This window comes from Aulonocara stuartgranti (assembly GCF_965226115.1).
Source record: "Aulonocara stuartgranti genome assembly, chromosome: 18".
Classification (NCBI taxonomy): domain Eukaryota; kingdom Metazoa; phylum Chordata; class Actinopteri; order Cichliformes; family Cichlidae; genus Aulonocara; species Aulonocara stuartgranti.
The window spans coordinates 36,751,175-36,895,353 of NC_138954.1; the positions used below are offsets into that span (position 1 = coordinate 36,751,175).

General features: G+C 42.8%; 4 protein-coding genes across 6 annotated transcripts; 2 read left to right on the forward strand and 2 right to left on the reverse strand.

The window, feature by feature from the left end:
* Positions 1 to 4,803: 4,803 nt before the first annotated feature.
* Positions 4,804 to 67,016, reverse strand: LOC309693616 (ADAMTS-like protein 2). 3 transcript variants are annotated; one of them, XR_014272681.1, is made up of 21 exons: positions 66,826 to 67,016; positions 57,078 to 57,161; positions 51,514 to 51,617; positions 44,700 to 44,775; positions 44,490 to 44,592; positions 44,188 to 44,333; positions 43,274 to 43,397; positions 41,945 to 42,025; positions 31,077 to 31,252; positions 30,608 to 30,980; positions 30,378 to 30,446; positions 28,499 to 28,754; positions 28,180 to 28,274; positions 26,899 to 27,025; positions 20,539 to 20,752; positions 19,137 to 19,292; positions 18,224 to 18,394; positions 17,966 to 18,142; positions 17,703 to 17,856; positions 6,661 to 17,616; positions 4,804 to 6,619 (listed from the first exon to the last, which is right to left on the reverse strand). XR_014272681.1 is itself a non-coding variant. In XM_082513015.1 (20 exons), the coding sequence occupies exons 1-20, from the start codon at positions 66,916 to 66,918 to the stop codon at positions 17,486 to 17,488; spliced, it is 2,910 nt and encodes a 969-aa protein (XP_082369141.1). In that variant the 5' UTR covers positions 66,919 to 67,016; the 3' UTR covers positions 4,804 to 17,485. The 3 variants fall into 3 exon arrangements, 2 of the variants coding, with proteins under 2 accessions (XP_082369141.1, XP_082369142.1); XM_082513015.1 differs by having other exon boundaries at positions 4,804 to 17,616; XM_082513016.1 differs by lacking the exons at positions 57,078 to 57,161; positions 66,826 to 67,016 and adding an exon at positions 56,288 to 56,845 and having other exon boundaries at positions 4,804 to 17,616.
* Positions 58,946 to 62,735, forward strand: LOC309693358 (uncharacterized protein). The gene is made up of 5 exons (XM_082512466.1): positions 58,946 to 59,186; positions 59,918 to 59,993; positions 60,093 to 60,248; positions 60,686 to 60,775; positions 61,219 to 62,735. Exons 3-5 carry the CDS (start codon positions 60,144 to 60,146, stop codon positions 61,432 to 61,434), a joined length of 411 nt encoding a protein of 136 aa, XP_082368592.1. The 5' UTR covers positions 58,946 to 59,186; positions 59,918 to 59,993; positions 60,093 to 60,143; the 3' UTR covers positions 61,435 to 62,735.
* Positions 67,017 to 75,061: 8,045 nt separating the features above from the next.
* Positions 75,062 to 88,359, forward strand: rnf2 (ring finger protein 2). The gene is made up of 9 exons (XM_082513002.1): positions 75,062 to 75,140; positions 79,222 to 79,318; positions 79,434 to 79,594; positions 82,471 to 82,553; positions 83,497 to 83,629; positions 83,710 to 83,809; positions 85,637 to 85,809; positions 85,922 to 86,111; positions 86,686 to 88,359. The coding sequence occupies exons 2-9, from the start codon at positions 79,232 to 79,234 to the stop codon at positions 86,785 to 86,787; spliced, it is 1,029 nt and encodes a 342-aa protein (XP_082369128.1). The 5' UTR covers positions 75,062 to 75,140; positions 79,222 to 79,231; the 3' UTR covers positions 86,788 to 88,359.
* Positions 88,360 to 89,892: 1,533 nt separating this feature from the next.
* On the reverse strand, positions 89,893 to 98,139 carry LOC309693629 (actin-related protein 2/3 complex subunit 5-A-like). Its single transcript, XM_082513051.1, has 4 exons — positions 97,879 to 98,139; positions 95,943 to 96,015; positions 90,668 to 90,844; positions 89,893 to 90,478 (listed from the first exon to the last, which is right to left on the reverse strand). Exons 1-4 carry the CDS (start codon positions 98,016 to 98,018, stop codon positions 90,416 to 90,418), a joined length of 453 nt encoding a protein of 150 aa, XP_082369177.1. The 5' UTR covers positions 98,019 to 98,139; the 3' UTR covers positions 89,893 to 90,415.
* Between the last annotated feature and the right edge of the window lie 46,040 nt (positions 98,140 to 144,179).

The following is a 144,179-nucleotide window of genomic DNA, read 5'->3' on the forward strand; positions in this document are numbered from 1 at the left end:
CCGGCAGCCTACGTCTATTGCAGCATAACTAAGGGAGGATTCAGGGTCACCTGGTCCAGCCCTAACTATATGCTTTAGCAAAAAGGAAAGTTTGAAGCCTAATCTTGAAAGTAGAGATAGTGTCTGTCTCCTGAATCCAAACTGGAAGCTGGTTCCACAGAAGAGGGGCCTGAAAACTGAAGGCTCTGCCTTCCATTCTACTTATAAATACTCTAGGAACAACAAGTAGGCCTGCAGAGCGAGAGCGAAGTGCTCTAATAGGGTGATATGGTACTACAAGGTCATTAAGATAAGATGGGGCCTGATTATTTAAGACCTTGTATGTGAGGGGCAGGATTTTGAATTCTGGATTTAACAGGAAGCCAATGAAGGGACACTGCAGACATAGAGGACAGCTACAAGTACCTGGGGATCCCACAGGCAAATGGGAACCATGAAGAGGTCGCTAGGAAAGCTCCAACCACCAAGTATCTGCAGAGGGTCAGGCAGGTCCTGAGGAGTCAGCTGAACGGTAAGAACAAGATCCGGGCTACCAACACCTACGCCCTGCCCATGATCAGGTACCCTGCTGGGATAAGTTGAGCAAAGGAGGAGATAGAAGCCACTGATATCAAGACTCCTGACCATGCATGGAGGGTTTTTCCCCAAGTCCAGCACCCTGAGGCTGTACGCTAAGCAGAAGGAAGGAGGCCGGGAACTGGTGAGTGTCAGCAACACAGTCCAGGATGAGATAATGAACATCCACGAATACATCAGGAAGATGGCCCCAACTGACCGCGTGCTCAGTGAATACCTCAGGCAGCAGACCCCAGGTGCAGGCTGTGTAAAGATGCCCCAGAGACAATCCAGCACATAACAGCAGGGTGCAAGATGCTAGCAGGCAGGGCATACATGGAACGCCATAACCAAGTGGCCGGCATAGTGTACAGGAACATCTGTGCCGAGTATAACCTGGAAGTCCCGAGGTCACAATGGGAGATGCCCCCAAGGGTGGTGGAGAATGACCGAGCTAAGATCCTGTGGGACTTCCAGATACAGACGGACAAAATGGTGGTGGCTAACCAACCGGACATAGTGGTGGTAGACAAACAGAAGAAGACGGCCGTAGTGATCGATGTAGCGGTTCCGAATGACAGCAACATCAGGAAGAAGGAACACGAGAAGCTGGAGAAATACCAAGGGCTCAGCTGATCACACTCAGCTGTCCCGTCCTGAGGTTTTGATAAAGAGGGTACAGAGCGTGTTATGGTTCAAAATATTGGGGATGGAGACAAGAGAAAAACCAAAATAACAACACTGGTCCGGCCGGGTTAAGTCAAACGATTTTAATGGTCACACACGTGGGAGATGGAAACTGAATGCAGACAGCCTCTGATCTCAAAATGGTGGAGGATTACTCAAACTCTTATAGCCTCTGGTGCCCCCACCTTATCATAAAAGCCTAAACATTCACATGCTTTTCTCTCACACGGCGCCTAAGCTACAACCTTGGCTCCCCGTTTATCTGCTCCTGCTGAGATGGGGCAGAAAACTCCAGCATGCTCTGTTCTCTTCTAATCAGACAAATAAGGCGATGACTTTCTGCAAACAGTATTTCTTATAACATCATAAAACAATATCATTCATCCACAATAAATCAGCAGTCTAATGTAATTCAAATCAGTTTAACGAATGCAATAGTTATCAGCTTCTTCTAATTCAGGAGAATACTGCAAACTAAAACTACATAATAATTCACAATCTTTAACTAGGGGTATAACATGGCATAAAATAATATTATAATCTAACATGCAAGAAAAACTATTATTCCAACAATAGCAGGTACAGATGACACTCCCCAGTTCTTCCACAGCTTTATTTGGTGCTACCTTATACCCTTCAGACGTACTCAGACTAGAACCTCTGTCCGAGGAGCTTTTAGCCTTTATTTTATTGCTGCAGCTACCAGTGTCGTCCAGTTGGGTGATCCTCTGCTCTTCTTTCTTCAACCTCAGGGGTTAGACAACCCTTCAGTCGTGGCACAGATCAGGGGATTATTCTGCCTCGATTTCAAACAACGATCTGTGTATCCTCAGGTCCTGTGTGTCCTCCAGAAAAAGATCAGGAAGGCGTCCCCCTTTTGCCCAAGAGCCTTTCGAACCTCGTTGGTCTGGTGTTCCCGGATTTCCGCCAACCCCTTCATGGTTATTGCTGTGTTTATGGAATCCATCCTTTTGAGGTGACTACCCGGAGCCCAAACGCCATCACCCTTGGACCCAGTTGGTGTCTCGGCAGTCACCGTATCTGTCTCTGCTGCCAAGGATCCTCGTATCTCTGTGACCTCGTCTGGTGTCTGTTCCTTTCTCTGTAAGAGACAGAAAACCAAAACACCCCTCTTCCTAACCCTAATAATCTAATGTTGTTATCTACTGACCTTCTAGTGTTTCAAAATTGGTCTAAAACATTCAGAATGTCCCAGGGACTTATTCTAATCATATCTTATGTGTGTGTAAGCGTGTATGCATTTAGCCCTCTGCACTCAAAGTCAATACCTACAATATATCAGTCCGGACCATCACGCCGAACGAAGCTTATGACCTTCAAAAGACCAAGTGCCAACTCATTATAAGCACATATGCAAGGTGTGTCTAAAAATTATTAATTTGTCTAATTAATTCAGTTCATTTCAATGATTAATGCCTAAACATGGAAATAATGATTTATGCTTCTCACTGATCCTCTACAGAAAGTCCGGAAACTTCTCGGGCCACTATTAGCTTAAGCTTTACCATTCCTAAGTTATTAAAGACACAAATGAAGTTATAAAAATGTTCAAATAATCCTTGTTTGATGTTAAAGCTCAACTTTCCCCCCTTTTTTGACACTTTCCATGTGTCAAATCAACGGAGCTAGAACATTCAAAGAAAAGGTTAGGCAGCTACAAGGTTTCCCAGATTGTTAAGGTGATCTGTGTGTGATGTTCTGACTCAGGTATTTAATATTTTAATAAATGTCGTTTAATCAACTGCCACTATTTAGAACTTAGCTTAAAGACATAATTGAATAAAAGATCACAAAGAATAACATGATATCAATGTTATGTAAGCGCGTTCGGCCCTCTATGCTCGAAGCCTTTTCCCTCAATAGATCAGTCAGACATTCGCGCTGACTGTAGCTTTTAACCCTTATTAACTTGAGCACAACTCTACAATGAGCAACAAACTGCAATATGTATAAAAATTATCATGGTTACACCTGCAAAGAAAGATTATATCATTATCCTAACACCTGTAAATAGAAGATTAATCAGAGGTTATAACAATCACAGGAACACAGATGTTAGTATAAGGTCAAAAGCTTCAATAAATGATGATCAATGCAATGCTTGTTGCATGATTCTCATACAATAATAACAGTAAAACACCCCCTTTTATCCCGTTTAACTTGACACATAAACGTTCATAGATGGCTCTCTTAAATTTGACCTTCCCCTGGTTTTTCCTTCACTGACCACAGCAGGGGAAACTCTGCTATGAGTCAGCCATGAATGCAGCTCACCTAATTCATCACTGAGCCCCACCGTCACTGGCGTCTGACAGGGTGGCGCTGCACACTCTTCCTTTAATGTGTCTATTTTCAATCTGTTAATTAGAGTGCTTAAACATGAAGCAGACTACGTCCACCACAAGTCAATACAGCTGTAAATGTGGCCAATTTTCAATCTATTATCAGTGAATAACAACAGATAGCTTTTATTTTATGAATGCTTTCAGTCAACCACTCACCCAGAGGATCTCCAATCCCAGGAAATTCCTTCTCCTCATTTAATGAGTCTGTCCTCCTTCCATGCCCTGGTAACTGGTCTATCCAGAGCCATATGATCTCAAACTATACATACAACAAGCCAAACCACACCTTGGTCACACCAACCCTTTTCCGCCCTGAAGATGTTCAACGCCATCTTAGTCTGGACTGCCTAAGGTGACTTTAACGCTGACTGTTCCGACAATCCATTTTATAACGTTTCCTGGTCAGATTTTGCGAATCTCTGCACCAGGGTTTTAAACATTTTGCCATTTTCATTTGTTTTTATTTTTATTTAGCTTCGACTCCAGATTGTCAATTTTTTACCAGTTGTAATTAGTTTTTACCAATTCTTTGCTAGTTTAGTCTAGTTTTTATTTTCTGAAAATCCTTAGTTTCAGTTTAGTTTTGATTAGCGCCAGTTATAGTTTTAGTTTTGTTTTGCAAAAATTAAAAATTGTCACCAAATCCCAGTTCCATTATATCAATCATGCTCCTCTGCTTATCCTTGGGTATTAAGATTATTAACTCTTGCTGCACCAGGTGTTCCTAATTTTGGTTCAAGTTAATTGATAGACTTTTTGAAGGCGATTGTTTCACACATTTATTTAGATGTCCCAGTCCTGTTGTCTCGGGATGCATCACGCTGCCTTATCTGGGGTTAGCTGTTTTCTGGGGATGCGGGTTGAGTGGGGGAGCTCTTCAAGATAAGCTAGGTTAACCTTCTTGTGTGAGCTTTTCAAGTGCACTTCAAGGTTTGTGGGATTTTTAGTTTTATAAATGTCCCTCATAACCCCCTGATGACCCAGTAATTCATTTTTGCGCACTGTAGTACACATTTAGTTTTTGCTTGTAGCTCTCATACTCTACTTGCCACTCCTCTAAGTCCTGATGTTTCTTAGAGAGGAAAACAGTACCTTTAACATTATATCACATGTGTTAGGTTTGTAGCATAAACCTATTCGCTGGAACGTTAAGACAATATAATTACACTGCTAAGCAAGACACAAATAGGCAAAGTTCTTCATGTTACTCGTGCACGGGAGAGAACCGGACAACCGCTTGACTCCAGTTGGTCTCGTCCGTTCTCCCATACACTGTCCTTTTATTGAGGTTACATGAATATGCATAAGTTCATTAACATATGACGTCTACATACAAACAAAGAGTACCTTGCCTGTGTGTGTGTGTGTGTGTGTGTGTGTGTGTGTGTGTGTGTGTGTGTGTGTGTGTGTGTGTGTGTGGGGACTGCTGATCAAAGGGTCAAACATCCTTGGTCAGGAAGAGGGTAGCCTCCCCCTCACCCTAGATGGTTCATCCTAGATAACACGGTGAGGAAGTCCTGCAGTTCATCTAAACAAAGAGCACTTAGACTAGAACAGACGCAACTACGTTAATCCTACCATAAAATAATAAGACACGGTATGACCTCTCATGCTCCCAAAGTGCTGTCTAATACACACAAAGTTTGCAGACTATCAAGGATCAAAACCTCTACCAATCTACAACTAATTACAAAACTCTAAGCATATATAAGTAAATATTTCTAAGCATAAATGACAATCAACAATACAAATCTAACAACATGTGTGGGGGTGTGGCCTTGCCAATTGTTTTCCCCACCTTTTCAAAATGGCTGGCGTGCCCACCAGCACATTTTATGGAAGAAAGAAAGGTAAGCTTGATATTTACATTTAAAATGTTTTGTTAAACTCAGATTTTTATTTTATTCAAAAATAAACATCTAGTAAATAATTTAAGGGGTCTTTAAGAATTAGGCTTATTTAGTTTCACAGAGAACATGACTAATTTATTAATGTGTACTCTAGTGCACGTTGGGACTTTTTACTTGTATTTATTTCACTTTTTCCTAGTAGACAACTCTTTAACAAAGGCGGAGAGAATTCTCAACAGAATAATTGAGCGAGATTCAAACAGAGATTTTTCAGAAGATGAGAGTCATGTGAGCCAGATAGGAGAGGGTGAGAACCCAGGAGGAGCCACACAAAGATTATCGAGATGCAGTGGCAGATGTAATAGAGAAAAACACAGGGCCACCTGAAATCTGTCGTCCTATCTGGTCCAAAACCAACATGTAGTAGAATCTGGAATTTTTGATTTTGAGTTAAAAATAAAATATGGGTAAAATGCAGAAATGTTTTCCAGTAAAGTAAAAAATAAGAGTCGCATTTATAAATGAATCCATGACACCTAATTGTTTCTACAAGATCACATCGTTGCTAAAAGTTATCAGTGATCTCAATGTGCGAAAAGAATTCACCGTATCTGGAGTTCAAGCTCCTCTTGGCTGAGAAACCTGGGACAAACATGTGAACAAGACCTGAATAATACCAGTAGTGAAAAGTTCTCTCCAAAGATCAAGAAAAGGAGGCCCAATCAGATGAGAGTGCAGAAAAATATGGTTCACTCCACTTGCCTGAAATGGTTAACGGTCCAAGGCATTTCAGTTGTAGAATAGTTGGGTGCAACAGTAAAACATATGTGAGATGTGGGAAGTGCCAAATGTTCCTTTGTGTCTCCCAATAAAAATATCACAGTACTTCCTCAGATATCATAAATGAATTGACTTTTGTGAAATAGAAAGCCCAGTGCAATCACTGATCTACATTTTTTGATATTATTATATAAATAAGTTTTAATCTCCTGCTTACAAAACTTTCCGTTAACGCAAATGTTTTTCCACTTCTAGTTTTCATTATTTCATTTGTTGTCTTTAATAATACCGTAATAACCTTGCTCTACACACTGGAATAAACATAATCAACATGATCAACATTTCACTGCATATCAATTCACCATATTATCGATTCAAGTGCTCCATCCTTATGTGGTTTGTGACATTATGTTTATCTAAACCTCCACTCTGTCTCTAAATGTTTGAAGAATTTTTCAAGTTCAGGGTCAAATTTTGAGAATTTTGACCATAAGTGAAAGTTATGGCGTTATCACCCCCTTTGGGGCTTACCTTTCCCAGTTTTGATGATATTCCTCCCCATTCTCTATTCTTTGCAAGTACCCCTTTTTCGGTGACGAGAAACTGTTGCTGTGGTCAAGCGGGTGCTGTAAAAACAAAAGCTCAGGACAGAACAGTCACCAGTCATGTACTTCATTCAAAATTAGCATATATTGAACTTCATATTGACCCTTTGAGTGTAATGGTACATTTTAATTTGAATTTCTCAAAGCTAAACACAATATTTTACTTTACCTTACTCTTGTTCTTGTGCAGCACCACCCCTGTCGGTTCTATCTTACTTTTAAATTGCTGACTATTTCAAGAAAGCACCCAAAAGGCGGGGACCAGTGTTTATCATTACATATCTCTATTTTGCGTGTGACAAGTCTATCATTCCCCTGTTATTCATAGACCTCGGTAGAGGGTTTTGTTTTGTTTTGTTTTTTACCTCTATAAAAGTTAATTGACTCTCTACAGTAACCCACTATGGTTAATAATAACATGTTCAGTCATGAGTGGAATCAAACCTTTTCTTCACTTTAGCATTTAACATTCCCAACCATATAATATGATACATTAATCGAAATACAGCTACTAAAACACAATTTTCTTAATGTAAACATCAGTAACTCAAAATTAGCAACCAAAGGGTTAAGTCTGCAGTTCACACTCCTGTGCAGCTACAGCCTCCCCCCTTAGTCTCTGTCAACCTTCTGTTCTTGCAAAAACAAAACAAAGCAAGACAAAACATCCACCCTTCTTTTACAGGCTGGGCGAATTGTTTATGGACATTTACTAATCCTAAAGTCGGTACCGTTTTTGTCTCAGTATCAAGTCAGTTAAAACTTTTAGTCGTCAGTCCATCACAGTCCAGTCACATGCATACATCCACACACATTCATTCCAGATATTGCTGATAATGGGGTCTCACGCGCAACCTATCCGAGCCTCCATCACCAGCAAGATGACGTCATCATTTTAAAGGAAACAGTTCCTTGTTTGTTATTTTTTCTTTGGACTGGATTGACTCGCTGCAATCCTTTTAGGCTCAGGACTTCTCATTCGATCAGTGTCCCATGTAAGTGAATTTCTCCCCAGCCCATTATAATCATGGAGAAAAACACTTTGCCACTGTTTTCAGTAAGAATATTTTATAGCGCTTTAAAGTTCAATCTCTCAGACCTGGATTAAGGAGCCGATTTGTTAAATCAGGAGCTCACAAAATACCAAAAATATCACCACCGGTGGATCACACCTCTCAGACGTTCTTATCTCAGTGCACTGTAACGAAAGCAAAAACAAACGTAACCAATAAAACACTCATATAATAACAGATACTGGGGCCCATTGCAAACATGTTCAAACATAAAACCATCCTTCTCTCTCTTACAGAAGGAAAACAATCCAAACCTCACTGATAGAATCATCCTAGTGTCAAACAAAACCCAAAGATCAACCAAAACTCCACACACAATATTGTGTAGGCATACAGTTACTGAAACTCCTTTTCTGCACCAACGAAAACATGTTGGATTTACTTGACTCAATAGTGGACACTGGTTACACACAGACGCTTTGCTTTGGCAGAAACTTAAACAACTAAGTTAAATCAACACAACCTTTTCATATTCTCTCCGAAATAAAACTCACACCGTTCATTCATCATTTTCACTCTGTACCACTGCTCCTTGTTAGCAGTGTTGGGGAGTAACGGAATACATGTACCGCCGTTACGTATTTAAAATACAAAATATGAGTAACTGTATTCCGTTACAGTTACCGTTTAAAAAGGTGGTATTCAGAATACAGTTACTTTGTTGAAATAAATGGATTACACTGCGGTACTTTCCTGTTTCATTTTGTCGCGGGTCAGGACTGTTTGGGTTTTGTTTGACAGCTACGTTCTGTTGTTCCAGGCGGCAGCGTTACGGTTGCCATGGTTACAGGGCGACGCTCTCTCTCTGCGTGTTTCCTGGGTGAGAGAGCGCCTTTTCGTTGTTGTTGTTGTTGTGCTAAGCTAACAGGCAGAATGCTACAAGCATAGCTCTAAAGAATGTAGCATCATGGGCAGTGTAGTCCGTGTTGCAGGGAGAATGGACTGCCATACACGTTATGGGTCTGTGAGCGCGAGGAGGGAGAAAAAGGGGAGTGGAAAGGTACGAGTTGTCATTGAGAAAAAACGGGAGCTGGAAGCATGTAAATATAATAATAACCACTGCAGCCAAGAAGAGTGCCTGACGAGCCCAGTTGTAAGTAAGCTATTAAGACTCGACTGTACACCGTGTTCGTGTTTTCCTCCGAAACAATAAGTTCCGTTGGAGCAGTCTTTCAACGCCTCTCTCTGTCTCTCGCAAGAAAAGTTGACCCACACAACAAAGTAAAGCTATTTTTCGGCTACGAGCCGACAGGGACCCCGCCGTATTAGTCAGAGGTCCCTTTACTACAGTTCGGAGTCGCGGACCTTCAGTAATAGTAATAAATCACACAGCAATAGTACATTCACGTTGTTGTAAAAAGCATGATAATATATTAAGTAATCCAAAGTATTCAGAATACGTTACTGTCATTGAGTAACGTAACGGAATACATTACAGAATACATTTTGGGGCATGTATTCTGTATTCTGTAATGGAATACATTTTAAAAGTAACCTTCCCAACACTGCTTGTTAGGCTGTGTGAAGCACAGTAAACAATTCAGTGGAGGCCTTGAGCCATAAACAGACATCACGCACACACATTATTTTCATTACCAAACTGCAATAGACCTTGTCCCCTAAATCTACAAATGCCCTCTGGGTGACATGAAATGCATTTAACCAATAAATAATTGATGGGTTCTTGTTGTTATAACAGACTCCGTATTTGAATGTTAGTGTGCAGCATTTGTTAGTAAAGCATTCTTCATTGCATCAGCGTGTGTGTGTGTATCACTTCTCAGTGAATTGAATCAGCATTTCGATTTGTGCATGTGTGTGTGTCATTTCCCCCTCAATCAACGAATGCGTATGTGTGTTTGTGTGGGTGTTTGTGTTCATCACTTTCCTGTTGTGGTGTTCTGGGTAAACCACGGCCTAAAGCGTGCCCTTGGGTCCTGCCCTCCTCCATTTCAGTCTGTTTACATCCATCGGTTCTGCTGCTCAAAGTTCTGTCCCTACTGGTTCTGGCCCCAATTGGGGCAGTCCTTTTCTCCAGTGTCCTGCATCTTCTCCTTGTTCCGCTCCTCCTTAACTTGACCCTTTTTCTTCTGTAGCTCCGTCAGGGTTTTGATACGCAGCTCAACCGTCTGGATGTCCGTGCCAAGCTTCAGTCTACGCTGTTGCTCCAGCTCTTCCTCTGTCTCTCCCAGCTAGGTCAAGATTTTGTTCATGTCAAAGCTGCTGCCACTGCTGCTCGTTCTGCTTTTTTTCTCATCTCCTTGCTGAGGTCCTGAGCCTGCCGGAGCTTCCACTTCCTGAGCTGCTGGGATCTGCTAGTCGCCCATCAGTCACAGATATCCCATGTATGAGGAGTCCGTTTCTGTGCTTGCAGAAGTGCGGCTGCTGTCCGTTTGTTGCAGGTGGAAACAGCTGACATCCAGAGGGTGTATATGAGAGTCTGCAGCAGCAACCTCCCCAGTGGAAGACCTCAGTGTTTGTTCTGTTAGTTTAACAAAGGCCTCAGGGCTCTCTGGGATCACTACATCTGACAAGCCTGAGGCAGGGCGCCGAAGGAAGTCTCCCTCCTCACTCTGGTGCTCTCTGGGATCCCCACTTGCACTTTCAAGCCCACGGCTCAGGTCGTAGTCGTGGTCCCATTCCAGGGGAATGGAGTCCATGTTTGCTGGGGTGTCTCGGCTCGAGCGTTCAGTCCGGCTCTGGGCAGCCAAGGAAGCTGAGCGACTGGAGGACGGCAGAGGCGACAGGAAGCCATCCCCCTAACGTTCACTCCACAGCAGACTGGACAAATCACAATGCTCATCTGGCTCCAGCAAGCTCCGGCCTGATTTCAAGTCCTGTGTCTGGGACTCCAAGCCTGATGGGTTCGATTATCAGCCAGCTCCTCTTGAGCCATGCTCAGTCTCTGCTCTGATGCCTTGAGCTCTTACTGAGGGCAGAAACCTCAGAGTCTTTTCCATACACATCAGATTGAAGTCCATTGATGTTTCCCTTGCTTTGCTCCACGGCCTTCTGCAGCTCTGCTGTTCGAGTCTTCTTAGAGGTCAGCTCCTGGCCGAGCCCCGACACCTGTGCCTTCAGCTTATTTTCTCCTGGTGCTTTTGTCCATTCTGAGGTGCCTCCTGACCTCAGTTACTCCTCCTGTCTCTGGCACGCCCTTTTTACTGCCCGATGATCAGTGTTGGTCCGTCACTGTCCTGCACAGCTTTGATGCAGAGTGGTTAAGGTCAGCATTGTCTTTCTCGGCCTCACTTTTCCTCTGGGCTTAATGGGCGTCTCCTCACAGCTCTGTCAGCTGAAGCTGTCTGGAAATCTCCCCCGTGTAGTGAAACGGGCCTTGGATTTAACGCTCTCCGTCTCCGCTGCATAAGATCGTTTTCCTGCAGCGCTGTTGACATCTTCAAGTTGTTGTTGTGGGTCCAGCTGCTATAGCATTTGGTCAGGGTCACATCAAAGATGGTGGAGGAGAGAGCAAAGATGGTAGGGAGGGGGAGCAGGAGTCCAGGGTCAGCCTCGGCTTTCTGGGCCAACAAAGCAGCCTGTAATCAAACATAAAGAGAAAAAACAAAACAAAAACAAAACAAAACAGAACGAAAATAATGATGTTGTGTTGGCTGTGTCATTCAGAGAGGGGAGAAACACCGGGGCCAGGCCCTGTGTCAGCCTTCTCTCCCCCTTTTTTTGTTTTTTCTCACCATATAATCCTCTCATAACCCACCAAGCTGACAGGACAACACAGGTACATGTTAAAATTCTTAAGATTTTGTTTAAAAGTTCAAAAATGGAATTTTTTTTCATTCAGTAATCACTTGTATTAATCAATCAGAAGAAAACATGTCACAATTTGACTTTCCTAACCACTAAATTTGTCGTGCCTTCACTGGTTGGTCATACCAGTGTCTTCTTTTTTTTTTTTTTTTTTTTTTGAAGTTAAATTGTTGTCCTGCAACCCAGAGAGTTTATTTGTTAGTAGTGGATAACTTTATTGTTTAACGGCGGGTGTATGTTAAGTTTCACTGCTTTAAACTTGCTGGAAAATCTTCACGTGTTCATGGGTGTAAGCTGTTTCTTCATTGCGTGTATGTTAGAGCTGGGCGATAGAACGATAACGATATGTATCGCGATATAACTTTTACTCGATAGAGAAATTAAGCTATCGCGATAGACCTCGCCGCTCTTGTCCTCAAAAAAAAAAAAAAAAAGGTCAGCCAATCCAAATTAAGTAGCGCAGAGCCGAACCAATCACAGCCGCAGCGTCACGTCGGGTGACTTGTTACGTACAGCACAAGTGCCAAGCCGCACGTGTGTTTGTTTGGGAAGCAGCCAGCGGGTAATGGAGGAAATGAGTGTGCCGACTAGAAAAATCAACCGAGCGTGACCGAAGAGAAAACAGATGATGGTTCCAACGCCGGAGAGATTGTCGAACGGAAGAGCCATAGAAGCTCCGTAGTGTGAAGGTATTTCGGCTATTTCAAGTCTGACAAAAAACAGAGTAGCGTGCACTGTAAATTGTGCCGAAAGCAAGTCTGGAAATACAATAAACTGGTGCATGCGTCACACTGTGCGCCACGTTATTGTTTCGGTGAAATGAATTTCTACAATACTGTTAATTCTACTCTCTACAGTGTTTAAATGCTTACATATACACACAGTTACTGTCCCTCCACACATACGACTCGGTTCTGCTTCTATGCCCCAGCTTTGTTTACTTTTTCCCACCGAGGCTTCTAGACTTCTGATTGGCCAACATTTCTGCACGGTTAGGAATCTAGCGCCACCTGCTGCTTTGGCATGTTCATAGCAGCGTTTTCCTTCATTTCTGCCTTTATGTGTGGACGGGATTATTTTTTAAAACGAAAATGGAAAAATCTCCGTTTTCAAAAATACCCGTGTACGTGTGGACGTAGCCTCAGTCTCTGACTGGAAGCGCTAATTCGTCATTCGGCTTTTGTCAGACTAAAGTAACTGTTAAAACTGTTTGAAAAGCTCAGCTATACAACAAGGAGAGATTGAGAATTTCCTTTTAGTTCTCAGTTTATTTGATATTGACAAAAGTTAGTCAGTTTTGTCTGTTATTCTGTAAAACAAACTAAGATTTATTTTTAGAATTAATATTTTGTTTCTAAGTGGAATTGACAATTTAGTCTGTTTTGTTTGTTCTATTTTGAAACTTAAACGCTTTAGCGGCTGCCTTTTGTGTAGTTTGCAATATTTGCCTTTATTTATCTGAAAAAGTCTCATGTTCCTTAAGTACATCTACCCTGTTGAACTTATTATGGGAAATAAATATTTAAAAACAAGCTGCTGATTATTTCACATTTTACTTGTGAGCAACGGCACATTTAAATCTTACAAATATAGTTATTTGGCTTATATCGTGATAGATATCGTTATCGCCTGAAATGAAAAAAACATATCGTGATATGAAAAAATCTCATATCGCCCAGCTCTAGTGTATGTGTGTTTGTAGGTGGGTTAATTTAACCTTTTGTGTGCTCGTGGGGGGCAGTTGGTTCAGGCCCATAGCCACCTGTATCAACACACTAAGAGATTTATTTAATATCATTTTCATCACAATCTTACTCTGCCGGCTGAAGTGCCGGCAGAGTAAGATTGTGATTAAGATTGTGATTAAGTTTAAGATTGTGATTAAGACCGGTTGAAGATTAAGATTAAGATTAAGATTAAGAAGTTAAGATTAAGATTAAGACCGGCTGAAGTGCCGGTCTTAATCAAGCACAATTTGTCTCTTCTATATCTAAACCCAGCCAAACATCAAACATTCAGCATAGTCATTCAAAACCTTATTTGTAATATTATAATCAGCAAAATCAGCGTTTTAATTACAGGCATGTATCATTGTTTGCAAATCATAATTATAAAACTCAAAAACACACTAAACAGGAAGCAAAAATCCTCTGTGCGCCTCACAGCTCATTTGCATGTTCACACACAGTCTAAAAATAGCTCGCAGCGCTGCAGTGCGCTGTCGTCACACACAGGGTCAGACAAAACTCAGGCAAGACTCTATTATTTTATATTACAAAGACGTCTTATATTTACAACCACTGACAGGCCTGACAGATTCAGCACCTAACAAATTTCAAAAAATTTTACCATAACGGGTCTCACCGAAGAAAGATAACTTTTTTGTAATCAATTAACCAGTATCTGTTTCCTCCAGAACAGCCTATGGCCTGATTTCTAAAATCCCTAACTCAATTTAACTGTGTCCAAAAAAGCACATCACACCGTTTCCAACGGTGAGGAGACTCTAACTCCTAGCTTATTTCAGGATGCCCTGTACCCCACAGATAAGCCAAACTGAACTATCCCTGTTCGCCGACAGGTCAAAGCCGCGCGTCCACGGCCAGGAGGGAGCGTAACCTCCGGGCTATGCGCTTCTTAGAAACTTCCGGTGCCGTCCTATAATAATTTGTAACAATTTGAAACAACAGTCAACACCTTAAAACAAGAGTGTGACTAAGGCAAGTGCCTAGAGATGATCACACAGGACCACACTTATAACCAATTTGGACTTTAACCAACAACATGACCAATTCCCTACCAAACTACTTGAGCCTTTAACTCAATTCCTTGGGACTCTAACCCAGCATTTCTTTCATACTTTTTCAACTTCATTAAATACTCTTAACCGACTTTAACTGCATAACACACGCGGATCCTCATCAAAATCAAAACAGACCCTCTACCAGTAATTTCAGTGAGTAGACTTTAATTTAGTCATATCCAATTTGGCACACTTTGAAAAAATTCAACAGGTAGTGCCTTACCTTTAGATAAGCCGGCTTATGCCCACTCACGTCAGACCACTGGCTTGTGCCTGTCCGTTCGACAACCTCGGACCGTCCAAACCTTTAAATTCCACCCCAATACCACAGGACGAGCCCCCAAGATGTTATGGTTCAAAATATTGGGGATGGAGACAAGAGAAAAACCACAATAATAACACTGGTCCGGCCGGGTTGAGTCAAACGGTGATTTTAATGGTCACACACGTGGGAGATGGAAACTGAATGCAGACAGCATCAGATCTCAAAATGGTGGAGGATTACTCAAACTCTTATAGCCTCTGGTTCTCCCACCTTATCATAAAAGTTTAAACATTCACATGCTTTTCTCTCACACGGCGCCTAAGCTACGACCTTGGCTCCCCGTTTATCTGCTCCTGCTGAGATGGGGCAGAAAACTCCAGCATGCTCTGTTCTCTTCTAATCAGACAAATAAGGCGATGACTTTCTGCAAACAGTATTTCTTATAACATCATAAAACAATATCATTCATCCACAATAAATCAGCAGTCTAATGTAATGCAAATCAGTTTAACGAATGCAATAGTTATCAGCTTCTTCTAATTCAGGAGAATAATGCAAACTAAAACTACATAATAATTCACAATCTTTAGTTAGGGGTATAACAGGGCATAAAATAATATTATAATCTAACAAGCGCTACAACCACTCAAAGTCCCTTAGTCAAGGTTGACCTATAGGACGTCACTGCCATCAGGGTAGAAATGTTTTACTACAGGATAAAGGATCACTAGACCCAAACCATGGCAGTAAAATCCAGTCCACAAGATTCCTTATGGATTTCACATAATGTGTCATGTTTGTAGATTAGTAAAGAGAACCCTGAGCCTGGTTCTGCTGAAGGTTTCTTCCTGTTAAAAGGGAGTTTTTCCTTCCCACTGTCATGAAAGTGCTGCTCACAGGGGGTCATATGATTGTTGGGTTTTCCTCGCTATTAGGGTCTTTAACTTACATAAACCGCCTTGGGGCGACTGTTGTGGTTTTGCACTGTATAAATAAAACTTAATTGAATATTTGTATCTGATGTCTCATCTATGAAAATCCAATGTTATGACTGTTTGTCTTTTATTTTGTGAGGATATCTGTTAACTATCTACCTTTCCAACCACAATCATGGATAATGTTAATGCACAAAAAGGGCTCTGTGAGGGGCTCGGCTGCAGCAGTGGAGCAGAGGAGGCTGGGCCCTGAGATTTCACCTATAGAACGTTGATGTTAATTGTGAAGGTCATGAAGGGTGAAACTGATCTAACGATTAACTGTGACACACATCCACACAGAGGGTCAGATCACGTCTTCACGTCTGTTTCTTTTATTCACACACACATACAACCTAGCTTGAATTACCACCTTTAAGCTGCACACCACTAAAGTTTAAGCTCGTTCCTTCTATTTCACAACTACACCTTGGTATCCAACAGCATCGCTAAATGCAAGGGTCAGTCCGACTACAAAGAAGCAGTGGGTCAACACACAAACACTCACCTTTAATTCTTTCAGTGGGATACAGTACAAACAGTCAGAGCAGCAGCAGCTCTGAGGCAGTGTAACATCAGGTAAACAAACAGTGTACTACGCAGACGAGAGTTTGGCCCGGGCAGTTTTCACTGGCAGCAGCGTGTTCCTGCTGCTCTGTTTGCACGGCTGGCGTGTTGTCCTTCAGCTGCTGCAGGTTGAAAAGCCCACAGAAGTCACAATTGTTTCTTGACTCCTTACCAGTAAACTTGTACCAGCTTTCCCAGAGCCATCTTATTTACAGAGGACGACCCCGGCTGCAAGCTAAAGAATCATTTTGTGCAACGGCAACTCATTACTACCAGCTAGGAAACGATCTTTAGAGATGCTGCAGTGAAAACGCAGTTTTCAGTTAGATGTCGCTTGACAATAGTTCCAAAGGCACATTAATCCCATTAAAAGGCACGTTACAATGTTATATACAACGTGAAGCACTGTGAGGCGACTTTATGATTTGATGCTGTATAGATAAACTCAGTTAATACTTTGGATTCTTTCATTTAAATGGAAACACAATGAGCTGTTTTTTTTCTGTGCTGTGTCCAGGTTCACTTTGAATATCAGCTGTGTTTCCATTTGAAGGGCTGAAAATATTGTTCAAATGCAGTTCGATTTGAAGACGTAAGCGGCGGTATGGACACGACAGGTGACATTACGGTAGCCGTGCTGTGCGGGGAGGACGAGGAGCTGCGTTCCATGCTGGCAGCAGGAGGACAACCTGCCCAAACTCCCCGTTTGTGTACATTAAGGACAGGGCCGAGTTTCCCCGCCTGTCTCAGTCTGCTGCCACAGTGACGACCGTTGCTTTAGGCTCTGACGTGTTTACATACAGCTTCTTTAGCACCGTAGAAATGACACATTTGTTATCTGGAGCGATGAACACAGAAAGAACTGTTTCCTCCTCATCACCCAGCTCCGCCCCCTAAAGCTAGTCTATCTTCACATTGTCTGAGTTGGAGGTTGTGACTAAACTAGTACCACAGTCAGTGATATAGTTCAGAAAGGATGCTGGGAGAAGACCTCGTACTGGTATACTTCCCACAATGATAAGGAGAGAATCATACAGTGACCATAAGTTGACCTTTGACATCAATGATTGGATAAAAGTAATCAGGTTATGTTGATGTACTGCGGCGAGCAGCGAGCTTTGTGTAGCACCAATAAAAGCGTGACCTTTGGTAACAGTGGCTGATGCTGAGGTGAGAGGTTACAGCGAAGGCTTCAGGGTCTGGGTGCCTTACAGGACTGGCAGCAGGCTTTCCTGTAGTACCAGTGGGAACACAGCTTCACCTTGAGAACCAGGGCGCAGTTGGCTGTTGCTTTGTCCTGGCAGAAGTCTGCTCCTTGTGATGCTGCAGGATAAACACACACATAACAAAGCTCCTGTTAGAAAGTCATCGTCTCACGGCGGCATCGTCTGCTCTTGGAGTTTTTATACCTGGTGCTTCTGTCGGACAGCTCTGGATTTCACAGCTCTGCTTGGTTTCTGGCTTGAGGGCAGAGTCGCAGCTGTGACCCCTCGTTACCAGCTCCTCCCCTTGGTAACACTTGACCTCTCGAACCTGGACGCCACGCCCACAGGTCTTGCTGCACTGAGTGAACAAGAGGTCAAACTTGCCAATTGTAGTTTGTTGAGGAAAGTTTGAAAAATGTGAGACGGCTGTGATTGTGTGCTGGGTGGCTGATGACAGGCGTCGCTACCTGAGACCAGGATGTGGTGAACCACTTGGAGCAGGGTCTCTGGAAGCAGGATGAGCTCATCTGCGGTTTGTTGGTTTGGTTACAGCTGCTGTCTGGAAACTCTTTGAACACTCCTCCTTCCAGGCCAGCACACACCACCTGACGTTGTTGCACGCCGCGGCCACAGGTAGCGTTACACTGAAACACAGACGCAAAACTAAAGAGTGCACGATCCTTATATAGCGTTAAAATATGATGTCTTCACTGTGCCACAGTCACCTGTTGCCACTCCTGCTCAACCCAGTGTGGAGCACAGTCTCTGTCACCGCAGGGATAGATGGCCAACGGGCGTAACGGCTGGTCACACTGCCCGTCTGACATCACAAGTCCGCCTGACGAACGGCAGGTCACAGAACGCACCATCCTGCCCTCCCCGCACTCACCTGAGCACTGACACAATGCAGAGACATTTTCATGCAAAATACATTTACACGCTGCACAAAAGCTGCTCATAACCTCCACCTCTGAAAACTACAACACTGCAAAATCGAGTCAGATTAATCTGCTGTTTATCCCACTGTAATCCACTGGTTTTCAGCCCAGTAACTGACAGCCGCCGTTCCACTGGGACCATTTCAGGAGAGGCTGAAGCAAAGAGATGGATCGACTGAAGGCCCAAAGGCTTCAAATGCTCTGTGTAGTTCTTTGTTGCTCTATATAAAACCTATTTTAACCTGTTAAACTCTTTTATCTTCGGCATTTTTCGTAGAATAATAAAAAAAACATTGCAAACTCTGTGTTTTTGTGCTAATAACGAATAATCTTAATATGCAGTTTCAAAGTGGTTCTTTGCTAAGCTGTCTGCACACTGCACACACAGCCCAGAGTTGGGCATGAAGCAGTGTTTAGTGGCTTAACAACAAAAACATTCAGGTTCAAGTAAACGAGTGAAAAAGCAGCGAGTGTCCACAGACGCTCATAAAGCCTGGAAAACTTTAAAAACGACAAGAAAATCAAAAGATAAAGACCCGAGTGACTCGAGACTGGTTTGTTACCATGGTGACGTATCTGGTGATACCTCTCACAGACACACTGTCAGGTCATCAAAATGACCAAACTTTACAGTTTCAGGCTTGGAAACAGTGATTGACAGTGTCAGTGTGTGGTGGGTACAGTAAAGGGCTGAACTCACAGGTCCCCAATCAGAAACGCTCCATCGTCTGTCACAAGGTGGGCCTTCACATTCCTGGCTCTCTATTGGCCGAGAGGTCTCGTTACATAGTTTCCTCTCCATAGAGCAACGAACCTCTCGAGTGCGGATGCCCCGAGAGCCACAGCGTGCTGAGCACTGACACACGGAGGGAGAAACGATGAATGACAGCTGGTGTGATGAAGCATGACAATATTCACGTGTCCTCCTGACGGGAGACAAAATCTCAAAAAGGTGAATCATGGAAAGTTTCTTCTTGCTTGTGTTAAGGTTCAAAATTGAGGAAGGAGAGTACAAACCACCCTTGGTCCAGAGGATCTTGGTCAAACAATGATTTTAATGACTACACACGTGTGGGAAGAACACTCTGTACGCCGACAGCAAGTGATCTCCGACTTCCTCAAAGCATACACAGATTTTATACCGTCAGGGCTTGTTTACTGACGCCCCTTCATGCGTCACAGATACATTTTATACATAGATCAGATCAACACCACAATGACTTTTAACCCAGAAGATCATCTTCTATTTTCATGGCTGGTACTTTCCGTTCTTGTCTTAAAGTGAATTGTTCCTCTTTCTTGCCGAGACATGACTAATCTCTCCTCTAAATAAATCTAACTCATGTGTGTGTGTGTGTTGACCCCACATGCTCTTTGTGTCACCTCTTCACCTACTAACTGTCTGTGTCTCGTCCTCAAATGCTCTTTCTCAATTCACCTGTTGCACTTCTGACCTTTCACTAGACCAGAGGCTCACTGAGACTATGTGTATGTCTTCTACTAAATAAATGTTTTAACCAAGAACCTCTACTTAAACCTTAATATGAAATGACCTGATATATAAGTGTTTTGTAAGCATGTATTGCAATTCCTTCTATGTTCTAGTTTTCCCTCAGCATGTATCACCTGAACAGTCACGTCAGTGAAGCTTAAGACCTTTAAAGAACCTGAACATCAACTCAAATAAGCACAGATATGCATTGTGTACACAATAGTTATAACTGCATCTGAAATACAAAATTAACATCATCATAAACATCTTAAGGCCATCTTAAAGCTATCTGTTACATTGTTAAAGCCTCGTCTTAGCCTGCTGCTCAAAATAACTTCCTGCTTCTGCAAACTCTCTGCAAGCCTGTTTCCTGTCAGCCTGTGACTTTTAGCCTTTCTGAAAGACACACTGTTCAACCCCTGAATGCAATATAAACTCCAGATTATATTATTAATGCAATGGTAATAATGATGATTATTTAACAATAGCAGTAAAATAATTTCCCTGCTCCACACTTGGTAACACGTAAGAACATGTAAGAAGTTTGCAGTGAACCAACATTAAACGAGAACTGGTTGTTATGAAAGTTAGACGCTGCTGTAGCACAAACCTCCGACCACTCCGACACCTCCCACTGGGGTCCGCAGCTTTGGCCGTGGCACACCTTCCTATTGGCTGGTTTGTGGAGATCATGTGACAGACAGAGCGAATCGTAGACAGAGGAGTCGAACCCAGGAGACAGCATCTTCCAGCAACGCACGATACGATACTGCACGCCCTCGCCACACGTCCGAGAGCACGCGCTCCAACCACTCGTCTCCCATCTGAGAACAAAGTGGAGTAGTTATCACAGGTCCGTAAAACATCTCCACACATGTAATGAATCACTCTCCTGGATTTGTGCTGGACTTCTGTTTAATTCCCTGGTGGGGCATCCATCCACGGTGGTGACCCCGTGTGATGCATTATGCAGACGGCTTCAGGTGTAACCCAAACTATGGCAGTAAATCAAAGCTATCCCCAAATATTCACTCTTACAGTCCTGGAATCATTTCCAACGTTTGTCAAAAACATTCAACTACAGTGGAACCCCGACTTACGAAGACCCCATTTAACGAGAAATTCAAGTTACGAAGGCACTTAACGGCAATATTTCTGCCCGTGTTGAGGCAAAATGCCCGTGTAACGAAATCCGCTGGCTCTGATTGGCTGAGCCCAGAATGCCTACAATGCCCACGATGCCTTCCGAATCATGTGACAACCCCCTTGGTTTTCGTACTTGCGCTTCGCTGTTCCACTTGAACGACGTATTGTTGTTGCCGTTAGCAACTAGCCTATAGCCTACCGTTCACTCAAAAGGCGCGATGGCTGCTTCGACTTACGAAAGACCCTCGGGAACGAATTAATTTCGTAAGTCGGGGTTCCACTGTATATGCATACGATAACATTTTTAACTAAAATATTTATAATAATATTATAAATAGGCAGTAAAACATGAGGTCTGATAAATCAGCTCCAGATTATTGAGAATAAAAAGAAATCCACAGATATTTAGCAGCTAATGCAGTAACACAATTAGGCCAGATGTTTGTAGGAAATCTGGGTGATGCTGTAAATTTATAGATACAGTTATACAGTGGGGCAAAAAAGTATTTAGTCAGCCACCGATTGTGCAAGTTCCCCCACCTAAAATGATGACAGAGGTCAGTAATTTGCACCAGAGGTACACTTCAACTGTGAGAGACAGAATGTGAAAGAAAAATCCATGAATCCACATGGTAGGATTTGTAAAGAATTTATTGGTAAATCAGGGTGGAAAATAAGTATTTGGTCAATAACAAAAATACAACTCAATACTTTGTAACATAACCTTTGTTGGCAATAACAGAGCTCAAACGTTTACTATAGGTCTTTACCAGGTTTGCACACACAGTAGCTGGTATTTTGGCCCATTCCTCCATGCAGATCTTCTCGAGAGCAGTGATGTTTTGGGGCTGTCGCCGAGCAACACGGACTTTCAACTCCCGCCACAGATTTTCTATGGGGTTGAGGTCTGGAGACTGGCTAGGCCACTCCAGGACTTTCAAATGCTTCTTACGGAGCCACTCCTTTGTTGCCCGGGCGGTGTGTTTTGGATCATTGTCATGTTGGAAGACCCAGCCTTGTTTCATCTTCAAAGTTCTCACTGATGGAAGGAGGTTTTGGCTCAAAATCTCACGATACATGGCCCCATTCATTCTGTCCTTAACACGGATCAGTCGTCCTGTCCCCTTGGCAGAAAAACAGCCCCATAGCATGATGTTTCCACCCCCATGCTTCACAGTAGGTATGGTGTTCTTGGGATGCAACTCAGTATTCTTCTTCCTCCAAACACGACGAGTTGAGTTTATACCAAAAAGTTCTACTTTGGTTTCATCTGACCACATGACATTCTCCCAATCCTCTGCTGTATCATCCATGTGCTCTCTGGCAAACTTCAGACGGGCCTGGACATGCACTGGCTTCAGCAGCGGAACACGTCTGGCACTGCGGGATTTGATTCCCTGCCGTTGTAGTGTGTTACTGATGGTGACCTTTGTTACTTTGGTCCCAGCTCTCTGCAGGTCATTCACCAGGTCCCCCCGTGTGGTTCTGGGATCTTTGCTCACCGTTCTCATGATCATTTTGACCCCACGGGATGAGATCTTGCGTGGAGCCCCAGATCGAGGGAGATTATCAGTGGTCTTGTATGTCTTCCATTTTCAAATCAAATCAAATCAAATCACTTTTATTGTCACATCACATGTGCAGGCACACTGGCACAGCACATGCGAGTGAAATTCTTGTGTGCGAGCCCCACAAGCAACAGAGATGTGCAAACACAACAACACAAACGAGCAAAATACAAGAATGGCCAACCTGAAACTAATAAATATATGTACAATATATAATAGTGTATGCATTTCTGGATGTGTATACTAAATATTTTCCTACGTGTGTGTGTGTGTGTGTGTGTGTGTGTGTGTGTGTGTGTGTGTGTGTGTACACATATTTTACAAATTAAATAGAGTAAACAATAAATAAAATATACAGAGTGAGACATGTGCAAAACAGTGGCATTACTGTACAGTATGGAGTGCATAATGTTGAAGTTCCAGTAGTGAAGCTGAGGTGTCTATGACGTGTTCAGCAGTCTGATGGCCTGGTGGAAGAAGCTGTCTCTCAGTCTGCTGGTACGGGACCGGATGCTGCAGAACCTCCTTCCTGATGGAAGCAGTCTGAACAGTTTATGGCTGGGGTGACTGGAGTCCTTGATGATCCTCCCCGCTTTCCTCAGGCAGCGCTTCCTGTAGATGTCTTGGAGGGAGGGAAGCTCACCTCCAATTATCCGTTCAGAGCACCGCACTACTCGCTGGAGAGCTTTGCAGTTGTAGGCGGTGCTGTTGCCATACCAGGTGGTGATGCATCCAGTGAGGATGCTCTCAATGGCACAGTGATAGAAGGTCCTGAGGATGCGGGGGCTCATGCCGAATCTTTTCAGTCTCCTGAGAAAGAAGAGGCGCTGCTGCGCCTTCTTCACTGTTTTGTTTGTGTGTACTGACCACGTAAGATCCTCAGCCAGATGTACTCCAAGGAACCGGAAGCTGCTCACTCTCTCCACAGCAGCGCCGTTGATGGTGATGGGGGTGTGTACTTCTCTGCACCTCCGGAAGTCCACTATCAACTCCTTTGTCTTTGCGACGTTGAGGGTGAGATGGTTGTCTTGACACCAGTGGGTCAGGGCGCTCACCTCCTCCCTGTAAGCTGTCTCATCACCGTTGGTGATAAGACCCACCACTGTAGTGTCGTCTGCAAACTTCACAATGATGTTGGAGTTGTTAGTGGCTGTGCAGTCGTAGGTGTAGAGTGAGTATAGGAGAGGGCTCAGTACACACCCCTGTGGAGCACCAGTGTTCAGTGTGATGGGGGATGAGGTGATGCTGCCCAGTCTGACCACCTGGCGTCTGTCAGACAGGAAGCTAAGGATCCAGCTGCAGAGGGAGCTGCTCAGTCCTAGATCCTGCAGTTTCCTGTCCAGCTTCGAGGGAACGATGGTATTGAATGCTGAGCTGTAATCTACAAACAGCATTCTCACATACGTGTCTCTCTTCTCCAGGTGTGACAGGGCAGTGTGTAGTGTCAGGGCTATGGCATCATCAGTGGACCTGTTGTGGCGGTATGCGAACTGTAGAGGGACCAGTGAGTCGGGTAGTGCAGAGCAGATGAAGTCCCAGACCAGCTTCTCGAAGCATTTGCTTACGATGGGGGTCAGGGCTACAGGTCGCCAGTTGTTCAATGAGGAGATGGTGGAGGATTTGGGTACAGGGACGATGGTGGCCATTTTGAAGCAGGCTGGGACTACAGACAGAGAGAGGGAAAGGTTGAAGATGTGCGTGAACACTCCAGCCAGCTGAGCCGCGCATGACTTGAGGACGCGGCCGGGAATCCCGTCCGGACCAGTAGCTTTGCGTGCGTTCACCTTCCTGAAGCACTTCCGCACATCCTCCTCAGACACAGTGTGCGCACTGACGTCATCCGCGGTGCGCACACTGTCCGGTCTCATGGTGTTCGCTGCGTCGAATCTAGCGTAGAATACGTTTAGATCCTCACACAGAGAGGCCGTGGTCTGCGGTGTGCTGGTTTTCCCTCTAAAGTCTGTGATCGTGTTTAGTCCCTGCCACATACTCCGAGGGTTGTCAAACTGTTGCTCCACCCTGTCCCTGTACTCACGTTTGGCTGCTTTGATCGTCTTCCGGAGTTGGTAATGTGCGTGTTCGCGGAGGCAAAGGCGGTGTTCCGTGCCGCCAGTGCCGCGCGAACATCTCCGTTAATCCAGGGTTTTTGATTTGGGAAGGATTTAACTGTTCTGGATGGGACGACATCTTCCACGCATTTCCTGATAAATCCGCAGACTGAGTCTGTGTATTCATCAATGTCTCTGGCGGCCACGTGAAACATTTCCCAGTCCGCGTGATCAAAACAGTCCCGCAGCGCAGACTCCGATTGGTCTGTCCAACAGTGCACCGCCCTCCGGGTTGGAGCTTCCTGTTTCAGCTTCTGCCTGTAGGCGGGCAGGAGCAGGATGGAGCAGTGATCTGATTGGCCGAATGGGGCGCGGGGGAGGGTTTTGTACGCATCCCGGAAAGAGGTGTAACAGTGGTCGAGTTGCCGGTTTCCACGTGTGTTGAAAAGGATGTGTTGATGGAGTTTTGGTGAGGCTTTCTTCAGGTTTCCCTTATTAAAGTCTCCGGCTGTGATAAACGCTGCCTCTGGGTGTGCGGTTTCCTCGCTGCTGATCGCGCTGTACAGTTCCCTGAGTGCACGGTCAGTGTCGGCTTGTGGGGGAATGTAAACAGCCGTAATAATCACTGCTGTAAATTCCCTCGGTAGCCAGAATGGCCGGCACTTAATCATCAGGTACTCCAGGTCCGGTGAGCAGAAGGATTTGACCGGGTGCACGTTCGCATAATCACACCAGCTGTTGTTGATCATGAAACACACACCACCGCCTCTGCTTTTCCCAGTAAGATCCTGTGACCTGTCCGCGCGGTGCACAGAGAACCCCGGCAGTTGTATTGCGGAGTCCGGTACTTTGTCCGATAGCCAGGTTTCTGTGAGGCAGATCACGCAGCAGTCCCGCATCTCTCGCTGGAATGAGATCCGTGCCCGAAGCTCGCACAGCTTGTTCTCCAGAGACTGCACATTAGCCAGTAATAAACTGGGTAACGGTGGTCTGTTAGTGCGCCGTCTCAGTCGAACCAGAACGCCAGGTCTTCTCCCTCTGCGTCGGCGTTTGCAGCCTCCAGGGCCAGAGAACAAAGGCGTCTCAGGTGAGATGAATGGGGGGTCTGCAAACGGAGCGTCCGTGTTGCAAAACTTGAACTCCGGAAAGTTATAAGAAAGACCGTCTTTTATGTCCAGTAAGGTTTGTCGGTCGTACACAAGGAGACAAGTGCTGCTCGTGAAAAAATAAAGGAAAAGTAAAATTAAACACAGAAAAAAGCCGTTGCTTGGGGGAGCTCGCGACGAGGCTGCCATACTCGGCGCCATCTTGTCTCATCATTTTCTGATGATTGCTCCCACAGTTGATTTTTTCACACCAAGCTGCTTGCCTATTGTAGATTCACTCTTCCCAGTCTGGTGCAGGTCTACAATACTTTTCCTGGTGTCCTTCGAAAGCTCTTTGGTCTTGGCCATGGCGGAGTTTGGAGTCTGACTGTTTGAGGCTGTGGACAGGTGTCTTTTATACAGATGATGAGTTCAAACAGGTGCCATTCATACAGGTAACGAGTGGGGGACAGAAAAGCTTCTTACAGAAGACGTTACAGGTCTGTGAGAGCCAGAGATTTTCCTTGTTTGAGGTGACCAAATACTTATTTTCCACCCTGATTTACCAATAAATTCTTTACAAATCCTACCATGTGGATTCATGGATTTTTTTTTTCACATTCTGTCTCTCACAGTTGAAGTGTACCTCTGGTGCAAATTACTGACCTCTGTCATCATTTTAAGTGGGGGAACTTGCACAATCGGTGGCTGACTAAATACTTTTTTGCCCCACTGTAGATGCAAAGGTCAGTTTTTAACAGTTTATTTATTGATTTATTTGATAAAAATGGCACGTTTGGTTCGTCCCAGTGTGAACTCCAAGTCTCCAGGTCCTAAAAGTAGCATCTGACTTCAGAGTATGTCAGCATCATCTGAAATCAGGCATAGTGTTAGTTCAGCCATGACATGGAGATCCATCCCTGCAGATCTCAGAGTCAGCCAGCATCAGTACTGTTCACCTGGGAAACGTGTGCTACGATCAAAGCTGCTTCTAACCCTGCTCCACCTCAGAGGTCCTGACTGAACATGATTGGTTTCTCCAGTTAACCAGCATTTCCATTCACACATAAAACTGTGTTAAACGTGGTGTGGATTTTGCAGTGAGTCTGAGGTGAAACAGTACCGTGGAGGACATTGCTTTCCAATGCAGAACTCTTGTGTGGGCTCCGGTCGGGTCAGAGAGTCACAATAACGGTCGTCAACTTCAGTGCCATCATACCGGACGCACAGGGCATATGTGCTGGTGATACCTGGGAACACAGTACATCTCAGAACTTCTCTCCTCTGAGCACTTTTACAACTTGCCTCGTGCACCCATTCATTTATGATTTTTCTATGGTTCTTCTGTGTAAGTGCTAATTATCTAATATTCACACACATTCATGCAAGACCCTGCTCCACCTGCTGAGCTACAGCCACCCCACCACACAGTGCTCACAGAGATGAACATCCTCCATGTCCTGGTCAAAAATGACTCCAAGGTTCCTCACAGCGTTACTGGAGGCCAAGGTAATGCCATCCAGAGTAAGAATCTGCTTAGATACCATATTTCTAAGCTTTTCAGGGCCGAGTACAATAACCTCAGTTTGATCTGAATTAAGAAGCAGAAAGTTAGCGGCCATCCAGGTCTTTATGTCTTTAAGACATTCCTGCAGTTTAACTCATTGGTGTGTGTTATCTGGCTTCATGGACAGATGGTGTTCAGAGCCATTTTTAGATTGCTCTGGTAGTTCTGTGCTGCTCTCCTGCTCTGTGCATCATATGATTTCACCACAGACTGCAACACTACACAAAGCAGACATCAGCTCTTCTTTCAAGCTCACCTAAACAGGTCGATCACGTTTAGGCTGGGTCTCAGTTTGCAGCAGTCTCCCAGCACAAAGCCAGAGCATCACTGTGAGCCATTTTTACCATCACATTGTACTCTCCATCCTGAGTGCAGCTGTGACTGACACGATTATGTGGCAACACTGAAAATGCAGGTTTTTGGCCCCCCGGCCTGTTCATACCATTTCAGCCTGATTCAGTCAGGAAGAGCACGAAGCATCAAACACAATGAAACGTTTCCACTGCAACTGTTGTTGACAAATTCACTTCTTCAGTATGGATTATTAAACAAGGAGTGTTAGTCAAAATCATATTTTTAGTTACAAAGTTACAACATAATACGGTTTGTCCAGTGTCAGAGCAGTACTGTAACATCGCATCACCAAGTCTAGACCTGCATCAGGAGTTCATCAGTCCCTCAGGGATAGCGAGTACAGTGTCACTATGATCACCTTCAGTTAAATGTAGAACAATCACTTTTACACTGTGCTTGAATCTGTGCTGATTTGCAGCAGCAGCCAATCACACAAATATCTGGTTTGGCTCTAACAGTATCAGGTGACAGCTTTGTGTTTACCTGTTGTACAGGTGGAACTGCATGGAGCATAAGCAGACACCTTCCAGCTATACAGGTCTCCCAGACTAATATGTGGCTCCACATCAAAGTTGTTGCTAGAAGGAAGCAGAAACACAGACAGGAGGCAGATTCATGAAACCCACCAATGTCACAATGACTTCACTGAACCTGAGGATCACGTGTTAAAGCCCAGACCAGTCTGCACACATCTGAACCCAGTGTGGTGATGAGATGAAGGACTGTATGTGAAGCAGTTCTTGTTATGATTACAGTACAAATGCAGAATAAGCTCTGAGGATCATGAGATGCTTCATCGTACCTCTCCGTGTCGGCTGCCTGGACCTCTGACACCTGCTGCAGCTCTACCAGGATGGCGGTGTGAGGACCACTGACTGTTTCTGAGGCCACAGAGTCCATGACTGTGACAACGTCCCTGTGCATTTGTGAGCTTGTGTCTGTGTCTGCAGCAGCAACTGACTGCTGCTCAGTGGGTGTGTGTGTGGCTGAGTGAGTGTTTGTCTCCTCCAGCAGCAGGTGGGGAGCATCTTCTGCTGCAGGATGAACCCTCTGATCACCTGTGAACAACAAATGATTTTTAAAATTACTTTCAAGGTTAAGGTTTCATTTTTTATTTTCTAATCTTCATATTATTAGGTGTCTTTTTCATAACTTGTATATAATCAAAGTCAAACTCTACAGTCCTGTTCTTGCGCTTTCCCTCACTTCCTTACAATTTGCTAGAAAAATGGGAAACGGCTACAGGGACAGCAAAAGACTGGGAAAGTTGGTGAACAGGTTAGTGGGAAACAGGTGTTTGTCATGAGCATCCCCAAACGGCTCAGTCGTTTTAAAGGCTGGGGCGAGGTTCACCACTTTGTGAACATCTGTGTTGTGTTACACAACATCCCAACTTCACTGGAACTGTGGTTGTAGTATATTGGCCCAACACTGGTGCGTGAGTCCAGTGAGCTTTGGTGTGACCACAGGTCTTATTCACACCATGAACTCTGAAGTTTAAGCAGCCTTCAGGAGGAGTTCTCCAGGTTCCTTTATTGGCAGTAGAAGCATCTCTGTTCAGGATCATTGTCTGAAAAATGAAGCTGCTCCCAGTCACACACATAGCTGATCAACATCAGACTGTATTATTCCGCGTTCACACCCTGTATTGTCCAAAGTATTCACTCACCCACCCATACTTGTATAAAGCACTTTGAGTGCTCAGATAGAGTAGAAGAGCGCTATATATGAACCAGTCCATTTACCAAATATTCTTCCAAACCAACTTCCTTCCAAGCCAAAGACTAGAACATATTGATGAAGGATATCATGTTTTTGGCTTCACCTGCACAACAGCTGTCGTTCCAAGGCAGGTCTCCCCACCAGGATCTGTTTCCCTGCGTCGGGAGCAGCGCTGGGCTCTCCAAATCACGGACAAACAGGATCCCACATTCTTGATTTTTAGTTCACAAACACTTCTTAAAACGACTAACTACTCCTGAAACTTTGGAGGTTTTAGCTCTTTATACAGTAAAGTTACAGGAGGATAAAAATAATTACCAAGCAAAATGTTTGTTAAAATAATCCTGTCTGTTACCACGTGAGAACAATAGATATAAATTTTCTGGTGTAACCCTCAAACTGAATGGTAATGTAACAACACTCGCTCCTTCCACGTCTAATATCTGTAACGGAGGCGGAATAACTGGATCCTCGCTCCGTGCCCAGTGAATGCTCGCCACGCAGGGGGAAGACGTTTGGTCAGTGACACCGACACAGTTTGTTCCCCCGGTTCAAATCACGGACAAACAGTATCCCACAGTCGTTCATGTTTTAAACACTCTGCACAGACATTTTTTTGAAAAATGTTGAATATTATTACACAGTAAAAACCTAAAAAACAACACAAACAACTATACGTAAAATAATTAAAGATGGTTTGTTTTTCTTTTTTTAAAAGGAGGTAGCGGTTTATTTAATTGCAACCTGTAACCTTTTATTTCTTTCATTGTTTACAATTTATAAACTGCAGTGGAGTTTGAAACAAAATATGGGCGTGTGTGCACGTGTGTGTGTGGGCGGGGTTCTTGTAAGACAACGGGGGCCTAGCAAAGCAAGTTTGGGAACCACCGCCTTACTGTACACAAGGAAGATGTCTGAAGTGAAAACATTTGGGAAACAACTGGATTTGTCTTTTCTACCTGGGAAGGTGAGCATTAGCGTGTTGTCATCTTCAGCCGAGTGCTCGTTGGAAGAGTTGGAAGAGCTTTCTTCATGACCAGAGAAAAGAAAGACAGTGGCAGAAATCATGTGGTTAGAAAGCACCAATATCACGGAAGATTAAAGGATCACTAAAGCTGTTGTTGTCTCCTGATTGAACCTCTGGCACGACTCAGAACATCTTTAATAATACAAGTAAGATGAAACTTACTGTAGCCAGATGGTGCTGGAGGTCCCTGTTCCTCCACATCATTGTGACTAAACACACGAGTGATGACGTCAGCTGGTCTGTAGACCATAATGTCCACTGGTGCTGGTCTGGCGGTCTGGATCTCCCACACCACTTCCTCCTCCTCTTCTTCCTGCAGCTGGACATCTGGGTGGTCGTGCAGGTCGTGATGGACAGATGCTGACCCTCTGCTGTGGTTCATCGAGATACTCTGATCCCCTCTGACATCCACGTTTACGTCATTATAGGTGAGGTTAAGATTGGAGTGGCGTGAGGCCGCGGCAGCTGCTTGAGACTTGAGTGGGATGGTATACTCGTAGGTGATGTGGGGGAGTTTCCCATTCAAGTTGTAGTACTGAAATGACACGCAGCCTTGTTACAGTCAAACTAACAAACACGTGTGTGTGTGTGTGTGTGTGTGTGTGTGTGTGTGTGTGTGTTCCTGTACTACCATAACATTAAGACCCTGCAGAGTGGGTCCCTGGGCAATGATGTATTCCAACCCATCAGACAACACGACGCTTGGACGTCGGTACTTGAACACTGTTCCTGCCACGTGGAAATTCTGAGGATTGTCAAACACAGTGTTCCCATTGAAGAAGAAATATCCCGCTTCATCTGACAGAGCTAGAAAGAAGGGAAAACGTCAGGTAGGAGGGCTAAAAAGTCCTTTTCAAATGTCAGAGCTTCAGTGTGTACATGTGTGTCTTTGTAAATCCAGGCCAATGGTACTGAGCATGTACCAAAACGGGACAGTGTTTTCCTACATGTTGTCCCCGAGCCAAGGGGCCAAACCTACAGCGGGTAGAAGCACTGAGCAAAGGTTGTGCTGGTGCAACCACAATAAGCAGCACCACACTGGCACACAATATCATTCAGATTGTCTACATTCCCATCTAGGCCGTGGTAGTCTAAGGGCTTGAGGAGATGGGACTTGTTTGTTAGTTGTTGAAGAGCTCTCATCTGAAACGCATGTTTCTAACAGCTGACGGGGCTCCCTGACCACATATATCTCACATCTACCTTCAAAGTGACAACTGTGCTCTACTGAGAGACGCACACGAGACAACCTAGCACTATTTTATTATCAGGCGCTTAAAGATTCAAGTCACATATCTGTGGACTTAAATCTCGCTGAACACAGAGCAGTGAAGTACAACTCATAATTCAAAGCATATATTAGACACATGGAAACAGGAAGTACTTGTGATTGGCTGTTGATGAGGAGATGCTGTGTCCTTTGTGAAAAAAAACTCCGCCTACTCTGCAGTTGTTCCCAGACACGTTTTATTTCCACGCTGATGTCAGCTTTAACTGACACAGTAAAATCCCAACTGGGATGTTGGTGACGAACACATGACAAACTGATGGGAGCCACTTGAGGCCAGGGACGTCCCATCAGTTGGTAGGACTGAAGACGCCTTTCAGATGAGACGTGAATGACTTTAGGAACCTAGATAGGTGGTTCAGATCTGCATGTTCTTACTCTCAAATACCTCGAGACAGGAGGAAAATTCACAGAACCCAAAAAAGACGGTCCTGGTGTCAAACTGGACTTCTTTAACTTAAAACTAGTGAAAATGACCAAGTCTTAGCTGGAGACTAAAACGCTCATCACCACTGAAATGTGATGACATTTGCTTCCTGTGCAGGTCTGGGATCTGTAGTGAAATTACAGAATGAACAGCTGAGTGTTGGAAGCCATGCAGAATGCACCTCAACACAGAGTCATCATTTTCTAACATAGCAGTACCCAGAGTTTAGCTACTAATCCTGTTCTCTTCCTTTAAAAAGTTACTTAGGAGTTGGATTAGTTTGCTTACTGTAATACACTAATCATATATATTTCAAACAGGTTTGAAATCCTCCCGACCAAGCGATTGATGATCGGGAGCTGGTCGTGAGGTGTTAATCGCGTCTCGTTGTGCACTGCGGTCAAGTGAGCCCTCACTTACGAAGTCACAGTCAAGCTAGCCGCACCGCCAGCCGCACCGAAAATGTGGTTGCACTACTCTTACGTATATTACGGTATGGGTGAAGCCCGGCTTAGAAACGCAGTCTATTGTGTCCTGACACTATTTTACTTCACAATCCACTCCCAGTTTTAGTGTATCTCCACTTTTCCCCTGTGATCCACAGCCCAAATTACTGTATGATTCAGAGAAAATTAACAATAAAATTTACCCAATTTACTCTACTGTACTTTTAATCTCCTCATCTTTAACCTCAGATTACAGAAAAACTATAAGAGGTGACGCAGATATTTCACTGGATTATGACTCTGGGTGACCCCCACTCTTCACCCTGTCATCCACAGCCAAAATTACTGTACGGTTTTTGAGAAAATTGATAGTAAAATCTTCCCATTTTGCTTTACTGTACTCTATATAGCCTCATCTTTGACCTCAGATTACAGGAAAACTGTAAGAGGTGACGCAGATATTTCACTGGATTATGACTCTAAGTTGTCGCCACTCTTCACCCTGTGATCCACAGCAAGAATTACTGTACGGTTTTTGAGAAAATTGATAGTAAACTTTGCACAATTTACTCTACTGTACTCTATATATTCTCATCTTTGAGCTCAGATTACAGAAAAACTATAAGAGGTGACGCAGATATTTCACTGGATTATGACTCTGGGTGACCCCCACTCTGCACCCTGTCATCCACAGCCAAATATACTGTACGGTTTCTGAGATTGCTGTGTTGACAGAGTATGATAAAGGCTAAGAAAATATACTGCCTAAAATAATATCAAATTTATACAACAAATTACAAAATTGCCACATCTGCTGTTATTGCCATGTGTTAGAGCATTTTTCAGTCATAGAAAATACATATCATTGAAATATCATCAGTAAAAGAAATACTCCCACTATGTAAAACATGTTTTTAAATTCAGTTAATAAATATTGTATCAAGTCTGTACAGATGTTTAAAGGCATAATGCAAAGCATGTTTGTTTCTTATTGCTTACAAATGTGTTTGCCTTTAACATAATTTACATTTCATTTATACAGTTTCACAGACGAAACAATAAAATCGGTTTCCTGAACTGTTCTTCATGGCCCAAATTTTGAATCCTTTTGAGAGTGATGCATTATCCATGATGGTGGGAAATTTGTTCATTGATCTCTGACCCTCACTGACTATGACGCCTCCTAATTCTGCTTCCAGCCTTGCTGATTAATTTGTTCTTCCTTTTGGCATCCCTGTCACTGATGCTGTCACCAGTTGTACACAACATCTGTTTGTCCACCAGTCTAATCCGTAATTCAGGTGAACCCAGAATTACATGTATCTTTGTAATGTTTCAAAAAATATACACTATATGTTGATGGGCATTGTCACACTTTTCTTTCCTTTATAAGTAAGAATCTCTATGGTTTTAATGACAATTCATATACAGATTGTGGAGGACATTTAATTCAACACTCTAAAAAGTTCCTCATCAGCAGACTATAGTACAATTTCAGCCCACCGTTAATAAACCCATCCAATGCAGGGTTATCAGAGAAATTATGCAAATGTTATGTTTTCATGTACTGGTAATCTATTTATCATTTATCATGATTCCTGCTCTGATGATTACTTTCTTCTACTTCTGTAATTTTAATAGTTAAAGGATGTTGAACATTAAGCTCCAAACAGGATGAATGAGGAAGACCACAGAGGAGAATCATGGCTGTAGCAAAAGAATACATGCAGCTGTTTTTTTTTCATGGTGGAGGAGCAACTTCTGATACTATCTTAAAGAAAAAACACATCAAATTGAAGAGTAGAAATAATGACAACAATATGTCTACATTTTTTTATTAATTTCTTAAAGTAAATGCAGTCTTGTCATGGTCAGAGTTGCCCACTCATATTTAACTAATTCAAATACAATTACTGCATATGGGAAGATTTTACTATAAATTTTCTCAAAAACCGTACAGTAATTTTTGCTGTGGATGACAGGGTGAAGAGTGGCGACAACCTAGAGTCATAATCCAGTGAAATATCTGTGTCACCTCTTACAGTTTTCCTGTAATCTGAGCTCAAAGATGAGAATATATAGAGTACAGTAGAGTAAATTGTGCAAAGTTTACTATCAATTTTCTCAAAAACCGTACAGTAATATTGGCTGTGGATCACAGGGTGCAGAGTGGGGGTCACCCAGAGTCATAATCCAGTGAAATATCTGCGTCACCTCTTATAGTTTTCCTGTAATCTGAGGTCACAGATGAGGAAATTAAAAGTACAGTGGAGTAAATTGTGCAAAGTTTACTATCAATTTTCTCAAAAACCGTACAGTAATTTTGGCTGTGGATCACAGGGGGAAAAGTGGAGATAAACCAAAACTGGGAGTGGATTGTGAAGTAATGTAGTGTCAGGACAGAAAACACTGCGTTTCTAAGCCAGTCGGCACCGATACCGTAATATGCGTAAGAGTAATGCAACCACATTTTCGGTGCGGCTGGCGGTGCGGCTAGCTTGACTGTGACTTCGTAAGTGAGGGCTCACTTGACCGCAGTGATCCGGGGGATAGCGCCTCGTCATCCCCCGGGGATGACGCGGAGATTTCTTCGGAGGAGGAAATGGAGGAGCAGGAGTCCGGTTCCGACTCATATGGATCAGAGTCTGAAAATGAGAGCGGAGAGATGGAGGAAGAATCGGCAGGGTGGGTTTCCAAAAATGGAACAAAGTGGTCTCCGACAAACGCTGAGACGCTCCGCTACGTTCCAGCGGCCACGGGACACACCGGACCTACTTTTTATGCCATCGCCCGGATCAGTGACCTACAATCCAGTTTTTCTCTTTTCGTCACCGATGAAATTATCCTGCATATCGTCTCAATGACCAATCTCCAGGGGAGACGTGCTATCGCTGACTGGAAAGACGTGGACAGCGATGAACTGCGTGCGTATGTGGGGCTACTAATTCTGGCCGGTGTTTACCGTTCCCGAAACGAATCAACACTCAGTCTCTGGAGTGAGAAATCCGGCCGGGTGGTTTTTCGGGCTACCATGTCCGAGAAAAGGTTTCGCTACATTACCAGGGCTCTGCGATTCGACGACAGACTTGCGAGACCAAGACACCGTGATGACAAACTGGGTCCATTTCGCAAAATCTGGGATATTTGGACCTATCGCCTCCAGATGATGTTCTGGCCAAACAAGGAAATTTGTGTGGATGAACAACTTGTCCCTTTCAAAGGGAGGTGCGCCTTCAGGCAGTATATGCCCAAAAAGCCAGCAAAGTATGGTCTGAAGGTATGGGCGGTCTGCGATGTAGAGACGTCTTATGCCTGGAAACTACAGCTCTACACGGGAAAAGCAGCCGGTGGGCGCGCTGAGATCAACCAGAGGATGCGAGTGGTTCTGGAGCTGACAGAGGGGCTCCAGGGACACAGCGTCACCTGTGACAATTTTTTTATGTCCTTCCCTCTGTCAGAGGAGCTGCTCAGGCGAAAAAATACCCTGGTTGGCACCATTAGGAAGAACAAGCCCGAGCTTCCGCCACAACTGCTGCAGACAAGGGGGAGAGGAGTGTTTTCCTCCGTCTTTGCTTTCACTAGGACGCACACGGCCGTGTCATACGTCCCCCGCCGCGGCAGAAATGTCCTCCTGATGAGCTCCAAACACCGCACTCCAGGAGTCTGCGACGAGCCGAAGAGAAGGCCACACATAATAAAGGATTATAACAAATCCAAGGGAGGTGTGGACAAACTCGATCAGGTAGGTGTCATTACGCATCAGTTGCGCACGAATTTATTCATTCTTGCTCATATATTCTTGTGTAAAATATACGTAGGTTTAATGGGTTTTTTTTGTGTGTGTGTTTTGTTTTTTTATTAGGCTGTTGCCACCTACACCTGTAGGAGGCGAACGAGGCGGTGGCCGTTAGCCCTTTTCCACCATCTGATTGACATTTCGCTCTATAATGGTTACGTCCTGTGGACCGCGGTTCAACCAGCCTGGCAGCAAAGCAAAGCTTACAGAAGGAGGCTCTACATCGAGGAGGTTGGAGAAACCTTAGTTCAACCGCACATTGCCAAGAGAGAGCGACTTCCCCGCTCTTCCCACACAGCAGAGCATGTGAAACAGGTGCAGGGTGCTGCTGCAGATCCCTCTCCAGGCCCCTCTGCAGCCATCAGATCTAAGGTGAGGAAGCAATGTGACCTTTGCACAGGAAGAAGGAGGGTCTTTACCGTCTGCTGCAAATGTGGGAAGGGCGCATGCAAGGAGCACAGCCTGACCATCTGCAGCAACTGCTCCACCTGTACAGGACTGCCCCCCCCCCCCCCACCCCCAGCCCCCATCTCTCATACCTTTCCCCATTCCAAACAGCACATGTTCATTGTTCTAAAGTTCTAAAAATAAATGTTTTGTGGTTCAAAGTGATCTTGTATTTTTATTTTCATATTTTTTTATTTTATTTTAGAACACAACAAGGTAATAGTATTTAGTGGTAATAAGCAATAAGTAAATAATAAGTGCCAATAAGCAGTTAACATAATCAAAAAGTGAAAACATGATCACCAATATATTACATTTACTGTGCTCCTAGAAAAAATAGTAATTGATCAGAATGAATGTTGGTGCCAGTCTTTGGTCCATCTAAGGGCCTAATTATAATAACAAACTAATATTACTTCAAATGTTTTTTTTTGAAAATATTTAGTTTTTTTGTTTTTTGGGGCTAAAAAAACAGTGCGCTCATGTAATAAAACTGGGATTTAAAGGGTTAAAACAACGAAAATATAATTAAAACTTTATATGAATATTTCAGGGAGAAGTAGTTTTAAAAGACTGACCAATTTAAAGTGGAAAAAAATATGAATATATAATCTTTTTATTGCATTTTTTGGGGCGGGACCATTTTTGGTCCTTAGGGCCTTTACAGGATGCATTTTTTTAAATCTGCTCCTGCAAAAAAATAAAAGTGGATCAAAATGAATGTTGGTGCCAATCTTTGGTCCAGCTAAAGGCCTAATTATAATAACAAACTAATATTACTTCAAATGGTTTTTTTTGAAAATATTTAGTTTTTTTGTTTTTTGGGGCTAAAAAAACAGTGCGCTCATGTAATAAAACTGGGATTTAAAGGGTTAAAACAACGAAAATATAATTAAAACTTTATATGAATATTTCAGGGAGAAGTAGTTTTAAAAGACTGACCAATTTAAAGTGGAAAAAAATATGAATATATAATCTTTTTATTGCATTTTTTGGGGCGGGACCATTTTTGGTCCTTAGGGCCTTTAGAGGGTGCATTTTTTTAAATCTGCTCCTGCAAAAAAAATAAAAGTGGATCAAAATGAATGTTGGTGCCAATCTTTGGTCCATCTAAAGGCCTAATTATAATAACAAACTAATATTACTTCAAATGGGTTTTTTTGAAAATATTTAGTTTTTTTGTTTTTTGGGGCTAAAAAAACAGTGCGCTCATGTAATAAAACTGGGATTTAAAGGGTTAAAACAACGAAAATATAATTAAAACTTTATATGAATATTTCAGGGAGAAGTAGTTTTAAAAGACTGACCAATTTAAAGTGGAAAAAAATATGAATATATAATCTTTTTATTGCATTTTTTGGGGCGGGACCATTTTTGGTCCTTAGGGCCTTTACAGGATGCATTTTTTTTAAATCTGCTCCTGCAAAAAAAATAAAAGTGGATCAAAATGAATGTTGGTGCCAATCTTTGGTCCATCTAAAGGCCTAATTATAACAACAAACTAATATTACTTCAAATGGGTTTTTTTGAAAATATTTAGTTTTTTTGTTTTTTGGGGCTAAAAAAACAGTGCGCTCATGTAATAAAACTGGGATTTAAAGGGTTAAAACAACGAAAATATAATTAAAACTTTATATGAATATTTCAGGGAGAAGTAGTTTTAAAAGACTGACCAATTTAAAGTGGAAAAAAATATGAATATATAATCTTTTTATTGCATTTTTTGGGGCGGGACCATTTTTGGTCCTTAGGGCCTTTAGAGGGTGCATTTTTTTTAAATCTGCGCCTGCAAAAAAAATAAAAGTGGATCAAAATGAATGTTGGTGCCAATCTTTGGTCCATCTAAAGGCCTAATTATAATAACAAACTAATATTACTTCAAATGTTTTTTTTTGAAAATATTTAGTTTTTTTGTTTTTTGGGGCTAAAAAAACAGTGCACTCATGTAATAAAACTGGGATTTAAAGGGTTAATAACCCCTGTTAGGCCCTTAAAAAATGCACCCTCTAAAGGCCCTAGGGACCAAAAATGGTCCCACCCCTAAAGGTGCAATAAAAAGATTAAATATTCATTTTTTTCCCACTTTAAATTGGTCAGTCTTTTAAAACTACTTCTCCCTGAAATATTCATATAAAGTTTTAATTATATTTTCGTTGTTTTAACCCTTTAAATCCCAGTTTTATTACATGAGCGCACTGTTTTTTTAGCCCCAAAAAACAAAAAAACTAAATATTTTCAAAAAAACCCATTTGAAGTAATATTAGTTTGTTATTATAATTAGGCCTTTAGCTGGACCAAAGATTGGCACCAACATTCATTCTGATCAATTACTATTTTTTTTGCAGGAGCAGATTTAAAAAAATGCATCCTCTAAAGGCCCTAAGGACCAAAAATGGTCCCGCCCCAAAAACTGCAATAAAAAGATTATATATTCATATTTTTTTCCACTTTAAATTGGTCAGTCTTTTAAAACTACTTCTCCCTGAAATATTCATATAAAGTTTTAATTATATTTTCGTTGTTTTAACCCTTTAAATCCCAGTTTTATTACATGAGCGCACTGTTTTTTTAGCCCCAAAAAACAAAAAAACTAAATATTTTCAAAAAAAAACATTTGAAGTAATATTAGTTTGTTATTATAATTAGGCCTTTAGATGGACCAAAGATTGGCACCAACATTCATTTTGATCCACTTTTATTTTTTTTGCAGGAGCAGATTTAAAAAAATGCATCCTGTAAAGGCCCTAAGGACCAAAAATGGTCCCGCCCCAAAAAATGCAATAAAAAGATTATATATTCATATTTTTTTCCACTTTAAATTGGTCAGTCTTTTAAAACTACTTCTCCCTAAAATATTCATATAAAGTTTTAATTATATTTTCGTTGTTTTAACCCTTTAAATCCCAGTTTTATTACATGAGCGCACTGTTTTTTTAGCCCCAAAAAACAAAAAAACTAAATATTTTCAAAAAAACCCATTTGAAGTAATATTAGTTTGTTATTATAATTAGGCCTTTAGATGGACCAAAGATTGGCACCAACATTCATTTTGATCCACTTTTATTTTTTTTGCAGGAGCAGATTTAAAAAAATGCACCCTCTAAAGGCCCTAAGGACCAAAAATGGTCCCGCCCCAAAAAATGCAATAAAAAGATTATATATTCATATTTTTTTCCACTTTAAATTGGTCAGTCTTTTAAAACTACTTCTCCCTGAAATATTCATATAAAGTTTTAATTATATTTTCGTTGTTTTAATTTCTGAGGAATTCTACAGTAAATCTGGGTGAAACCTGGCACACAGGTACAGTAGGTGTCCCAGAGGGGGGATGTGTTGAAAGTTGGACATCAACTACTCAGGATGATTTTTAATGAATTTCTGACATTTCCATAATTGTATTGACTGTATCGGGCTGCTACATTGTAATTTGTGCGCGCGCGGGTATAGTCTTTCAATCGGCACATAAAGCGAAAAGGCGCTACCGTAAAGACTGGTGTAAAAGCGCAAGGAAATTTATGCGGCGGATAGGAGGCGGCTGGCTTGACCGCGGCTCACAAATGACGGCTCACTTTACCGCGGTGTTATGCTGGGCAGACACTGTGCGATTTTTGGCCCATTTTGAGCCGATTTTTGAGTCGTGCGACCGTTTTGGCGATCGGCACGATTTTGGCCTTCATCGTGCGTCGTGCATCGTGTAGTATACGTGGGGTAACGAGAAGCGATTAACACCTCACGACCAGCTCCCAATCATCAATCGCTTGGTCGTGAGGGTGTCACCGCAGTTAGTCACACTGCGCACGCGCAAACACAAATGTCAGCGAAAAAGACGGCGCAGCACGGCAGTGCAGCGTGTGATCTGGACACAAGCGATGGAGGCACAACTTGTAGAACTTTGGCAAGCTCATCCGAGCCTTTTCCATGTGGCCTCACAAAATTATCACGACCACAACAACCGTGAAAATAGTTGGATCTACACTGCTGCTCAATCACAGCTGCCTGATCAATGTTTTTCATTAGCAATTTAGCAAAGTTGACAGAGAGGGAGAGCGAGCGACAGAATTTCTGTTATAACCTTCATTTTATGGACGCACAGTGTGAGCACTCAGGTCGCATCAGAGCATTGGGCCGTATAGTGTGAAACCCTGCATCATGACCTATGAACTTCTAACCCCTGCGAGTCAATCGTACAGTTTGAGCAGGAGCTGAATCACGCGACTGAAAAAATCGCAGTGTCTGCCCAGCATTACCCCACGTATACTACACGATGCACGACGCACGATGAAGGCCAAAATCGGGCCGATCGCCAAAACGGTCGCACGACTCAAAAATCGGCTCAAACTGGGCCAAAAATCGCACAGTGTAAGCCCAGCATAACATTTGCAGCATGCGTGCTTGTTGTTTTTGTCTGCTTCCACTTGTCTTTGCACTAGGATGATGTCGGAGTAAATGTGCAGTCATATTTGTTGTGTTCCCACTAGTGCTGTCAGCGTTAATCTGAAATGACGTTAACGCCACAACACGGCAAATCTCCGTTAACGAGCTACCGCGGATCGCCCTGTGCGTGGGGCTGGACGGTGTCAAGACGAGCTAACTGCGCTAACACACTAGCTCCCACCCATGTAATTGAGCATTGCGTGGCACATGCAACACACTATTTTACTTTTGTCCATGACGCGCTTACCTTCAGGGTCATACGTCACATGAAGAACAAAATAGTTCCAAACGCCAGATCTGAATGAGGGTGGGGGAGGTTCAATTTGCCATGTTGCAACGAGCTTAGCTTCTGTCTTGCTAGCTTGTGCTGCGCTCAGTGGATCTGCGCTCGACAGTGCAGCCTAGGCGGAGTAGTCGAACGCAGATCCACTGAGCGCTCAACACAGACAGCATCGTCAGAAGAAAAGTTGATAAAATAAATTAAAAATTTTGTATTGTTTGATACATATGCGTACCGAACCGAAAGCACTGTATCGAACGGTTCAATATCGATACGAATATCGTTGCACCCCTGATATATATGCATATATTTGATGATATTGAACCATGGTCCCTCATGGTCCCTGATGATATTGACCTTAAAGAAGCTGTACGTTCTCACCCAGGATGTTCTCCGTCTTGTGCCTCTCTATGATCTGAATGTCTGAAGCTCCAGCTGGGATGTTGGTGATAAACACATAACCTGATGACAAAAACAAACTTGTCACTAAACTGCAACACAATTGGAAAGAAAAAACACTCCAAGAGTTTATCAGCAGGAACACATTTCTGTGAATACGAGGACTGAGTCTGGTGAGGACAGATCTCTGGCGAAGGCTAACCTATCTAAGTATGTTTTTAATGCACTGGTACTGCATCACACGATGGGATTACACCATGCGTCGACGTCTGCCTCCAACATCTTTGAAACATGGCTGTAGACAGTTGGACTCCTGATTAGATCCAGTCCGTTTGGATCCATCACTCCATAAGAGTTACGTTGCCTGCGATTTCCAGTCCAGTTCTAATGTGGCATACTTCAGCCTGTTCTCCCTCTTTCTGTTCCTTAACAGTGGCTTCTTGACAGCCGTCCTTCCATTCAGAGCACGTCTAATGAGGCTTCTGTGGAAAATAAATGAATCAGCCGAAGGGTCAGATGCATTTCTCAGATCCTGTCAGGTCTTTGCTGGATATTTTCCTTATTACTGAAGGACATAACTGTTCATCTGCTGTAGAATTTCAGGTGTGCCACTTCTTTTGTCCTTAACTTCTCCTGTTTCTTCTGATGTTTTAAGAACGTACTTTACACCATGTTGCAATATGCCAAGTTTCATGGCAATATCTCTTTGGGAAGCCGTGTTGGTACAAAACCATGCTGTCAAACAACATTTTTCATTGGTCCAACTAAGAACAAACTGGTGTATGTGTTGCTAGCAATAAATTGCCTACAGATGCAATTTAAAATGTCTTCTTTGCTAAGTTTTCTGTTATGTGTAGAAACAGAATGATGTCAGGATCAATGTAAAGTTATTTAACTGACTGAAAAACATTCCCGTGTCCAAATAAAAACTCATAAATTCAAGAACATTAATGTTCAAGACCAATTTTTTAAAAAAAGATTACAAAGTCTGGCTCCTTGCAGGCAAAATCAAGGCATTAAAAAATATGTTGAAAAAGCTTCCCTCGCTTCGAGAGTCCTGCTGGCGGGCAGCCTGCTGGCGGGCAGCGTAGTAACAAACCAGCAGAAGGGGGTGAAGACATCATGGAGTCATCCACCCCGGTTTCAGGCTTCTATGACGACACATGTTTACAGGACACCGTGCAGTGGATTTCGCTGAGGTGGTTGTAAAGATAATGGTTTCCTTGAGCTGTCTGATGAGTGAAACAATCACTAAATGCTCGTCCTGTGCCAGTTAGATATGTTGAATGTGGTTATCTGTGTGTGTGTTACCTAACTGTGTGAGTGCCTTCCTGTAGGATCCAGAGATCCGCTGGCACGATGTCCCGTTTCCTCCGCACACACCACATCTGTCTACAGTCTTACTGCTGTACAGCTCCCCATCACACCCCACAGGCTGGAACAGAGGAGCAGACATAATACACATACATGTGACACTGTTTGTTCTTCAGAGACAACACTCATGCAGTTTTTTCTCACAACAACCAGAAACACCTGACTTGAATTTTTACTACCAGGAAATATATTCTTCCAAGCCACGTGATTGGGTGAAGGTGTTCACATGTTTTGCTCTTTAAAGCACACTTTTAAACACAGCCGAGTTCAACCACATGTCAGAGTGGGGAGGAAAGGTGATGTGGAGCCCAACAGGGCAGTCAGCTGCCCCACATCTGGGTTCAAGAAGAAAGGTCATGAATGTCAGCTCCTTTAGCTCCCCCCCTACTACAGCGACGGCAGAACATACAAAGAACTTCTTTATAGTGAAGTGAAACCATGTGTTGAAAGGTGAAGGCTGTTCCCAGCATGCCTCAGTACTGACAGCAGCTGCGTCCTCCTCTGCAGAGTTTACCCTCCTCTAACAGATACTCGAACCAAACAGCTCATATCATCTCAGACTGCCTGAGAAATCATGGCGGTAAATTAAAAGCATCATGCATGACGAGCACAATGAGTCTGACAGAGCAGCTGTGGGATGTAGTGGAACATCATGAAAATGCTGACCACAAAGCTGCAGCACCTGTGCCATCATGCCAAAGTATACGAAAAAGTCTGAGCGCCTTGTTGAATGAACACCACGGCGTACAAGCTAACGAAGCAGCTAATGAGTGTATTTTCTATGATGTTGAAAATATTTCATTAAGATTTTCTACAGTAAAAAAGCATCTGAACTTTTTCTGGTTGGTTACCTGACACATCCCCTCGATACACACTCCATGGTTTTTAGTATCCCGACAGGAGGTGCCATCGTGGGCAGGAACCAGCAGCTGTCGCTCACCACTGATGGTGGTACACTGCAGGTCACATGGTCTATTGGAGATGCTGATGTAATCGGCTACATGGGGAAGGACACATTTAAGAAAGCATTTCTTTAACAACATCAACAAATTGCACTGGCTACATCGTGTCAAATACACAATCTTCACATGTTGTATCTACTGTTGCATCGTCAAACGTAGATGATGAAAGTGAACTGACACATGAGGCTGACCTGGGTACAGGGGTATCCACTGATAGTATCTCCTTCCAAAGGCTTTAGAGTTGAACTGGGAACACTGGTGCTGCTTGAAGCTAACACTGGTGCTGGGACACGGCTACAAAACAAATACATACACAAAACGAACAAACACAGACAAAAGCTTCAATGCTTATTTCTACCGTTTCCTTATTGTAATCAATCAGTAAAGGATCAATATCATACCTGCTTTGAACAGAGCTGGTACTTCTTAGGGGAGCCAACACAACAGGAGCTGTTAACATTTTGAGTGGAGGACAGCCTGAGACAGACAGGAGTGTCAGGGTGCAGGATGATCAACACTTTTATTAATGACACCGTTCATCTAACTGCAGTGCTGCTGGCAGCTTGTGCTTTCACACCAAAGTATCAATTTGCCAACTGTGATGGCCAAACCCACGGCCACACTCGAAAGTCGGTAACTCTTGTATTTTCATTTCTTCATTTGAACACAAGAACACACTTTAGTTTCCAATAAGTTTATTGATTGGTTTGGATACATTTGCTCTTTTTGTAAGCGCGCACATTTAGGTTATGTATTCATACCAGTTCATTACTTTGTTTGACTAAGCTTTGTTTCTTTTACTTGCTGCTTACCTGCCATGATCCCTGAGAGTTACCAGACAAAAGGTGGAGGCCAGGGTTTAAAGCCCTTAAATACAAAGAGGGATAATTGGACCGCACCACCACTTCCTGCTGAAGGAGACAATGTTAAAAAAAAAGCTTTTGTATTTGATTACATATTTGAGTTTAGGGTTCAGTGATTTTGACGTTCTTCTTTGGTGTTGACTTTATAAACAAACCAGGCTGTACTGCATAATTTTTGTGGTTTATGATTGCGTTTTATTTAGTTACCCCTCGTGTGTCATGGTGGTCTGATCAGTCCTTATATAAACCCTTGTGTGTCATTTCCTGTTTAGGTCAGTTATGTTTGTTTGGGCTGAGTTTAGAGTTGTTTCTTTGACCTCTTTTATGAGCTCAACGTTTGTTATTTTTGTAAATATAATTTTTGGGGGTTAAATGGAAACCCTGGTTTTTCTAATAATTCCTGTGACCATCATAATTCCTGTGTCCATCACACCAACATACTGACAATAAATAAACTGTGTATAACTGAGTATCATGGATGATGTCACCAAGCTACCCACCAACAGTGTCCAGGTCTTACCTTAGATGGTAAGCTCTTAGAGATGACTGATTTTCTTGAATGGACATGCCTAATCCTGCACTTTCCTTCCACTGCCCACTAGCTACACCATGGTTACTGTGGCACAGTGGGTATCTTTATTTGCCTGCTAAATTCATCCGTTTTTCTTAATCGCTTTGGTCAAAATGAAGTGGAGCTGGAGCCTATCCCTGCACAGACAGGACACACCTGGGTTAACTCACCAATATATCACAGGGTGAAGACAAAGAGAGACACATAAATACTCCCACCCAGCAAAGGCCATTTTAGGATCATCACTTCATTCTGTTGTTCTCAGACTGAGTCACTGTAGGTGGGATGTTGCAGCTCTAACCCGACTGTTGTTCAGGTAAAATTCAAATGTGTTTTTTAAAATCATAATCATTAAAAAGGGATAAAACTTTTTCTTCAGATTCCAAAGTGGGCCATGGCAGAAGAAGCTCGACACCACTGTAGAAACCCAGCAAGCTTGTCTGCAGCCTGTGGGAACAGACCGAAGGAGAACATTTACAGCTCGTACTGGCCTCATTAAAACTTCCTTTCCTACAGCAGTAAGACGTAAACACAGTAAACTATTTAGCAGCCAAAGCAGTGGATCTGTTTCTTAGGAGGAGGCTATCGTGTGTGTGTGTGTGTGTTATTTTGAACTAAAAGAAGAGACTAAATAGCCTTATTTATGTGTTTGTGTGTAACTTTGGGAGGACAGAGAGTTACAGCATCTGTCTTTCATTACAGCGTTAATATCTCCCAAACACACACCTCTCTCACTGTATCTGCTTCCATTAAAATAATCTGCAAAGCTCTCTCAAAGAGACTGGAGAAAATAACCTCCCTCTTAATTCATCCTGACCAAACTGGTTTCATAAAAGGTAGGCACTCATCAACAAATACACGTAGATTACTTAATTTGATAGACTACTCATAAAGTAAAAACCTAGAAACTACAATATTCTCTTTAGACGCAGAAAAAGCATTTGACAGAGTTAACTGGAAATTTCTATTTGCAACTTTACACAAATTTGGTTTTGGATCCTCTTTCATAAACTGGTTAAAAATATTATATAACTCCCCAACAGCTTGTGTTATAACAAATGACCAGACATCCTCCAGCTTCTGTCTCTTGAGGGGCACCAGGCAGGGATGCCCACTCTTCCCTTCACTGTTTGCAATTTTTATTGAACCACTAGCAGCAGCAATTAGACAGAATTCAGTAATTAAGGGCATAAAATGCAAGAACGTGGAACATAAAATCAGTCTTTATGCGGATGATGTGTTACTCTTTCTCCAAAATTCACAAACCAATATCTCTGGGGTGATTGAATTGAAAAACTCTTTTGCAAGAATATCAGATTACTCAATTAACTGGTCAAAATCTACAGTTCTACCGATTAATTGCTCCTTCCATAATTCCTCTTCTACACCACTGCAATCAGGAAATATAAAATATTTAGGTATTAATGTTTCTCCCAAGCTTGCAGATCTAACTAAATTAAACCATATCCCACTTTTAAAGAAGGTAGAAGATGATCTGGCTAGATGGAAATGTCTACCCATATCACTCATGGGAAGGGTTGCCGCTATAAAAATGATGGTCTTACCAAAAATAAATTATTTATTCTCAATGATCCCAACTAAACCGCCACAAGATTGGTTCAGATCTCTAGATTCATGTATGTCCAAATTCCTTTGGAAAAATAAACCCCCACGTATAAGCTTAAAAACACTACAAAAGACCAAGGATAAAGGAGGACTAGAACTGCCTAACTTTCAGCACTACTTCTTAGCCAACAGGCTTCAGTTTATCTCAGGATGGCTAAAACATACCCTCTTAGATGAACCTTGGCTAGATGTAGAACAAGCACTTTGCAATAATCTAGAGATCTCAGACCTACCATTTATCAGCTCAAACATCCAACGACATGAATGCTTCAAAAGCATCAACATCAGCTTGTCTCTGACAGCATGGTGGGAGTTTCTAAAATTGACGGCGTCTTCATTAATCCCATGCAAACGTACACCTATCTGGAACAACCCTGACATATTACAAAACAATAATATGATAAACTTTTCAGATTGGAGTGATAAAGGAATCAAATATTTAGAACATATACTAGAAGGAACAGAATTTATTTCATTTGACGGACTAGTTACACAATATGGGATCAACAAGAAAAGATTTTTAGAATATCAACAAATTAAATCCATAGTAAAAAAGAAATTTAAACCGGGTCAAGTTGAACTACAAACACCACCAAGTGTGGTTCAATTTCTTACTCTTAAAACCCCCAAATTACTATCCAAAATATACAGAATGCTTTCTAAAACAGATGAATCAATATCACTTCCTATTGCAAAATGGGAAGCGGATTTATCAGTTAACTTAGACCTAAACTTCTGGTCTCAGATTTGCTTAAAAACCTTTCATCTAATTAGAAATCCCAGTCTTCAATTAATTCAATACAAAATACTACATAGAGTGCACTATACAGGTCATCGGATGTTCAAGATGGGCTTTACGTCTACCAACAACTGCTCACACTGCCAAACCAATTCACCGGACAATTATATCCACGCTCTTTGGTTCTGTCCACCAGTTCAGAAGTTTTGGCGCGAGATATGTGAAGACTTATCGAAGTGTCTGAAATGTAACATTCCAACTTCCCCCTTAGTGTGCTTGTTGGGCAGCTTAGATAATGTCACTACAGAAAAGAATATAGCCCATATGGTTTTCACTGCCCTATGCATAGCCAAGAAAACAGTCCTCATGAATTGGAAAAATACTCGAAAAGACTCGAACTCTTCCACGACATGCATTTTTAATTTCTCTTTGATATTTGGTCACATTGGGACCTGATGAATGTAAAAACAAAGAATTACCAGATTTTTTTTAACCTTATTTTTGTTTCTAAGAAAAATGAGAGCCACATATGAGGATATTTGTTTAAAATTTTGATAGAACAGTGGCAGTATAATGTCCTCCTAAGTGGATATCAGGCCCTTGTAGAACAAAATTGAGTATTTTAGTCTAAATAACCCAAAATGTGATGTCCACATATGTGGACGCAGGTCCTAGGAGGTTAATTCTAACCAATATAGAAATTATCTAATAGATTATATTTAGTCTTGATACAGCCTCTGCCACCACATCAGATCAATTGCTCTGGGCTCCTATGATCAGCTCCATCACCTAGTGGGGGTGGGGGGTCATAGTTTGGTCCCACCTTCGCTGTTGTGATTGGTGTGGGGGTAGGGCCCCCACGCGGTAGGATTCAGAGTGCTTTCTGAGACACCAGCTGGGGCCTCCCTTGCTAGCAAGTAAAAGATGTTCGCCTTGTTTTTGTCGTTAACGAGAATAAGTTTGTGAACCAGCGGGGCTTGTGGAAACACAGCCCCAACAGTGGCATCGAGAAGACCGTCAGGGTGTACAACCTCACCCCTGGCGCTGTTGCCCACCTCTCAATTTTAAATACACGTAGACATTGAGGGCTATCAGGAGGGGCTATGCGCTTACCTGCTGCTCTCTGGCAGGTAGCTCCATGCCCTCCTGGGTTTTAAATGCACCTTAGAACACACATGCATCAACACTACATATGAGCGGGTGGAGGGAGGTTTGGAGTCTTCACACACCCCTGTTCTGTGTTGCCTGTTGGGGTGGGGGGGGCTAGGAGGAGTTGGCCGTCCGACTGCGGTCTGGAGTGTGGGGCCTCCCTGCTGCTGCGGAGTCGGGGCGGTCTGCCTCCCCCCACCGCAGGGAAAAGGGTAACACCACCTGGGTCTGGGTGCAGTTCCCCCCTCCAGGGGCAAGGGTACCTAGACCCGGTTCGTAGAGTACGCTTGGGGAGTGTGATCGTGTGTACAGCGTCTCTTTATGTCTGTCTCCACGTTGGTTGAGTGTGGAGTAAGTGCATATGAGAGCATGAGGGTGGGAATGGATGTTTGTATCTGTGTGTGCCTGTATGTCTGTGTCTATATGTCAGGTTGGGTGTCAGACACCACCTTTCTGGGGACATCTCAGGCCCTCCAAGGTTTGGAGGCCTTTCTCCCCCCACCACCACTTCCCCTGACAGTGGCAGACGCCCTCAGACATCGGTGCGTTGGTGGGTCTTTGTGTCTGGGGATGGCATTCAGGTACCCACCGGCTCACTCCTTGGTGGCTGCTTATCGGGGCCTGGAGCCTGGGGCTTGCTGGGCCCCTTCAGGGGTGGGGTGCCCTCGGCCTCTCGGCCTGGGGCTCGGTCACTCAGGCACAGCTGGCTGCCGGCGGAGCTCACGGGCACGTCACTGCACCCCCCCCTGGCTTCTGCTCCGCGGCTGCTGAGTGAGCCCTCATCTGGGACTCTCCTCAGCTCTTTCTGGGACAGTGGCGCGGCTGCCCCTCTGTTGGTCTTCCTTGGTCTCTTGTGTTCTGGGGGCCTCTGGATGTCTGGAGTTTTGATCTCCTCCATACCTGCTTCATGCCCTGGAGGACGGGGCTGTGGCCCCCCCACACCCTCTAACAGATCATTACATGAAGGAACCTTTTAAAAACAAGCGCGTCCATGCTCACAGGTGTACACACGGGTGATCACACACACAAACTACACTCTTTTTGGCTCCTACCTCAAAGCACACTGTGCGCTGTCGATCCGGCACAATAATATTCAATATTTAGTATTTACTGTTATATTCACATAGATTATTGCGATCATGTTGTTTATTATATTGCTCTCTTTTTTTGCTGGTTTTCTCTTTTTCTTTCTCAACAGGTGATCCAGGTGATTGATAGATGGATTTTTTGTCTGTTTGTTTTGTTGGTTTTTGTTTTTTGCCTTTTATCACCGTCCCTCTTCCCCACTGTTTTTCTTTCCCTCTTTCTTTCCCCCAGTCAAGTCTGTCCCGTGTGTAGCAAGTGAAAATAAATTAAAATAAACAATAAAAGCAAAGGTGAATCAAATAGACCAATACGGCAAGGCCGGGATGGTCCATTTGGTAAAGTAAATCCGTTGGGATCTTTCTTTGCCTTTAGACAATCATTCTGATGGCAGCCTCGCTTCTGTCAGTCTGTCCCAGGACAGCTGTGGGTACAACTGTAGCTGCCTCCACCAGTGTGTGAATGTGAGAGTGAATGAATAGTGGTATTGTAAAGCGCTTTGAGGGTCTCGAAAAGCGCTATAAAAATGCAATCCATTATTATTATTATTAAAAGAACCAAACGGGACAGGTGAAAAAAAAATTGCTATCCGTGTGATGAATGTAGTGCAGACTCACAGACAAATGAAGGATAAATCAAAGACAGACTTTTATTTTGGAGGAAGAAGACAAGTGAGTAGAGACAGCTGGGACACGTCAGGAGGGACGAGTTAACATGAGACACACAAGACGAGGACTATCACAATAAAACAGGAAGTCTGGAGTCGGTGGGCGACTCTTGCTCGTGCTGCTGTTTGTGTGGGAACAGCTGTGGAATCACACTTCGTTTAATTATCTGACATAAATAAATGTAAACCGGTCTCATCCAGGAGATACTGGCAGCCTTTCAAAGGACAGAGATGCTTTTTATGCCTTAATTTAGGTTGTATGTGTACTTTACTGTATTTGAAATGACTGTACTAAAATGTAAATGTTTTCTTTTAATATGATTTTAATATGGTGCAGAAACACTGCAATTACTAAACAAATCGATAGCCACGGCACAGCTGATCTGTTTTATTCTTCAGAACAATGTTTGGTGTTTGTGCGTATGGGTTACAGTTACATCTGTAGGCTGAGACTCCACATGTATTGGAAACCAAAATATTCAGAAGGTGGAATATCATCTGAAAGTCACTCAGTTACCTCTGCATGAGACAGTGTCTCTCCTGGCTCCTCACTCCTCCTCCACAGCTCCTGGAACAGGAGGACCACGTAGACCACTCCCCCCACCACTGAAACACCTCCTCCTGGGAGAAAATATACAGGCCAGTGAGTAATGTGAAGTGGGTCATTAAGGTCAGCCTGTAGCCATCAAACATTAAAATAATGACCGTTATTGTTGACACCACTGTTACGAAGAACGCAGATGTCGTCCTTAGCATTCACAGAAGTGGGCACCAAACAGTGGTCTGTGGACCTACTGACCAACCAAACGTTGACAATTAAAGGTCACCTTTTTAAACTTCTCACTAATCGCTGAAACACGACTGTGTAAAGTGTAATATTACACTAGTCAGGCCAATGCAAGCTGTTCATTAGGTCTATCGCAATATGAACAATGAGTTATTGAAGACAAAAGAATTGATTTAAACCAAATTATTGTTTACAGAAATGTACAAATTCAGATTTAAATGTGTTTTGCCTCTTATAGTAAATTATTTATGCTGAAAATATTTTGCAGGAGCTGGAAATGTCTGCAAGCACTTACTTCAGACTTACTTGAGATGTTTTTGTATCCAAGTATTATAGAAAAGTAACAATTTCAATGTCATCAGTTGTCTACCACTTTTTTGGAGTTCAGGCTGAAGAGGACAGCAGCCCAAGCTGAGATGCCTACTCCGTCCACCGGTCTCCTCAGACACTGAGTCCTGAGGATCTCCAACAAGAAACACCTTGTTAAGGAGCTGTGTAGTAGGGCTGGGCCATATCATACCGTTCACGGTAATACCGGTATAATGTTGAGCAACAATAAGAAAATGAAATATGGCGATAGAATATGGGTAAAACGCGCATGCGCAGTACCTTTGTTTTCATACGCACATGGAGGCGACGCAGAATGAGAAGAGTGAAAGCGGATCGTTGAATGAAACAGATGAACCTGAACTGGTTTGTAAAAATGCTGCAGCTTCACTGGTGTGGAACTGGTTTAGCTTTTGTCCGTCAGATACACAACAAAGCACTATTTTTGGTAGCGCATGCTAGCGGGCCGTCGTTATTACTGTGTTGTTTGGAAAATATGGCGCACTTAAAATCAATCCTTTGATTTTTCTGAAAGTCGACAGAGCCCCTTATAATCCCGTGTGCCTTATGTATGAACTCTGGTTGTGTTTACTGACCTCGAAACGATTTTATGTGCACGGCGCTCGAAAATCTGTCAAATGTTTCAGTACGACTTTGCTAAGCTACGAAGCCGCACCGCTTGATGGAGTGTCGGAGCATTACGGCTATCGTAGGCGGAGCCTCGCGGAGTGATACGTACTGTGCTTCAACATAATATTACCGTACTGTGTGTGTTTAACCTCTTTTTAAGTGTTGTGGATATTATACATGGTTATGCTGAGGATGTGTCGGCCAGTTTCCACTGGAAATGCCTTTTGGTTAAACTGTCAGCGAGGAATTTGCATTTGCACTGTTACATTTTTATATAACTTTAATGCAGATAAAAAACAGCTGCTTGTTTAAGTGGAAATACATTGATGGTTTTTATTGCACTAATAAAGTTGTGGAGTTGTAAAGTATTTTGTCTAGTGCAGGGGTCAGCAACCTTTATCACCCAAAGAGCCGTTTGGACCCAGTTTCCTCGCAAAAGAAAACACTGGGAGCCGCAAATACTTTGTGACATCTAAAATGAAGATAACACTGTATATATTGTTTTTTTACCTTTATGCTTTGTGTGAACAACTAAGGTGTGTTGCTTATGAAATCCATGAAGTGCTACAGAGAAAATTACATTTTATTTATGTAATGAACACATTTTGAACTCTTAAAGAAATATAAGAAAAGGAAAGCTGAACTAAAATGATCCAGAAACAAAAACTGCTGTGAGCCGCCCTCATATCGCCTTTGAACTTTTGGAGCCTTGACCTGACTTTTAAAAAATAATTGGAAAAAAGCACTATGCTGCTGAAAAAAATGAAAAATAAATATTTGCAAAATTCTGCGTAAATATTTATTTATTTACTTATATTTATTTTACATGGTAAATGTGTGTTGCGGGGCGTGGTCTGCAGCGCCGACTATAGGCGTACAGCAACCGTGTGTGAAAAGTGGTCAATAAAGAGAAGCTGTAAAGCGTGTTCATGCAAACATCGTCAGGTCTGCCGTGATATGTTTACAACGGGACTTCTGCTCCTGAACCTCTGCGCACAGCGTCTGCAGGTCGGGGCTGTACGAGTCACTTTCATCTTCACGCAGGACTGTAAGCTGTCATCTGTGAGGCGTGAGCGTGTTTGTCTTTAACATAGTTCACGGTGGAGCTGCTGACATAATGTGGATCCGAAGATCCATAACTGGCCTACCTGGGGTTGAAAGTCTCGATAAATGCACGGCGTTTCGGCGGGTACACCGGCTTCCGCCAGTGTGACGCTTATTTTGAGCGACGAACAATAATAAAATATAATTTTATTTTTATACTTCAATATCAAAATAATCTTCCAATTTAGAACTACAAGTTTAAAAAGAACTAACATAAATAAAATACACTTCAGCTAAATACTTGTAATTTATTTTCCCAAACCACGCGGAGCCGCAGTATAAGGACTAAAGAGCCGCAGGTTGCCGACCCCTGCTCTAGTGTCAATTATGTCGTCAGTTATATCGTTATTGCAAATTTTCAAATGTATATCGTGATAAATATTTTTGGTCATATCGCCCTGCTCTACTGTGTAGTGACTGTACTGTTAGCGCCTCCAGAACAGCTCAAGTTATTTTTGTGCCTCTATTCTGAGCGCAAATACAAATTTTTTGCAAGTGCACATGTTGGATTTTGAGAAGAAAATTATTTTCAGCGAAGAAAATTGATTGCTGCCTGCAAGAAATGTATTTCAGTATTTGCTATTATCCATACTCACACAATAACAGCCCCTCTCGCTCAGATCTCTGCTCTGTGCACGCTCAACTCTCTACACCATTATAAGTGTGCCACAAAACACGCTCCAAAATGTAGTTAAATCCATTTTCAGTTAGTATGTTGAATTATTCTATTTAAAATTTTTATTTTTTTTTTAAATACCATTGTTGGTTTTAACCTAATTTAAACCAAACCACTCCACTGGATTTTTCTACACTCTGGACCATGTTTCCAGAATGCAGTAGCTAGCAAGCTGATTGGAGACTGTAACAGCCAATCAAAATTTTTGCATCCAAGTCTGTGATTGGTTGGTTTTGTGGCACACTTATAATGGTGTGCAGAGAGTTGAGCGTGCATGGAGCAGAGATGTTGAGAGCGACACACTGAGAGCAGGTCTGCAGATGTCTGTGAGCACACAGAGCAGAGATCTGAGTGAGAGTAGCTGTTATTGTGTGTGTGTGTGTGTGTGTGTGTGTGTGTGTGTGTGTGTGTGTGATAATAGCAAACAGTGAAATACATTTCTTGCATGCAGCAATGAATTCTCTTCACTCAAAATCATTTTCTCTTCAAAATGCAACATTTGTGTTTCCAAAATGTTATGATGTGCGCTCAGAATAGAGGCACAGAAATAAAGCCATACCTTAACAGGTATTTGCTTGTATCCAAATCTTATTCTTTGTGTAACTATCCAGAGGTTGTGGTCATAGATGAGAGGAGATCTTCCAGTTAAGTATACCGTAGAGGAACTGGTAAACTTCTTCAGGCCTGGCCCTTTGTTCAGCACAACAGACCAGTCCACATCTCAGAACAGTCATCCAGTCCAATTCTTTATCTCCTCACACAATTTGTGAAGTAGTAACCAGATAGTTGCATTCCTCCATGGCATGAAGAGAAACCAAAAACATTAACTGTGTCACTTTTTGCCTTTTTCTGCAGTTCCAGTAGAGACACTAAAACCCAGCAATCGGTGAACTGAATAGACTAAAGCAATCAACAGAGAGCTGACATTTAAGGTGTTCATGGGTTGATTTGGTGCTCCTGTTGTATTGAGTCAAGAATAAGGTGAAATATTTTACTAATAACTGGTAAAATATTCCACCTTACAAGCTGCTGGGATGTACTGGTTTGACATTAGCAACTAAAACTTGAGCATAAACAATAATAGGAACACTCCTGTTTCAATCATCTGGTCTCTTTATGTAATAATGATAATAATCCATCAGTATTTTTACAACGTCTGATCAAATCCTGTTCTGTTAAACTTTGTAATTGTATATTATACAAACTCCACACTTCTGTTTCAAAGTAAAAGCGCTTCAAAAACACTTCACTTCTTAACAGGACTTACACCGTGACATTTTCAGGAACTTGTGGCAAACATAGATTTACCTTAATGGTATCTTGATAATGGTAATGGTACTTACAAACGTGTGCAGTGGTTTGTGTGTAAGTTTTGAAGACTCACATCATATTTAAGGTTTAGTAAGTGAGTGAGACGGAGTTGTTATTCAAACTTTTAGATAGTTGTATCCACAGAAAAAGAAAATGATCCGACTCCATAAGCTGAACTTAATTGTGTGTAAACGGCCAGTTTTTTTATTCAGGTTTGGATGAGTCTGCCTACAGTAGGGAGGTTGAACGTCTGGTGTCCTAGTGCAGCCACAACAACCTGGTGCTGAATGCCCAGAAGACAGTGGAGATTATTGTGGACTTCAGGAAGCACACAGCCCCACTCCCCCCCATCATCCTGACTGACACCCCCATCACCTCTGTGGACTCATTCCGCTTCCTGGGTACCACCATCACCCAGGACCTGAAGTGGGAGCCCACCATCGAGTCCATCCTCACCTCCTCCATCACCGTGTGGTACGCTGGAGCCACTATCAGGGACAAACAGAGACTGCAGCGTGTTGTGCGCTCTGCTGAGAAGGTGATTGGCTGCAGACTCCCATCTCTGCAGGACCTGTACACCTCCAGGACACTGGGGCGTGCAGCTCGGATCTCAGCTGACCCTTCTCACCCTGGACACAGTCTGTTTGACCTGCTCCCCTCAGGCAGGAGGCTCCGGTCCATTCGCACCAGAACCTCTCGCCACAAGAACAGTTTCTTCCCCTCTGCTGTTGGACACATGAACAATAACCGTATGACTGTTCCCACCACTAACACATGACCCTACGCTGTGTTCACTGCATCATTCCATGTTTGCACTGATCACCACCTGCACTCATGTATATATCATGTATATATCTATCTACTTAGCACTTTTAACTCTTATTCTTATTTTTATTTTCATGTCTATTTAAGCGTAATTTATGACAGTATGTTTGCACTGAAGCACCGCAGCAATTTCCTAATGTTGTAAACCTGCTCAACATTTGGCAATAAAACCCTTTCTGATTCTGATTCTGAAGCAGTTTTACATGTGCTCAAATTGCTATGTATTTATGTGTGGGTGCAAGCACATGCTTGTGAGTACACACCAATCACTGTACACGTCTGTAACCCTTTTGAGGCACATTTCTCTCCATATTTCTCGCCAGCATGTTAAAAATGCCCCCACCTGCAAAAATTCAGAGTCAGACTGAAATCTACATGACAACAGTTCTGCATGCAAAGAAACTCAAAAGACAGTGATCACCTTTTTGCCTGTCTGTTTCCCATTTTGACTTCCGTGTGATCGTAGATGGCTGTCATGCTGCCCCACCCTTACTTCACTTCTGTCCTAACAGACACAGACAGACAAATCATGCACAGACACAAACATGGAGAACATTAGGACGGCTTAAAGAAAAATAAAAGGAAAAAAATTTATATAAATTTAAACCTGCAACCAGTGATGACAGAGCCCTCGCACACCGCTGCACGTCTAGGCGCACTGCGGTTGAGCGTGCTGCAGGTGAACAGCATCGTGTGCTTATGCGGTTTTCTTTAGCTTGAGATGATAATTGGCTGTTGGGTTGTTTATGTAAGGATTGCCATCTATGCCCACTAGAGGGCGATAGAGAGACTTACCCGTATGTAATGCTGATATATATCATGCATGAAACTATAAATGAAAATTTCATGTAGACTGGATGATGTCGCCATACTCAGACTCCCATCAAGCAGGTAAAGTTTGGGACAGACTGGTACAATGCCGATATACAATATACAGAACACAAATATATAAATATCAGGGGTGCAACGATACTCGTATCGATATTGAACCGTTCGATACAGTGCTTTCGGTTCGGTACGCATATGTATCGAACAATACAACATTTTTAATTTATTTTATCAACTTTCCTTCTGACGATGCTGTCTGTGTTGAGCGCTCAGTGGATCTGCGCTCGACAGTGCAGCCTAGGCGGAGTAGTCGAACGCAGATTCACTGAGCGCAGGGCAAGCTAGCGAGACAGAAGCTAAGCTCTCCTTGCAACATGGCAAACTGAACCTCCCCCACCCTCATTCATTGGCGTTTGGAACTATTTTGGTTTTCATGTGACGTATGACCCTGAAGGTAAGCGCGTCATGGACAAAAGTAAAATAGTGTGTTGCATGTGCCACGCAATGCTCAATTACATGGGTGGGAACTAGTGCGTTAGCGCAGTTAGCTCGTTAACGTGTTGGCCGTCCAGCCCCACGCACGGGGCGATCCGCGGTGGCTCGTTAACGGAGATTTGCCGTGTTGTGGCGTTAACGTCATTTCAGATTAACGATGACAGCACTAGTGGGAACACAACGAATATGACTGCACATTTACTCCGACATCATCCTAGTGCAAAGACAAGTGGAAGCAGACAAAAACAACAAGCACGCATGCTGCAAACTTTACCCGAGTCATTTAGACAGCCGTTAGCACAGGATTCTCCTTATGGGGACCTGATATGTTTAACATGCTGCTGAGAATATAGCCCAGAAGAAGCGTATAGTATAGCTTTTATTTTGGAAAGAGCCATTTCTCTGTAATAAACTCAATTTACCAAAGATGAGCGATTTCTCGATCGATAGATTTTTTTTTTTTATTATTTTGTTGTTTCAGCAACATTAAATTTAAAAACTGTACTTTTGAGTTAAAATATATATTTATAATTTTAATAAATGACTAATTAAAAAAGCATGAACATTTTTTATATTGAAAAAATATCGAACCGTGACACCAAAGTATCGAACCGAACCGTGAATTTTGTGTATCGTTGCACCCCTAATATATATGTGTCATATGGTGAAAGGTCCAAGTTTGGCATGCTGCTACAACCACACCCTTACATGAAAACTCAAAAGCTTCACAATATAATGTCAACATCGTCTTAAGACTGTATTCACCAAAGATCATGATGATCTGATTAACAAAGTATTAGGCCTAAATATACTGTTATTACACTCTAAAAAATGATTCATGGGGTTAGTAAGTAAAGCTTAAAATTAATAGCTTTTTCTGCATAAAAAATTAAGTTTGTTGCATGTACACATTGTAATCAGTTGATAACTTAATTTAATGAGTTGGTCGAAATTAAAATAAAGAAAACAGTCTTAGCTCAGTAATATATCGATTTTGAACAGACATTTCTGTGTTAACTTAACATGAAAGTGTATTCAGTTAATACAACTTAAAAATCTCGTAAGCGTCCTTTAAAAGCTGAGTACAAGGCTGACTTGCCCGGACATGTTGTGCTCTCAGACCACTGATCGAAAGAAACGGAGGCAAAGAGAGAAAGCAGAGAAGCGGCATTTTGTACGGAACATTATCAAACGTTAAAGCTTTGTGGTGAGTACAATTTTTTGCCTTCACAGCAGCTAATAACTCTAACTTTAACTCTATCAACACGCACTGCAAGAAATCCTTTTTACACAACACTAAACTCTTCCTCGGCGAGTGGTGGTGATAAGCTAGTAACATTACACTTCTGGCTAACTTGTGAAGTAATTCGACCGTAACATTAGTCTTTGTTAAGTTTTGTTTTACGGTGGCAGCCAAATGGTGTTAATTGACACTGAGCTTCTGTAGCAGTAGTTTTAACTCTGCAAAGACAGGGTAATACATGTTTTTCTTCTTTCTACTTTGAAATCGTTGCAGCGTTGATGAAGGTTTGACCAGCAAAAGGCTGGGCCATTTTACATTCATGACTAAACAAATGTAGGTTACTGAGTATACATTCGGTTTAACATCGATGCATTTTGATGTTTAAGTCCTAGAGTTATTTTTATGTGAGATTGAAGTTTGTTAATTGAGCCCTAGCTGAAGAACAGCCTGTGTCAAAGTTCAGTCAAAAAACGCGGGCGAGGAAGCGAACGCCATGTTGTAGAAACGCCACAGGAAAGATCTTAAGTAACATTCATAAACTAGTTGTTTTAATGACATTACATTGAGTGTGCATTAGCACATAAAATATAATTTAGCTCTTTTAGGTGTTAACTGCAGATACATAAGCGCAGTTGTATCACTTAAGAAAAAATATCTTTGATTTGGAAACATAACATAACATTCTCCATTCGCAGGCAGGAAGTTGTCAATCAAGCACCAAAAATCAATGACCTGAAAGAAAGATGGCCTGCTCTTTTTGATGCAGTTCAGGTAAATATTTTTCCATAAGATAATTTGCAGTATGTATTCTTTTAAAGTAAATTGTATACATTAACATGTTGTGCCTATTTGTGCCTTTTTTTTATACAGATAAACCAAGAATTCAGAAGGATCACCACTGTTAACCTGGAGACAACATTCATGGCAAAGCTGGACCAGTACTCTCAGAAAATAATGTCCTTGCTTTCCTCAAGAGGAGGGGCTGCAAAAATGCGCATTCGGCGCATCCAGAACATGCTGCTAGAGGTATGAATGAATGAAATGTAGTTTATTTCAAATAGGATAATCCACTTTTTTTTCCCAATAGGTGATATTGAGTCTTAAAAGGTAGCTGTTTACAACTCAACTATGTCAAATTATTGTTTAGAGCTTGAGGCACAAATATCAATTAAAACTATAAATACTTAATAATAAAACAAATTATAGGTGATGTGGATCATGATTGGCAGAGTAATTTGCAAGATTTTGCAGTTTTTCTATTTGTTACCTGGATTTTTCAAGTTCATGAATTGATCATTTCAGAGAAATGATCAATTCATTATTTTGATTATCACTGGAAATCTATAATTGGTACAGTTCAGGCCATATAAAGTCAATCCTTTTTTCTTTTTTTTTTTTGGATGTAATTATCAAAAACCCATCCTCCTCGAAGAGCAGTTCGACATTCTTTTTCTTATTCACAGGACGATTCTGTGGAGAGAAGGCGAGAGGTCGCTATCCGTGGCTTAGTGGTGTATCTCAGGGAAAAGGAGGAGGATCTCTTCAAAGAGCAGGTAAATCAGACATGACTATACTTTGTATTAGAGGTACGATCTAATCTATTATTAATTGATTTCTAAATTAATCAGCAACTATTTTGATAATTGATTGATCGGTTTAAGTAATTATTTTAGAAAAAGAAGTCCAAATTCTCTGGTTTCAGCTTCATAAATGTGAATCGTTTCTGGTTTCTTTACTCCTCTATGACAGCAAACTGAATATGTTTGACATTTGAGGTCATCATATTGGGCTCTGAGAAACATTGACATTTTTCACCATTTTCTGACATTTTCTGGACCAAACAACTAATCAGATAATCGTCAAAGGAGCTTGCAAAGAGAACCTTCACAGACATAATCAGATAATCGAGAAAATTGTTAGTTGCAGCCCTATTTTGTGTTACTCTCATGTATAAGTATGATTGCTTAAAACATTTATATTGATTCTGATCTACCAGGATGGTGGCGGGGATATTACCAATGAAGTGATGAAGATTGTAACCAGAGGTGCCACAACGTCTGATCCAGCCAGCGCAAGGATCATACTTGAAGGAACAGAAGTCCTAGCAGACCTGGATGTACCCAGAGCCTGTGCCTTGCTAATGGGGCTGATATATGCACTCAACCTCAGCTACCCAAAAGAACTGAAAAACACTTTTGAAAAACACTTTTGAAGTGTTTCAAAAGATATTCCTCGAGCTGGATGATCTGAAAGCCAGTCCTAAGGTAATGTCACTAAAAAGTAAACTGTTGTACTAAAAAATGTGAAGAGTGAGGCTATCCTCAAATTAAACGGGAAATGTTCCACTGTTGTTTGCAATGTGTTGTGTTACATACTTTACAGTAGGCAGTAGGTGTAAAGTTGAGCGTTGAGCATTAAGTACACCTAGTTAAAAATAATGCACTTTAAAAGGATAGCTCGGGTCTTTTGAAGTGAGGCTGTATATGAGGTACATATGTATTGTGAGTGTATTACACACAGTAGATGGCAGTCAGTAAGCTCCACCTACGGAGAAGCAGACGGGGCCACCGGCACGCAAGATGAGCCTCCATCCTAATAAAACTGATGTCAGTTTAAATGTACATTATATCAAGAATATGTTTACTGCTTTATTTTGCTATCAGACAGCCTTTTCTGTGAGGAAAGAGAAGTTCTACTGCTTGTTGTTTCAATCGCTCTGGCCCACCAGCGTCCATGGACAAAAACAGCAATTTTACCTGACAGCACACAGGAGTTGCTGGTCTCCTGCTGCCTTGATCAGTAAGTGTAATTGTGTTATTTGGTGACTTTGGTGTTAGTTCGGGTTAGTTCAGATTTACCAAAGTCACACAAACAAACTGAGCCTATCGTGCGTGTTGGTGGCAGGAATGTGCTGACTGCTGTCTACTGTGTGTAATATACTCACAATGTACTTCATACTTAAAAAAACCTAAACTATCACTTTAACACAAACAAACTTGAATCAGAGCATGACTGTCAAAATGTTCAGTCTTTTTGAGACAGATTTACAGGGGTGTTTTATGTCATTTATTTTATGGAGGCAACAATTTTGTCTGCTATTGAAATGTCAATGAGTCTGGAATGGTGGACTGGTGTTCTAATAAACAGTTTGATCATAAAACTGGAATTTCAATGTGTAATTTATTGTATAATTGTAAGTTATAAGTTATTGTAAGTTACTAGTACTCAAAAAAATTAAGGTAACAATTTGCATGGATATTTCTGAGTAGAATAAAAGTAAAAAAATAAGTTTTAATAACTAAATGGAGTAATTTTTTAAACAATTAAAATTAAGTTGGTTCAACTTAATTAAGCTTGTAGAGGACAAAGCAAATCATGTTGTTTGTACGTAAGGAATAGAGTTTGCCTAACTAGAGAACTCTTGTGGCATTTACGCTATAGTGGCTAAGCTGAAGTAACTTAAAAAGATCCATGCAAATTGTTACCTTAATTTTTTTACGTTAAGCCAGCAGATCTTTTTTTAGAGTGTAGTAATATTAGACTAGGAGATATTCCAGACAGTAAGAGATCTTGAAGTGTGAGAGAAACAAGGATCTGGTATCCACGTGGCCAGACTCAGTTATAAACAGAGGGTCTGAATGTGAGGTGTGGTGAGGTTTTACTTTGTTTGAGAGAGAAGACGAGGCAGTCTTCGGAGACTGGGTGAAGGTCACTTATGCAGGGATAAAGATCTGAACTGAATTTGGTCGTCGTTGAGGTAAACTCTGAACAGCACATGAATCCAGGTAGCAGTGAGCATATCTGTAACGGAGCATGAAAATAACAGAAAGATCCGAAGTTAGAGGTAGACAGCATGAGGTCGAAGATGGATGGGAAGAGAAGTTTAAAGTTTAAAGAAGTTTAAAGTGGTAGTGAAATTAATAAAAATTGATTTCAGTCCAGGAGCAAGGCTGTTGATAATAACTTCTTGGAAAAGGCTCATGAGCTCTGCAATGCTGGGGTTTAGATCTCGAATGTTGTGGCCAAAAATCTAGGTACTTGCATCGGGACTGCCTCTGCATGAGGGCCGAGGCTCTGAACGACGAGACAGGGAGACAGCGGTGGAATGATAACGGATCTGTTCTGAGTAAGAACTGGTGGCTGACAGCTTCATGATGGAAGGGGAATTTCTTTGGCCTTTGTTAATTGGTCTAAGGTGGCAAGGTTGTCTCAGTGGATGGGAATGGATCTTTTTGACCATTCATGGCTCCATAAAAAACCCGCACTGAATACTAGGTGCATTTTATAATAATCCCCAAATCTGGCAGAAAGAGCAGCATGTGTGTAGAGCTGAATATCCTCAGGGTAGGACAGCTGAACATGATAAAAGAAAGTGATTCCATTCCAGTTGGTGAGCAGAAGTTACCAGACTTGCCGTTCAGTTTCAGAAGATCTGTCCAGAGTGACTGTGTCAAGGAGAGATGGTTAAAAGCGCAGCTTGTGGATTTTTGCACAGGGCAAAGTTTAGGTGTCCTAACAGGTGAGCAGCTGCTATTTAGAAAGACAGGAAACAAGGACGTTTTGAAAAAGGAGATTAATTTGATTTAGTTTTTTTTAAATGGGTAAAGAAGCCTGGAACTGGATGATAACCCGTGAGTTGGAGGTGACGTGGAGGAGATATAATCAGGAAAACTTTACAAAGATGGACCAAATATTGCAGTTTATGGTTGTTGGAGAGAATCCAACATAGGCAATCATTCAAGTCTATATATTCTCAATGACGCCTTATACAACTTTTTTGTTCTAGACAGGCGTCCTATATCATCGTCCTGAGCGCATTAACTCAAAGTCAGAGTAAAGAGGGTGTTCACCGTCAGCAACAATAAACCGGACCTTCCTTAAACAGCCTGATGATACAGTTTATCCAATGAAGTTTGTTGCTGATTAATATTTTTCCAGCAGTTCTGACGATCCTGTTCAGTTTGTTCTTAATTGCCCGATACGTAAAGCTATTAACGACTTCTGGTGACTGACTTTAAAATAGAGCACTTTAAAGGAATTTAGTTACCCAAAGTGCTTTCCAGTTTTCCACAATAAAATACACAAACACATATCAAATAAAGAAGACAAAAAATACAAAACAGAAAAATAAAAACACAAAATGTACAATACATAAACATAAGTCTTAAAAAGGGTACAAAAGATTAAAATTGATGAAAAAACTGACTAAAACTACCTGGACGCTAACAGTAGTACTCACATTGAAATCCAAAGGCTTTTTTTTTAACCTCCTATGACCTGGCGTCCACATATGTGGGCATCACATTTTGGGACATCTAGACCAAAATACTTAATTTTTCTCTACAAGGGCCTGATATCCACTCACGAGGACATTATACTGCCACTGTGCTATCAAAATTTGAAACAAATGTCCTCATATGTGGATCTCATTTTTCTCAAAAACAAAAATTAGGTAAAAAAAAAAAAAGAATTGGTAATTCTTTGTTTTTACATTCTTTAGGTCCCAATCAACCCAAATAGCAAAGAAAAATTAAAAATGCATGCCATGAAAGAGTTTGGGTCTTTGGAGGTTAAACATGATTTAAAAACTGCAACTGCTGGGGCCAATCTAACAGGAACAACCCATTCCACAATCTGGGGACCAACAGTAAACTCTCAATCCACCCAGTGTTTCAGTCTCCACACAGGGACAGCAAGTATAATGAAGCACAAACATAATGAGGTACATTTAAAGTTTGCTGAACAACATTTAGACAAGCCTGGGAAAAACTGGGAGAGTAGAGTCTGGTCACATGAGACCAAAACTGACCTCTGGATGCCAGAATACACCCCATGTTTGGAGGTGAACGGCACTGCACCCCCAAAACACCAAATGGTGTGGGGCTGTTTTTCAGCATACAGCACTGTGATTCAAATAATTAAAGGATGAGTGGAAAAATGTCCTGAGAGTCTTGATAAAAACCTGCTGCCACCTACCAGGATGATGAAGATGAAACGAGGGGACAGTGATGCCAAACACAGCCAACAAACTCAGTTCAGAGAGACAAACCAAAGCTGCTAGAATGACCCGGAACCTTCTGGACTGTGTGGCAGCACGGGTAAAATCACACCTGTCACTGTGACTAGTTTCTGCATACAGCAGGCGTATTGAAGCCAACAAACGCTTTTGTACGACGTATTGAATCCATTTCAGTAAACATGTTCGATACTGGTTCCCTCTGTCATTTCTCATCATTGCACATCATTTATGGACATCTATGGTTTGATTTTTTTTTTCTTTTTAGCATGTGGGGATTGGATGGGTTGTTGACAACATCTATTGAAAATTTAATGTCAATAGCACTTTTATAAGTATAAAAATTGGTGATGTGTTCAATACTAATTTTACCCACTGTATATTACAGATATGTATTGCTGTCTGATACGGTTCATCCAAGAAATATATGCTGTAGTTTAACTGAGTGAAACCCATGCATCCCATTATTGTGTTCCTTAGCACCCATACAGTTTACGGATGCAACTTGCTGACCAAGTTTAAAACTTAATAAATATGAGACGATGGGATGGCCCAGACAGTATAAAAGAGGGATATGCAGCTTCTAGGCATGAAGAGTGAAGCCAACACACACGTGTCTTAAACTCACATTCTCTTTAGAAACCGCTCTCTGGTTGTATAGATGTCCATGGGAAAATGTCTCTCAGCCCTCTGTATCTATGACCTTTAGTAAACATTTTCCTGTTGAGTTTGTGGGTCCAGCTTGGGGTCATATTCCACAGAGCATTGAGTCCCTTTTTGTGAATAAGAGTAATTTTCTTATTATGACCATCTTTTATTTATAGTCAGAGGATCTGACTCAAAAAATAAATGCTCTGTATGGACCACAGCTGTTACTGAGAAACTACTGCATACTGTAAAATGCTCTAATTAAGTTTCCGTTAGTTACCTGTAGTTAGCCTAGTAAATGAACAAAGTTCAGACAAAAATTAAATTTTGAGATCTACTCTTGCAGCAAACCATCTGTTTGAATTAGACAGTAGTTCAAGAAGCTGATGTTTTTAGCCACACTGTGATAAACAAGCAGGAAAGCTGAATGGGGGAAGCGGCAGAACAGCCCAAACACTGAACCACCGAAGACAAAAGACGCTTTTTCATTTGGCTTCAAACATAAAGCACACATCATACAGGGCATGTTTGAACGTATATGACACCAGTTATTGCGGGAGAGCTTCAACAGCTAGTGTTACATCTGCTTTGATCATAAGCAACATTTAAGTCACTTCACTGCTGTCTGTTTGCCGTCTAATGTGAACAGTGTTGAGCAGTTTTATGGCTCTTTACAGTCCAACGCGGATACGTCGAGGGGAACCCTGACTTCCCCGGACTGGGGAAGACTTATCTTCCCATCCGCCTGTACGGGGAAGCTCGACGTCAGAGAGCGCATTGCCATGTTACTAATAAACCGACTCGGAGGATGGCATCAATTACGAACTTGATACGAAAACTGGTGATAAAACCGTGAATTACCAAGACCCCCTTCATAACGTCTGAACAGACACAGAATTGATCGGAATGAAGTGAACGGCGACGACCCGAGTTATTTACCTTAACGGGCCAGCTGTCCGTTAGCGGGAAAACCGGGAGATGAAGCAGGAGAATTGAGCAAACCGGGAGAGTTACGATTCCTTTAGCGAACATAGTCCATTCATGTCAGGGACCTACAACACTTCCCCTCCCTCCTCGTTACCTCCGGACCCTCCTCGCTCCTCTCCTTGTGGCCCACTTCGACCCCCCCCCCCCCCTCCCCCCTTTGAAGTAGCTACGCCTTCTGCTCTCACTTGCACGCACGCATGTGCACACTCATCTGCTTGCCCGGATAGCACAACTCTTGACCGCTACATGACATGAAGGCAGGGGCGTTTCCATGAAATATAAGTCGGGGTGGCACAGGGAACCTAAAAAGCGAGGAAATGCAGATATCTGGTTTGGAATAATACAGTGTAACAATGTATCCAGAGGACCGTGGATGCACTATTCTGGGTTTTCTGCAAATTAAGCAGATAATTACCTTTTCTCTTTGACAGCTCTTCTCTCAGTTACAGCTGCTTTGGTGTTAATGAAATTAACAGGCGCACTACAGTGACAACCCCCAAAACAGGAGTGTGGGGGGCCATTGACAGTTTTTCCCTTCTCATCTTTTCTGACTGTTTTGTCACTAGTTATCCATTTGGTTATGGTCATTGTTGCTACTGGCTGCATTAGGTGAGCCTCCAGAGGTTGCAAAAATAGTCCAACTCTGCCTGGATGGCGCATCAATATGTGCCGCTGACACAAGGCTTGTCTCTCATCACAGTCAAGAGCATAGGAGAAAATCCAGGAGACAGCCAGTTACTCCAGGAGAGCTGAACAGGGCAGTCAAAGGCTACGTTCACACTGCAGGCGAAAACGCATCAAATCTGATCATGGTGTGACAGTGTGAACGGCACAAATCCGATATTTTCAAATCCAACCTGGGTCACTTTCGTATGTGGTACCGAATCCGATACATATCTGATGTTCTAGAAAGCATCTGCTGTTTGATGGTCTTGTCGCATTAAATCCGTCTTTTATGTCACTGACACGAGACAAAACGCCAATTATCTCCGCCGGAGAAGCGCCCGATAAGACATCGTGAACGCTTCCTGGCCATCCAGTGTAGATGTTAGTGAAACTGTTTGGAAGACAACGTTGGAGAAACGTGAACATTTTATTTGTACTGTATAATCTGCAGATTCTGACAGAAATCTGCAGCTATCCTTTGAAGCACCGCTCCTCTAAGACAGCAATCAGGATCATTATTAGGCCAAATGTAATGTCCGTCAGTCAAACAATACTGTTTGCTCTGGGTCCAAACAGAGCGCGTTCTGTGTGATGCCTTCTTTTGCACATGCGGCCGCTTTGAAGGTTCACACTAGAGCGCGTTTGCTGTCACTTTTTATTTGTCGTGTGAACAAGCAGACAAAAAAATTGGATTTGATCAAACAATTGGAATTGAGCATTAAGACCTGCAGTGTGAACGTAGCCAAAGGTCCTTACCTCATCAGCAGGACCTTCCTGCTTCCTTGTGCAAGGAGAAACAGAACCAGCACTCCCAGTCCTACAAAATTACCTCCAGCAGGCACTGGCATGAATGTCTCTGACCAAACAATGTGGCAGACATAGAAGGGTCTGCAGAAGCTGTGGAGAACAACCTGCTGCCTGTAATATCATTCAGAATGACTGGTTTGATGGTGGGTCGGTGATGCTCTGGGGAGGCCATGGAGAGACGCAGAGCTCTACAGGCTAGCACGCTGACTGCTATTAGCTATTGTGATCTCTACTTTCAAGATTAGGTTTCAAACTTTCCTTTTTGCTAAAGCATATAGTTAGGGCTGGACCAGGTGACCCTGAATCCTCCCTTAGTTATTCTGCAATAGGTGTAGGCTGCCGGATATTCCCATGATGCACTGGGTGTTTCTTCTTCACTCACTATGTGTTAACAGACCTCTCTGCATTGAATCATATCTGTTATTAACCTCTGTCTCTCTTCCACAGCATGTCTTTATCCTGTCTTCCTTCTCTCACCCCAACCAATCACAGCAGAGGGCCCCGCCCCTCCCTGAGCCTGGTTCTGTTGGAGGTTTCTTCCTGTTAAAAGGGAGTTTTTCCTTCCCACTGTCGCCAAAGTGCTTGTTGGGGTTTTCTCTGTATGTATTACTGTAGGGTCTACTTTACAATATAAAGCACCTTGAAGTGACTGTTGTTGTGATTTGGCGCTGTGTAAATAAAAATGGACTAAAAATCCTTGGACCCATTGTCAGACCCTAAGCTGGTGTGGTGGGTCCTGGATTCCTCCTAGTGCACAACCAGTGTGGGACTAACGTGTTATTAAGTAACGCGTTACAGTAACTACGTTATTATTCTGGTAACGAGCACGGTAACTAATTATTATGCCAAAATCAGGAACGCGTTAATCGTTACTGGGATTTAGATAGGCTCGTTATTCGTTACTTTGTGTGGTGGCTATCACGGAGCTTCCACAGATTCAGTAACATTAGCAAGTGGTGGAGGCCAGCAGGTGGAGGAGGGAAAGGGGACGCAGGAGGAGGAGAGACCCGAGGCGGCCGCCGGTCCGAGTATCAGGTGAACTGAACTTCAGGTAAGAAGTTATGACCTGCAGTCTATCTGGGTCAGATATAAACCAAGTTCAGGTGGAGTTTATTTTCGTTGTGCTGACTTTTTACAGTCAGTTACAATAACTCGTACTGCTACTAGCTAGCATGACGGAGTTTCCATACAGCTGGGTGGTGCTATGATGTTACTGATAGTGAACTTTATTTTATTCATAAGGTTAGTTAGTAGATTTGCCAACCGTCCCCAAAAACACAGAATCATCTCGTATTCAGAGAAAATATTACGCGTATTGAGCTGAGAAGGAACACAGTTTGTCCCGGACTTCAGCTAGAAGGGAAAAAGACACAAAGCTGGAGTTATTCTGTGTCTTTGCTGCACAGCTGCCTCTTCTCTCTCCCTCTCTCTCCTGTTGCTACTTCAGTCATGAAACTGATCAGTGATCAGCTGATCGGCTTTTCTCTCTTGTTTGTTTATCGCCCACTTTGCGCCAGAAAGAGGAAACCAGCGGATGTCGCGCTAAACAACAGCAGCACGTTTAAGCTTGATCAGTTATTGTTAGAATGTATTTAATATTACTTTCTAGTATCAGCTGATGTTTTCTGGAGCCACAGCTGTAAAGCTGCTGGTCATGATGTCGGTTTGGATATGTGGTGAGAGGGAAACATGAAGATGAAACCAGGAGATGTCCTTACTGAATCATCAGAGCTGAACAGGTGATGGAGAAACAGGTTTACCTTTTAGTTAACATGAATGAGTTGAAGTTATGAGCTGTTTCTGAGAGATAAATAACCCCAGGATCCTTTTTTTATGTAGCTGACAGCTGGTAACTGTGCAGGGGCGGGTCTAGGAAAGTGTTGCCAGGGGGCCAGATAGGGCATTAACAGGGAGAGGTGGGCACAAAGAAATACTTTTCTTTCTTATTCGCATTTAAAATGTCTACCTTTTAATAAATAATTATCTGAATCTTACAACAAACGATTGATAGATTGATACATATATACCAACAAGACAGTGCACATCACTGTCACAACAGCATTTGTTTTCATTCAAAGGCTTTATGATGTTTCCTATAATGGTGGGCCAGTCCAGCCCTGTATGCAGCTCATCTGCAGTCTGGTGTTTCCTACATCTTCCTATTCAGAAGGCAGAATTTCCGAGTTCTGAGTACAATCGAAAGCACCACGACTGCAGTTTTTGTGTTGGATGTAAAAAGCACACATGACGCTGTGACGCAGGCTAGAATCATGGCAGCAGTCAACGACGGTCCAGGCGTGGGATTTCTCTTGTGGAAATGTGCACATTATCTTTTCCTTTCTATTGGTAGGTGGCACAGTGCACTGTGGCAAGTAAGCAAGCTAGAAGACTGGCAGTCTGGCTGGGTATCCCGTTAGCAACACGTTAACAAGAGAATTCTGAGTAAAGCCAAAGTTACTTTCCCTAGTAACTAGTTACTTTGAAAATAACGAGTAACTTGAAGTAACTGAGTTACTTTTGATAGAAGTAACTAGTAATGTAACTAAGTTACTAATTTAAAGTAACTTACCCAACACTGTGCACAACAATACCAGTGCTCTTGTGGGAGAGTGGAGGTGGAGGTGATGCCCTGGTCCAGATTTGGGAGGTAATCCCCCAGAACACCATCCACTCATCATTCCACTTTGATTTTTAGGGTGTCCTTAAATTCAGCCCTCTGTAGGTTGATTTGCCTTAGCATCCTTTCCTTACTAACACATTACCTAGTCCACATCAGTATAGATATTACTATTTCAGTTTGGTTTTTTTTACTGTTATTATTTTGGTGTCATTTGTAAAAAGTACTTTTATACCTTGCCGTTCGTTGAAAATAAATGAAATTTCATTATGTCTACTGTCTTATATTAACTAAATGAACTGAAATGAAGTATTATTGTAGGGTCTAGCTTACAATATAAAGCACCTTGAGGTGACTGTTGCTGTTAATTGGCGCTGTATAAATAACACTGAATTGAAGAAAATGTCTGACGCTGTTGGCCTGAAGCAGAGTCCTACCAGGTCTCCAACAGAAACTGTGATGTCCTGCAGCACAGACAACAGTGTAGGTAATTTTCTCCTTCATTCACAGCAAAGGTTTCCATGTGTCCTGCCCCCTGAGCACTCTATCCAAGCTGCACGTAAACCAAACGGTTCTGACGGTGCATGTGAAGTGGACTATTGGATGATTTTACATAGTTTGACTTTACATAATTGGTCCCTGTTGTTTTCCAGCGCTCGTGCTTAAAAGGGCTTCTTTATGGTTATTTATTACTTTTTAATGTGTAATGAAGGTCTTCTTCATTGCTTGGCTAGATTAACATACATGAGTAATCATGACATTTGTGTAAAAGATGACAGTCATAGAAGAAGTCTGACGTGTTTTTATTGGTTATTTGTCTTCAGGTTTTTCTTGTTGGCAGTCCTTCAGTGAGTGCTGGTTAATGTCTGCCTAGGTGGGAAATATTACTTTAATATTTACCTGATGTGCATATAGGTAGGAGGGCCAAATTATATCCTAACTGAGTATTCTGGTGACAAGATTGTGTCTCACGTACATTTTCTCCCTGCAGAAAATCCCTGCAGTTTTTAGTTTGGTTTAGCACGTAACCCCAGATGAGGTTATGGTCGAGGGCCAGTTAGCAACAGCGCACTGACATCAGAGGCTGCTGGAACCATGTCCCACCACTGGGCTGCATCGCTTTATTATGTGTTATGGTTTGGCATTGTTAATGTTGGTGAATAAACACATGGTCGGTTTACAGCTCATCTCTGCCTCAAGCCTCCTGTTTTAGCCCCCTAACATGCTTACAATTAGCGATGCTCTTCTTGGCTGTCTTTTAGCATCTCTGTGATCATTTTGTTCCTACTTGTCAACATTTTGGTGTCATTTTGCACTTTTTCCCCTCGTTTTTTTTAATCATCTGAAATAGATCCGCCTCAAGGCATGTCCTGATATCCTGACATCCACGACTCATGCCACATCTAAGGTTGTGTGTGGTCATAAAATACACAGTGTGTGGATGTTGAAAGTCCCCATAGCTCATGCAAATCGGTGTTAACCAGTCCATTCACTGATACCACACATAAGAATGGGTACAAACAACACAACTAGTGCCTTATTTTCTCAGTGTTCCTCAAAGGTGTAGTTTGTGTATTTTATATCTACATATTATTTTTTCTAATATTTACTTTAGTTATCTGAAACAATAATTAAAAACCATTCAATTACTCTCCTTACTTTTTCTTGTCTTTTCACAGTTCCTATCAGTCTCTTTCTCTTCGTACCAGCTGGGTGTGGCCAATCCCTCTAACACCATACACTATGTGTGAGAAAGCAAAAGACGTATTATGCAATATATCACAACTTATACAGTCATTTCAACCTGCTTCACACTAAAGCATAGTAATTTAAAAGGTATTTAAACAATTATTTTATTAACATAGACATGAGCATAGTTCCCATACTGGCAAACTGCCCTGCAAATCAGTGACAGGCTAACCTCGAGCACTGATGTCCTCTAGTGGCAGTGATTAAAAACTACGTTCCAGTACAATAATTAAAGACTCTGATGTGTGGCTGACTGTGAAGCAGACAGAAAAATGCATCCTTATCAGAGTGTTTCTGTCTGACTTTGTGTGTATTTCTGATCATTTGGTGTAAAAATACCACCCCTGGACAGACCGAGGGTTTCCCTAACACAATACCCTCATTTCTTCCATAGCGTCTCATCATCATGTTGAGATGCATGTATCTGCTCATTGGATTGGTTCATACCCACAGCTCAAAATATAAAAAGGAAAACTATTTGTGGCTTTTGTGCTGGTGGTAACCAGACATAGAAGTTGAATGAACAAGTCAAGACTCAAATCTGTTTCTGATGGGAAAACAGAAAAGTGTGGAAGTCCACGTCTGCCACTGAAAAGAGAAAAGAAACTGGCACAATAATGAAACACCTCTTAAAATGATTGTTTATTGTTTGTTTGTTAATTTTATTTCAATCATGTAAACAATATTCAGAAGTTCATTTAGCAAAGAAAAGAAAAAATCTATACAAAATAAAGAAACATACATTTTTCAATTGGCTTCACCTGTTCTGATTCAGTTACATATGGAAAAGGAGTTTATGTTTAAGTTTTCATAATCAGCACTTTGTGCTGTGTTATAAGGAAATCTCTAAATTATTCTTTAAAATGATGACATTATGATGACATTGTGAATAAGAAACACTTTGTGTTATATTAACATACACATCTTTATAATGACTTTTTTTAAAAACTGCCAGGGCTTCGATATTATTATGTTTGCACTGGAAGGTGTCTGGATAATGGCTGCACACAAGCGTCACAGGTTCCTTCTCACACAGCAGCTCTGTTTCCCAGCTTGCATGCCAAAGTGTACGTGGGCAAGATACGCAAACCTAGAGCTGCTCCCAGCGCATTCATGAGAGTGTGAATGTGTGTGAATGTTCGACAGAATCCGCTCAGGCACAGAAAAAGTCACTGAGGTTGGTGGTGTAAAGTTCCGAATAACTATATTAGAACCAATCCATTTACCACTGCACCATCCACCAGTCCAATAAAAAAAAAAAAAAAAACACTTGTTATTCAAGATTTTATATTTATGAGGTGGGTTTTTCATAATCATGATTAACTATATCATATATCAGAAACTATTTATTAATATGATGAGACTGTTACTTATAACTCATGACACACCATCCATCCATCCATTTTCATCCGCTTTGTCCGGGGCCGGGTCGCGGGGGCAGCAGACTAAGCAAAGAGGCCCAGACCTCCCTCTCCCCAGCCACCTCCTCCAGCTTATCCGGGGGAACACCAAGGCGTTCCCAGGCCAGCCGAGAGATATAATCTCTCCAGCGTGTCCTGGGTCTGCCCCGGGGCCTCCTCCCGGTGGGACATGCCTGGAACACCTCACCCAGGAGGCGCCCAGGGGGCATCCTTGTCAGATGCCCGAACCACCTCAGCTGGCTCCTTTCGATGTGGAGCAGCAGCGGCTCTACTCTGAGCCCCTCCCGGATGGCCGAACTTCTCACCCTATCTCTAAGGGAGAGGCCAGCCACCCTTCGGAGGAAGCTCATTTCTGCCGCTTGTATCCGCGATCTCGTTCTTTCGGTCACTACCCACAGCTCGTGGCCATAGGTGAGGGTAGGGACGTAGATCGACCGGTAAATTGAGAGCTTCGCTTTTACACTCAGCTCCCTCTTCACCACGACGGACCGGTGCAGCGTCCGCATTACTGCAGCCGCAGCCCCAATCCGTCTGTCGATCTCCGGCTCCCTTCTCCCATCACTCGCGAACAAGACCCCGAGATACTTGAACTCCTCCACTTGGGGCAGGAACTCATCCCCGACCCGGAGTGGGCACTCCACCCTTTTCCGGCTGAGAACCATGGCCTCAGATTTGGAGGTGCTGATCCTCATTCCCGCTGCTTCACACTCGGCTGCGAACCGCTCCAGTGCGAGCTGGAGGCTCATGACACACATTTTTCCATATAATAAGACAATGGGCCATAATTAGGTGAAGCTGGCTTCCGTTAAAGTGTTTTTATTGATTTTGATGGGAGTTTGGGTGATGGGTGTGTAGCAGTGACTTCTACAGTCATTGACGTGTACAGATGTCACCTGATCAGGCTTCCAGCACAGGACTCGGTTTCCCAGGTTACGTTGCTTCTTGTGTGTCCGCCATATTGCCTTCGCCTAAACGCGCTGGCTGGATCGTCTCTTACAACTGAAAATGTAAGTATGGAAAAATGATGTTCCCAGCTGGGATCCCTGCTTCGCTCCTGTGTGGGAAGTTGTGGTTAAAAAGCTCCAGGCGTCAGTTTGTGGTTGTTTCACGCTGTTTTCTGGAGGCTGGACAGCCGCACAGCTCAGCTCAGGACAGCGGTGCTCGGCTCTTGTCTGTTGTTGTTTTCCCCTCTGTCACAGCCACAAATTACATTCGTGACTCCGTCCCGAGTATTTTATTGAATAACTCGTCGTGTAATTGTGTGTGCTATTTAAATGGAAACGAGATGAGTGTCCGCCACGATCGTGCGGTCTTTGTCACGGTCTGTGTTCAGCTCCTTTCTGGCGTTAGCGCTGCGAGGAGCAGCTAGCCTCTTCGGTAGCCCGTGGTTAGCAGCCGAGCACCGTGGGTTCATTGAAATCTGTGCTCGAGGTCTGCCCGTGAACAACAGTTGATAAGCTAACACTAATAACTTGGTGGAAAATTAATATCAGAGTCGACTCAGCTGCCTGTGCGTTTGAGAAAACCCGTTTACACGCTAACAGCCGTAGAGACCGTGTCTAATTTGAATGTGTGCTGCACACAGGGTTTTGTTTATGGACACAGATTAATGATTGCGGTACAAACACGTCATGGTAATGTACTGGTCAACGCAGCCCCCGTTTTACGTCCCATTGTACTGTGTTTATTGATATTTTATTCTTCATATGTGGAAAGGTTGTGTAGCTTGCCTTTCAAACCGCTCGTTGTGTTTTATGTGAACCACCCCCATTTTCACCTCTTTAGTGCTGGGTATCGCAATGCATTTTGGGTAGTCTTTGCCATGTTGTTATTCGGGCAAAACCAAAACAAAGACAGAGGCCAACAGGTAATAAGGAGCAAAGCTGCAAACACCCAAATGATACGCAGCAGACAAGACAGAGAAATAAGGCCAAGCAGGGAGGCACAGAAGTCTAACTTGAAACTTATTAAGGTCTCCATTATCTGCAGCAGCTATTCTTTACATTACGAGAGTACACTGTAAGACAGACACACATATATACAGTATAACATTCTGACTAGACAAACCTCTCAGACCCACAACAGAACAGCCCCATATAACACAAATAACACTGGTTTCTTGTATTATCTGTACATAGACGAACTGTTATTAGGAGTGATCCGTATGCCCAGGTTACACAACCCTGTGTGTCGTGAGCACCAAACACATCAGCTCAGTTAAGAATTAGAAATTATTTTCCATTTTTCAGTGGAGTACCACCTAATCTGCGTGGAGTCGTTATAGCGACCCCGTGATGTCATTTGTTTGCGTGAAATGTGAAATGCCTGCTGTTTGGCGTGTGACTTTTCGTCAGACACCACAGTGTTGTTTTTTGTGTGTCCTTTTCCCTTGTTGTCCACTTTCGGCTTGGATTATCGCGAAGGAGTCGTGACTCATCGAGCGACTCTATTGACCAGCCCATTGATGGCAGTCTGTTGACGACACAATTTCAGATAGCTTGGCCAAATAAGTACTAAAAAAGTATCTGGTAACAGGTTCTAACACCCAATGGAAAAGCCTAAAAACCGAGTTGAGTTGAGCCAAGCCGATTACTGGGGTATTAGTACCTGTGTGGATACCAGTGAGAAGTATACAAGGGCTTCTGTGTGTCCGAGGTGTCATGATGGTACCCACTCATAATCATTTCATAGATGGGTTTCCTTTAAGGATCACACTGAAGCGTCTAAATGTGGGTGGGCGGTATAAACGGTATACGGTAGAAACAATATGAATTTGGCCAACAGTTGAGATTTTGGCTATACCGCTCTACCGCGATAGCGCATGTTGATGTTGTCATCAAGCTGCACCTGTTTTGGTCGAAAGCGTTGCAGCGGCTGCAAACAATATCATGTGGAAATTATGCCGGGCGACAGTCATAGTGATATCTTTGACTGCCTCACACACTTCTGAGGATTTTCAAAAGTTCTTTACTGAAAAAATTGATAATATCAGCGCACATATCCCGCTCCCATCCCACGACCCTTCTGAACCACCTGCATGTTCATTCTCTCCAAATTTAAACCAGTTTCATTATCCCATCTTTCTGATATAATAATGCCAACTACGTGAAACCAACTACGTGCCCCTTGGATGTGTTACCTACGCCATTTCTCGGAGATGTGCTGAAGACAGTCGGCCCTAACATCCTCGCTATTGTAAATGGCAGTATCTCAAATGGAACTGTTCCTCATTCGTTTAAACAAGCTGTTGTCCAGCCGTTTCTAAAAAAACCTGGTTTGGACCCGTCAGTTCTTGGCAATTTTAGACCAATCTCTAAGCTGCTATTTTTGTCTAAGGTTTTCGACAACTTCAGTAACCCTACAAACGTCGCTGCTGTTTAGTTTTCTGTCCTCATTTATGTTGGAAGTGATAGCAGAGCTGTACGTTTTAATTTTCTCAGCTAGCGAGCTAACTTCCTGCTAACTTCTAACTCCGTTGAATTTAATAAATTGTGTTTTCCTGGATGTTAAACTTAATTGTTACACCTGGTAAAGCAGCAACGCTGATAATTTTATTACAGATGAAAGAATTTAGACAGTTTGTAACTCTCAGTGATGCCGCAGTGTTTGTTTGACTTTGGGACCTGAAAAGGACGGAGTTTTGGACCCAGATTACTCCGCGAGGCTCCTGATTACGGCAGCCGTAATACTCCGACAATCCATCAAGCGGTGCGGCTTCGTAGCAACCAAAGTCGTACTAAAACATTTTGACAGATTTCTGTAGCACATAAAATCGGTTCGAGGTCAGTAAGCACAACCAGAATTCATACATAAGGTGCACCGGATTATAAGGCACACTGTCGATTTTTAAAAAATTAAAGGATTTTAAGTGCGCCTTATAGTGCGGAATATACAGTATACAGAAGAAAAGAATATATCGTGAGATATATTGTTACCGTACATGCTTCAAATTATACCGCGATATGGATTTTAGGCCATATCGCCCAGCCCTACGTCTAAATAAAACAAGACCATAAAGCTTCCTAACAACCCTATTACATCTAAAGAGTTACATTTGTTAAAATGATAACATGACAATGAAATACTGTTGAAGGCGATGTTTCCAACTGCTATCCAAGAAATGCATTTTACTGGTGCAGTGACTTTAGCTGCTTCAGTCTGCAAAGTATAAAAACCTCTTAGTCCTTTCCATGAATGGAGACTATAAAGAGAGCGCGAGAGAGACGAGTCCCTCCAAGAGTCCTGAATTAAAGTCTGAGAGAAGTCAGCACCCACAAGTTTAAAACAATATTTTAATCTGCATGTCTGCCTGTCAGCGACACCTGAATATTCCCAATGAGGCACAATAAAGGATATTCCTATTCTGTTCTGAGCTTAGATGGGGATTTTATAAAATAGACACTGTAAACACATTGTTTTCTAATTCTATATAAACTTACTGGCAGCTTAATTTACTATGAAAGGTATAAGTAAATAACTATAATAGAAAAAAAGTACAGAGTAAGACCGTGGATCAGTGTGATGTCTCTGACAGTGCTGTGTTTCATCCAGTCGGACAAACTGGGTGAGAAGCTGGACTGTGTCAGATGCCAGCGCTAACACTAATGTCAGTGCGTTTATGGTAAAAAGTTTTGCTGCTGCTCATGAGGAATGAAGGGTTTGTGCGTCCGTGTTGACTTCTGCATTAATCGCAGCGCTGATGTGCTAAAGCAAGCTTTGAAGGAAACAAATCGTGGCTTCCTGTGCGCTGTGAATCCAGCACGGTGAACAGAGGTCAGCGGGCAGTGAGACCTTTTGGTCTTCTGCTCTCTGATTGGCTGACTTCCAGTCCCATTCCCTTTCCGCCCAACCCCCCACACCCCCCACCAACCCGACTCCCTGTCCACCAGTTTTTTGTCTTTCTTTCTGGTTGTTCTCCTTTTTGGATTTTTGGTTCATTGCTGAACTTTTATTTTACTCATTGACATTACAGGTTACATGTTTATGTGTGACAATAGAAAGTGTGCTGTGCTTACCATTAACTTGGAGTGAATAACTCGTTATCATTGATTTGCAGAAGAGTCTCCATTTTTCCTTTCTGTTTTTCAGAGTTTCAGTGATGACTCAAACAGTTCAGACCAATGGGGTCCAACCCCTCAGCAAGACTTGGGAGCTGAGTCTGTACGAGCTACAGAGGACTCCACAGGTAATCACTAACACCACCTCATCATCAGTCAGCCTGTGGCACGGCTGTGTTTGTGATTGTTAGGCCTGGTTCGTCTTGGTGCTAACCTCAGTCTGTGTGTTTGCTTCTGCCACAGGAGGCTATCACAGATGGCCTGGAAATAGCGGTGTCACCCAGGTCCTTGCACAGTGAACTTATGTGTCCTATCTGTCTGGACATGCTGAAGAACACGATGACTACCAAAGAATGTTTGCATCGCTTCTGTGCTGATTGCATCATCACAGCTTTGAGATCTGGGTGAGTGCACGGGAACACCTGAGTAGAGCAGGGCGATATGGCCAAAAATATTTATCACGATATATATTTGAAAATTTGCGATAACGATATAACTGACGATATAATTGATGCGAGACAAAATACAACTCCACAACATTACTAGCACAAAAAGACAACCTTCCATTTATTTTCACTTAAACAAGAAGCTGGTTTTTATGTACATTAAAGCTTTATAAAAATGTAACAGTGCAAATGCAAATTCCTTGCTGAAAGTTTAACCCAAAGGCATTTCCAGTAGAAATGGGCTGACATATCCTGAGCATAACCATGTATAATATCCACTGAAGTTAAAAAGAGGTGCTTTGCAACATTAAACTGCAGTGTGCAGTACGCATTTTTCGGACCATAAGGTGCACGGGATTATAAGGCACATTAAGCGAAACAAAGCAGTCAGATAAATCAAACTTTATTAAACTCATTCTTCTTGCTTCCTCCACTTCTGTACCATTGATTCATTAATGTTGAATTCTCTGCAGCTGCTCTATTCCCATGTTGTTGCAGTATATTAATGACTAACCTCGTATTGTGGATGGATTATCTCAGTTGTTCTCCTGACTGAAGTTTGGTCCGTTTACAGCATCCTGCCATGCGATTGCATTTGTCTCTAACCATGAGGAACCTTCACGTGTTAGTGTTCGTCCTCCAGCTTCACTGTTTATGTTATGCTAACATAGCTGTGTCGCTAGCGATCACGTAGCACATCATTATATACCAGCTAGCCCAACTTCAGTAACCCTACAAACGTCACTGCTGTTTAGTTTCCTGTCTTCATTTATGTTGGAAGTGATAGCAGAGCTGTACGTTTGATTTTTTTCAGAAATCTCTCAGTCAGAACATGCTATATCATGCTTAGGTAACTAGCGAAACTAGCGAGCTAACTTCCGCTAGCTTCCTGCTAACTTCTAACTCCGTTAAATGTAATAACTTTTGTTTTCATGGATGCCTGGAAGTTAAACTTTATAGTTACACCTGGTAAAGCAGTAATGCTGATCGTTTTATTAAAGATGAAAGAATTTAGACAGTTTTTAACTCTAAGTGATGCTGCAGTGTTGTTTGACCTGAAGTATACAGAGTTTAGGACCCAGATTACTCCCAGATTTAAGAGCATCTTAGTCCGACAAATACGACGGCCGCTTGCATGTTCTGCAAAAAAATGTGCTTTGTCGTGTATCTGACGGACAAACACCAAACCAGTTCCACATCACGGAAGTTGCACCATTTTTACAAACCAATTCTGGTTCATCTGTTTCACTCAACAATCGGCCATGTGCGTATGAAAACAAAGGCACTGCGCATGCGCGTTTCACTCATATTCTATCGCGATATTTCATTTTCCTATCGTTGCCTAACATTATACCGGTATTACCGTGAACGGTATAATATGGCCCAGCCCTACACCTGAGTAATATGACCGTCACAGCTGGACAGAGAGGGCGGCAGTTAGGGCTGCACGATTAATCGTTAGAAAATCGCGATCTCGATTCATACTTGTGTGCGATCTCATTTCCAAATGACAACGATTTTAAAAAAAAGAAAGAAAAAAAAAATACGCCGATTGTACCGCATTTTGATCCGGGACGTAATCTGCATGAAAACAAGCGCTCACTCTTCCTGCTCAACAAATGACAAGGGTGGAGCCTTATACCACGTGATACAGAAGCTGTGCCGTGTGATGCTAAAATTAGCGGGAAAAACAACGGAGAGCACGTCAGGGATGACGAGAAAGTGACAGGAGAAAATCCGTCCCGGTCAACCACCCAAACACCAATAACGGGAACCTTATACAGCGCTTCCCTATACCCGTCGAACTCGCGCAGGCACAAAGACATTACGGAGGCTATCACTTATCACCTGACCAAAGATATGGCTCCATCAACACTGTGCAAAACGAGGGATTTAGGAAAACGATCAACACCCTAGACAAACGCTACACAGTGCCGTCCCACAACTATTTTTCTATTGTTGCACTACCTGCTCTGTACACGCAGCGTCGAGCAACGGTGGAGACGGAATTTCAAGCAGGACAACATTTTGTTGTTTTTATGTTTATTTATTGTTTTTATGTTCAGTCTCAACTGTTACGAAGTTGGTGTGCAGTTAATAAGTGCAATAAATATTTATACTGGAAAAGAGAATTGTGAGAGAATCGTGATCTCAATTCTAAACCAAAAAATCGTGATTCTCATTTTATGCAAAATCGTGCAGCACTAGCGGCAGTGAAGTCACGGAGCATCTGTGCAGCCTGTCGGGAAGCCTGTGTAGCCTTCCATGATTGGTATTGGCTGAAGCGAGCTTTATTCAAAGGCCAGAGTTAACGGCCAAATTTAGCCCAGGAAATTAGTTTTAACTTTTTATCAATGAGTTGCTCTTTCCAAATCCACTCTCTCTTTTAATGGCACTAAAACATGGCTAATAAAACACATTGCACCTACCCCACAGGATATTAGCATAGTAATAATACAGCAGTGAGACTGGTTCAAAAAGCCAAAGCTTCTCACCTGAAGGTTGATGTGTGAGAGTGACCATCTTACAGTCACAGCACCTGCTTCCACTCACACTTACAGATATAGGCATTAGGCATGCAGATGCACAGTAACAGTCCGAGCATCGTCTCATGCTGATGGGCTAGCACGGCCTCAGTGTGGTATGAATTTTCCTTGTTTTTGATATGCTGTTTTCACATACTGTCACTTCGTCTGTTGTTGTTCAGGCTTTCACAGGTCATGAGTTTTGCTTTCATAACACCGATACAGACGTTAGAAAACAACTGAGATGTTGTGCATGATTACCTGTTGTTCATGTGGAAGTGGCACTGATGCCGTTTGCTGTCTCCGCAGTAATAAAGAGTGTCCTACCTGTCGTAAGAAGCTGGTGTCCAAGAGATCGCTGCGTCCAGACCCCAATTTTGATGCTCTGATTAGTAAGTGATGTCAGGAAAGTTGTGCTTTACATCCACATGTTGATGGTTTCTTATGCCTGCAGGAAGAACATTTTGTGTCATTTTCACATTACTGTGGAAGAAGAAACATGGCAGCATTTGAATAATGAAAGCAGCAACAAAGATCAATCCATAAATAAGTGAATAGATTCATCAATACACCTTTGATTCCTGTGACACGACGCCAGCAAGTGTTCAGTTACACAGCGATGTTGCTCCAGAGGTTTAAATAGTGCCAAGTGCTTATTTAAAAGTGCAACAGATGTAGGGAGGAACGAGACTTTCTGCTGCTTTGTTTTCTTTGCTCTGTACCGTCTCCCTGAGAGTAACGGCTCGTACTGCAGAAAAGATATGGGATGGATCATTAACAGTTTTATGATCCTGATGAATCTTTTTCATATCTTTACTGGAGAGACTGGTTCTTTTTGTAGTCTTCGAGCTAATTTCTCACAGAAAAACCCAACACAGCCTTTCCATTTAAAAAAAGGTATCCACATAGATGCCTGAGTATTCATATGAGCTAACCTGCTGTGTCGTACACCCATCAATCCCCACTGAGTCATGTGCACATCCTAAGGTCAAAAATCATTTCTTTAGTTTTCTCAGTTTTAAAAATCAGATGATGATGATTACAGCACAGTATGAAATCACTACAATCAACAATTCTCCAAAATCACTATTTGGTTCATACTCAAGTTTTCTGTAGAGAAACATAATACAAAATAAATGTTTTTTAAACACAGCCTTCATTAATTTATTGTAATTGGATCATTATGTAAAAACAAATTGTTATATACGTGTACTTTCAGACCTGTAAGACACAGTCTGAAAACATGTGTGTGTATATATTATACATAGTTATTTCCTGTTTATTTACGTGTGGACATGGTGCGTGAAGTCTTTTGTGGCATTTTTCTACTTTCAGGTAAGATTTACCCGAGCCGTGACGAGTACGAAGCCCACCAGGAAAGAGTTTTGGCCCGCATCAGCAAACACAACAACCAGCAAGCCTTATCCCACAGCATAGAAGAAGGGCTGAAGATACAGGCTATGACCAGGTAAAGGACGTGTACAAATGCTCCAAATACTCACATTAAACTCAGTCCATTTCAATGAATGCGAGTTACCTCTGTGTCAGACTACAGCGTGGTAAGAGACACACAGTGGAGAACGGCAGTGGAGCTGAGGATAATGGAGACTCTTCCCACTGTAGCAACGCTTCCGTCCACAGCAACCAGGTATGATGTGGTATACATGGATGCTTTCTGTGTACCGCTTAAGCCTCTTTTCCACGTGTACCTGTTTGATTCAACTGGACTCGATTTTAGGATTTTCCATTAGGTGTTATTACCTGGTACAAGCTACACGCAGAACTTTCAGGCCGTGTTGCTGTAACAACCTCACCCACATTGACTCAGCTGTAATGGAAAACAACCTAAGCCGAGTGTAGTTGATTAGGATTAGGTTGATTTGGGGTGGCTGTTACTCAGGAGGTAGAGCAGGTCACCTACTGATCGGAAGGTTGGTGGTTCGATCCCTGCCTCCTCCAGTCTGCATGTCATGTATCCTTGGGCAAGATACTAACCCCAAGTTGCTCTCCGACGCATCAATCGGCGTGTGAATGTGTGTGAATGTAGTTAGAAAGCATATAGAGAAAGTGCTTGTGAGAATGGGTGTGATTGGGTGAATGTGGCATGTTGTGTAGAGCGCTTTGAGTACTCCGGGAGAGCAGAAGAGCGCTCTATAAGAATCAGTCCATTTACCAATAGGTACTACTGGAACAGAGGCATTGGCGTCTTTGTCTTCCTTTTCTTTATTTTTCATGTAGAGCATGACTAGGGCCGGGTATCATCACTGACTTCTATCATCGAATCACAAAGTCCCCATTGATTCAGTGTTTACTCAGTCGGAAATATTATAATTCTGATCATTTACATCTCCTTACATTTATGTCTGTGTATAAAAACAAAGCTGACACTGTGAGACTTCATCAGAGCATCACAGCAGATGTCTTTGTGTCAAAGTAACTGAGGATCAAACACAGAAAAACGTGAAGAGATTTTCCTGTCCTGGCTTTTTACAGCAGATAATAGAGCTGCACAATTAATCGTTAGAAAATCGCGATCTCGATTCATACTTATGTGCGATCTCATTTCCAAATGACAACGATTTTTAAAAAGAAAAAGAAAAAAAAAGACGCCGATTGTACCGCAGTTTGATCCGGGACGTAATCTGCATGAAAACAAGCGCTCACTCTTCCTGCTCAACAAATGACAAGGGCGGAGCCTTATACCACGTGATACAGAAGCTGTGCCGTGTGATGCTAAAATTAGCGGGAAAACAACAACGGAGAGCACGTCAGGGATGACGAGAAAGTGACAGGAGAAAATCCGTCCCGGTCAACCACCCAAACACCAATAACGGGAACCTTATACAGTGCTTCCCTATACCCGTCGACCTCCCGCAGGCACAAAGACATTACGGAGGCTATTGGGGTTTTTGGGGGATATTGCTAACTCCGGGTCCGATAACAGGCACCACACCCGCAGTAGATGCGCTCGGTGTGAGGTCTCGCAGCAAGCTATCAAATACGGCGCATTTCTCGGCTTTAAAAAAAACCCGTCGCCAGGTGTTTCATCAGATTCGAGGTGTTACCTCCTTTGACAGTATCAGCTTAAAGCACTTGTTGCAGGCTGCTGAGTTTGCATCTTTTGTTGTGAAGTACAGCCAGACTTTGACCGCTTCGCTTTGGGCATTTTTAATCTGTAGCTCTGCTCAAAAGAACGTACGTACCTGGGCCCGCCTACTATCCTCGGAAACGTAAAATGATTGGCTAGAATCCAAAGTGTATGACATCTCAGGGGAAAAAAAGGCACCGGCATAATGGCACCGGATACCGGTACCCATCCCTACTGGTACCAGGAGCTGTTATCTAATGGGAAACCCTGAAAAGCGTGGCGAGTCGATCCGAGTACTAATGGCAAAGAGACGAACACACGAGTGTGAGGACCACAGTGATTTTTAGGATGGGTGATCTCTCTTCATCTTTAACTGTGGTTCTGTAGGAGGCCGGGCCGAGCATCAAGCGCACCAAGACAAGCGACGACAGCGGTTTGGACATGGATAACGCTGCAGAGAACGGGGGCGGGGACTCGGTGATTGATGGTGGTGCCAGTGAAATAGAGCTGGTCTTTAGGCCACACCCCACCCTGATGGAGAAGGATGACGGTCACAACAGGTAGTCAGACATTGCTGCTGACACATCCATTTCAATATAATACACACCCTACGTTAGCTCTGAAAATCCAGTTCCTGCACATATTCACACGAGTGCTTTTGTGTCTGCACAGTGTGGAGTTTGTCCCTCGCTACATAAAGACATCCGGTAACGCCACAGTGGATCACCTGTCTAAATACCTGGCTGTGCGACTGGCTCTGGAGGAGCTGAGGAGAAACGCTGAAGCCAGTCCTGTTAATGTGGAGGCAGCTTCAGAGAAACAGTACACCATCTACATACCTACAGCTGGAAACCAGTTCACTGTGAGCACCCACACAGACACACTCAGCTTTACTAAACATATAGCTATCCTGTCTTTTTCACTGTGATCCACACAGACGTGGACTGAAGGCTGTTGTCCCACAGACTTCTGTAAGACCGGAAGACTTTTTGCACCCACAGTATGATAATCTGGTGGCCATTAGTTTTAATTTTTCCAACCCATGTTTTTCTTACAGTGTTAGGGGCTGGCACAAAAATAAAACAAGTTATATAGTATAGCATTATTATTAGTATACCAAGGTTTAGCTTTGTGGTTTTATTTTTAAAGTGGAAGAATTCATGTTGGCTGTAGTCAACGAGGCACCACACTAGGGGGTGCTAACCACTTATTCCCTTTTTTTAATCCTTGAGGAAATGATGTAAAACACTGGCACTTGGCACATTTGATGTAGACGTACGATGTTGTAAAGGGATGTGCACAAAGGTGAGACAGCAGGTTTAGCTTTTCTATGTGCAAAAACAGTTCACAGTAACAACAACAGATTCAATGGCTACATTCAAAATACTGTGTGATTCAGTGTGTTTGGGAAATGACGTGTTGAACTCTGTCCACAGGTGCTGAATGGTTCCTTCTCCCTGGAACTGGTCAGTGAAAAGTACTGGAAGGTCAACAAACCCATGGAGCTCTACTTTGCCCCTACTAAAGAACACAAGTAGACGGCCAGGAAAACACACACACACGTGCGCACACACACACACACACACACACTCAGAGGAAAATCAAATGCATGGACATGGATACCTGTGCGGCACACAGAAACAAGAGCAGAAGTGTATTTCTGAAGGAGATGACAGGGTTGACTAAAACCCTCAAAAGGACTCTTGTACATAGAAGAAACCCCTTGTTTTATATTATCTGTATCCGTGTTGTTTCTATCTTAGTATGATGTAGCAGATCAGAACAGCAGCCGACAGACTGGGCTGCTGACAGTAACTGTGGATTCTCTCCAAACAAATCCAGGGTCCATCTATAGCGTGAAGTTAAAAGCACATGGTATACTGTCTTCATCTGGATGGCCTTTAGGCCGGGACTCGTGGGTCTGTTTGACTTTGGAAACCGCCCTGCATCACATGGGTGACATGTGGCTGGGTTTAGGGCCTTAAAAACCAGGACCAGCTCTGTCCAAACAGTGTAGGAGCACACGATCACTCCCAGTGACCTCCAGGATATCAGAATGATGCGCTTTGTTAAAATGCCTGTGAACAGTTTGCCATGCATTAGTGGGCCATGTACGATGCATCTGACATGCATGGAAGTAAATAAAAGCCACAATGTGAATATGTGTTGCATTGAAATGTGTTTCTGTTAGAACACTCTTCTATATATAATTATGGCGGCACGGTGGTGCAGTGGTTAGGTCCTGAGTTCGACTCCACTGTCCAGCCTTGCTGTGTTTTGTTTGTGTGGTTCTCTCCCAGTACTCCCAGAACATCACAGTTGGTTAGGGTAACTGGTGATTGTGAATGGCCCACAGGTTTGAATGGTCGCTCGCCCTGAGACAGGCCTGTCCGGGGCGTGCCCCGCCTCTCGCCCTGTGGTAGCTGGGATACGCTCCAGCATCCCTGCAGTCCTGATAAGCGGAAGAGAATCTTGCCACGTGTGACTGTTAGTTTACGTGAAAATGGAAACAAACCAACAGATTTGGTCGTCTTGTCACGGTCACAAAGTTGACGTGTACAGCTGGTTTATGAACCCTGATTTGAGTTGGAGAATCTCAGTTGCCCTGATCTGTAGGAACAAACTGTCTTCTAATATCTGTGGCTGCTCTCTATCGCTCATCCTTTTATAAATGTCTTTTGTAACAGTATGTGTGATCGGAGGCTTGGACAGTTTGACCTTTACAGTATTTATCCTGTTTGCTGAGGGTGGCTGTCCATCACAGGGAGGTTAACTCGTTGCTCTCACAGACACATCCTGGAGAAATCTTTGATACAGTTTGTTTCATTTTCCACCCAGCAGTCAGGTTCCTGAGTGTTTGGAAGAGAAACTCCACGGAAAGGGTGATTCCTGAGTGAGTGCGAGTCTAAACGTGTACCGTAAATGTTGTGACTTTGTCAATTTGTGTTCAGACTGGTTGCCAGTTGGTACATTTCAACAAACCACAAACATGTGCAGAGTTTGAGCTGTGCTAACGTGAGCTCATGCTCGGTTGCATGGACACTACTTGTGAGTGATTACTGAAATGTGTTGATGAGAATGTGAAGGGAATAAACTGTCAGTACAGCCTGTGTCATGTCATAAACTTGTTTTCACTGATGGTGGGAAAAGGAAGTGTTCAGACACAGAACATGGAAATGACTTGGTTTCATACAAATATCATGTTTGATATCCTGTAACGTGTTTTCCGTCTGTCTTTAAAACCTGCAGCTGTTAAACAAATGGTATAGCACAATGCCATGTTTCTGATTAATGTATAGTATGGGTTATATTAGAGGAGTTGGAGAATCTGTTAATTTAAATAAATGGAAGTGCTCTGCTCACTGCAAGTCAAAATGTTATTAGAGAAACGTCTAAATTATGGATAAAAGTCGGTGAAGCAAAGTTTATAAAGTTTAGAACGACTCATTTGTTTCCTAAACCTTGAAACTAAAAAACAGCAAACATTCTTTCTTTGGATGCAGCTCGTCTCAGGTGACGATTTGCTGCTATTCTTTCATTCGAGTCGATAACCAGAGAACGATCTTTCTGCACAGTAAGTATAACTTGGGTTCTGGAGAGTGTAGATGACACTTTACTCATTTCTGCCGTTCTAGAGAAAAAGGTAGTTAAGCAAAATGTAGCAGCTGAAGGAAAAGTAGAAACTAGCTGTTGCAACTAACCTCAGTGCTTGAGCAGATACCGTTTCGTTTTACTGACCTATACATTATTCTGAATAAAAATAGTTTGAGCAGAAATCAACATTGGACTTTTGAAAGTCACAGAGGAGCGTGACTTTCAACTTTAGCAAAGAAAATGGTCCCATTTCACAAAATACACTCACCATGAGAGAGAACCCTACGAGTCACAGCGTTACTCATGTTTCGTTTAGGACGAGTGCATCTGATCAGCAGTGTGTGGAGCTTGTATACTGCATCCTTCTGTTTGGTCAATAAAGCTGAATCTGAGTTCAACATGGAGCACACGGTGCTGTTTCTGCTCTGTAATCATGTTTGACATCCTTTCAGTTCAGTGGAGTCTAGTGTTACATGACCTCGGCATAGAGCTGAATACATCAGTGCAACTTCACATCAAAGGTATTTTTAATGAATTGGATTCAGTTGTCATATTAAAGTTTTTCCCCTGAACATTGGCTGATTCTATCATTTGTTCTGCTACTTTGTAAATAAAAAATATCAATAATTATAGTCATTTGTTAGAAACATCGCTCAAAATACCAGAATGTTAAACAAAATTAGCTTATGTTTCATTTAATGATGCATTTAGTTTTGGCACATGTGGCTCTCTATAGACTCCACTGGTTTCTTGCACTGAGGAAGCCAGACTGCACCAGTAAAACAGTCCTATAAAGTCTCACTACTTTACTGGCTCAAAGTCGTCACTCACATCACTCGCCCATAAAGCAGAAAGCCTCAAAAGGCTGTTCATCAAAGACCATCCGGATTTCTCGACACGCTCCGACGGCTCTGCTCGTCCCATCACTAACAACTATCCTGCTGTTGTGATAAAAGCAGAATACAAACTCATTTTCAAATGTGTGAGCAAAACAACTACAGTAGTTTTATATGTATAAAAGGATTCAACAGAAGCAGAAAAGACAAGTGTTCAGCTTCGGCTCTTTATTCTTTTGTTGTTTCAAATATACAAAGAATCAACGTAAGAAGAACAGCCACGAATCAGGCTGAACCAAACACAGTTTTGGCATGAGCAGAAAAAAAAAAAAAGTGGACAAACATCTTGAGAAAGTTGAGGGTAAACAGGAATATTTCCTCTGGATGAGTCCGACTCTACCAGAGGAAAAGGGGAAAGATGCAGAGAAGACAGCGCGAATGGTGCGAGAGCCAGCAGAGCAGCCGGGGAGCTGTTTAAAGGAGGAGCTGTGGAGCTGCTTTGCGTCTGAGTGAGAGGTCTCTTTGCAGGGATGCCAAACAGATTGTGTGAGGTGCCAGCACCTTGCCGCCTGACTGACACCCAGCACTTTGAAATCCTAGAAATGTGTGTGAAATCCAGAAAGTAGAAAAAAAAGTAGAAAGAAGAGCAGTTGGAAAAAAAGTCCTATATAAAGACAGAAGCTCAGAAACACAATCAGCTGTGGCGTGTGACTGGACGCTGCAGGTTCGGCGACCATCAGACCGTCTTCCTCGCAGTCAGGACTCTCACGATAGAGCCAACTCCTCCCACTGCCAGGGCCTGAGGACGCACAGAAAAGAAACGTCCATAAACTTTTCTCTGCATTATGATTTGAGGGAATCGTCTGTGATTGTGATCAAAGCTCTGGCTTTGTGAACGTGGCACTAACCACTTAATGGAAACTGGTTTCGATTTCAGCACAATTTCCACTCTAAGATTGTATTAGCTTAATTAACAGAAAGCACTGACCTTTTCATGCCACTGCAGGAGTACAGCACTACTGTTGTCAGAGGGCTTCTCAAAGCCTCTGTAGATGTATTTCATGAGCAGATCCACTCCTGCTTTGTCCAGAGAGCCCACAGCCTTCTCTATGTCACTGCTCTTGAAGCTGCTCAACACTTTGACCACCAGCTGCTCTGCTCGCTCCTATGCACCAACACACATAAAGAGGGGGAGGATACTGCATATTAAAAAGCAGGTACCTAAATGAACACTTTCCATCAAGACATCTGAGCTCCCACATCATTTCAATTCAATTTTATTTATACAGCCACAATTCACAGCAGTTGTCTCAAGGTACTTTATATTGCAAGGTAAAGACCCTACAATAATACAAAGAAAACAGCAAGCACTGTGAGGAGACTGGGAATGAAAAACTCCCTTTTAGCAGGAAGATGACTCCAGCAGAATCCCACTCAGGGAGGGCTGGGGAGGAAGACAGAAAAAAGAAACGCTGTGGAAGAAGAGCCAGAGATTAGGGGTGGGTTTTATTCATCGATGCATCGATTAAAATCGATTCTGGCTTGGATAACGTGATATCGATTCATTAAAATCCTGAATCGATTTTTTAATATAAATGTATTTTGCCCAAAATTCCAGAATCTCTGGTGAAACGTCACAAAATTTTGACAACCACCAAACAGCTAAGACAGTGAATGAGAGCAGGAACACGGCTTCTGCACATAGACGTAAACACAAAGCGTGGAGCAGAATCGGTGAGATGTCGCCTTTCTCACAGTCGGGGCTGAAAGCCGACAGCTCGCTGATTCTGATGTTTCGGCGGGTCGAGCTTTGTGTTCACGCCCTTTTTGCGCCGATTCTGAAGCTGTTAGTTTGATCTCTCTCCAAACAACATTGACCGAACCAGCAGCAAAAGCAGATCCAAACTACGCTTCACATAAACATCGTCATGAATTCACTCTGACTTTTGCTGTTTTGCTTCCACCAGGATGAAATCACACTTCATGCACAGCTCTCTCTCCCTCTCTCTCTCTCTCTCTCTCCCTCTCTCTCTCTCTCTCCCTCTCTCTCTGTACTTCAACAACAGTTTCCCGTCTAAAAATCTGTTTTCTGCATTATTCGCTTGCTTGTTACGCACAAGTCTACCGTTGTTTACAGGCTGTCGGCCGATGTTGTTTTTACTTACTTCTGAAAAGAAAACCTAATTTCTGCTGTTCAACAGGCTTCTGAACAAATGTAAACTTTTTAAAATTATACAAAATGCCTGTTAGCCGTGTCTCTAATAAAACCGCTGTAACTTCAGAGGTAACGTTCATATGCTGATTAATGGTTTTCTTTCATTTTTGATGTACTGCAGAATATTTTTATAAAATTCCAGAACAGGAAAATCACCTTCATGTTTTTCTGTGTTTTATCTTCAGCGACTTTGACACAAAGGCCTCTGCTGTGATGCTCACACCTTTGATAAAGTCTGGAAAGTGTCAGCTTCCTTTTTATAGATACAAAAATATGTAAATGTACTGATCTGAATTATATTATTTCTGACTGTCAAAATTTCCCAGATTCAAATCGAATCGAAGATCAAATCGATTCAGGACCTTGTGAATCGGAATCGAATCGATTCTAGAAATCAGTGACGATACCCAGCCCTACCAGAGATGAATAATATCTCATGTGCAGAGTGATGTATAAACATATAGTCAGTGCACAGTCAACACTCAGTGCATCACGGGAAGCCGAAACCTACTGCAGGGTAACCAAGGGAGGATTTAGGTTCATTTGATCCAGCCCCAACTGCATGCTTTATCAAAGAGGAAACCTTTAATTTCAATGCGGAGGGGTAGCAGCTCTACTCTGAGCCTATCTCTAAGACAGAGACAAGAAGAGGACCCCAGGACTACAGGCCTTACATCCCACGTCATGAAGACCCTGGAAAGACTCATCCTGGACCAGCTCCGACCCATACTCAGACCACGTCAGGGATCCTCTTCAGTTTGCTTACCAGCCCCTTCTCGGAGCTGAGGATGTCATCATCTATCTGCTCAATCGCGTCTGCACCCATCTAGACACGTTGGCGAGCATTGTGAGGGTCATGTTTTTGACTTTTCCAGTGCTTTCAACACCATCAGGCCGACCCTCTTGGGTGATAAGCTTACAGCGATGCAGGTGGATGCTTCTCTGGTGTCCTGGATTGTTGATTACCTGACAGGAAGACCACAATATGTGTGTGTCTGACAAAGTGATCAGCAACACAGGAACACCACAGGGGACCGTCCTTCCCCCTTCCTCCTCACCCTGTACACCACACACTTCAGCCACTGCACAGAGACCTCCATCTTCAGAAGTTTCCTGATGACTCTGCGGTGGTTGGATGCATCAGCAGGGATGATGAGTCAGAGTAGCCAGAGGGCTGTGATGTGAGCAGAATCATCTGCAGCTTAGTGTGGCAAAGACCAAAGAACTGATTGTGGACTTTAGGAGGACCAGGAAACCTGTGACACCTGTTTCAATCCATGTGGACTATAAATACCTCGGAGTACACATAGATAATAAACTGGACTGGGTTAAAAACATCACTGTACTCTACAGGAAGGGCCAGAGTCGTCTCTAAGGTCCTTCAACATTGGTCAGACAATGCTCAGGATTTTCTATGAGTCTGTTGTGGCCAGTGCTATCCTCTATGGTGTTGCATGCTGGGGCAGCAGGTTTAGGGTTGACTCCCTTAAGGTGGTACCTGAGAGGCAGCTATCATCCAAGATGAAGACAATGCTGGATTATACCTCCCACTCACTCCATGATGTGCTGGCTAGTCACAGGAGCACGCTCAGTGAGAGACTAAGATTACCCACAATGCACCACTGAACAACACAGGAAATCATTTCTGCCTGTGGCCATCTCCCTGTACAACTCCTCCATCTAATGCACAGTACAGACTGCAATAGCTACACACTGTTGCACAAGTGACAAAGTTCACAGGTTAAATGTCCCTCATATATTCTTGATATTTATAATTGAGCTATTTGTATATATTAGAGCTATTTCTTATATTTCTAAACTTTGTAACATATTGTATCATGTAATTAGTTTAGTCTATTACTGTTACTGTCTTGGAGCAACTGTAACCCACGTAAAGTATTTCGATTGTTTAATATGTGCATTGAAGGACATGTCCTGGTCAAAAATGACTCCAAGGTTCCTCACAGTGTTACTGGAGGCCAAGGTAATGCCATCCAGAGTAAGAATCTGCTTAGATACCATATTTCATGTTACCCGTCTTATCTGTCTTCATGGATAGATAAAGCTGGGTATCATTTATGTCTTCTAATGATGCTGCCTAAGGGAAGCATGTATAATGTAAACAGAATTGGTCCTAGCACTGAACCCTGTGGAACTCCATAATTAACCTCAGTGTGTGAAGAGGACTCTCCATTTACATGCACAAACTGGAGTCTATTAGATAGATATGATAGAAACCACTGCAGTGCAGTACCTGTAATACCTACAGCATGTTCTAATCGCTCTAATAGGATATTATGGTCGACAGTATCGAACGCTGCACTGAGGTCTAGCAGGACAAGCACAGAGATGAGTCCACTGTCAGAGGCCATAAGAAGATCATTTGTAACCTTCACTAAAGCTGTTTCTGTGCTTTTTCTGTGTTTTTGAAAAAAATTGCAATAAAAAGAGGTTTGAGATGATCCTATAACTAGCTAAGACAGCTGGGTCAAGTGATGGCTTTTTAAATAACAGTTGAGGGCCTGTGGTACATAGCTGATTGATAGAGAGACTACGCTTGCTCCTCACCATCAACCAACCATCCTGTTTTTCCGGCTGCTAGGGACAACCTGCTGGGGAAGAGCTAATGGTAGCTATGCTACCTTTGGTCACACTGACTACAAGGGCCTGGCTAGTATTATGTGTGAGGTTAAAATATTTTGTTCTTCATAAAGTTTTGTTAAGTCAAATTATTTAGATAAGAAATATTATTAAATAGCAGGTGTATATAATGCTCTGATGGTCTGTTAAGTATATATACTTAAGTCAGGTCCATGCAAGGAAACTAACCAAATTAAACCAATTCTGCCAAGAAGAGTTTCCAATCAGTCCAGAATTATGCCAGAAGCTTATTGATGGCTACCAAAAGCATGTTGTCAAGGTGCAACCAAAATATGTTAACCAAATATTAGTGGGGGTATATGTATATAAGCAGCATGGGGGTACAGTGGTTAGGACTTTTGCTTCACAGCAAGAAGGTCAATTCAATCCCAGGTCCTGGGTTTGAATCGACCATTTGGCCAGAGCCTTTCTACTTTGAGTTTACATGCTCTCCCCATGTCAGTGTGGGCTACCTCTGGCTTCCTCCCATAGTCCAAAGACTAACTGGTGACGCTAAACTGACTATAGGTGTGAAAGTGAATGGCTGTCTGTCTCCCTGTGTTAGCCCTGACTGACAGCCTGTCCGGGCTGTGCCCCATCTCTTGCCCCATGGCAGCTGAGACAGGCTGTAACTCCTAAGCAGTTAATGGAGCTTTTCTATGAAAACCTTTTAATTAAAACTGAAGCGTTACTCTTGGATTATGTTTCATTTAAATCTCTTAGGAAAACATAAAGAACCACATTCAGAGAAGTTAAATGCCACTGTGGAGTATCGCAGCTGTCGGCTGGCCCGCGCGATCTGATATCGTCGTGTTGGTGTTGTTCCCAGATCAACATAGTAAATGTTGTTCCAGGATCAACATTGCAAGTGACCAATCAGAATGTTGTGACGTCATACTTTTGCGACTTCGGGAAAAACCGCCGTAAAACAAAAAAACTGTACTTAAGCTGCGAGAAACCGCCTCTGTCCGCCGATCAACGGACCCTAACCCTTTAATAAACGCTAAGCTGAATTGATATTGTCCTTGCAACATTGGAATTTCATAAATGCACGAATGGCTTGGCGCGCAAAAGAATAACGTCACAACAATGTGACTGGTCACTTGCAATGTTGAACCTGAAACAACAATTTCATGATGATCTGGGAACAACACCAACACGACGATATCAGATCATCCTGGCTGGCCCTCCCTGAGCCTGGTTCTGATGGAGGCTTCTTCCTTTAAAAGGGAGTTTTTTTATTCCCACTGTCACCAAGTGCTTGCTCTCTTTATTGTTGTCTTGATTCTTTACCTTACGATATAAAGCATCGTGAGGAGGCTGTTGTTGTGATTTGGTAGTGTATAAATGAAACTGAAGTGAATTGAAAATAAATGTAGAGAGTCAGGTTGAATAAAAACACGGTTACCTTGGCATTCTGGTTCTTGGTGTTGATTGGAGGATTCTTTAGGACAGCACTGAGAGCTCCATTCAGATTCCCCTTACAAAATATCAGTCAAGGACAACACAGAGATGGAGATACACGACCTGTGCTTCCTGTTTTAAATGAATACACATATAGTATACACTATAGACACTATAAAGTGCAACTACAAAACAAGGAGTAAACTATTTCTAAAGCAAACAGCAGGTTTCATTACAAATAACATTAAAAAAAAAAAAAGACTTCTGTGACTAAATTTTACAACTAGGCACACAAAGTCAAGAGTCAGAGTAGGGCTGCCACGATTCGTCGACTATCAAAATCATTGACGACTAATTTAATAGTCGACGTGTCGTTTGAAGCTTTGCAAGATCCTGAAAGACGCAGGAATAAGTAGTAGGATTTAAGAGTGTAATAACGGACTGAAACAGAAGATGGCAGCACTGCATCTACAAGGATGCCAGCTGCCGTTAAACCCCGAGGAAAAATTAGTCTCCGGTATCGTAGCTGTGTCCAAATTCAGAGGCTGCATTTGTTACAGCGACGCGACAAAGGCTGTCCAAACTCGAAGACTTCTCCAAATGCGTCCTTAATTTCCCCAGATTTGAAGGATGGGTCGGGTGTATCCTTCATGACCCAACCTATCCCAGAATTCATAGCGCGGCCCAGCCAATTACAGTTTCCAACGATGGCGGCAGCTACTTAGTTTTAATATTACTCTTTCTGGGTCACAAAATAAAGTTTTCAGATATTTTCAGGCGAGAATGCAGCTGTGTAAACCTCAAATATCTGGTCGATTTATCAAGACATCACATATTTACAAAAGTGCTCCGATGTTTTCGGAGATGTGCTGGCCGGGAGGTCAAGGTTCAACTCCTGGCACATCGTTCTCAAACCCCCCGCGGTCTTTCGCTACTCAGGTTAAACATGATATAAAAGTCACTTAGATAACTTAAAAATGTTATTGTTTGGCTTTTTTCAGCGTTTTGTTTGTTCCTCAGTAAATCGGTTTGGCTGAGATTAAAGTTACAGTTTTCACACAGCTGAATAAACGTCAAGCAGAAAATTGATTAAAAAGAAGTGTGAGATGATAGAGAGTTTACTCCAGTGTGCTGTTATATTTTAGATATGAAGTAGCAGACGGCTGAGTTTCCACTGAGACAATCTGCAAATTTCATTAAAAGTGTAATTAAACTATCACCTTGTCTTTATTTTTAGTTAGCACATACCTGAAACACTTCAAGCTGTAAGCTAATGATAGTTATATCAGAGCAGATGCTGCTGGTGCAATAAGCTGTACGTTTCACGTCCAGTGGATGATGATCTGATTGGTCGACTCTCACAATAATCGTGTGTGGCAGCCCTAATTCAGAGTAAAAGGACTACTCTATGGTGCTCCATAAACGACAGCGGTAAAGTAGAGGCAGCGAGTCCTCCTGCACAGCTCCTCAGCCTGCTCTCTATGCAGCCGAGCTCACCTTAAAGCACTGCTGTTGGTTTCATCGAGGCCTTTAAAGGCGCGGAAAGCTGCAGGTGAAAGAAACACAGTCGAACAGCAGCTCTTTAGCGTGAATACATGACAATTCTGATAATACACACAGTCCGACACACGGACAAAGAATGGGGCTGAAACATTTCCTTAAAAAGGAAAAAGTCACAGAGAACCACACCCTCCTGTGACTGACACCCGGAAGTCAGGTTTCACAGGCTCCTATGAAACAAACTGCACACAGGATGTCACAGAAACGTCAACTTTATGTCACTGTAAATACCCGGAACATTATTTTAACCATATAAAAACGGGTACCGAGAAGCACCGATACTGGACCGATACTCCGCCCTTCAAACAGCGGAGCTGTCCACATACACGCATCACTGTTCGCCGTGCCTTCAGCAGAACAGCCGCCAACTTAAAGGATATTGTCTGAGCAGAGAGTCCACTTCGGCCTCGTCCGGACCGCCCTGATTCTCTCCTCCCTCTTCCTCGTCCACGAACTTGTTCTCGTCGTATTCATCGACATCTACTTTCCTGAAGCGGTCGGACACCGTGTTCTTAGACATCCTGTACACGACAACAAAGATCGGCTAAAGGAAAAGACAAAGCTCTAAGGACAGCACACGCCACGAAACTCTGCTGTCCACTTCGCAGCCCCGCAGGTCCACTTCCTCACCTCCTCACTTCCTCACTTTCTTTCTACTTCTTCCTCATGTTCGGGCCAAACAAAAAACCCCAAACTGGCGCAGTGCTGCCTCCAACTGGTACGGAGTTTACAGAACATTTTTTAATATTTGCAATACAAACTCATATGAAGAAACGAGAACATCGTGAGCAAACTCATTTTTTATGCAATCTATATTACATGTCAAGTGAATTCTTTTTGTTTTAATTTGATGACTATGATTCATTTCATGAAAGTCCAAAAGGTATTTCTGAAATGTATTTATAAGCAATGGCGTGTCCAGCGGGGTGGCCTGGGGGCGCACAGGCCACCCCCCAAACCAGACTGGCCACCCCAGGTGCCACCCCAAAGGCAAAACAATAAAATTCAATCAAATATCAAATGTCCGATTATGTTTTCACGGTGACGCTCAGATATCCGAGTGTAAGTGAATGCAGCATCGCTTCTGCGCTATGCGCATCACGTTAGCAAAGGTAGGAGAGCCAAGCACGAAAGATGGCACTGCAGGAAACAATTTTTCGGTGAAAGAAAATGAGGACAGAATAAATGTCCCGGTAAGTAATATCAAGTTTGTTGAGTTTAGTAAACTTCGGTGAAATTAGAATACCAAGGAAAAAATAACACTTAAAGAATTATTGCAGCTGTGGAATATTTCAGACAGTATGCTACTGAGGGCAGCTAACATAAGAGTTATGAGTTATAAGATATAATCTAAGTCGTAACATTGCTGTATGGAGCTGCAGATTTGGTTGCAGGTTAACATAGCTGGACTGGCCATCGGGCATATCCCCAGTGACTTATTTTTTATTTTTTTTGTAAGGGCATGAACAATGAGAGGTGGTGGATTGGCCAGATGCAGGTCGATGTGTAGCAATAACTCCGTTGTTTGGTGGTGGCTATGGCGGGGCTTCCACAGAGGCAACAGGTGGATGAGGGAAGGGGAGGCAGGAGGAGAGCCCCGAAGCAGCCACCAGTCCGAGTGTCAGGTGAACTGAACTTCAGGTAAGAAGTTATGACCTGCAGTCTATCTGGGTCAGATATAAACCAAGTTTAGGTGGAGTTTATTTTCATGTTGCTGACTTTTTACTGTCAGTTGCAATAACTCATACTGCGTTCTAGCCAGCTTGGAGTTTTTATACAGCTGGGTGGGTGCTATGATGTTACTGATAGTGAACTTTATTTTATTCATAAGGTTAGTAGAGTTGCCAACGGCTCCTTAAAAAAATGGAATGGTCCCTCATTCAGAGAAAATATTACACGTTTCGTATTGAGCTGAGAGGAGACGCGGTTTGTCCCGAACTTTAGCTAGAATGGAAAAAAGACACAAAGCTGGATTTATTCTGTCTTTATGCTGCACAGCTGCCTCTTCTCTCATTCTCTCCCCCTCCCTCTCCTGTTGCTACTTCAATCATGAAACTGATCAATGATCAGCTGATCGGCTTTTCTCTCTTGTTTGTTTATCGCCCACTTTGCGCCAGAAAGAGGAAACCAGCAGATATTGCGCTAAACAACAGCAGCACTTTTAAGCTTGATCAGCTGTTGTTAGAATGTATTTAATATTAATTTCTAGTATCAGCTGATGTTTGCTGGAGCCACAGCTGTAAAGCTGCTGGTCATGATGTCTGTTTAGATATGTGGTGAGAGGGAAACGTGAAGATGAAACCAGGAGATGTCCTTACTGAATCATCAGAGCTGAACAGGTGATGGAGAAACAGGTTTACCTTTTAGGTGACATGAATGAGTTGAAGTTATCAACTGTTTCTGAGAGACAAATAACACCAGGATCCTTTTTTATGTAGCTGACAGCTGGTAACTGTGCAGGGGCGGGTCTAGCAAAGTTTTGCCAGGGGGCCAGGTAGGGCATTAACAGGGAAAGGTGGGCACAAAGAAATACTTTTCTTTCTTATTCTCATTTAAAATACCTAGTTTTTATTAAATAATTATCTAAATCTTACAACCAAAGTTTTTATCTGACGTAAAATGTATAGAAATCATACATATACCAACAAGACTGTACATCACTGTCACAACAGCATTTGTTTTCATTCAAAGGCTTTATGGCTTTACTACCTGGTGGGTTGGTCTGTAGTAAAAATGCCCAATTTTTTTGTCCCAGTCCAGCCCTGCAGGTTAATACTGGCAGTGTCACCATGCCAGCTGACTGTATTTTATCATCAGCCAGTGTTGTTCTTTATCAATATTAGCAAAGTTTACCATAAGGCAGCATAGAAAGTATTTACTTGCTTTCAGGTTTTATTCAAATGTTAGTCTTTTCATTTGTTTCCCCACTTTTTTCCTGTTTCAAAATCAAACACCAGTTTGTGAGAAGATTATCTTCTTTTTTTAACAGGCAGATAAAGTTTTGCATTGGAACTGGCTAATTTGTCAATTGTTTGTTACAAATGTTCGTATTTTAATTTTCAAAAATGTTTTTGCCCAAAACATATGTGCACTATATGTCAGTAAAAATACTATGCAAATATTGATGTCCTTGAATGCTGAGTAAACACTGACAAAGCACTGATTGTATCTCTTGTACTTTATCAACGCAGTATCTAAAAACTTTGCACCGTAGTGGTTAAAATCTCATTCTAATAAGAGTTAAAAGTGCATTTGGTTATTAGGTTTATAGGATTATTGAATTATGGTTAAGGGTTGGTAGAATTTTTTTTTTAAACATTATCTGCCAATTAAATCTGCCACCCTTCTCCAAATCTGTGCCCCTACCTGGCCCCCCCAACAAAAATTTTCTAGACACGCCACTGTTTATAAGACCAATCAAAAAAGATTTACAGTACAGTCTGCCTACTGGTTACCTAGGCTCTGTAGGGTTTAGCTTGGTTAAGCTGGCTGGCCATTCAAGCACGGTGATGTCACGGTCAGCAAACTATTTGGTAATGGTTTGGGGACTTAGCACAAATCACCACAGAGTGAGTAAACTTATACTGTACTTCAAACAACTTGGATTCTGTGCATCGAAACTCTTCCTCCAGTTATCTCTGAAAAAGTGATTTGATATTAGAAATAACAGCTGCAGCCCCCACCTTAAGATGTCAGTGCGTGGTGACCAGTGTTGGGTAAGTTACTTTAAAATAGTAACTTAGTTACATTACTAGTTACTTCTCTCAAAAGTAACTCAGTTACTTCAAGTTACTCGTTACTTTCAAAGTAACTAGTTACTAGGGAAAGTAACTTTGGTTTTACTCAGAATTCTCTTGTTAATGTGTTGCTTCCATAACTTTGCCAGTCTTCTAGCTTGTTTACTTGCCACTGTGCACTGTGCCACCTACCAATAGAAAGGAAAAGATAATGTGCATATTTCCACGAGAGAAATCCCACGCCTGGACCGTCGTTGACTGCTGCCATGATTCTAGCCTACGTCACAGCGTCATGTGCGCCTTTTACATCCAACACAAAAACTGCAGTCGTGGTGCTTTCGATTGTACTCAGAACTCGGAAATTCTGCCTTCTGAATAGGAAGATGTAGGTAACACCAGACTGCAGATGAGCTGCATACAGGGCTGGACTGGGACAGAAAATTGGCCCGGGCATTTTGACTAGAGACCGGCCCGCCATTATAGGAAAAATCATAAAGCCTTTGAATGAAAACAAACGCTGTTGTGACAGTGATGTACACTGTTTTGATGGTATATATGCATCAATCTATCAATCGTTTGTTGTAAGATTCAGATAATTATTTTTTAAAAGCGAGACATTTTAAATGAGAATAAGAAAGAAAAGTATTTCTTTGTGCCCCCCTCTCCCTGTTAATGCCCTACATGCCCCCCTGGCAACACTTTGCTAGACCCGCCCCTGCACAGTTACCAGCTGTCAGCTACCTAAAAAAGGATCCTGGTGTTATTTGTCTCTCAGAAACAGTTCATAACTTCCCTTCGACTCATTCATGTCACCTAAAAGGTAAACCTGTTTCTCCATCACAGCTCTGATGATTCAGTAAGGACATCTCCTGTTTTCATCTTCATGTTTCCCTCTCACCAGATAACCAAACCATATCATGACCAGCAGCTTTACAGCTGTGGCTCCAGAAAACATCAGCTGATACTAGAAAGTAATATTAAATAAATTCTAACAATAACTGATCAAGCTTAAACGTGCTGCTGTTGTTTAGCGCGACATCCGCTGGTTTCCTCTTTCGGCGCAAAGTGAGCGATAAACAAACAAGAGAGAAAAGACGATCAGCTGATCATTGATCAGTTTCATGACTGAAGTAGAAACGGGAGAGGGAGGGGGGAGAATGAAAGAAGAGGCAGCTGTGCAGCAAAGACAGAATAACTCCAGCTTTGTGCCTTTTTCATTGTAGCTGAATTACGGGACAAACTGTTCCTTTTCACCTCAATAAGAAACGCGTAATATTTTCTCTGAATACCAGACGGGACGGTTGGCAACTCTAATAACTTATGAACAAAATAAAGTTCAACATCATTAACTTCATAGCACCACCCAGCTGTATAGAAACTCCGTCATGCTAGCTAGCACGCAGTACGGAAAAAGTCAGAATAACGAAAATAAACTCCACCCAAACTTGGTTTATATCTTGTTGCGTTGGGCTCTTTTAATAAAACTCCTCATTTAGGCGATAACGTGGAATCCCACCATCTTTATTCCAGCTCACTCTATGTTCATGACATAGCATCACCTCCTGTCTAGAAGGGTAAGTACTGCCCCCTAGTGGCGCATGATATTCACCAATATAGATTACACCACATCCCCCTTACTGAAGTCGGACTGGTACATTCTTTTGTTCTTCAAACAAAACATAACTGCATATAGCTTTTTCAATACAGGCATACCCCAACATTTCAGGAAACATAAAGTCAGTATTGTCATAAACACTTTTTCTTTTCCTCCTGTAACAGAATAAACACTTTCTCTTTTCTTTTCAACCTGTAACAGAATAAACACTTTTTTTCTTTTCAACATGCTACTCTTAAAACCACAACTTAGCATTTGAAACACACTTTTCCGTTTTCAAACAATCAGCGTCACAGATCAAGTCTTTTCGGTTTAATCACCTCCCTACCAGACCGGGTTCTAACCACACCTGGTGTATGGGGTGCGCTTGGCTCAGAAACTGTCTCTGTAGGAATAGCTTGGATCTGTGTGGCTTCGGTTTGAGCCTCTGTTTGCGGGATCGGCACAAGATGACTGCGGTTCCTTCTAATTGTCCCTTGGGGCCCACTGATGACGTACGATCGTGGAGTCGGGTGGACTGCTGTCACTGTGCCCTGTGCTCTTGCGTCCGTGATCCAGACTGGTTGTCCTGGCACCAATTTATCCAGTTCTCTTGTTCTATGTCTCTTGTTAAAACTTTCGGTTTGTCTCAGCCGTTTCTCTCTCTCCGAACAACTAACCTGCTGAAAATCAGGCAGACGGGGCTGTAAGGTTTCAGGAAGCATTGGCAAGGTAGTACGAAGCCTGCGCCCCATGAGAAGTTGAGCCGGGCTGTAGCCATTTGCCAGTGCTGTTGTTCTGTATGCCAGCAACGCCTTGTATGGATCGCTAGCCTTTTTGAGGAGATTCTTGACGGTCTGGACGCCTCTCTCCACTTCGCCGTTGCTCTGCGGGTACCTGGGACTACTGGTAACATGCTCAAAACAGTAGTCCTTTGCAAAGTCTCTCATTTCTTGACATGCAAATTGTGGCCCATTATCGGTGATCAATACTTCAGGGATTCCATGGCGTGCAAATATTGACTTTAAATGCACAATCACATTGGCTGAACGAGTTTGACTGAGTTGAGCAATCTCGACATATCTCGAGAAGTAATCCACTACTAACAGATAGTTTTTGTCTTTTAGTGTGAACAGATCAGCTCCTAAGTTCTGCCATGGCCTCTCAGGTAAACGTGTGGGCATAAGAGGTTCCCTCACATTAACTCTCTCCTGAATGCACAGCCTGCACTTAAGGACAAGTTCACCGATTTGGTTACTCAGGCCTGGCCACCACACTGCTTGTCGCGCACGTTCTCTACATTTGACTACTCCTTGGTGTCCCTCGTGTATTTTGTCCAGAACTGCGTTTCGCATGTTTGCAGGTATGACCAACCTTGTACCTCTCAGTAGTAGTCCATTGTGTACACTCAAAACTGCTCTTTCAGACCAGTAGTGCTTTACCACTCCCTGCAGCTGGTTCCTGTCCGGCCAGCCCTCTGCACAGTACTTCATGACTTGCGAACAGACGCTGTCAGACTGCAGCTGCTCACGGAGATCTGAAAGGTATTTGCTGCTAGTAGGAAGGCCCTCCAGCACTGTGTCAACGTAGATATCAGTGTCCTCCATAAGGTCATTGTCTCTGGGAATCACGTTGCCTGCCAACGGCAACCGTGACAGCGTGTCGGCTGTGGTGAGGCTTTTGCCTGGAATGTGCCTTATAGTGTAAGAATACCTCATCAGGCGCATGCGGAATCTCTGTATCCGCGGTGGAAGCAAATCCAGGGCTTGTCCTCCGAGTAGGCTCACTAGTGGCTTATGGTCGGTCTCAAGCTCAAAGTGTAGCCCTAGAATAAAGTCACTGAATCTTTCACAGGCCCAGGTGAGCACTAGCGCTTCTTTTTCCAGCTGAGCGTAGCGCTGCTCTGTGGCTGTCAATGATCGCGAGGCATACGCGACAGGTGACCACACGTCATTGTCTTTCTGTAGTAAGACTGCCCCCAACCCGTATGAAGAAGCATCTGCTGAGATCTTCTGGGGTTTGTTTGGGTTGTAGAGCTGTAGCACTGGTGCAGATGACAGTTCTTGTTTTAAACTGTTAAAGGCGTTTTGTTGCTCATGCCCCCAGTACCACATGTTTTTAGTTGAAAGCAAGTCTCTCAGTGGTTTGTCTTTTTCAGAAAGGTTTGGGATGAATTTCCCCAGCTGGTTCACCATTCCTAAGAAGCTCCTAAGCTCACTCACAGTGCTTGGCTCTTTCCTCTTCTGCACCGCGCTAGTTTTGTCAGGGTCGGGGCTCATGCCTTCAGATGACACAATGAATCCTAAGAATTTCACTGCTCTTTTGCCAAACTCACATTTTGACATGTCCAGGGTGACGCCTGCCTTCTCTGCACGGTCGAGGACAGCGTGGAGTCTCATGTCGTGCTCCTCTCTCGTAGATCCCCAGACCAGGATGTCGTCCATGTGGCATACGACTCCCGCGAGGCCGGCTGTCACTTCTGTCACCATCATGTTTTGGAAATGCTCTGGTGCACTGGAAATACCAAATGGCAGACGGTTGAAATGGTACCTCCCAAATGGCGTAATAAATGTGGTGAGGAGAGCAGATTCTTTGGACAGCGGTATTTGCCAAAAGCCCATGTTAGCATCGAGCTTGGAGAAATACTGCACCCCTGTGAGCATGCCTAGTGTTTGGTCGACAGAGGGAAGAATATATCTTTCACGACACACCGACCCATTTAAAGGTGTCATGTCCACGGAGATGCGGACTGTCTCTTTGTCCTTTTTAGGGGCTACGACCATGCCGCAACACCAGTCTGTGGGCTCCTCCACACGACTGATCACCCCCAACTGTTCCATCCTCTGTAGCTCTGCTTTGACTTTGCCCAGTAGTGGGAGCGGAACACGCCTGGGCACTTTCAGTGAATAAGGTTTAGCGTCGGGCTTCAGCTTAATCGTGTACGGTTTTTGAACAAGCCCGAGCCCATCCCATAGCTTCGGGTACGCTTTCTTCACTGTCTCAAGGTCAACATTGTCCATTCGGGCAATTAGTTTCAGTCTCACAGAAGCTGTCCTGCTTAAGAGAGCTACACGCAGATTTCTGACTACATAGATTGTCTCTGCAGTGCTCCTGTCACTGTAGGAAATGTCCTCCTTTGTGGACCCAAGCACGGTCAGTGCTGCACCTCCTGGTCCATACAGTGGCTTTTCAGCTTTTTGCAGATGCTCATTTGGCTGCTTAATGTCTTTGAATGTCTCTTCTGAGATAGCTGTGACATCTGCCCCCGAGTCTAATTTGAAGGTCATGCTTTTGCCTCTCACGCAGATGTTAGCAAGCCACGGGTCTTCTCCTGAATCCAGTTCACCTAGGAAGAGTCCATCTGCACAGTCTGCCACCTCATGCACAGCTGTAGACCTACAAACTCTCCCGTAGTGTCCACGTTTCCCGCAGTTGTGGCATTCTGCATTTTTAGCTGGGCACTGTGCTGCTGGGTGCATCTGTGTTTTTCCACATTTAAAACACGTTTTATTTTCTTGTTTTGTTATTTGTGGTTTTCGTGGCTTGAACTGCTTTTGCTCTCTGCTTCTGAATTTATTGGGCTGTGACTTTCTGACATGCACGGCGTCCATGGCTGTTTTGCCTGTGCTGCTTTCGCCTCTGAGGTCAGTTTGCTGTCTTTTTATTTCCTCAGATTGTCTCGCCATTGTGATAGCTTTGGTTAGCGTCAAATCTTTGTTGAGCTGCATTCTCTCCGACAGTGATGAATCTTTAAGACCCACAACGAGCCTATCCCTCAAAAGTTCATCGTGGAGTTCACCATATTCACAGTTTTCAGCGAGAGCATATAGAGCTGTTATGAAGGAGTCAACTGTTTCCGCTGGCTGTTGTACTCGCTTATTAAACTTTGCTCTTTCATAAATCACATTCTTTCTGGGGACAAAATGTCTGTCAAATGCGTTTCTGACCGCATCGTACTGCTGGCGCTGCCCGTCTGTTAGGTCTAGTCCCCTTAGCACGTCGTCAGCCTCGTCTCCCATGCAGTATACTAATATGTTCACTTGGTTAGCATCAGTTGAACCATTCAGATTACTTGCCATTCTGAAACGCTCGAAACGTCTGATCCACTTCTCCCATTCTTGGGGCTTTGCGAAGTCGAACGGTTCCGGTGGCTTGATGGTGAAAGTAGCCGCTGGTGGAGCTGCCGTAACCGGGCCAGGAGTCGCCGGTAATGCTGCTGCTTGCTCCGTCATTTTCGTCACTAGCCGTTCGCCAAGCTGACGGTTATTTTTTTCCACTGTCTCTCTTCGCCGCTTAGAGCGAGTGCACTTCTGACACCATGTTGCGTTGGGCTCTTTTAATAAAACTCCTCATTTAGGCGATAACGTGGAATCCCACCATCTTTATTCCAGCTCACTCTATGTTCATGACATAGCATCACCTCCTGTCTAGAAGGGTAAGTACTGCCCCCTAGTGGCGCATGATATTCACCAATATAGATTACACCACATATCTGACCCAGATAGACTGCAGGTCATAACTTCTTACCTGAAGTTCAGTTCACACTTGGACCGGCGGCCGCCTCGGGTCTCTTTTCCTTCTGCGTCCCTTTTCCTTCATCCACCTGCTGGCCTCCACCACTTGCTAATATTACTGAATCTGTGGAAGCTCCGCGATAGCCACCACACGAAGTAACGAGTAACGACCCTATCTAAATCCCAGTAACGAGTAACGCGTTCCTGGTTTTGGCATAATAACTAGTTACCGTGCTCGTTACCACAATAATAACGTAGTTACTGTAACGCGTTACTTAATAACGCGTTAGTCCCAACACTGGTGGTGACGTGGGAACTCCAGCCTTACTCCACTCCTTATGAAACTCTCCAGAGTTCTTGAATTTGCTTTTTCAGTCAGTTCAACTCAATTCAATTTTATTTATATTATTATTTATATAGGACTAAATTACAACAACAGTTGCCTCAAAGCGCTTTATAAGGATTATTATATTATACCCTATAATAATCCCTAACAATCATATGAACCCTATGAGCAGCACTTTAGGGACAGTGGGAAGGAAAAACTCCCTTTTAACAGGAAGAAAGCTCCGGCAGAACCAGGCTCAGCGAGGGGCGGGGCCATCTGCTGCGACCGGTTGGGGTGAGAGAAGGAAGACAGGATAAAGTCATGCTGTGGAAGAGAGACAGAGATTAATAACAAGTATGATTCAATGCAGAGAGGTCTGTTAACACATAGTGAGTGAAGCAGAAACACCCAGTGCATCATGGGAATCCCCCAGCAGCCTACACCTATTGCAGCATAACTAAGGGAGGATTCAGGGTCACCTGATCCAGCCCTAACTATATGCTATTCTTATTAGAATAGAGGGATTCGAATAATAATCCCTCAAGGAAATTATGGTTCCAGTAGCACAACATCAGTTCACCTTAAATACAAATAAGAAAAAAAACAAGCAGGTACAAATCATTAAGAATAAAATATCAGCAGCAATATACAGTGGGGCAAAAAAGTATTTAGTCAGTCACCGATTGTGCAAGTTCCCCCACTTAAAATGATGACAGAGGTCAGTAATTTGCACCAGAGGTACACTTCAACTGTGAGAGACAGAATGTGAAAAAAAAATCCATGAATTCACATCGTAGGATTTGCAAAGAATTTATTGGTAAATCAGGGTGGAAAATAAGTATTTGGTCACCTCAAACAAGGAAAATCTCTGGCTCTCACAGACCTGTAACGTCTTCTGTAAGAAGCTTTTCTGTCCCCCACTCGTTACCTGTATGAATGGCACCTGTTTGAACTCATCATCTGTATAAAAGACACCTGTCCACAGCCTCAAACAGTCAGACTCCAAACTCCGCCATGGCCAAGACCAAAGAGCTTTCGAAGGACACCAGGAAAAGTATTGTAGACCTGCACCAGACTGGGAAGAGTGAATCTACAATAGGCAAGCAGCTTGGTGTGAAAAAATCAACTGTGGAAGCAATCATCAGAAAATGGAAGACATACAAGACCACTGATAATCTCCCTCGATCTGGGGCTCCACGCAAGATCTCATCCCGTGGGGTCAAAATGATCATGAGAACGGTGAGCAAAGATCCCAGAACCACACGGGGGGACCTGGTGAATGACCTGCAGAGAGCTGGGACCAAAGTAACAAAGGTCACCATCAGTAACACACTACAACGGCAGGGAATCAAATCCCGCAGTGCCAGACGTGTTCCGCTGCTGAAGCCAGTGCATGTCCAGGCCCGTCTGAAGTTTGCCAGAGAGCACGTGGATGATACAGCAGAGGATTGGGAGAATGTCATGTGGTCAGATGAAACCAAAGTAGAACTTTTTGGTATAAACTCAACTCGTCGTGTTTGGAGGAAGAAGAATACTGAGTTGCATCCCAAGAACACCATACCTACTGTGAAGCATGGGGGTGGAAACATCATGCTATGGGGCTGTTTGTCTGCCAAGGGGACAGGACGACTGATCCGTGTTAAGGACAGAATGAATGGGGCCATGTATCGTGGGATTTTGAGCCAAAACCTCCTTCCATCAGTGAGAACTTTGAAGATGAAACAAGGCTGGGTCTTCCAACATGACAATGATCCAAAACACACCGCCCGGGCAACAAAGGAGTGGCTCCGTAAGAAGCATTTGAAAGTCCTGGAGTGGCCTAGCCAGTCTCCAGACCTCAACCCCATAGAAAATCTGTGGCGGGAGTTGAAAGTCCGTGTTGCTCGGCGACAGCCCCAAAACATCACTGCTCTCGAGAAGATCTGCATGGAGGAATGGGCCAAAATACCAGCTACTGTGTGTGCAAACCTGGTAAAGACCTATAGTAAACGTTTGACCTCTGTTATTGCCAACAAAGGTTATGTTACAAAGTATTGAGTTGTATTTTTGTTATTGACCAAATACTTATTTTCCACCCTGATTTACCAATAAATTCTTTACAAATCCTACCATGTGGATTCATGGATTTTTCTTTCACATTCTGTCTCTCACAGTTGAAGTGTACCTCTGGTGCAAATTACTGACCTCTGTCATCATTTTAGGTGGGGGAACTTGCACAATCAGTGGCTGACTAAATACTTTTTTGCCCCACTGTAATTTAAAAGGTAATAATCAGTACATTTGGTAATATTATTACATATCTACATACCTTTCAGCATTGATGATTCCTTTTCAGATGTGCAAGCTTCCAATTCTACAGGCATTACTTTTTTACTATGTACAGCACTTTGATCAACCTGTGTTGTTTTGATTGATTGATACTACACCACCATACAATCAGACATGCAGGCTTTTGAACTGAGTGCTGGATGACAACCCAGATGGTCCCTCTCCTCTTTAGTCCAGAGGATGTGGTGCTCATGTTTTCCAAAAAGAATTTCAAAATTTGATTCATGACTACAGACGGACAGAAGGGTTTTCCACTTTGGCTCTGTCCATTTGGTCCAGAGAAGATGGATGATGTCCACTTATGGCTCCTTCTTTGCTAGAAGTTTTGGTTTGCTGATCGCACAACGCTTTGTGGGTGAGATCATGCAGTGATTTCAATGACAGAATAAATCCTGTTTTTAATTCAGATTTTCAGTGTTGTTGTTTGTGCAAACAGTGTTGGGCAGAGCATAAATGAATTTGACAATAAAGCAATTTTTTAAATCATCAAGTACTGGTATGTGTCTTAGTCTGGAATCTTATACTGGTATAGATATTATGAGATATTTACAGTCTTCACACTTTTACACATGTTGAAGAACATTCTGATGCCTAATTAACCTAATTAGCAGCAAAATGTTCCTCAAACTGTTCCTTTAGGCACCTCTCACTCCTCCAGCTTCCACAGTACTTCTAACTCTGTACACAACCCTCATTTTGAATGCCGGGTGCTTTAATAAGCTATAGTTCTCTTATAATGACTTAATTTGTACCCACAATAAATTGAATTGAACTATCTTTTTAAAAAACAAAACAAAACAAAAGAACAGAACAAATTTAGATAAAAAACAAACTAAAAACCAGCAACAAACAACTTAAACATAAACAATTACAAAGAAAGAACAATACAGTATCCACATCTGAACCAAAGAGTAAAACAGTGAAATGTGGATTATTAAATATTAGGTCTCTCTCCTCCAAGTCTCTGTTAGTACATGACTTAATAATTGATCAACAAATTGATTTACTCTGCCTTACAGAAACTGGTTGCAGCAGGATGATTATGTTAGTTTAAATGAATCAACACCCCCGAGTCATTCTAACTACCAGAAACCTCGAAGCACAGGCCGGGGGGGAGGTGTGGCAGCAATTTTTCACACCAGCTTATTAATCAACCAAAGACCAAGACAGACTTTTAATTCATTTGAAAGCCTGATGCTTAGCCTCATCCACCCCAGCTGTGAAACTCAGAAACCAGTCTTACTTGTTATCATCTATTGTCCACCTGGGCCTTACACAGAGTTTCTGTCTGATTTCTCAGACTTTATATCTAATTTAGTTCTGAGCTCAGATAAAATAATTATTGTGGGTGATTTTAACATCCATGTAGATGCTAAAAATGACAGCCTCAACATGGCATTTAATCTGTTATTAGACTCAATTGGCTTCTCTCAAACTGTAAAAGAACCCACCCACCACTTTAATCACACTCTAGATCTTGTTTTAACATATGGCATAGAGACTGAACATTTAACAGTGTTTCCTGAAAACCCTCTCCTGTCTGATCATTTCCTGATAACATTTACATTTACAATAATTGATTACACAGCGGTGGAGAGTAGACTTTATCACAGTAGATGTCTTTCTGAAAGCGCTGTAACTAAGTTTAAGAATATAATCCACCCACTGTTATCATCTTCAATGCCCTGTACCAACACACAGCAGAGCAGCTATCTGAACGCTACCCCAACAGAGGTCGATTATCTTGTTAACCCTAGAACCCTGTATATATCTCATGTATATCTCATGCACATATCTTTCTTTCTACATAGCACTTTAATTCTTATTGTCTGCACTGAAGCACCGCAGCAATTTCCTAATGTTGTAAACCTCAACATCTGGCAATAAACCCATTCTGATTCTGATTCTGAACACTATCGCTGGGTGATTTACACCCGAGCAAATACATTTACATGATTTCTCTCTCCTGCAGCTGTTTGCGTGTCGAGGAGCCTGTGCCTTCACCAGGGAAGTCTCAAATGTCCCAGGAATGGGTGGACCAAAGACCAGCTTTCCAGAGTCATTATTTTGTTTTAGGGGGGTTTTTTTTCTCATTTTGTTAGACATGGCACAGTTGAAAGTAAAAGAAGACCACTCTAATTTGTCATTTGTTGTCATATTTTGATATATTTGATTACTTTTTATTGGTTATATTATATCGGGTAAAAATCACCCGGCATTAGCGATTGTGTTACTATTTATAGCGATAGTGTTCTAGGGTTAATAATAATTTTACCTCCTCACTACGTACGACTCTGGATACTGTAGCTCCAGTGAAAACTAAGGTCTCAAATCAGAAGTACCTGACTCCGTGGTATAATTCTCAAACACGTACCCTAAAGCAGATGACTCGTAAGCTGGAGAGCAAATGGCGTGTCACAAATTTAGAGGATCATCATTTAGCCTGGAGAAATAGTTTGCTGCTTTATAAGAAAGCCCTCCGCAAAGCCAGAACATCTTACTATTCATCACTGATTGAAGAAAATAAGAACAACCCCAGGTTTCTCTTCAGCTCTGTAGCCAGGCTGACAAACAGTCAGAGCTCTGTTGAGCCAACAATCCCTTTAACGTTAACTAGTAATGACTTCATGAACTTCTTCACAAATAACATTTTAATCACTAGAGAAAAAATGACCAATAATCATCCCACAGATGTAATATTATCTACAGCTACTCTTAGTACCATTGATGTTAAGTTAGACTCTTTTTCTCTAATTGATCTTTCTGAGTTAACTTCAATAATTACTTCCTCCAAACCATCAACGTGTCTTTTAGACCCCATTCCTACAAAACTGCTCAAAGAAGTCCTGCCATTAATTAATTCTTCGATCTTAAATATGATCAACCTATCTCTAATGATCGGCTATGTACCACAGGCCTTCAAGCTGGCTGTAGTTAAACCTTTACTCAAAAAGCATCTCTAGACCCAGCAGTCTTAGCTAATTATAGGCCAATCTCCAACCTTCCTTTCATATCAAACATCCTTGAAAGAGTACCGTATTTCCCGGACTACAAAGCGCACCTGAATATTAGCCGCACAAGCTAAAATCAGTGGAAAATCCTGTTTTGTACATACATTAGTCGCACCTGACCAAAAGCCGCAGGTGTTTCAATGTTGACTTATCATATGTAAGAGAATATGCACAAAGGGAATTGTCAGGAAAGAGATGGCTGTTTGGAGACATCACTTTTATTAATATTTTGAAAAACAAGTTATGGGTACATATTTGCATAACTTTTTAGGTATATGCACAAGTAGCGGTAATTACAAGTACGAAACATGTACTGTGCTTCATAAATGAGTAACAAATGTAGTACATAACAATAACCTACAGCACACCAGAAAAATAGATTCAGACTACCTTTTAGGCTCAGGTGCAGTGACACGGCTTTAACAAGAAGAAAAGTCAAGTCATTCACCACCATCTTTCTCTTCTTCCTGCGCACTAAAACCACCAAAGTCCTCTCCTCCAGTGTCGGATACGAACAGGCTCAGGGTGGCTTCGTCATCCACTCTCCGCTTCTTTCATTCGTTGTCACTTTCAAAACCAAAGAAATCCTCGTTGTCAGTGTCAGAGTCGAACACCCTCTGAAGGGCCGTGGCGGTGTCCTCCTCTCCATAATGCAGCAGTCCAGCCCTTTGAAATCCGTTGGTGATCATGGATGTTTTCACACTTTTCCACGCTGTCAGGTTCCACCGGTGGAGTTGAGCATAACTTGCTTTTCGCAAGTTTATCGCCGCTCGTCATCCACGACTCCCGCTGAACGCGTAGCGTTAATTTGAAGTTTGTTTTTCGCGCTACTTGTACAGCACTATGTTGCCTGGCGGATGGACACGTGACCAACATACCACTCTTGAACCCCGATACTGTGTGTCTGATCACATGCCCTTCCGCCAGACAACGTAGTGCCGTACAACAGCGGAACAAACAAAACAAATCGTCTTACGATATGACAAAAATCATGGACAATCCATAGAAAACCCGCACCTGACTAAAAGCCGCAGGGTTCAAAGCTTGTGCAAAAAGTAGCGGCTTATAGCCCGACAATTACGGTAGTTGTCAAACAGCTAACAGATCATCTGCAGAGGAATGGTTTATTTGAAGAGTTTCAGTCAGGTTTCAGAGCTCAGCACAGCACAGAAACAGCTTTAGTGAAGGTTACAAATGATCTTCTTATGGCCTCTGACAGTGGACTCATCTCTGTGCTTGTCCTGCTAGACCTCAGTGCAGCGTTCGATACTGTCGACCATAATATCCTATTAGAGCGATTAGAACATGCTGTAGGTATTACAGGTACTGCACTGCAGTGGTTTCTATCATATCTATCTAATAGACTCCAGTTTGTGCATGTAAATGGAGAGTCCTCTTCACACACTGAGGTTAATTATGGAGTTCCACAGGGTTCAGTGCTAGGACCAATTCTGTTTACATTATACATGCTTCCCTTAGGCAGCATCATTAGAAGACATAAATGATACCCAGCTTTATCTATCCATGAAGACAGATAAGACGGGTAACATGAAATATGGTATCTAAGCAGATTCTTACTCTGGATGGCATTACCTTGGCCTCCAGTAACACTGTGAGGAACCTTGGAGTCATTTTTGACCAGGACATGTCCTTCAATGCACATATTAAACAATCGAAATACTTTACGTGGGTTACAGTTGCTCCAAGACAGTAACAGTAATAGACTAAACTAATTACATGATACAATATGTTACAAAGTTTAGAAATATAAGAAATAGCTCTAATATATACAAATAGCTCAATTATAAATATCAAGAATATATGAGGGACATTTAACCTGTGAACTTTGTCACTTGTGCAACAGTGTGTAGCTATTGCAGTCTGTACTGTGCATTAGATGGAGGAGTTGTACAGGGAGATGGCCACAGGCAGAAATGATTTCCTGTGTTGTTCAGTGGTGCATTGTGGGTAATCTTAGTCTCTCACTGAGCGTGCTCCTGTGACTAGCCAGCACATCATGGAGTGAGTGGGAGGTATAATCCAGCATTGTCTTCATCTTGGATGATAGCTGCCTCTCAGGTACCACCTTAAGGGAGTCAACCCTAAACCTGCTGCCCCAGCATGCAACACCATAGAGGATAGCACTGGCCACAACAGACTCATAGAAAATCCTGAGCATTGTCTGACCAATGTTGAAGGACCTTAGAGACGACTCTGGCCCTTCCTGTAGAGTACAGTGATGTTTTTAACCCAGTCCAGTTTATTATCTATGTGTACTCCGAGGTATTTATAGTCCACATGGATTGAAACAGGTGTCACAGGTTTCCTGGTCCTCCTAAAGTCCACAATCAGTTCTTTGGTCTTTGCCACACTAAGCTGCAGATGATTCTGCTCACATCACAGCCCTCTGGCTACTCTGACTCATCATCCCTGCTGATGCATCCAACCACCGCAGAGTCATCAGGAAACTTCTGAAGATGGAGGTCTCTGTGCAGTGGCTGAAGTGTGTGGTGTACAGGGTGAGGAGGAAGGGGGAAGGACGGTCCCCTGTGGTGTTCCTGTGTTGCTGATCACTTTGTCAGACACACACATATTGTGGTCTTCCTGTCAGGTAATCAACAATCCAGGACACCAGAGAAGCATCCACCTGCATCGCTGTAAGCTTATCACCCAAGAGGGTCGGCCTGATGGTGTTGAAAGCACTGGAAAAGTCAAAAACATGACCCTCACAATGCTCGCCAACGTGTCTAGATGGGTGCAGACGCGATTGAGCAGATAGATGATGACATCCTCAGCTCCGAGAAGGGGCTGGTAAGCAAACTGAAGAGGATCCCTGACGTGGTCTGAGTATGGGTCGGAGCTGGTCCAGGATGAGTCTTTCCAGGGTCTTCATGACGTGGGATGTCAGGCCTGTAGTCCTGGGGTCCTCTTCTTGTCTCTGTCTTAGAGATAGGCTCAGAGTAGAGCTGCTACCCCTCCACATTGAAATTAAAGGTTTCCTCTTTGATAAAGCATGCAGTTGGGGCTGGATCAAATGAACCTAAATCCTCCCTTGGTTACCCTGCAGTAGGTTTCAGCTTCCCGTGATGCACTGAGTGTTGACTGTGCACTGACTATATGTTTATACATCACTCTGCATATGAGATATTATTCATCTCTGGTAGGGCTGGGTATCGTCACTGATTTCTAGAATCGATTCGATTCCGATTCACAAGGTCCTGAATCGATTTGATCTTCGATTCGATTTGAATCTGGGAAATTTTGACAGTCAGAAATAATATAATTCAGATCAGTACATTTACATATTTTTGTATCTATAAAAAGGAAGCTGACACTTTCCAGACTTTATCAAAGGTGTGAGCATCACAGCAGAGGCCTTTGTGTCAAAGTCGCTGAAGATAAAACACAGAAAAACATGAAGGTGATTTTCCTGTTCTGGATTTTATAAAAATATTCTGCAGTACATCAAAAATGAAAGAAAACCATTAATCAGCATATGAACGTTACCTCTGAAGTTACAGCGGTTTTATTAGAGACACGGCTAACAGGCATTTTGTATAATTTTAAAAAGTTTACATTTGTTCAGAAGCCTGTTGAACAGCAGAAATTAGGTTTTCTTTTCAGAAGTAAGTAAAAACAACATCGGCCGACAGCCTGTAAACAACGGTAGACTTGTGCGTAGCATACATTTACACTGCTATGCAGATGACACCCAGCTCTATCTGTCCATGAAGCCAGATAACACACACCAATGAGTTAAACTGCAGGAATGTCTTAAAGACATAAAGACCTGGATGGCCGCTAACTTTCTGCTTCTTAATTCAGATCAAACTGAGGTTATTGTACTCGGCCCTGAAAATCTTAGAAATATGGTATCTAAGCAGATTCTTCCTCTGGATGGCATTACCTTGGCCTCCAGTAACACTGTGAGGAACCTTGGAGTCATTTTTGACCAGGACATGTCCTTCAACGCACATATTAAACAAATATGTAAGACTGCTTTCTTCCATTTGTGCAACATATGTAAGACTGCGTTCTTCCATTTGTGCAACATCTCTAAAATTAGAAATATCCTGTCTCAGAGTGACGCTGAAAAACTAGTTCATGCATTTATTACTTCCAGGCTGGACGACTGTAATTCATTATTATCAGGAAGTCCTAAAAACTCCCTGAAAAGCCTTCAGCTAATCCAAAATGCTGCAGCAAGAGTCCTGACAGGGACTAGAAAGAGAGAGCAGATTTCTCCTGTTTTGGCTTCCTGTTAAATCCAGAATTCAAAATCCTGCTCCTCACATACAAGGTCTTAAATAATCAGGCCCCATCTTATCTTAATGACCTTGTAGTACCATATCACCCTATTAGAGCACTTCGCTCTCGCTCTGCAGGCCTACTTGTTGTTCCTAGAGTATTTAAAAGTAGAATGGGAGGCAGAGCCTTCAGTTTTCAGGCCCCTCTTCTGTGGAACCAGCTTCCAGTTTGGATTCAGGAGACAGACACTATCTCTACTTTTAAGATTAGGCTTCAAACTTTCCTCTTTGCTAAAGCATATAGTTAGGGCTGGACCAGGTGACCCTGAATCCTCCCTTAGTTATGCTGCAATAGACATAGGCTGCCGGGGATTCCCATGATGCACTGGGTGTTTCTTCTTCACTCACTATGTGTTAACAGACCTCTCTGCATTGAATCACATCTGTTATTAATCTCTGTCTCTCTTCCACAGCATGTCTTTATCCTTTCTTCCTTCTCTCACCCCAACCGGACACAGCAGATGGTGTTTTTTCCTCTGTGTGTATTATTGTACGGTCTACCTTAAATTATAAAGCGCCTTGAGCTGACTGTTTTTGTGATTTGGTGCTGTATAAATAAAACTGAATTGAATTTACCTGAATTGAATATATTATGCTTCAATTAGGCTAAAAAAATTTATAAAAAAGGAAAAAGGAAAAAGCAACTCATAGTACTTGGTATCTTTGTGAACAGAGGTTTAACTTCCTTTCTTTTAAAGCTACTTCAGAATCAGAATCAGAAAGGGTTTTATTGCCAAATGTTGAGCAGGTTTACAACATTAGGAAATTGCTGCGGTGCTTCAGTGCAAACATACTGTCATAAATTGCGTTTAAATAGACATGAAAAAATAAAAGTAAGAATAAGAATTAAAAGTGCTACGTAGAAAGATATATGCATGAGATATACATCAGATATATACATGAGAATAAGAATTAAGAGTGCTATGTAGAAAGATATATACATGAGTGCAGGTGGTGATCAATGCCAAAACAATGATGCAGTGAACACAGCGTAGGGTCATGTGTTAGTGGCGGGTACAGTCATATGGTTATTGTTCATGTGTTCAACAGCAGAGGGGAAGAAACTGTTCTTATGGCGAGAGGTTCTGGTGCGAATGGACCGGAGCCTCCTGCCTGAGGGGAGCAGGTCAAACAGACTGTGTCCAGGGTGAGAAGGGTCAGCTGAGATCCGAGCTGCACGCCGCAGTGTCCTGGAGGTGTACAGGTCCTGCAGAGATGGGAGTCTGCAGCCAATCACCTTCTCAGCAGAGCGCACAACACGCTGCAGTCTCTGTTTGTCCCTGATAGTGGCTCCAGCGTACCACACGGTGATGGAGGAGGTGAGGATGGACTCGATGATTGCAGTGTAGAATTGCATCATCGTCCGTGTTGGCAGGTTGAATTTCTTCAGCTGCATCAGGAAGTACATCCTCTGCTGGGCTTTCTTGATGTCGGAGGTGATGGTGGGCTTCCACTTCAGGTCCTGAGTGATGGTGGTACCCAGGAAGCGGAATGAGTCCACAGAGGTGATGGGGGTGTCAGTCAGGATGATGGGGGGGAGTGGGGCTGTGTGCTTCCTGAAGTCCACAATAATCTCCACTGTCTTCTGGGCATTCAGCACCAGGTTGTTGTGGCTGCACCAAGACACCAGACGTTCAACCTCCCTCCTGTAGGCAGACTCATCCCCGTCCGAGATGAGCCCAATAACGGTGGTGTCATCTGCAAACTTGATTAGCTTGACAGACTGGTGGGTGGAGGTGCAGCAGTTGGTGTACAGGGAGAAGAGCAGAGGAGAAAGAACACAGCCCTGAGGGGAGCCGGTGCTGATGGTCCGAGAGTCCGAGACATTCTTTCCCAGCCTCACATGCTGCTTCCTGTCCGTCAGGAAGTCAGTGATCCACCGGCAGATGGGATCAGGCACATTCATCTGGGAAAGCTTGCCTCGGAGATGGTCTGGAAGGATGTTGTTGAAGGCAGAGCTGAAGTCCACAAACAGGATCCTGGCGTAGGTTCCTGGGGAGTCCAGATGCTGCAGGATGAAGTGTAGGGCCATGTTGATGGCGTCGTCTACAGACCTGTTGGCTCTATATGCAAACTGCAGGGGGTCCAGGAGGGGGGCCGTGAGGGTCTTGAGATGGGAGAGAACTAGGTGCTCAAATGACTTCATGACCACAGATGTCAGAGCCACGGGTCTGTAGTCATTTAGTCCAGTGATCCTAGGTTTCTTGGGGACAGGGATTATGGTAGAGGACTTGAAGCAGGCAGGCACATGACATGCCTGCAGTGAGGAGTTGAAAATGCCAGAAAACACTGGGGCCAGCTCGTTTGCACAGTGTCTGAGGGTGGCAGGAGACACACCGTCTGGGCCGGGAGCTTTTCGAGCATTCAGACTCTTAAACTGCTTCCTCACATCTGCTTCATGAATATGAAGAGTTGTGGTGGGAGGAGGTGGTGTGAAATCCTCTTTTGTGTGGGGTGAGGAGGGGGGTGTTGTAGGTGAACAGTTTGAAGGTGGTGATGGCTCTATGGAGGGGGGAGAGGTGGGGGAATTAGTGTCTAAAGTGCCTCTATTGTTGGGGTCGTTGGAGGTGTGAAGGCTGCCTGATGGCTCGTCAAAACGGCAGTAAAAGTCGTTGAGGGTGTTGGCCAAGAGCAAGTCATCAGTGGAGTGGGGGGTTTTAGGCTTGTAGTTTGTGATATTCCTAAAACCTTTCCACACAGAGGCCGAGTCATTCACTCAGATCTGCTGCTGCATCTTCTCAGAGTGCTGATGTTTAGCAATGTCCACTCACTTCTTTAGTGAACCTGTACTTGGCCTCTCTGTAGCAGTCCCTGTCTCCGCTTCTGAACGCCTTTCTCTTTTCCAGCCACAGCTTTTTGAGTTTAGGAGTAAACCAGGGTTTGTCATTGTTATAACTCACCCTGGTGCGTGATGGCACAATGCTGTCCTCACAGAAGTGGATATAGGAGATGACAGTGTCCGTAAACTCGTCCAAGCTGTTAGAAGCAGCCTTCATTGTGTCCCAGTCTGTATACTCCAAACACATGCGAAGCTCCTCCACAGCCTCGTTGCTCCACAGTTTTTTGGTCCTCACGACAGGTTTGGAGAGCTTCAGCCTCTGTCTGTACGCGGGGATTAGGTGGATCATGACGTGGTCAGAAAGTCCGAGTGAAGCGTGGGGCACCGCGCGATAGGCCCCGCGCATCGTGCTGTAGCAGTGGTCTAATGTCCTCTCCTCTCTGGTCGGGCATTTAATATACTGCTTATATTTCGGAAGCTCATGGCTCAGATTGGCTTTGTTAAAGTCCCCAAGAGCAATGATGAGAGAGTCCGGGAATGTCCGCTCCGTGTGGAGTATCTGCTCCGCGAGTGCGCACTGAGCTGCCTGCGCATCCGCGTCTGGCGGGATGTAAACAGCGGCCAGGATGAATGAAGCAAACTCCCGCGGAGAATAAAACGGTTTGCAGTGAATAAAAAGGTATTCCAGAGAGGAAGAGCAGTGCTGAGCAATCACTGTTACATCTGTGCACCAGCCACTATTAATGTAGAAGCAGACACCTCCACCTTTGGTCTTACCAGAGAGAGAGGCCTGCCGGTCCGCGCGCAGCAGATGAAAGCCCTCCAGCTTGAGCGCGCAGTCCGGGATGTCCTCACTGAGCCACGACTCCGTAAAACATAAGACACAGGAGGAGGCAAAGTCTCTGTTCATGCTTCTCATCAGGGCCAGTTCGTCAATCTTATTCCCGAGTGAGCGTACATTGGAAAGGAAGATCCCAGGAAGAGCAGTTCGCAGTCCGCGTCTCCTCAGATGCACGAGTGCGCCGGCTCGCTTCCCTCTCTTTCGGCGTCTCACTTTCCTGATCAGAGTCTGCAGTAAATCTGCCGCAGATGCGACAAATATTGGAAATAGATCGACAGGTGTTGTAGTCCTGTAGTTAAGAAGCTCTTCTCTGGTGTAAGAATATCCAGAGGAGTGCCCAGACAGAGAAGTTATGCACAAAAACAAAACAGAAGTAACGCACCGAAGCACCAGGGCATCCATACGCGGCGCCATCTTGGAGATGGACTTAACTGAACCATTAAATAAAGATTGGATTTGTTCTACGTCACTGGCCTTTGATCTAGTACCGAGTGATAGTGTTAATTTTACTTCCGGCGCCACCCATGTGTGGCAGCCTGTTATGACAGCTCTTTCTTATTTCCTCCTGTGATTCTCGTAACCTTTTAACTTGAGTCGTAGCATTTTGATCCTGTTATCATGCACTACCATTTCATGCTCGTTCTGGTCAGTTTCCTTTAGATTTATTTTATTATTATTTATTATTAAATTTTAAATCATTTTAAGATTTAAACATCTAGTTGGTGTTGGTATGGAGAGTAACCTTCAGTAATAGTAACAAATCACACAGCAATAGTATAGTCATGTAGTTGTAAAAAGCATGATAATATATTAAGTAATCCAAAGTATTCAGAATACGTTACTTTCATTGAGTAACGTAACGGAATACGTTACAATCTACATTTTGGGGCATGTAATCTGTAATGGTCAGACAGACAGACACACACACACATCCACACACACGCAGACAGACACACACACACATCCACACACACGCAGACAGACACACACACACATCCACACACACGTGCAGACAGACACACACACACATCCACACACACGTGCAGACAGACACACACACACACACACACACACACATCCACACACGTGCAGACAGACACACACACACACATCCACACACGTGCAGACAGACAGACACACACACACATCCACACACACGTGCAGACAGACACACACACACATCCACACACGTGCAGACAGACACACACACACATCCACACACACGCAGACAGACACACACACACACACATCCACACACGTGCAGACAGACACACACACACATCCACACACACGCAGACAGACACACACACACATCCACACACATGCAGACAGACACACACACACATCCACACACACGCAGACAGACACACACACACATCCACACACACACGTGCAGACAGACACACACACACATCCACACACACACGTGCAGACAGACACACACACACATCCACACACACGCAGACAGACACACACACACATCCACACACACGTGCAGACAGACACACACACACATCCACACACACGCAGACAGACACACACACACATCCACACACACGCAGGCAGAAACACTAACACATCGTCACATGTGCAATACCACCAAGTGTATTTTTTTCTGACAACATAGTATTCAGAGTCTAGTCCAGGGTGTTTCCTCATTTTTGCTGCTGTAACTTTGAACTGTCCACTTTTCTGCTGTGACACAACAAATTTCCCAGGTGTGCGACTAATACAGGTGATCTCGTGTTATCTTTTAAATTGGAGATAAAATGTATTGAGTAAGAAGTGTATGAATGTACGGTTAAATGTAATTAACTGTAGTCCAAAGCACTTTGAGTGGTAAGCAAAACTAGAGAAATGCTATAGAAACATCTGTCAGAGTGTTATATTGGCAACACTGTCATTACTACCATGCAATAAACCAACTCAAACACACAGACATAGATGGAAATATTATATCTAAGGTAAAAACAGGGGTTGTGTAATTCTAGTGAGCTTGGCCACTGTTATTCTGGAACACAGCCTGAAATCTCTCAGGGAAGCTTTTTGTCATGTCTTTGTGGCGTCTTCAGCAGTAGTTTTCCAGGCTTCTTGAAGTAGATGCTGAAGCTACTCTTTGGATGTTCACTGCTTTTTGTCCAACTGTCTGTCAAGATGTCATAATATTTCACCAAGAAGCACTCAGAGCAACTCTCTGCCGAGGCAGCTAATTCTCTGGGGATTGGTTACATTCACGAGAATACTGTTATATTTTGTATGTATTCTTTTGTTTCAGTCTCTTTGGCTTAACAATACTTTCTTCAAAGAAATAACACATTTTGTGGCCAATGTCATATTTACAATCCCCAGATACCTGTATTATTATTTCCTAATGAAAATGCAAACAAAGGCAGTAGAACTTTAAGCATAGTTTTAAATATGAAAAAGCATTTTATGAAAGTTTGACCTTAAGGAAGAGGTCAAAGGTCCACAGTAATGTGATTGTCATAATAACCTGTGTGTGGCAGTCAGAGTGAAGACCAAAAGTGCAGGACTCAGAAACAAAGCTGGAATTACTAACACAATGGTTTAAACAAGGCAGGTACTATGAACTTACTACGAACTTACTGTGAAAGCTAGTGTCACAGTAGCTTTCACAGTAGTTCAGCTAAAGCCTTCAGTCAAAGCTGATACTATCAATAGCAGTCACAGTCTAAAAAACTAGCAGATCTTCCACTCCACAATTAAAAATAGTAATACTCCATAGTGTCAGGATAAAGCAACATTAAATATTGGATCAGCTGTTTGAAATAATTTCACTTTGTATAAATTCACACTGAAGACGACACACCTGATATAACAGATAAAACATTAAAACCTGATTAAAACACACACAGAGGGGAGACAGGGATGGGGGTTACATACACGTGCAAAACCACCATATATAATTTTCTCTTGACTAATTTTAAAGATTGGGTATCCAAATAATCAAGCACGTAATTAAAAAACAGAGAGAGGGGTCAGTGCATAGGGCGAATTACTATGTGCAGCTTCTTATTAATGGCAAGAAAGTGACATTGCAATGATCTGAAAACATAGACTTATCCTTTCAAGTGAATCTATTAATTTCATTAATCATTCCATTAATCACTCTCATTCCTACATTCTTCCTACATCCTTTCTCATTCCATACAGAGTATTTTGCCTGACAGTTCAAGCTGCACCTTTTTTAGTCTCATACTGAGTCTTGATGCCGGTACTGTACTCAGCTTCAGCTCCTCTCTTTATGGCTGCTCTCTGTTTATACCAACTTTATTATCTGATTGGCTTTCTGACTCTGGCTTTGACTTTGGCTGCATGGTGTGCAGTCAATCACATGCAAAGACAGACAGGGACAATATCATGCAGGCCAGGGAAGCAGAGAGACGAGGGAGCTGGATTTAAAAGCTAATGTGTTGGGAAAAAGTGACGAAGCAAGCAAAAATGTAAAATGAGCAGCATCTGACTGCATTTCAATGATAGACTGCAAAGCTGAGTGCAGAATTGATCAAAGGAGCTGGATAAAGTGTTACCTGTTTTCATTTCCAGCCATTTTCCTTTGTTTCAAACTTGTCCAGGCCTTAGACCTCATGTGTGTTCTCCCTGGTAGTAGTTGATGCATAAAAATAATAAAGAAAACACTGAATAAAATGTTGCTTTCTTGAAAACGATCATGTACATTTGAAAATGGAATAAAATAAAGTTATACAAGGTGTCTTTGAATGCCAGAGATGTATGCGTGTACCACAGAGCCATGGCTCAATGTCTGAGTGTCTAAATGAGTCTCACCGGCCTGAACGCTCGCTTGAAGTCGTTAATAATTCTTAACTTGTTGGATCTGCTGCTCACCACAAAGAAGCACAAGCATGAAATTTGGACTTTTAACTGTGTTTTTATAAGTTTTACAGCTTTTCCTAGTGATAAAAACCTCCTTTATTGCCATTCATGCTACACAAAGACATCAAGCAAATAACAATTAAATGACAGAAAAGTTTGTTTTTCACTTTTTACTACAGAAATCTCTGTTTTATATGACTACTGACAGGGTTTTTTTTAAAAATCACCCCACAGTTCTGCAGCTGAGACACCTGAGTTAGAAAACAAACACTGCAGTTGTCTTTATTCGCGAGGACGGTCACAGAGCGCTCGCACAGGAGACACTCACGGACTCGCGCTCTGTCACCGTCTGCTTTCTTTATTTATACAACAGGAATTAATACATTCGTTCAGTGACATGTGCATGTGCGTGTGTGTGTGTGTGTGCGAGGTCAGAACTGCTTGTTCAACTTCTTACTATCGCTGTGGAAAGATTCAGATACGAATATCAGAACACGTTTCATAAAGAACAATCAGTTCTGAGCAATGAAAAGATCATCATGCAGCATTCTATCACAAATAAACTTATATCACTTATACTGACTAAACAAATACAATTTTCTATTGACATTCCCTCCGAGTAGTGCGGTGCTCTGAACGGATAATTGGAGGTGAGCTTCCCTCCCTCCAAGACATCTACAGGAAGCGGTGCCTGAGGAAAGCGGGGAGGATCATCAAGGACTCCAGTCACCCCAGCCATAAACTGTTCAGACTGCTTCCATCAGGAAGGAGGTTCTGCAGCATCCGGTCCCGTACCAGCAGACTGAGAGACAGCTTTTTCCATCAGGCCATCAGACTGCTGAACACGTCATAGACACCTCAGCTTCACTACTGGAACTTCAACATTATGCACTCCACACTGTATATAAATGCCACTTGTTTTGCACATATTCAACTCTGTATATTTTATATATTTTATTATTATTATTATTATTTTATTTTATTTTTTTACTATTTAATTTGTAAAAATGTGCATACACACACACACACACACACACACACGTAGGAAAATATTTAGTATACACATCCAGAAATGCATACACTATTATATATTGTACATATATTTATTAGTTTCAGGTTGGCCATTCTTGTATTTTGCTCGTTTGTGTTGTTGTGTTTGCACATCTCTGTTGCTTGTGGGGCTCGCACACAAGAATTTCACTCGCATGTGCTGTGCCAGTGTGCCTGCACATGTGATGTGACAATAAAAAGTGATTTGATTTGTGATTTGATTCCTGTTGTCAGTATAACCTTTAAGTGAGATATCAGTATGTAACATCTTGTTGTACATTTTCTGTCACATCATCATTAATCACACACACAAAGTCTTCACATTCCAACAGGTCGGGGTCATCATCATTTGTCACGGCTATGTACGCAGCTACAGTCGAAACGATTATGCGGTTAATCAATTTTCTATTGACAACTACAGTTTAAAAAACGAAAGGAAAAACTGTGCAGTTTGGGCAATGAGCTGTCAGGGCTTTTTTCTGTAATCTTACACGTTTATTTCTTACGATTTAAGTACAAAGAGCCGTGCCAACAGATTTCTGTCTTTGTCACAGCAGCTTTTTCTTTATCATGTAGAAAAACAGTTAAATATGTCATCTTTACACTGACAGAAAGGAGAGTTTCACTGGTCCAGCATACAGTGAGCCACAGCCGCCCTATTTTGAAACTTCTTACATTTTCTCGTTACTTTTGGTTCAACAAATTTGCAGGGAGTTATTGTTTCTGTCACTCTGAGCCTTCATTTAAAATAATCACCAGGGGACGTCACATAAAAAGAGATGACGTGTGCCATAGTAAAGGGTCCAAGTGGGCCGCTGTGTGGTTTTGATTTTTTAGCACAGCTCTGGAACGACTGCAGGTGTCCATAAGTTGTGGCCGCGGTACTTCAGCATCTAATGAGCCCTACAGAAGACGATCAAGCATAAAGGGAGTAACATGTCGTGGCAGGTAATTTCAAATGCAACGTTTCTATCAGCTGTGGAGATCAGGGAAATTATTTCACTGCTATGGTTCATGGTCATCTACATTACCATTGCAGTAATAACATTAATAACATAATCTACAGCATTGATATTGTATTCAGATGTTTAAACATATTGGTACCCAATTAGCCTTTATTACAGGTGCAGTTATAACCACGTTAAACTGTTGAGTTAAATCTATAATCTTAAATGCTTTTGAATGCTTGTTATAATCTTAAATGTGTATGTGCTGATTCTGTTGCATTATAAAAGAAAGGCCTAACTCTGAGTACACTCTGTGTTAAAGTAGACAGGAAGCGCAGGCTTTTGCAGAGCGTGCTTGTCAAAGTGAAAGTGACTTTGAGGAGCTGTCTGGATGCTATTTGAATAACCAGGTTATTCATTATTGTCTTTTATTCATTTATATCTTTTGATTAAGCTTTTAGTAGAGGTCCTTGATTAAAACATTTATTCAACATATTACAGATATAGTTTCAGTTAGGTTATTATGCACATGAGAATTGGCCTCTCTTCTCAAATCAAATCAAATCAAATCACTTTTATTGTCACATCATATGTGCAGGTACATTGGTACAGCACATGTGAGTGAAATTCTTGTGTGCGAGCTTCACAAGCAACAGAGTTGTGCAAAATACAATAACATAAACAGGCGAAATATACGAATGGCTAAATCTGAAACTAATAAATATATGTACAATATATAATAGTATATGATAGTATATGCAAAAAAAATTCTCATAAGACAAAGTTCGTGTGAGGTCAAGCCACACACACACACACACACACACACACACACACACACACACACACACACACACACATACACCTGCACACACTGTAGGTAGGCTTATGTTCTAGGTGAGAGTTCAGATATATTTTCTTGCAACTGCATTTTTGTGCGTGCAGAATTGCTAGGTTGTTGCAGAGCATGGCCCGAGGTTTTGGAGAAGCGAGAGTCAGAAGATGGACCTGGCATGGAGACGAGGCGATGTTCTTTTCAAACTGTGTTAAAAGTCATTGTGGTTTTGATTTGACGTATGCATGTATTGTATCTGATGACGCATGAGGGGGCGTTAACCCTGATGAATCAAAAGCAATCTGAAGTGTCTTTTTGGGCGGAGATCTACAGCTGATGTTTTGCAGTGTACATCTCACCACACTGCGTGTGGTCATTAAAATCAATTGTTTGACCAAGCTCTTCTGGACCATGGTTGTTTTTACTCTCCTCCTCAATATTCAAATCAAATCAAATCAAATCACTTTTATTGTCACATCACATGTGCAGGCACACTGGCACAGCACATGCGAGTGAAATTCTTGTGTGCGAGCCCCACAAGCAACAGAGATGTGCAAACACAACAACACAAACGAGCAAAATACAAGAATGGCCAACCTGAAACTAATAAATATATGTACAATATATATCTATCGTTGTATTTTTACTCAGTTGTATATAGTATTTGTATTTGTATTCTATTTTTATCTTATTGTATATTTATTTTTATTTTATTCTACTGTATATAGTATTTTATTTTATTCTATTCTGTACAGTTGTGTACTGTATTTATTCTTATTGTATTCTAATTTTTGCCTCATAATTTTTGCACTGTCCACTTCCTGCTGTGACAAAACAAATTTCCCACGTGTGGGACTAATAAAGGTTATCTTATCTTATCTTATCTTATCTTATCTTATCTTACAATATATAATAGTGTATGCATTTCTGGATGTGTATACTAAATATTTTCCTACGTGTGTGTGTGTGTGTGTGTGTGTGTGTGTATACACATTTTTACAAATTAAATAGTAAAAAAAAAAAAAAAAAATAATAATAATAATAATAATAAAATATATAAAATATACAGAGTTGAATATGTGCAAAACAGTGGCATTACTGTACAGTATGGAGTGCATAATGTTGAAGTTCCAGTAGTGAAGCTGAGGTGTCTATGACGTGTTCAGCAGTCTGATGGCCTGATGGAAAAAGCTGTCTCTCAGTCTGCTGGTACGGGACCGGATGCTGCAGAACCTCCTTCCTGATGGAAGCAGTCTGAACAGTTTATGGCTGGGGTGACTGGAGTCCTTGATGATCCTCCCCGCTTTCCTCAGGCACCGCTTCCTGTAGATGTCTTGGAGGGAGGGAAGCTCACCTCCAATTATCCGTTCAGAGCACCGCACTACTCGCTGGAGAGCTTTGCAGTTGTAGGCGGTGCTGTTGCCATACCAGGTGGTGATGCATCCAGTGAGGATGCTCTCAATGGCACAGTGATAGAAGGTCCTGAGGATGCGGGGGCTCATGCCGAATCTTTTCAGTCTCCTGAGAAAGAAGAGGCGCTGCTGCGCCTTCTTCACTGTTTTGTTTGTGTGTACTGACCACGTAAGATCCTCAGCCAGATGTACACCAAGGAACCGGAAGCTGCTCACTCTCTCCACAGCAGCGCCGTTGATGGTGATGGGGGTGTGTACTTCTCTGCACCTCCGGAAGTCCACTATCAACTCCTTTGTCTTTGCGACGTTGAGGGTGAGATGGTTGTCTTGACACCAGTGGGTCAGGGCGCTGACCTCCTCCCTGTAAGCCGTCTCATCACCGTTGGTGATAAGACCCACCACTGTAGTGTCGTCCGCAAACTTCACAATGATGTTGGAGTTGTTAGTGGCTGTGCAGTCGTAGGTGTAGAGTGAGTACAGGAGAGGACTCAGTACACACCCCTGTGGAGCACCAGTGTTCAGTGTGTGATGGGGGATGAGGTGATGCTGCCCAGTCTGACCACCTGGCGTCTGTCAGACAGGAAGCTAAGGATCCAGCTGCAGAGGGAGCTGCTCAGTCCTAGATCCTGCAGTTTCCTGTCCAGCTTCGAGGGAACGATGGTATTGAATGCTGAGCTGTAATCTACAAACAGCATTCTCACATACGTGTCTCTCTTCTCCAGGTGTGACAGGGCAGTGTGTAGTGTCAGGGCTATGGCATCATCAGTGGACCTGTTCTGGCGGTATGCGAACTGTAGAGGGTCCAGTGAGTCGGGTAGTGCAGAGCAGATGAAGTCCCTGACCAGCTTCTCGAAGCATTTGCTTACGATGGGGGTCAGGGCTACAGGTCGCCAGTCGTTCAATGAGGAGATGGTGGAGGATTTGGGTACAGGGACGATGGTGGCCATTTTGAAGCAGGCTGGGACTACAGACAGAGAGAGGGAAAGGTTGAAGATGTGCGTGAACACTCCAGCCAGCTGAGCCGCGCATGACTTGAGGACGCGGCCGGGAATCCCGTCCGGACCAGTAGCTTTGCGCGCGTTCACCTTCCTGAAGCACTTCCGCACATCCTCCTCAGACACAGTGTGCGCACTGACGTCATCCGCGGTGCGCACACTGTCCGGTCTCATGGTGTTCGCTGTGTCGAATCTAGCGTAGAATACGTTTAGATCCTCACACAGAGAGGCCGTGGTCTGCGGTGTGCTGGTTTTCCCTCTAAAGTCTGTGATCGTGTTTAGTCCCTGCCACATACTCCGAGGGTTGTCAAACTGTTTATTTTTTTTATTTATTTATTTATTTAGGACAGTGCATGTTAATGAACATAAATGTAAAAAAAAAATTACATGAATGTAAACATACCAGATTATAGCCAAGGGCTAATTTCCATCTGTTGTCCTTAAGCATAAAAATAGACATAATAATTCATAAAAATTCATCATTCATTCATAATAAAAACTCCATCACCAAACTTACACATACACACCATTCTGTTCCCAAATAAAACATTAAAACTATACAACTTATACATGATCACACACTTGATTTGTCCATAACCAGTTTTTAACCTTTGCCTTAAACAAATTGAATGTCGAGCATTCTCTAATGGGTTGAGGAAGACTGTTCCACAGATGGCCACCCTGGACAGAAAGGACGTTCTGCCCAAATGCTGTCCGTCTGTGGGGTATAAACAAGTCTCCTCGGATTGAAGCTCGAGTGGTCCTGTCTGAGCTTTCTTTATGCCTAATGAACTGCTTTAGTGGTGGTGGAGCAAGGGAGTGTAAGACTTTATATATTAAACTCACTCTTTTAAGTTTCACTAAGTTATTGAAGTTCAGTAATTTATGTTTTTTTAACACATGACAGTGGTGGTGGGAAGTCGGTTTTTTGTCAAGTAGTTTTAAACTTCTTTTATAAATGTTTTCAATAGTTTTAAGTGTTGTTGGACAAGCAAGTGACCAGGACGTCAAACAGTAGTCCATATGAGAGATGATCATTGAGTAAAAATAAGTTTTTGCAAATTTCATATTTAAATTATTACGTATATGATTAAAATTTCGATTATTAAATTTAAGTACCTGGGACACTTTATTTATGTGACTCTTGAAGGATAATGTTGGGTCTAGAATGACCCCAAGATATTTAAATTCTGGAGCTAATTCAAGCTCTACTCCATCCAGGAATATGTTTGACTGCTTCAAGTTTAAGGGGCGTTTTGAAAAATACATACCGACAGTTTTTGAGGTGTTCAACATTAGGCATGAGTCCTCCAGCCAGCTATGTATTAATGCTAAAGCAGCTGTAAGATCTTTTGCCACCCGCTGGACACTATTTGCTTGCGTATATATAACTGCATCATCTGCATACATTTGAGTAAATATATTTGGACAGACTTCAGGTAAGTTATTGATAAAAAGAGAGAACAATAAGGGCCCAAGAACAGATCCTTGAGGAACCCCTGTATCACAGTCTAAATATGGAGATTTAACCCCATCCAACACCACACACTGTTTCCTGTGTGAGAGATATGAGGCAAACCACTGAAGAGCCTGACTGGAGATATTAAACCGAGTCAATCTGGATAACAATATCTGATGGTTTACAGAGTCGAAAGCCTTCCTCAGATCTAAAAATACAGCTCCAACACAGGGACTCTTGTCCAGCAAGCTCTTCAAGTTCTCCACTAACATACACAGGGCAGTATCTGTGGAGTGATGTGCCCGAAAGCCAAACTGCAATGGATGTAATGAGGGTTGGGTGTTTTCTAGGTGAGCAGTGAGGAGTTTAACCACCCACTTCTCAGCTATTTTAGATACGACCGGGAGTATGCTTATGGGGCGATAATTAGCCATGTCAGTCTTCACACCTGCTTTGAAAATTGGTGTAACTGCAGCAATTTTCCAATCTGTTGGAACAATGGAGTGTTTGAAAGACATATTCAAAACACGAGTTGTTGGACGTACAAGAAAATCCATATGTTCCTTTAGGAAGTTTGTGTTAATACCATATACATCAAGTGCTTTTGATTGTTTTAAACCTGTAATTAGTTTAGCAACTTCAGTGTCTGAAATATGAGTGATGGTGAACAAATTTTGACCAACATCATTCACATTATCAGAGCATATGACTGAGTCAAAGCTCTGACTGATCTCCTTAACAGATGAAATAAAGAAAGTGTTTAAGTTACTGGCAATAGATAGAGGCTCTCTAACAATAGAGTTATTTACATAAAGTTCAATTGTGTTTTTACTTTTGTTTGAATGACGGCCAAGTAATTTATTTAAGTGTTGCCAGATAATTTTACCATTACCTTTGGCTCTTTCAATTATATTTATAAAAATTTTTGCTTTGGCCTGTCTCAAACTTCTTGTTACTTTATTCCGCATTGAAGTAAATCTCTGTCTATCCAGAGTTAGACCTGTTTTCAGAAACTGCTTTAGTAATTGATCTCTTGTTTTCATTAAATTCTTGCACTCTTTGTTTAACCAGGGCAAATTAGATGTTGTCTTTATTTTTTGTCGACCTCTAATGGAGTATGTTGATATAACATCCTTGACAATGTCAGTGAAGTGACTGCTGCAGAATTGTGGATCATCACTACACAATAAAGGCTCCCAGTTAACTGATGCTAATGCTTCTGCTACATTTTGTCGCTGACTTCTTGGTATGAATTCATAAAAGGATCTCCTATTAGATGAACTTTGAAAGTCATTCTTAACCCGTGATTTTATAAGTTTTCTAGAAAATAATATAAAATTGTGGTCTGAAATACCAGTGATAAAATTATAAGATTTAATAATTCGCTCGGGCTTATTACTGAAAACCAGATCTATTTTAGTTTTAGAGTGTCTTGTTATTCTTGTGGGTTGTTCAATGTGTTGAGTAAAGTTCAAAGTCTCCATTATGTCCTTGAGTGTTTTTCTGTCCTTTTCACAGTCCCAGTTGACATTAAAATCTCCCATTACAATTATTTCATTAGACTTATTATTTATAGCATGATATTTAAGTAATATCTGTAGTTGTTCATAAAAAATATTCTTTGCTGAAGGAGGGCGATATAAACAGATCAACGTAAATGACATTTCTGGGGAAAGAGTGATTTTAACAGAAATATGTTCTATTTCAACATCTATTGGTGAACTAAGTAAAGAGCAATCCAGGTGTTTTTTTACATACACAAGTATTCCTCCTCCTCTTGTTCCAATTCTATCCCTTCTGAATACTGTGTACTCTGGAAAGACAACCGCAGACTCAGGAGAAGAACTTGTGAGCCAAGATTCAGAGATACCCAAAATAGAAATATTGGAATTGCTTAGAATATGCTCCAGCTGCTCATGCTTTGGTAACATACTGCGAATGTTAATGTGTCCACATAGAAGCCCCTTTGGTTTATTTTTAGTGTCCCAGATTACTTTAGCCTGCTTAAATGTCTTGCAGATCTTTGTTCCTCTGTAAATTTTAATAGCAGGATTTCTTGTCCTTTTGTTGACAATACTATGAGCATTTAATGATGAGAAACCCTTTACCGGAGACTGTAGTTTGGGTACAGCAGGTGGGGGCCCAGGCAGCTGAGATGGGGGCCCAGGCAGCCGAGGTGGAGGCCCAGGCAGCCGAGGTGGAGACCCAGACAGCCTAGGTGGAGGTCCGAGCAGCTGAGGTGGAAGCCCAGGCAGCTGAAGTGTAGGCCCAGGCAGCTGAGGTGGAGGCCCAGCTAGCTGAGGTGGAGGCCCAGCTAGCTGTTGCTTCACCCTGTCCCTGTACTCACGTTTGGCTGCTTTGATCGTCTTCCGGAGTTGGTAATGTGCGTGTTTGTAGTCCGATGTGTTCGCGGAGGCAAAGGCGGTGTTCCGTGCCGCCAGTGCCGCGCGAACATCTCCGTTAATCCAGGGTTTTTGATTTGGGAAGGATTTAACTGTTCTGGATGGGACGACATCTTCCACGCATTTCCTGATAAATCCACAGACTGAGTCTGTGTATTCATCAATGTCTCTGGCGGCCACGTGAAACATTTCCCAGTCCGCGTGATCAAAACAGTCCCGCAGCGCAGACTCCGATTGGTCCGTCCAACAGTGCACCGCCCTCCGGGTTGGAGCTTCCTGTTTCAGCTTCTGCCTGTAGGCGGGCAGGAGCAGGATGGAGCAGTGATCTGATTGGCCGAATGGGGCGCGGGGGAGGGCTTTGTACGCATCCCGGAAAGAGGTGTAACAGTGGTCGAGTTGCCGGTTTCCACGTGTGTTAAAATGGATGTGTTGATGGAGTTTTGGTGAGACTTTCTTCAGGTTTCCCTTATTAAAGTCTCCGGCTGTGATAAACGCTGCCTCTGGGTGTGCGGTTTCCTCACTGCTGATCGCGCTGTACAGTTCCCTGAGTGCACGGTCAGTGTCGGCTTGTGGGGGTATGTAAACAGCCGTAATAATCACTGCTGTAAATTCCCTCGGTAGCCAGAATGGCCGGCACTTAATCATCAGGTACTCCAGGTCCGGTGAGCAGAAGGATTTGACCGGGTGCACGTTCGCATAATCACACCAGCTGTTGTTGATCATGAAACACACACCACCGCCTCTGCTTTTCCCAGTAAGATCCTGTGACCTGTCCGCGCGGTGCACAGAGAACCCCGGCAGTTGTATTGCGGAGTCCGGTACTTTGTCCGATAGCCAGGTTTCTGTGAGGCAGATCACGCAGCAGTCCCGCATCTCTCGCTGGAATGAGATCCGTGCCCGAAGCTCGCACAGCTTGTTCTCCAGAGACTGCACATTAGCCAGTAATAAACTGGGTAACGGTGGTCTGTAAGTGCGCCGTCTCAGTCGAACCAGAACGCCAGATCTTCTCCCTCTGCGTCGGCGTTTGCGGCCTCCAGGGCCAGAGAACAAAGGCGTCTCAGGTGAGATGAATGGGGGGTCTGCAAACGGAGCGTCCGTGTTGCAAAACTTGAACTCCGGAAAGTTATAAGAAAGACCGTCTTTTATGTCCAGTAAGGTTTGTCAGTCGTACACAAGGAGACAAGTGCTGCTCGTGAAAAAATAAAGGAAAAGTAAAATTAAACACAGAAGAAAGCCGTTGCTTGGGGGAGCTCGCGACGAGGCTGCCATACTTGGCGCCATCTTGAACCCTTAACTCAGCTCAACAAACATCAGCAAACACACAAACTGTTTTTGTGCAGTTTGTTTCACAGGGTGTTGCAGCTAAAAGCTGCTGTATTTCACAGAGACAGAAACGAGTTTGAGATAACTTCACTCAGAGATGGAGAAAGAATACAGGACAGGAAGAGGAGAGCTTATATTTAAAGGTAAGGACTGCTCAGGACTGCTTGATGCAAATTTAAAGCTTGCATGGATTTCCTCATGTTCTCATATTGTGAAACACGCTGCAAAGCAAACTAACTGTGTTATTTAAAGAGCACATGAAAATCCTCTGCAGGTTAGTGCAGGATAATCAGGTTAGTTTACAGTAAAGAACTGCGTGTGACTGATGCACAATGGCTGTGGTGCTCGTGGTCTGTTACATCAAGTGTAACAGAGATGAATATGAATTTCAGCTGGTGATGCTTAAATGTAGAAAAAAGACGGTGTAAACAGCGTCCTGTCAGTGTAGAGGGTGGAAATCAGCCAGGACAGCTCCTGAAATACCTGCTTGCATCTTGTTGATTTCAGTTGTGTAAAGAGCTACTACAGCTGATTTTAGGGTTCCCCCACTCTAAGATGAAACCCCTGCTGAGCAAAATGAACAAAGGCTGCTCTCAGTTTTGCCAGAAAACATCTCAATGATCCCCGAGACTTTTGGGAAAATACTCTGTGGCCTGTTGAACTATCTCTGCTGCTCGTCTGCAGAAGTGACGAGTATCTCAGCCTTCCACACAGTGAGCCTTTTCTCTTCATTCAGATTGTATCATGGACTTAAGATCTGTGGTTTGATCTTTTCCTTCCATCTCTCCTGGTTTATTTCTCAATGATCTCACTTGCTGCAGTGACTACAATAAAAACATCCTGTTTGTGGAACAGCACATATGTGTCTGATCACTCTGCACTGCACGCTCAATACAAATCCCACCGCCAGTAAGGACCTCAGTCACAAAGAGAAAACCTCAACACATAATATGCACAATACATGAATCCCAGCTGTCATAATGTGCACCAAAAAGGGATTAATACTGTTTTTTCTGCCCTTGCAGTGCTTTCTGTCACCTAGAGCCAGTTAATGTCTCCAGACCAGCCCTAAAGAAGTGAAAATGAATCCACTGTGAGTGTGTGAACAAATGTCATTGTTTTTAAGCCCCACAGATACAATCATAGTTTAACTATACAATGCAATGTAGTCCAAATAATCCAGCACATATACAGCAGTGTTAGGGTTCAAATATCAAGAAGGGATACAGGAGGTAATCCAAAAAAATAACAACACTGATCCGGCCGGGTGAAGTCAAACACGCGTGGAGAGACGACCGCTGTACGCAGACAGCATCGATCTCTAACTAACAATGCACAAGCAGATGTTTTATACCATTAGGGCTTAAATTTAATGACGCCCCTTCAACGTCAAACAGATACAATAGATACGTAGGTTTCACAACCAAAAAAGTTTCATTAACGATTTTAAAAAAAGTTCAAAAGAGCATCTTATTCGCCTCCGCGCCAGGTGTCTTCCGGTGGCTGTCTCCCCTCGCTTCTCCAAAACCTCGAACCATGCTCTGCAACAAACTAGCAATTCTGCACGCACAAAAATGCAGTGACCAGCAAATATCTGAACTCTCTGAACTCTTTCAAAATGCTACATTTTAGGTTTTACCTTTGGCAGAATCACACTCTTACTTTTCTGTGTTCGTGTATTTGAAGTGAAATTAAAGCTAATTATGGTTCAATGACAAGAAAGTGAAAGTGGAAAGTGCTAAAAATACAGAATTATCCTTTTAAGTGAATCTAAATATTTGCCTTCCTCTGTCTAGAAAAAAGCTTCATCTCCTCTCTATGTTTATACCAACTCTACTGTCTGACTGGCTTTTGGAGACTCCGATTTGAAGCCAAACAGAAAAATCTATTTTGTTTTCATTGAATGTTTTCTAACAGTAAATATTTTTCTAACATTTGTTTCCAGTTTCTGTCTTTTCATGTGTTGTCCCTTAATCTGAACTGGAACCCAATGAAGCAGAGTGTAATCACCTCCTACGAGCCATCCTGTCACAGTGAGTGGAAGCTGCAGTATAATATACTGGCTCTTTGTCATTTACAATGTGAGCTATTCATGGTGGCCTAAAACAAACTGTGTGCATGCTCTTGTTGTTAAAGGGAATCATCCTGCAAAGCCACAAGTCAGCGTCACCTCTGTTTCCTGCTTGTCCAAATCACCACGGAGTCCAAATCACCATCAGGGTGTATACCTCACCCCTGACGTCGTTGCCCACCTCTCAATTTTAAATACACTTAGTCATTGAGGGCTAGCAGGAGGGACCATGCGCTTACCTGCTGCTCCTTGGCAGGTAGCTCCATGCCCTCCTGGGTTTTAATTGCACCTTAGAACACATATGCATCAACACTACAATGAGCGGGTGGAGGGAGGTTTGGAGTCTTCTCCCACCCCCATTCTCTGCGGCCTGCTGGAGCGGGGGGGCTAGTAGGAGGAGTTGGCCGTCCGACTGCGGTCTGGGGTGTGGGGCCTCCCTGCTGCTGCGGAGTCGGGGTGGTCTGCCTCTCCCCACCGCAGGGAAAAGGGTAACACCACCTGGGTCTGGGTGCAATTCCCCCCTCCAGGGGCAAGGGTACCTAGACCCGGTTTGTAGAGTACGCTTGGGGAGTGTGATTGTGTGTACAGCGTCTCTTTATGTCTGTCTCCACGTTGGTTGAGTGTGGAGTGAGTGCATATGAGAGCATGAGGGTGGGAATGGATGTTTGTGTCTGTGTGTGCCTGTATGTCTGTGTCTATATGTCAGGTTGGGTATCAGACGCCACCTCTCTGGGGACACCTCAGGCCCTCCAAGGTTTGGAGGCCTATCTCCACCCACCACCACTTCCCCTGCCGGTGGCGGACTCCCTCAGGTGTCGGTGTGTTGGTGGTTCTTTGTGTCTGGGGGTGGGCGTCCGGGTACACACCGGCTCACTCCTTGGCGGCCGCTTGTCGGGGCCTGGGGCCTGGGGCTCGCTCGGGCCCCTTTGGAGGTGGGGTGCCCCCGGCCTCTCGGCCTAGGGCTCGGTCACTCAGGCGCAGCTGGGGGCCGGCGGAGCTCACGGGCGCGTCACTGCAACCCCCCCTGGCTTCTGCTCCGCGGCTGCTGAGTGAGCCCTCATCTGGGACTCTCCTCAGCTCTTACTGGAACAGTGACGCGGCTGCCCCTCTGTTGGTCTTCCATGGTCTCTTGTGTTCTGGGGGCCTCTGGATGTCTGGAGTTTTGATCTCCTCCATACCCGCTTCACACCCTGGAGGACGGGGCTGTGGCCCCCCCACACTCCCTAGCAGATCATTACATGGAGAAACCTTTGGAATGCAAGCATGCTGATCCACACAGGTATGCACACATGGGTATTCACAGACGCGGACTAAAGCCTTCTTGGCTGCTGCCTCAAAGCACACTGTGCGCTGTCTATCTTGCGTGCTGCACAATATCGTTTATTACTTAGTAAATACTGATATCTATGACTAGCTAGTTTATTGTGATGGTGCTTTGTTTTCTCTATTATTATGTTGCTCTTTGTTGTTTGCTGTCTCCTCTGTTTGTTTGTTTGTTTGTTTGTTTGTTTGTTTTTTCTCCATACAGGTGACCCAGGAGTTTTTTTTTTTTTTTTTTTGTCTCTCTTCCCCCCCCTTCTCACCGTCTCTTTTCCCCTTGGGTTTTCTTTCTTTCTCTCCCCCTCTCTCTCTCATTCATTCCCCCTGTCCTATTTATTAAAAAAAAAAAAAAAAAAAAAAAAAAAAAAAATGACAAAGGATGAACTGAAGCTCTGCCATCACGTAATGTCGCATACTGCTGTTTCTGATGTCATTTATAAAAAAAAAAAAAAAAACAAAAAAAAAAAACAAAGTGAACCGTGATGAAAAGATCAAGTCATACAGAAGTGAAGCAGCAGGATCAGTCATGGACGCACGAGTTTGTTTTGTGGCACCACAAGGGAGCCTGGAGTGACTGGAGCTCCACTGGATCATCACCAGTAGGAAGAAAAAAAACCACCACGTGGAACATTTTTGTAGAATCGTTGCAAATTTTCCAGCACACACTGGATGTGATCTGGGAATGCAGTTTCTTGCAACGTGTACTCAGATATTTATGCAATACTTCTGTAAGAATGCTGTTTGTTGACTTCAGCTCAGCATTCAGTACAGTCATTCCCTCCAAGCTGATCACCAAACTTGTGGATTTTGGACTCAGCTAGTAAAGCACCTAGCTGTGTGGTGCTGACAATAACCTGCTCCTGAATACCAGCAAAACCAAAGAGCTCATTGTGGACTTCAGGAGGGAGAACAGAGACCCCCATGTCCCCATCTACATAAATGGCACAGCTGTTGAACTTCAAGCTTCAAGCTTCAAGTTCTTGGGGACCCACATCTCTGAGAATCTGTCCTGGTCAACTGACACCTCCAGCCTGGTCAAGAAGGCCCATCAGCGCCTTTTTTTCCTTGAGGACACTGAAGAAGAACCACCTGTCTACTGACATACTGGTTAACTTCTACCACTATGTGATAGAGAGCATCCTGACCAACTGTGTCACACTCTGGTATGGGAACTGTTGCTGGCCACAAGGCACTGCAGCGGGTTGGGCAGTTTTCACCACAGGGACTTCACTTCCTGCCATTGAGGATGTCCACAAGAAGAGATGTCTATGCCGAGCACGCATCATTCTCAGGGACTCCTCTCATCCTGCCAATAAACTCCTCCAGCTCCTCCCCCCTAGAAGGTGCTACAGGAGCCTTCAGACTAAAGCCAGCAGGTTTAGGAAGAGCTCCTCCCCCACAGCTGTCACCATACTGAACTCAGCCCCCGCTGAGCCTTTCCATCCACACTCACTGATCCCTTCTACACTCCTCCTCCCAGTGACCGTGATCATGTCATTCTCAACATTCACCACATGCTCACATTGGTTACTGCTATAGTTTTAGGACACTGACAGAGTCTCTGTTATAGTGCCTACACTGTTCACTGTTAGTCTGTTCAGAGAGCTACGCTTCCACTGCTGTAGATATATTCATAGCACTCTGTGGATCTGTTTACCTCACACCGATACATCTGCATATATGTAGCACATCTGTATATTTGTTCACAGTACACCTGTATATCTGCCCATCTGTACAGCAATACAGAACATCTGTATGCTACACCATCTGTATATCTGCTCTCTACTGAACTTATACATAATCTGCTCTTATTGCACTTACTGATTAGATGCAAACTGTATTTTGTTACCCTGTATTTAGACATGTGTAATGACAAACGTTGAATTCTAAATGCTATCCTAAACATTTAAACAGCTACAGGAGAAGTTTTTAGAAGACCAGTAAAGAGAGCATGGAGGCAGATGGAGGATGCAAAGTCCACTGAATCTACACACTTCCTGTTTCCACCTCATCCTTCCAGTGCTTTACTACTATGGGCTCAATTGTGGTCATAAATATTTTGTACTTGTAAATCAGTTTTGTACTTGTAAATCAGGATTTGTGTGTGTAAAAAAGATTTGTGTGTGGACTTATCCAAAAAATACGTGTGAAAGTCTGCACAGGTTCTCAATGGGGTTCAGATCAGGTGAACAAGGAGGCCATGTCATTAGTTTTTCTTCTTTTATACCCTTTCTTGCCAGCCACGCTATGGAGTACTTGGACGCGTGTGATGGAGCATTGTCCTGCATGAAAATCATGTTTTTCTTGAAGGATGCAGACTTCTTCCTGTACCACTGCTTGAAGAAGGTGTCTTCCAGAAACTGGCAGTAGGACTGGGAGTTGAGCTTGACTCCATCCTCAACCCGAAAAGGCCCCACAAGCTCATCTTTGATGATACCAGCCCAAACCAGTACTCCACCTCCACCTTGCTGGCGTCTGAGTGGGACTGGAGCTCTCTGCCCTTTACCAATCCAGCCACGGGCCCATCCATCTGGCCCATCAAGACTCACTCTCATTTCATCAGTCCATAAAACCTTAGAAAAACCAGTCTTGAGATATTTCTTGGCCCAGTCTTGACGTTTCAGCTTGTGTGTCTTGTTCAGTGGTGGTCGTCTTTCAGCCTTTCTTACCTTGGCCATGTCTCTGAGTATTGCACACCTTGTGCTTTTGGGCACTCCAGTGATGTTGCAGCTCTGAAATATGGCCAAACTGGTGGCAAGTGGCATCTTGGCAGCTGCACGCTTGACTTTTCTCAGGTCATGGGCAGTTATTTGGCGCCTTGGTTTTTCCACACGCTTCTTGCGACCCTGTTGACTATTTTGAATGAAACGCTTGATTGTTCGATGATCACGCTTCAGAAGCTTGCAATTTTGAGACTGCTGCATCCCTCTGCAAGATATCTCACTATTTTTGACTTTTCTGAGCCTGTCAAGTCCTTCTTTTGACCCATTTTGCCAAAGGAAAGGACGTTGCCTAATAATTATGCACACCTGATAAGATAAGATAAGATAAGATAACCTTTATTAGTCCCACACGTGGGAAATTTGTTTTGTCACAGCAGGAAGTGGACAGTGCAAAAGTTATGACGCAAAAATTAGAATACAATAAGAATAAATACAGTACACAGCTGTACAGAATAGAATAAAATAATATACTATATACAGTAGAATAAAATAGAATAAAAATATACAATAAGATAAAAATAGAATACGAATGCTATATACAACTGAGTAAAAATACAACGATGCCAGAAAAGATTATTGCACTTAGTGTTATTTCACATGTGTGGATGTGTGTGTTTGATATAGGGTGTTGATGTCATTACACCACACCCCTTCTCATTACAGAGATGCACATCACCTAATATGCTTAATTGGTAGTAGGCTTTAGAGCTTATACAGCTTGGAGTAAGACAACATGCATGAAGAGGATGATGTGGACAAAATACTCATTTGCCTAATAATTCTGCACTCCCTGTAGGAACATAGTGAAGACAAGTTATTTAAGAGTAAAAAGAGGTTAGTTTATTTTGGAGTAGAGCTCCATTTATCAAGAAAAATTAAAAAAGACAGGAACACTCTTTAGAGGTTTGTGGGTGGCTCTTAAAAGAGCCGTTGTGGGGAAGTCACTCAGACTTCAAACAGGCTACTCCTTTGGTTGCCAAGACACGGCTCCCTCCGCCGAGAAGTGGGCCATGAACTTCTCCCCCACCAGGAAAGCCTCTCTGGAGGAGTTGTTTGCTGCTACACGACCCAGGCCTTGCAACGGCTCCACCACAGCAGGTGCCACACCCCTCACAGCAGGTGCCACAGGGGTGTGCTGTGATGTCAGCAGGCAGGTCAGTGGAGCCCTCTAGTGGTGGATATATGGCAGTGAAACAGGAGGAGGCCTGAGAACAGACAGCAGGCTTAACTAGCAGGACAAAGTAGCATGTAGTACTTGAAGGAGTCATCACAGCCAATCAGCTCTCAGGAAAATGGAACATCACATAAATATTTCTCTTCTTTGATTTTCATCAATTATTTCCTTTGATAGATTTTCTGTCAACACTTCTGCTTGATTAGAAGCTCATAGGCAGTTCCTGTCACTCTACAATAAAACAATGTAAAGGCTGCCCTCTCTGCCCTCCCACTAGCTGAACCAAGTAAACTGTGCCAAGATGCCCTACATGGACTAAGGTTCTTGGCCACACACATATAGATTTGCTTGGCTGTAGAAATCCATGCCATGAAGCTCCCAGCGCACATTTTTGATGCTTCTGTCTGTGGCAGAGCAGGTTTGGAGCTCTGCAGAGCCTTGGTGACTTTTACTGACTATGCACCCCTACCCATAATAAATGGGTAGGGGTGCATAGTCAACAAAATAGTCAACAAAATATGTAATTTGACATATTTTGTTGTTTTGTGTGTGTGTTTGTCTGTGTGAAGTTTTGATGTGTATGTGAAAAACACAATTTTGAAAACACTGGAAAAAGACCTCAAGACATGTTTTCCTTTACTTTCTATGAAACAACAATTCCCACCAAGGCTTTTCAGGGTGAAATTTAGTGCATAGAAAAACCTGTGCCAGGTTGTCTCCCTCTAGTGGTGAAAATGGCCTCACCACTACATCAGGTGAGCTTTTCACTGTGCACAGTGACACAAAAGTCATTTAACAATTTAAAAAAAAGCAATGTTACAGATTCAGTAAGAACTGAAGTTTATCATAATCCTTCAAGTTTGACTCAGTAACAGCAGCTTTTTAATATTATTGGCTATATTTTAGAGTCACATTTATATGAAATGTCAAACAATCACAGAGTGACACTGAACTAAACAATCAATGCCATGTGAGTTGTTCTTGTTTGTTCTTTATCTCGGATTTATTGTAAGCAGCGGGAGTAGAAGCTAAAGAAAAATAGTAAAGATATGAATGAATCTCTGCTCTTACAGCTTTTATTGTGCCATAATGTCTGCTTTGAAACCGTCCTCTTGCTCGTCTCTTGGATGCTCACCTCTTCTTCACCTGTTCCTTTCACCAAACTGCTGCACTCTCGTTCTCTGCTCTCGCCTCCAATGGCGTGTCCAGCGGGGTGGCCTGGGGGGGCACAGGCCACCCCCCAAACCAGACTGGCCACCCCAGGTGCCACCCCAAAGGCAAAACAATAAAATTCAATCAAATATCAAATGTCCGATTATGTTTTCACGGTGACGCTCAGATATCCGAGTGTAAGTGAATGCAGCATCGCTTCTGCGCTATGCGCATCACGTTAGCAAAGGTAGGAGAGCCAAGCGCGAAAGACGGCACTGCAGGAAACAATTTTTCGGTGAAAGAAAATGAGGACAGAATAAATGTCCCGGTAAGTAATATCAAGTTTGTTGAGTTTAGTAAACTTCGGTGAAATTAGAATACCAAGGAAAAAAATAACACTTAAAGAATTATTGCAGCTGTGGAATATTTCAGACAGTATGCTACTGAGGGCAGCTAACATAAGAGTTATGAGTTATAAGATATAATCTAAGTCGTAACATTGCTGTATGGAGCTGCAAATTTGGTTG

What these genes read in the sequence shown, in the direction of transcription:
- LOC309693358 (XM_082512466.1), top strand. Translation starts at nt 60,144, where the DNA reads ATGGCAAAGCTGGACCAGTACTCTCAGAAAATAATGTCCTTGCTTTCC. An exon ending in TCCAGAACATGCTGCTAGAG is followed by an intron (nt 60,249 to 60,685) that starts GTATGAATGAAT and finishes TCTTATTCACAG; the next exon opens with GACGATTCTGTGGAGAGAAG. An exon ending in AGGATCTCTTCAAAGAGCAG is followed by an intron (nt 60,776 to 61,218) that starts GTAAATCAGACA and finishes CTGATCTACCAG; the next exon opens with GATGGTGGCGGGGATATTAC.
- LOC309693616 (XM_082513015.1), bottom strand. Translation starts at nt 66,918, where the DNA reads ATGTTCGCTAAAGGAATCGTAACTCTCCCGGTTTGCTCAATTCTCCTG. An exon ending in GCTAATGCTCACCTTCCCAG is followed by an intron (nt 28,755 to 30,377) that starts GTAGAAAAGACA and finishes TGTTGTTCACAG; the next exon opens with GTGATCAGAGGGTTCATCCT. An exon ending in GCGTTTCTGATTGGGGACCT is followed by an intron (nt 18,395 to 19,136) that starts GTGAGTTCAGCC and finishes GCATTGTGTCAG; the next exon opens with TGCTCAGGTGAGTGCGGGGA.
- rnf2 (XM_082513002.1), top strand. Translation starts at nt 79,232, where the DNA reads ATGACTCAAACAGTTCAGACCAATGGGGTCCAACCCCTCAGCAAGACT. An exon ending in CAATTTTGATGCTCTGATTA is followed by an intron (nt 82,554 to 83,496) that starts GTAAGTGATGTC and finishes TTCTACTTTCAG; the next exon opens with GTAAGATTTACCCGAGCCGT. An exon ending in CTTCCGTCCACAGCAACCAG is followed by an intron (nt 83,810 to 85,636) that starts GTATGATGTGGT and finishes GTGGTTCTGTAG; the next exon opens with GAGGCCGGGCCGAGCATCAA.
- LOC309693629 (XM_082513051.1), bottom strand. Translation starts at nt 98,018, where the DNA reads ATGTCTAAGAACACGGTGTCCGACCGCTTCAGGAAAGTAGATGTCGAT. An exon ending in GTGGACTCTCTGCTCAGACA is followed by an intron (nt 96,016 to 97,878) that starts ATATCCTTTAAG and finishes GATATTTTGTAA; the next exon opens with GGGGAATCTGAATGGAGCTC. An exon ending in TCCTGCAGTGGCATGAAAAG is followed by an intron (nt 90,479 to 90,667) that starts GTCAGTGCTTTC and finishes GTGCGTCCTCAG; the next exon opens with GCCCTGGCAGTGGGAGGAGT.